At 45.6% G+C, this 142605-nt stretch overlaps 4 protein-coding genes across 4 annotated transcripts; 2 read left to right on the forward strand and 2 right to left on the reverse strand.

Annotated features, from left to right (window-relative positions):
- Positions 1-2001: 2001 nt before the first annotated feature.
- On the forward strand, positions 2002-14756 carry WNT8B (Wnt family member 8B). Its single transcript, XM_064144831.1, has 6 exons — positions 2002-2553; positions 8862-8895; positions 10140-10278; positions 11530-11655; positions 13629-13771; positions 14199-14756. Exons 1-6 carry the CDS (start codon positions 2486-2488, stop codon positions 14754-14756), a joined length of 1068 nt encoding a protein of 355 aa, XP_064000901.1. The 5' UTR covers positions 2002-2485.
- Positions 14757-20300: 5544 nt separating this feature from the next.
- On the reverse strand, positions 20301-60407 carry SEC31B (SEC31 homolog B, COPII coat complex component). Its single transcript, XM_064144812.1, has 27 exons — positions 58188-60407; positions 53160-53248; positions 51533-51656; positions 50529-50724; positions 49683-49778; positions 48473-48613; positions 47823-47965; positions 47473-47572; positions 45352-45513; positions 42832-42984; positions 42089-42319; positions 40625-40699; positions 39958-40041; positions 36890-36998; positions 36334-36512; positions 35562-35688; positions 34366-34511; positions 32962-33135; positions 32194-32370; positions 31497-31707; positions 30804-31130; positions 29740-29778; positions 26808-26863; positions 25443-25589; positions 24961-25077; positions 22400-22471; positions 20301-21706 (listed from the first exon to the last, which is right to left on the reverse strand). The coding sequence occupies exons 2-27, from the start codon at positions 53236-53238 to the stop codon at positions 21527-21529; spliced, it is 3645 nt and encodes a 1214-aa protein (XP_064000882.1). The 5' UTR covers positions 53239-53248; positions 58188-60407; the 3' UTR covers positions 20301-21526.
- Positions 60408-60505: 98 nt separating this feature from the next.
- Positions 60506-64167, reverse strand: NDUFB8 (NADH:ubiquinone oxidoreductase subunit B8). The gene is made up of 5 exons (XM_064144811.1): positions 64016-64167; positions 63720-63846; positions 63032-63131; positions 61380-61535; positions 60506-60714 (listed from the first exon to the last, which is right to left on the reverse strand). Exons 1-5 carry the CDS (start codon positions 64122-64124, stop codon positions 60622-60624), a joined length of 585 nt encoding a protein of 194 aa, XP_064000881.1. The 5' UTR covers positions 64125-64167; the 3' UTR covers positions 60506-60621.
- Positions 64168-66379: 2212 nt separating this feature from the next.
- On the forward strand, positions 66380-76153 carry HIF1AN (hypoxia inducible factor 1 subunit alpha inhibitor). The gene is made up of 8 exons (XM_064144813.1): positions 66380-66566; positions 67906-68156; positions 69342-69490; positions 71086-71231; positions 71725-71831; positions 72220-72283; positions 72528-72638; positions 73750-76153. Exons 1-8 carry the CDS (start codon positions 66396-66398, stop codon positions 73792-73794), a joined length of 1044 nt encoding a protein of 347 aa, XP_064000883.1. The 5' UTR covers positions 66380-66395; the 3' UTR covers positions 73795-76153.
- The last annotated feature ends 66452 nt before the right edge of the window (positions 76154-142605 follow it).

Genomic DNA, 142605 nt, shown 5'->3' on the forward strand with positions numbered 1-142605 from the left:
CCCTTTCCTCAGGACTGCTCTCCAGCCAGTCGCCGCCCAGCCTGGATTTGTGCTTGCAATTGACTCAACCCAGATGCAGGACCTTGCACTTGGTCTTGTGGAACCTCATGAGGTTGGCTTGTGCCTACCTTTCCAGCCTGTCCCAGTCCCTCTGGATGGCATCCCTTTCCTCCAGCATGTCTGCTGCACCACACAGCTTGGTGTCCTCAGCAAACTTTCTGAAGGTGCACTCAATGCCTCTGTACATATCACCAACAAAGATATTGAACAAGACTGGTCCCAGTGTTGCATGATTTAAAATGATATTACTGCTGGACCTGAAGAATCAGAAAACTCCAGTTCAATAATCCTGAAATAGACATTTGGAGACTTAGCAAGAATCAACAGGGAAATGATTCTTCTTCACACCACTGGAAGTAAACGGCAAGTGCAGAGTGGCAGCTTCTGCTGCAATCCACCAGAACTGTCCCAGTGAGGGTCAGCCCCCATAGGGTCAGCAACCCCTCAGCTAGCCTGAGGCAGCATCAGCCTCTGCAGCTGTTTCCTACACACCAGGCCTGGGCCAGCCTCTTCTGTCTGAGCTAGGCCCTGTACTTAAGCCACTAAAAGCATTAAATAGTGCTAAATTTCACAGCATTTAAATTGTATCTCAATATAATAAAGAGGAAAAAAATTGAAGAATGGCTGAAGGGCTTGCTTCCCTTATCTTTTTCTTTATGGGGTTTTATCTTTCACTAGCTAAATTTTCAAGCTTTTTCTCAGTGTACATACCAGCTTGGTTTTTTAAAATGCTCAGGGCTCTAGGAGCTGGGGCCTTAATTAGAGTAAATACCATCAGCCTCACTGTAATAGTGTGCAGCTGGGAGGCACAGCTGACCCTGGAATCAGTGGCTGCATTTTGTCCTCACCCAGGCGCTTGCAAATGGCCCAGACACTACCCAGGGCAGGTGGCCCTGCTGACTAGGTGGGCAGCCCTGGGAACATTTTGCCAGAGGTGCTCTGTGTGTTGTGCCTCACTCATACCAATCCAGAGCTTCCTGGCTTGGCCAAAGCCTGTCTTCTTGTGGGATAGCCTAAGGCTGGCTGAGAATGTCTGTGGATGAAAAGATATCCATCTGCCAGACTTTGTGACTCTGGAAGGACTTTTGTCCATCTGAGGTAGCATTGAGCAAGGCTCAGCCTCCAGCCAGCACTGCTCTATGGCTCAGCAGTGGGGTCTTGCAGCCTGTAAAATCCTGCTTTTCTCCCCTGGGATGAAAAGAGTTTGTCTGATCTCAGCCCCTGTTTTAGCTGATTACATCCACAGCACAAAAATCAGCTGTGCAACATAGAGAAGATGTTCCTACAACTCTGGAACAGAGTGGGACAGCTGGTCCCATATGCCTAGGGCTGGGTAGTGTGGCAGTAACTGGAATGTTGCATATGTCCAGGAGGCACAGTCTGGATGCATTTCTAAGTAGCTCCAGAAGGTCTAGGCCTGGGATAAGCCCTCACTCAGGGACTACTGACCTTTTCAAGCCAAAGACACTCTCCCATGGACTTAATGGGCAATCTCCAGAGCACAAAATTAAGGGGGAATGGGAAGGGTAAGTCAGAGGCCCTTCTCTTGGGCTGAGAGTGGTACATTGCAGACAAGCGGCTGGAAGAAAGAGCAGGTCACCATGATGAAGGAGTGGGTGGAAGTAGGAACTGGTCCTAATTCCTCTTAAACTGTGGGGGAAGCTGAGGCATATGTTCACGTATCTGTTTTCTAGCTTTCTCCCTAAAGCAGACTGCATGGCCTCCAAGCAACAAGCACAAGCAGCCCAAACCCTCTGCCCCGAATCACTCAGTGCACCCCAGCCCCAGCAATGTCTCCAAGGCAAGAGGAGTTGAAGGCACATCAAAAGCAGCCCTTCCAGTTCCCTTCGCAGGAGATGGCAAGGCAGGGCAGTGCTGGTGGAGATTGAATCTAGTGATTACTTTAAGGGATTTGCTGTGTCTTTCTTTATCCCTCTCTTTTTATTTTCTTTTTTTTTTCCTTTCTCCTTTCCCTCCCTCTTATCCCTTTCGTGGTGCATTTGTCTTCAAGGAACCTGGGGTGTTCTTTTCATCAGTTCAATCTCTCTCTGGCACTTGAGTCCTGATTGGCTGAAGGACTTAGGGAAAAAAAAATCTTTCATTAAGTAGATAATCTCTTCTTAGGAAGTTCTGTGGCTCCATTTCACCAACCCCCTTTAGCTCTTACTTTAGAATTGGTTACCCTTTGCAGAAGTTGGGATTCAGGGGGCATGCACCTCTTCATCACACCAGGACCGCCGGGTGGAAAATAACTCCATTGCTTCCCTAATTTTGTTGTGTTTCTTTTACTGATTTTTTTTCTTTTTCCACCTTTTTTTTTTTTTCCTTTTTCTTTTTTGTGGTGGTACCCAAGTTTTTTTGTTGGTTTTTTTTTCTGTTTTCATTTTTTTATAGGATCTCCTTTTTCTCTCTTTATTTGGATTTTATGTTTCACATGGACCCTTATCTGGGCATCTTATTCCTCGCTCCCTTATTCCAATTCTGCTGTGCCTGGTGAGTATCAAGAGCTTCTCAGTCTGTGCCACAGGCAGGTGCTATTCCCAGACACCCTGAGGAAATTCTTCACTTTCCTAAATGTCCCCTCTTTCCCACTTTGCTCAGTTATGGTCTTTAATGGGATCAGACATCTAAGTAAGTCTGAACACAGTCATTGGCAGAAAGATTAGATCTAAGAAAGCTGTCTTCCCCCTGCACCTTCTAACAATAAGTAGCCAGCCAGCCAAATCTTCAGCTGGAGTTGAGTAGAATAGAGGACAGTGGATGCATTGGATCCAGCTCCTCACTTCTAACTGGGAAGATAATCCAACAGGAGAGTCAAGGATTTCTGTTTTTTCCAAAGGCTCACAATCAGCTTGTCTCCTGTCTTAATCAAATCAAGTCGGGCTTCTCCTGCACTCGCTGAAGAAGACAGTCCCTGATTAAGAGCTCAGAGACAGCAGGGGTGAGTTAGATTCACAGGAGCATCACTCTAGATGAGCTACCTGAGACTCAGGCTCCTTGACAGGCATGGAATGAGGATTACATCTCTGAAACTCATGTATGAAGATTTCCTGGGGAGAAGCTTTTGGTATGGAGAGCGTTATAGCTTGGTTCCCAACCATTTTGGTTTTGTCAGTCCTGTGGTCATCTCTTGTAGGCCTCCTGCTCTGTCTTAAGCCCAGCTTTACATTTGTTTCCAGAAATGTTTGATAAGGGTGAACAGAAGGAGAGTACACTTGCATCAAATCTCTTACCATTCCTTGTGGAGTGTGCCTATCTCATTCCCAATCTGGGATGAACTCAAATAACCTGGCTCTGTAGGTTTTTTTTTTTCTCTATGTGACTTTTACTGAGTACTCAAATATTAGTCTCCAGTTCTGTGATACCGTGAGGAATCTGGTCGGTGGGTTACAGACTTATCTCTAGCAGCAAGGAAAGACTTTTCCCATTCAATTACTAAAATCCCCTTCCTCCCCTATAGAAGATCCCTAGGGTTATTACCATAGAAAAATAAATCAAAATTACAGAAAGAAAAGCTCATTCCCATTAGGTTGGGAGGGAAATTTATGATGTTTCAGAGATTTTCCACTGCGTTAAAAGAATATGCAACAATTTGTGTATGTCTAAGTGTTACACAGTACCAAACGCAAGATAAATGTCCCTTCTGGAAGAAGAGCAATATCTGTTATGCAGAGAGGCCAGGCAAGAACTCATGCTGCTTTTAATTTTTTTTTTCTGCTCTACCTGTATACTTCCCCCAGTAAACTGAGGGAAGTATACAGGTAGAGCAGAAAAATAAATTAAACAGGTTTAGAATATATGAAAAGATAAAAAAAAAAAAAAAAACCAACAAAACAAAACCAACAGTTTACATAAACAGTTTAAAGGGGAGAAATTTCAGAGCACAAAGCAGAGTGAAATATAGAAATCCCAGGCATATTCAGTGGAAGCTGGCTGTCTAAATTCTCCCTCTGCCAGTCAGAAATTTTTATCTAAGAAAATTTTACAGCTCAAGATAGCCCTGAATGTCACTCATGGGTCATGATTTCCTGAGAGAAAGGAAAATTGTAAACTTAGGCACATTATTGTAGTGCAGACACTGTCCCTCAACTCTTGATGAGGGAAAAGGAAGATTTGTGAGAAGCACAAAACTGCCTGCAATTTTTGCCTGTCCTTTTTATCAGGTGCAATAGCTTAAAATGCAACAAGATGCTTTCTTTCCTGTGATTTGATCATAAGAGCTGGGAGGTAGGGGACAACATAATATAGATCAACAGTAATTATTTTTACATATATATGGTCACTTCCCTTCTCTGAGCATAGATTAGATTTTGCCATGTCAGCTGAGTTGAATGGTCAGTGAGTTTCTCGTTGAGCAAAATGTCAGGGCTGTATTTAGGAACTAAAAAACAAATAAATATAATAAAATAGAGACAAACGGGGGGGGGGGGGGGGGGGGGGGGGAGAAGCTCCCAAAGTCCGTGAGTTACTTCCCAGTTTCTAGTGAGAATAATGCCACAACCTCTAATGCAGCAGCTTGTTTCTAATTGTCACTTTATTTTACACTTTGGCCATGCAATGGCCCTTAGTTTCCAGCGTTTGGCTTTCTAATAATTTCAGAAAGGTTGTACCTGAGAACAAAATTCAGGTTAAAAGTGAAAGGTCTCCATTTTCTGTATTTAAAATAATGAAAGTAAAGACCTAAATACAGCTTTATCATTTTTTTAAGAGCTGAACTAACAGCACAGAAGTGTCAATGGGTGATAGGATATCAAACAAATAATTTAACAGCAAATTTGATAGGACATATTAAACTGAGGAGTAGGATGCTGTTATTGATTAAAGTTCTGACTGAGCAGAAATTATCAGAGGCTTATTAGTGTTTGATATGTGTAAAGTATAGTGAGGCATCTGTCTGGCAGGGTTATTTGCTTTGGGGTTCAATAAAACAATGACATAATTCCTGCTACAGGTATTTACTAGCTTTGAGACAATTTCCTAATATTGGATGCGATGAAAATCACTTGCCCTCGGTTTGCTTTTTACCTGGATGCATAGAGTCATGAATGAAGCCGCATGCCCTTCCAGCAGCCCTATGTGGGCTGGGGAGAGGGTGGAAGACCTCAGTGGGACATCTCTCTACCTGCTGAGGTCTCTCTGTGCTATGCTTCAGTCTGTGCAATGTCATTCTGCAGTTTGAAAGTGGAGGGGAAGCGGGTTAGAAAGCTTGAAGTCCTGTAAGCTTTCTCAGAGGAGAGAAATAATTTCCTTTCACGTGTGTGATTTCAAAAAGTTTTGAATCTGTGTGGTGACACTGAATTTGTCTGGTTTACACCCATTGTGGATGGAGCTAGCTAGTTAGTTTAGGACTACATTTTGCTTTCCTTTACAGTGATATGAAAAACCAGTGGAAATAAATCCATGAAAATCACACTATGGAGACAAATATGAAGATAGATTTGTTTTCATAGAAATTCCTATTTGCAGCACAGAGATGACTGTAGTGGCATTGTCAGTATTGCACTACATGTGTGAAACAAGTGTTGTACTTACTCTCTGCTGGAGACTATATTCCAAACAGAGATGCATTTTTCTTAGATAGCTCATATGAGTGAAGACGAAGCGCACAGATTTTGTCTCCATTATTATATTTCTTTCCCTCACAGTGTAAGTAAGAAAAAATTCAGCTAGCCTCCAGCCGCATGTCAGTCCTGCCTCCCCTTCTTCTGAACCTACTTGGAGCTGCAAGGGTTAAATGTGAGGGGTCAAGTGTACCAGTCTAAATGAATCCTTCACTTGTCTAAGTCACACAAACCTGCCCAGCAGTGTACCTGCCTGTTGATCAGAGAGCTCAGGGAAAATGCCTTCTGTCTCTCCAATTTAATAAAAATGTTTAGAGTTATTCTGCTGGGAAATTGCTTCTGTGCCCTTTGCTCATTCGCAGATGGTGAATTGGCATATCCTGAACATGACCTTTTTGTGAACCTCGAGGTTTATCCCAAGAGGAACTGATCCTCTGCTTCAAAGCACTTATGTCAGTTGACACCTACTAACAGGCTGGTTTGCCATAAATCCGGAACTTGTGGGTTACTGTCCTTCTCCTAAAGCCACCCTTGCAACTGCTCAGATATTCCTACCTCAACAAAAGGCTGGCAAAGGTGTGAAAAACATCGTTCTTGCATACTGTGAATTTGGCTTTTCCTATCCAGGTTGGAAGCAATAATGATAGGATGTATCTCTTGCTTTGGCCACAAAAGCAGTATGAGGGCTTGCAGTTCTCTAGATCTTGCTTACACCGGTGCATTTTACTCAAGTTTTCTCACAGCTGCTACTAGGGGCTCAGATTCACATCAACACTATCCTGAGTGTGGTCCCCACAGCAAAGCACTTAAGGTCAAGGCAAAGGACAGGAGGGAAACCAGATGGAAAAACAACTTGTTCATGCTGCTATCCAGTTGCATTAGGATGGGGACCCATGGAGCTTACACAGTCTGAATAGCCCCAGGTTCATGGCCCTGTGTGATTCAGGTCACCCCAATGCTCTAATCACTTGGCTACAGATGCCGTCTCTCCAAGTCCCAGGAAATATTTAATTAGCTGTACAATGCAGAAGCAGTTCCCAAAGGAAAATTCCTCTGCAGAACAGCCATCAACTTCATGCTAAAGTACTCATGGGAGCTGGAGCACAGTCGGCTATGAATCCCAGGCCTAGAACAAAGGGAAAAGATCTCCTGCTCTCATAATGCCCTGACAGAGCCCTCCCTCTCCTATTTTGACCCAGAGGAATCTTTCCCAAAGCAAGCTTCATCAATATGGGCACATTCCCACAAACAAAAGAAATCAAAACAAAACTGCCAATATTAGACCTGCCAGAGTGAAACTCAGCAAACTTATTCTCTCAACTCCTTCCGAACTGTGAATCACAGTGAAGATCAAATTTCTTGTGATTTCGACCAAGGTAACATAACAAGACTTCCTTCTTGTGGGGTATCTCAAAGATCGCTGTGAGGGCAGTTCTAGCAGAGGTGAAACAAGAGACCACAGAGCAGTTTTCTAGGGCAGGGAAATTTCCTCTCTAAATCTCTTAATGTGTCTGATGTCTGAGCACCAGTCCTGCCACCCTGTCTGCCCTCATGTTCATGGCAGGGCTGCTGCATGGCTATACTTTGTCCCTCATCTTCAGACAGCAGTGCCTGTTTCTGCCTATACTTGAGCCCACCCTGGGATAGCCTCATACCCTCTGTGCTGGATTTGTAGCACAACAGGACAGTGCCTTTCTCTCCCATACAAGAGGTACCTGTGGCTCCAGATAGCATTGCCTGAAAATAGGAAGCAAAAACTATACCCTAACCTGTGGCTTTCTCCCCTGCATCCAGCCAGTCTGCCCAGATACTGGTATTTCAGGGAATGGAGAGGAGCTAGAAAAGCAGCAAGCATCAGTGCACACCAGGAAGCCCATTTGCAGAGTAGACCATCCTGCTCCGCTAAAAGGGCAAAGTGTGGGTTAAGACTCTGACAGGGATATTTGGAAAGGAGAGGCATCCTCCACTGGGAGACATCCAGTATTTGAAGTAGAACATCATCTTGAGAAGAAGCTGAAGCACACAATTTCCCTGGATACATGCTGTAGCATTTTTCTGATCATTTGCTACAAGGTCTCAGCCTCCTCCTTGCACCTCTGTGGCCTAAGTGTCCTTCCCTGGGCGTAACGCCACTCGCTCACCTCTCTGAAGTGGTGGGTGTTGGCAGAGTAGATGTTCAGGAGACTCACCAGAAGAAGTGATGGGAACTATTTTGCAAACCTTGAGATACTGGAATGAGGAGCTTGCAGGAGAAACCTCCCTTTTCTTGCTTCATTCCTGGCTAGGAGTGTTTAGGGTTGGTTCTTGAGCCTTTTTAAAGCCTCAGTCCTTTCTGCTCTAACACAGCTAAACTAGGCTCACCCAGCCATCCTCCACATTCCTAATGGCAATCACTGCACCACACAGAGTCCTAAGACTGACCATTTGCACTGAAACAGTCTTTCTTGATGGAGAAGGGGAACTTGGACTAGCCAGCATCAACTCTGCTCTGCAAACACCTGCCTGGGGAGAGCAATGGGCACTGGCTATGCTGCCTTTTGGCTCTTAGAGATGATCATTATACATCTTCAGTGGCAGCACTAAAATGTTTAACTCTGGCTCAGAACACCTTCATGCTCTCACACCCACCCTGTGCAGCGCCCAGCAGGATGGGGAGGACAAGTGTTTTTGCATTCATCACCATAATGTGACCAAGAAGAGAGGGTGGGTGACCAGAGCTGACACTGCAGGAAAACAAGGGACCAAAATCTGGGGAGATGCTGCTGTGATACACACTGTGAAGAAGCAGTGGTGTGACCTCCTACTTCTCTTGGCGTGGTCCCACAGGGAGAGTAACACTGGCACATGGTCGTGCTTGTGGGGCTAGGGACAACACTACTTTGACTTAAGCCAAGCAGCAGTTTTGGTAAGGTAAAAAGCAAGACTGGGGGAACACGAAAGTACTTTAAAAACTATGAGGATTGGTATGAAGGGAAGCTGTGTAGAGGAAAGGAAAATGAGGAAGCAGTGAGGAGGTTGCATCTCAGTACAGCCTGGGTGAGGGAGCAGGATGGCGGGAGGGAGAAGGCACCATCCTGACTCACAGGGAACAACAAGGGGAGACAGGGGAAGAGACCAAAAGTGGCTGCAGCCAAGAGACAGCAGGCTGCAGGGGGTGAGAAGAGAGCCCTGGGATGCCAGGCATTCCCCAGGCTACTCTGCCATCAACCCCTCCCCACTGACACTGTCTCTGTCTTCCAGGTCAGTGAATAATTTCCTGATGACGGGCCCCAAGGTAAGAGAAATCCTTTTGATCTCTGTCCCTGATTCCACTAAACTCGGGGAGGGAGGGGCTCCTTCCCACTGCTCTCTGTCCAGCCTTGGCCAGAGGCTCCCTTGCCTCCAGGTTTCCAGCAACAAGGCAGAGGAGGACCAGGAATGACCAGCTATGAGCTGCAATGCCTTGGGCCGTGTCAGCCCTGAGCAAAGCTGGCCTAGGGTTCTTTAAAACTGTTTGGGGCCAGATTTTGGCACCAGCTGAAGCTCTCACCTGTCAACTCTCATCTCCTCATGGTCAGGTTAGCATCAAGATCTGCATTCATCTATCTGGAAAGGTACTTTCTTTAGGCGCTGAAAATCATACTTCCTTGAGGAGCACAGGTCCTGGAATTGCCAGGACCTGGTTCAGTACCTTTGACCCCTTGCCTCTTTTCACCTCTTTCAGAGGCTTTTTTTCCTAGCCAGGATCATCTATTTTTGTTCTGGCTATTCCCCAGGAACACCTCCAAGCCCATCTAGCTCTTTCTACATCTCTCAGTGCTACGGTGAAGCAACCTTACCTCAAAGAACTGAGTGTCCCCCTGGTGAAGGAGGAGGCACCTGCTGCCCTGAGCAACCTGGTCTCTGAGGAGAAATCTCTGCCTCCTCTCACACTGGAGACATAAGGGGTTCTCCACTGCAGGAACTGGCTTGCACATCTCCTAAAGTGGCTGACAGCAGCTCAGCCTTCTCACTGTGGGAGGCTCAGACTGACCCAGCACAGCAGAAAATGTGTTTGCTGCTGCTGGTGGTGAGCTCCACTCTCCAGGGGAGCTGGGCCTGAAAGGCCTCCTCAGTTGTGCACCTCTTGTCTCTGTGAGATGACATGAAAGTTATTTTAAGTTGAACACCAGCCACCTGGGGACCCTGGAGCCATCTTCTTCCTGCTGTTTGCACTGTGTTTCTCCAACCTTCTAGACCCCAAAGCAGCAGGACACATGATACACAGCACAGGGTGGGAAATCTACACCTGCATCAGCCCCACCACTGCACGGGAAGCAGCTGGGGCTGCAGCACATTTGTGCTGCCTGCAACGGATATCAGAGCTGCTGAATGTCTCTTGTGGTCCCTGGAAGTAGCCTGGGGACATTCCCCGTGTCACCCACAGCGCTGTCCCTGCATGCTACCCAGTATGTCCTGACCCACTTGGGAGTTAATGCTGAGGAGGGCTGAAGCAGGGCACACACTATCCCCTCTCCTGACCCACTGCTCTGCTCCTAGGCTTATCTCATCTACTCCAGCAGCGTAGCAGCCGGGGCACAGAGTGGCATCGAGGAGTGCAAGTTCCAGTTTGCCTGGGACCGCTGGAACTGCCCTGAGAGAGCACTGCAGCTCTCCAGTCATGGCGGGCTGCGCAGTGGTAAGGAAAGCACTGGATATCACTATTGGGACCCCCTTGCCACAGGTTAGAGCCCAGAGGTTCCTCCTCTCTTCCTGAGTGCCTTCTTTTCTTCCTGATCCACATCTGAGGTGTGCCTCTCCCAGGAATGTCTCAGAGGTCTCTTTCCAGGAAGCTCCCTCACTCACATGCTGGGATCTAGCTTCAAGACAAGGCAGCTTCACAATGCCAGCAATCATCTCTGGACTCACCAACCCCCAGATTGTGCAGGACAGAAGTGTCCCACCAACCCTAATGCAACTGGCTCCCCAGCTGTGGCCTGGGCTACACATCATGCCTAGGTGGAGTCTTTCATCAGGGCATCCCAAGGAGGCTGAGAACCAACATGGGGTGGTGGGGTGGCAAGCAGAAGCATATGACTAAATGGAGCAGAAAAGAGTTCATCAGTGATTGTGCTTTAACTGAGAGGCAGGAGAAAAGTCTTCCTCCAGCTTCCAGATGCCAGAATTACCTTGGTCAGAAATCCAGCATCCATGACATGTGCCACTGCAGGGCATTATGCTGTGGTCATTGTCATTGTTTCCCATTCCTTCCCTGTTTGCAGGAATTAGGAAACATTTCAGTTCATACCTGTTCCCCTAGACACAGAACTGCTCTGTCAGTAGAGCAGCAGGGTATGGAGAAGAGTCTCAGACTTCTGGTGGGGACTGGCAGATGAGGGACCAGAATCTCAGACAGAGGTGGACAGAGATTTCAAAGTGGGGCCTTGAGGAAGCAATTACAGAACAAAGCTCAGGGAAGACAGATGGTGATCACCACACTGATGCTAGTGGGTAGATATGGTCACTGCTCCGAGACCTGGACAGTATCCAGCAGAAGGTAAGGTTGAAGGTAGCTGCAGAAAATAACCTATTTGATCCTCAGAGAGGGCCCCTTCTCCTCTGGGGTGTGATGTTGAGACACAGGGGACATCCAGCTGTCTATGCTGTATCCCCACAACTGAGCTCCCACAAGGACAGCCAAGTGCTAAACTCATCCATATTTCTGGAAACAGCATAAGTCAGTTTGAGATGACTTGAGATTGTTCAATCTCCATGTAGTTCAAGCCAAAACTAAGCTAACCTGGCACGTAGAGCCTCCTCTCCACCCCACAAAGCACTGCCCATTGCAGATCTCTTCCTACAGTCTCCTGCATGGTATGAGTAATTTCTAACACTGGCCTTGCTATGAATGCTTCCTCACATCTGCTTTCCTTGTATTCCCACTTGACAGCAAACAGAGAAACCGCTTTTGTCCATGCCATCAGCTCTGCAGGTGTCATGTACACGCTGACCCGGAACTGCAGCCTGGGGGATTTTGACAACTGTGGCTGTGACGACTCCCGCAACGGACAGCTGGGTAAAGAGAGACCAGCTGCCATCCTTCTCTCACTTCCCAGGCAGCAGGAGACAGCTCTTCTCGCCTCTCCTGAGGCCTGCAGAAACAACTCCTTCTCCCAGTTCCTGCACCTGGAAATAGTGCAAAGAGCAGAGCTGTGCCTGGCTAAAATCAAAGTAGCTCCAGTGAAAGCTAATGGGTCCACCTCCAATTTACACCAGCTGAGGCCAAGCTATTGAGGTTTTCCATTACTTTCTAAGTGAGCAGAAAAGTAGAAGGTTGCAGTTTCCCTGGTTTAAATCAAGAAAACTCTCTTTAAGATGCTGGAGAGACTAGCTATGTCATACAGGCAGAGGAGAGGATCTGATGCCATGCACCCAATAGGCAGGTCTGGTTAAAGCAGTGCTGACCAGGGACCTTGAGGCACCCAGGGTCTATGGGATCAGAATGGCCACAGAGCAGAATTATCAGAAGGGGAAGGAGGGTGGCATTCATAGACCCTTTCAGTGTTTGTCAAATTGACAGGCACATGAGACCACAACCAAGAGAACTGCTATGACAGTTGCTGAAGTGGTACCCAGGCCTGCAGCTGCTACGTACCCCCAGGTGGGGAACCCCTGACTGTACTGCTCTCCACTCAGCTTCCATAGAAAACATTGAAATGTCAGTCTTCTGTTTTGAATGGAAAGAGATCGAATTTCAAATTACCAAAGTCTTTTAACAGCCATTCCCCAGCCAGACACTCAGGGCAGTTGGTAGTTCTGACAGACTGCTCTGCAGTATCCAATATTTAATAATTTGCTGTATTGGCTAATAGCTTTTAAAAGACCTGCTGCTTCTTATGTGTCTGAGGCACGGGGTAGCCCACTTTTTAGCACAGCAAGGCTTCTGGGCAATGACACACCAAATTTTATCTCCTCTGAAAAACTAAGTTAGGCATGCTCCACTTTCTTCTCTCAAAACATATCTGTTTTCCACAAAAATTTTCCACTGTGAATTTAAAACCTTGGAAGGCAAAGGAAAGTTTTGGGCTTGTCCTAGAATGTGTGATCCAATTATAGAAGCTGTTGTGCTGAATCCAATTAGGTAAAAGGTTTCCATTCTCCCTTTGGCCCCATTTCTTGATTTGGACTTCATCATCAATTGCTTACCTCCCATGAGACACTCCTGCCTTTCCCTGAGAGAGGGCACATTTTGTTCTTGGGGCTAGGCCTTTCAAGAGAAGCATAAGGCTATTAAACAACTACCAAGAGGTATTGCGCAGGCATTTGAGGGTCAGAAAGTTCCAGATTCATAAAGAACATGGTATTTTTTGCTAGGAATTAAAAAAAAGCAGATTGCATGATATGTTTCCAGTCAACTGAGTGAAGTTACTGGGCTCCCATGCAGTTAAGAAAAGTACCCCCCACATCTTTCTGTGCAGTTTCCCAGTTCTGCGCTGACTCCTTTGTTTCTTTATGATAATTGGAAAACCAGAACATTCCAAGACGCCAAACATCCTCTCAGGATTATGAGTGTACCAAAAAGAGGGCCTCCTCAATACATGCATGCCAGGCTTGGGCTGTTGCCTGGAAGAGGGGAGTATGTTCCTTCTGAACAAGATGTCTGCACCAGTTTGCTGATCCACGTTAGCAAGATGCCATCCTTGTGAATCAGACTGAATTGAGCTGACTCAGGGTTTGAGAGAAGGTGATTACAGACCCAAAGGCTTATATGTATATGTCTGTTAATACATGAGAATTAACAGCTTTTAAATCTTGTCTCATAGAAAGCCTGGAAATTCCTGGAATTGCCACACAAGATAAACCCATCTGCTGCCTAGCATGAGCCCATGGGGAGGGAACTGTAGGGCATCAGGAGGCAAAAAGCTGGATTTGCCCCACAGCCTCTGCTCATTTCCATGACTTCTGAGACCCTTTCTTGGCCCCAGAGACACAAGACAGGCAGGGGAGGGGCTAGTTCCCTGACAGCACATATCTCATCTCCTTTCCTAGGGGGACAAGGCTGGCTGTGGGGTGGCTGCAGCGACAATGTGGGCTTTGGGGAAGCCATTTCCAAACAGTTTGTGGATGCCCTGGAGACTGGACAGGATGCCAGAGCTGCTATGAACCTGCATAACAACGAGGCAGGTAGAAAGGTAAGCCACTCTCTGCCTCAAGACCTGACAGCGCATACCAGATTGGCTCCGGCCATTCACCATGGAGAGTCACAACTTGCTGTGGCTGAGAGCACATGTCCAGAAGGAACAACTACCTTGCTGAGGAGAAGGGTATGGAAGCAGTATAGATATGATGAGTGGTGTTTGTTCTAAGGTAGAAAACGTTCTGTGATTATGCTGTTAATGGCTTTCTGCTGTCCTCTTTCTCCCAGTTCAAGTAATGGAGCTTCACAGAGAAGCAAAACTGCAAGCTTTAAGCCAACAACCCCTGAGCAGGACCACTGTGCAGAGAGCATTGTTGGAAAACCCCTCCACAGGCCTGGAGCCCTGTTTCTCCCTGCACCGTAGCACAGAAATGATGCCCCTAGGCTCTTTTCTGAATCCCCTCTCTCTCCTCACCCTGTAGGCTGTGAAAGGGACCATGAAGCGGACCTGCAAATGCCATGGCGTGTCGGGGAGCTGCACAACGCAGACCTGCTGGCTACAGCTGCCCGAGTTTCGTGAGGTGGGCACTTACCTGAAGGAGAGATACCACAAAGCCCTGAAGGTGGACTTGCTGCAGGGAGCAGGGAACAGTGCTGCCAGCCGGGGTGCCATTGCTGAGACCTTCAGCTCCATCTCCAAGAAGGAGCTGGTTCATTTAGAAGACTCTCCTGACTACTGCCTAGAGAACAAGACACTGGGGCTGCTAGGCACAGAGGGCAGAGAGTGCCTGAAGAGGGGCAAAGCACTCAGCAAGTGGGAGAAGCGGAGCTGTCGGCGGTTGTGTGGGGACTGTGGGCTGGCGGTGGAGGAGAGGCGAGCTGAGATGGTGTCCAGCTGCAACTGCAAGTTCCACTGGTGCTGCGCCGTGCGCTGTGAGCAGTGCCGCAAAAGGGTCACCAAGTACTTCTGCATCCGCAAGGAGAAGCGGGAGCGGAGCGGGGGCGGTGGGGCCAGCCGCAAGCTCAAGAGAAAGCTCTGACTTTCCTCTGTTTCTCCATAGTCCTATCTGCCCCTCTCCTCTCCTGCCCTCCCCATCAGCCCCTGGTACCATTGCCCTTTGGCTTAGTTTGATCTCATTCCCAATGCTGTTCACTGGGTCTCGGGCAAGGCAAAAGAGCTTACATGAGCCCTTAAGCCTCAGCCATGTAAGGCATTTCCAATTACTACAGTGGGAGATGGCTTCTGGTGTTGACAAAACAAGATGAGATTTGGTCCTTTCAGCTCAGACACTTTATCCGCTGATGATAGTTTATCACTGAAAATGCAGGTAGTTCTGATGGCTCCTGGTCTTTCAAGTTAGTCTGTTCCCCAAACAAGCATCTGCTCTAGGCTTTTGAGTAAGTGAGATCAACACTTAAGAAAATACAGTGGTAATCCCTGAAACAGAAGAAGCTTCTAGTACCTTAAAAAATATAAGAGCACTAAAATAAAGTTGTTATTGCCTTTTATTAAGTCCTACACTCTGAGCAAATAGAAAAGGTGTGTGACTTTTTCCTGCAGTAAGCCTCCAGGAGGTACACACAGCATCACTTCCCAATCCTTTGACAGCTTTGCTAAGCTCTCTAGTGCTTTACTTTGCATTGGAGATGGCAGCAGCAAAGCTGAAGCTGCTGCCTGACTTACCCATCAAACAGCTGTTCAAAACAGTAGTCCCATCACTCGATTTTTACATTCTCTGTATTTTGTAATCCTCCAGGTCTTGGTTTCCTTTTCACTCCAGCATCCCTACCAAAGCCCTTGATTGATGCCATAAAGATGCCCTCACACTTCCTAGGACCCTCATTCCTCCCATATCTCTCCCAGAGTGGAGCTGCCAGCCAAGCCCATTCCCTACCTCCTGGTGTACTTGCCAAGCATTCTTAACCTGTCAGCTAACTAATTACATACTTCCTCCTAGTCTGAGAAAATAATGTCAGTTACTATTTAATGGTGTTGTAAATAGGAAAGTGAAGCACTTTGAAGTTTAATTTATTGCACAGTTACTGTGATGTATACATAAGATTTTCCTCTACTGCTTATTGTATATATTCTATAGGCTAAGCAAGCAGCAGGAAGATTCAGTTGATGCATCTGTTCCCTTACTGCAGTTGGGGTAGGGAGGGAGAAGTCATCAGCTGCAGGACCTGGGGGGAGCTCACTTCACCATCACAGTGATCTCCCCCAATCTGTGAGGTTATTAACTACTTTGCTGTTTGAAGTGTCCTTCAATCAGATGAGAAGCCAGCAGAGCTAAGCTACTGGCCATTAGACTTGTCTTGTAGCAAATATTTGTAAACCAATAGCCAATGCAATAAATCAATAGCCAAGTGCTTGCAAAATGCTGTTGCGTTGGGTGGGTTTTTTTCATCCAATTGCATGTGCGGGTGCACGTAATTAGAGTTCTGGAGACTAAAACTCAGATGCTTACCCATCTCTTAAGCATAAGGGCTGACCAGTCACCTCTTTGCAACACAACCTTGGGCCCTACCAAAAGGTGAAAGGCCTTGCTCACAGCTTGAGTTTTCCTGAGGTTGCATCCAACTGCAATGCAGCTGCCAGGAGAAACAAAGATGGGAGGGGAGCTAACAGAGACTCAGTTGCCCACTTTGGGGGTGATACATTGAAGATTCCAACCCTGACACCTGTGTGATACTCCACAGTCTGTACGTGTTCCTTAGTAACCAAATACACCCGCCTCGGTCCTGGGACTGCTTTGTTGGGGTTGGAAATTTGGCCCTAGAGGAAGCGCAGCTCTCACCAGAGTAAGAGCACTCAGAGTCAAACACTAATCTGTCTCTTCAAAGAGTGCAAAAACCCTCAGGTTGGCCCCTTTTCAGGGAAACCCGAAGCACTTCCACTTCACACACCAACCACCAGCTGTTTGTGCAAAAATAGTTACTAACAGTGATCCTGTCCTTGGTCTCACTTGCATCTCTGTCAGCAATCCCTCAGTGTCCCTGGGATGGGAATGCATCCTTGGGCAAAGAGGTGGCAGAGGCCTCTCACCCAGCAGGGAAGGCTTCTGCACAGACTGGCTTGAGAACCGCTGCAAATGCAGAGAACAGCATCTAGTCTCTAGTCTCCCTGTGCCCCTCGTTCGACAGCCAGCTGGAGACACAAGAAGAGATGACGTGGAAGCTGTTCCCCATTTCCTCCCTCTCCTCAGCGCACTGCAGCCTGTGCTACTCCACCTTTCTCCTACTGCCCCACACAGTTGCCCTGTGAAGGCCGTGGCACAGCCCAGGAAGCGCCCACTGGGCACAACGCCGCCTGTTGAAGGGGACAAGCAGAGAGTATTACAAACGTGAGCCACCCCCCACACCCCCCCCCCATGCTCCTTTCACAGGGAGAAAATGGCGACACCACAGCTGCAAAATGTGCTGACCTCAGCAGCAGGTCGGGGTGGAGGGGTCCCCCTCCCCGGCGCAAGGAGCCCTCGGCGGTAAAGGCGCTGCTGCCATTGTGCGGCAGGATTGGATGCTTCCATGTATTCATTTCGGCTTAATGAAGGCGCATTCCTCAGAGGAGAAATATTTACATTCAGCTTCCCAGGTGGTCACCTTCGCCCAGATGACACACAAACAGGCAGCCCCCCGCTCCCTTTTCCAATCCAAATCTCTTTAGAGGGCTCAGGGAGGAGGGGAGCCCGGGGAGGGGGCTGCAGAGGGAGCAGAATAGAGAAGGGAACAAAATGTTAATAAACCAGCCAGCCAGCCCTTTTCCCCTCCCCTCTGTGGAGTCAATGGAAAGTGTCATTTCACATGCTAATCCCCCTCCGCTCTCTTCACAACACCTTTTCCGAAAAGTGTTTGGGAAAAGTCCTTGTGGCCCGTTTACAGCTCCCTGCCGCTTCGGATTCCTTCTTGTCTAAGGCCACGGCCCCCGTGTGGGTCTCTCCCTCCAGCAGGGCTCCTTACAAAAAAAATCTCAACAAAGACTTTGGAGTTCATCAGCCTCCCACTGAAATTCACAGCTGCTGAACAAACTAATCCCCTCTCTTGGCCTTTCTTCCTTTCAATGGGTTCTTGGCTTCAAAGACACTTTGGGAAAGGACTTTGTGGGGACTCACACTGCTCCCTCAATAGAAGTTAGTGCAAGCATTATCTTCAGAGCAAGTGGCTTTACAAACAAATACTGCCTAACAATCTCTGCCCCTCCAGCTCCCCCAAACACACACAAACCTAGCCTGCAGACATGATGTTATCTGCAACAGGATTAAAGTTCTATTCCCCGTGCCCAGGGATCCTTTCCTACAGCTCCCCCAAATTCTTTGTCAACCCGGAGACCTTTTCACCTAACAGAAAATGTTTTCTCTGTCGAGTGGTGCAGGGATGCTGTGGTGGCATGTGCTCACATGGGAGGAGGCAACACTGAGGAGCCACTGTCCATAGACCTGAAGCTGTTACCAGCCAGCAGAGATAGCACTACAAACGGAGAAACACTTTATAGTGGGGCTTGCACAGATATATATATATATACACATACACATGCACACATCACAGCCGGGCCCCAGAGACTGGCCTTCCACCACAAGCCTCTCAAAAACCATCAAGTGGGTCACCTCACTTCCCCCTGCCTGGTTTCCCTATCAAGAGTTTTAGGGATGGTGCTCACTGTGGTAAATTTGAAGCAAAACTGAGCAACAGTAGGACAATGAGACAACAGAACAAGCAGGAAGAACTCATAGCAAAGGCAGGATAAACAGTCAGTCCATGGGTAGTAGGAGCTGCGTGTGCTGGAGGGAACTAAGGTCAAAAAACATCGGAGAAATACATGGAAAATCCATGCTTATCTCTCAGTGGTACAAGCAGGCCAAGTTAAAGAAAGAGGCTGGACTGCACAAGGTACTGTAACTGGATCTGGAAAGGCAGAATCTAAAAAATACCAGATTTATTAAATTATCTCTGCAAATTAGGACTTCCCTTATATACTCATTGAGCAAATATATGCCTTTGGGGCTTACCTCCTCACTTGTGTTATGACCCTTTCTGAGGCCTTTGAAAATGAGTTTGCATTTCTCCATGATGATGGACAGCTGGAAGGCCAGGCCGGTTGCTAACTGCTCCCAGACGGGGCTGCTAAAGCTCTGCAAGACCATCTTGCACTTGGTGTTTGCCTCTGCCAGCATCAGAACTGACAAAGGCTGGTTTGCCATCAGTGTGTATGCTGTGTCTGTAACACCCCAAATCTGAACTCTCCCAAATCCTGGCCCCTTCCCAGCAACAGTCCTTCTAATCTTCCCTATCCAAACAATCTTTCACAACATTTACTTCCTCCCAAGTCCCCCAGCCAGGTGGCAGGTAATACAGTCACAGTATCACAGTATCATCAGGGTTGGAAGAGACCTCACAGATCATCAAGTCCAACCCTTTACCACAGAGCTCAAGGCTAGACCATGGCACCAAGTGCCACGTCCAATCTTGCCTTGAACAGCTCCAGGGACGGCGACTCCACCACCTCCCTGGGCAGCCCATTCCAGTGTCCAATGACTCTCTCAGTGAAGAACTTTCTCCTCACCTCAAGCCTAAATCTCCCCTGGCGCAGCCTGAGGCTGTGTCCTCTCGTTCTGGTGCTGGCCACCTGAGAGAAGAGAGCAACCTCCTCCTGGCCACAACCACCCCTCAGGTAGTTGTAGAGAGCAATAAGGTCACCCCTGAGCCTCCTCTTCTCCAGGCTAACCAATCCCAGCTCCCTCAGCCTCTCCTCGTAGGGCTTGTGCTCGAGGTCTCTCACCAGCCTCGTTGCCCTTCTCTGGACACGCTCAAGCATCTCGATGTCCCTCCTAAACTGGGGGGCCCAGAACTGAACACAGTCCTGTATATGTTAAGAGTTTTGTGTGTGCTCACTGGCTGGCCTGTACATATACATACTAGCTAGCCAGCTGACAGCAAAAGTAAACCAAACATTTTTTGGTATTACACTGGGCTTTCTGCAGAAGCTGTCTTGCTTCCTCCCTAGCTTTATCTCAATACTCACATTTCACTTCAGCCTTCTTACCTTCTTAAAAGCTCAAATAAAATCAGCTAATATGTTCAAAAGTTATTAACGAATGGCAAGAACTGACAATTCAAGATATGAATCTGATTTCCACACAGGTCAGATCCTCGTCCTAAGTGGCAGAGTTTCAGGGGTATAAAATTCATTTCCAACAGGAGAAGATTTCATCAAGGGCTTGCTGACACACTGTCAGCTTCTGATAAAAAGTGTAAAATTACCAACACTGCTGTGATTCCCCATGAGAACCTCAGCCATCCTAGGGACCTTCTTGCATTTGATGCAGATGAACAGTCACAACTGAGGCAAGTGATCCGGAGATCAGTTCTTTGACCCTGCAGTCTTATAGAGTGGGTAAAGCCTGAGGTTTTACCACACCATTACAGTTGCTGCCCATACCAGCAGAATTTGGAATCAGGTTTGTCCTACCCTGTTCTCAACTGCCCCCCTCACCAAAGCTGACAACTCAGTTCTCAGTGGGAGGCCCTGCGGACAGAGGGAAGTGCCCTGTAACCAAGGGTGAGAAGCCAACAGAAAAAACCTAGCAGCATCACAAAACACAGCTTTTATTTCACTGTTCTGTAATCTCAGTGCATCAAACCGCAGCAATAGAAACATCACGGCAGCAACAAGGAGGCACTCTGACCTGGAAAGGAGAGAATGAGACATGTCCTCTCCCTCCCGCCTCTGATTCTCCTCCCTCCTAAGTCTCACGGCAGAGTAGTCTGATCCATGTAAGTCACCGAACCAGAGGCTCATGATAGCACTATCACTCAAGCAGCAAGCATCAGAAGCAGGGCCTGCCTGCAACCAAAGGTCTTGCTCCCAGATAGTGCCTGAGGTTCATGCCCCTAGGCTGTTTGAATGGCTCAGTGTGGAAAGCCTTTAGATGATACTAGTGGGCAAAAGGTCAAAAGTGCTAACATAAAAGCGAAAAAGGCCAGAGGAGGTGGCTTTTAGCCCAAAACCATAATGCAATCAGTTGTGGGGAGCAGTACACAGAGCAGTCCAAACTGCTAGTGCTCCTGAATGGGAAAGCCTTAGGAGTTGGAAAGGGTATCAGCTCTGATCCTGATACATAAAGAGGCTCAAGCCCACAGCTTACTGGAGAAAAGATATAGAAAAGGGTGGGATATAGGATAACCAGGGCAATTGACTGTGAAACTAGAAGGCTGGGTGATGAAGAGTAAGAGAACCAAAGCTAGCTTGGGATAGTTATCCCTAGTTGCAGCAGGATGTGTGTGCAGAGGGGTGGGAAGTTGAATTGAGGATGAGAACAAAGAGAAAGGAGGAATCAGAGGACAGATCCTCAACTGCATCCCAACAGAGCAGGGATACCCAAGCTACCAAGGAAGCCCAGTCATCATTCTGGCAGTTTACATTGTTGTAGGGAATAAAGCCTGAATCTCTTCTGTCTGGTGGCACTGCAGGTGCCAGCCCTGTTTGTCCCCTAAAAAAGAAAAGAACATCAGCCTGGGAGGGAAGAAGTTTCCCCTTTGTGCTGGGGTTTCAGGGAAGAGAAACCTGGACAGCCTGAAATTGAGATTTCTGGGCTGGGAAGCAGCCTCAGGCTAGTAAGAAACAAGAGAGAAAGAAATCTCCAGGAGTTCCAGGCCCCAGTGGGCTGTCTGGAGAGTGGAAGGGGCCAGGTGTGCTGGCCCAGCACAGCTCAAGACACTGCTGCAGACATTTCTCCAGAGTCAGAAGAGTCTGCAACTTGCCACATATCCCTGGTGAGGCAGTCCATCATGTGCACTGTTACAGCTGCTCCACACTTTACACATTCAGTTTGCCAGCAATAGTCATGAGGACTTTCAGGATGGGCATGAAACCAGACACCTCACTGAAACTGCTGCTGCTGACCACTTGGGTGTGAACCAGGAGACCCTGTTGGTAGTTCCTAGCCTCAACGCAGCGGGCAATTTCATGAAGACCCACGAGGATGTTTGGAGAGAGCTGTGGGGAGGGAGCAGAAATGAGTCAACATGCTCAGCACTGCAACACAGATGCCCCTCCCTCCACACCCTTTCCTCCTATTCTCTTAACTCTATCCTAACACCACCTACACCATCAAGCACTGTCAGGAAGGATAGCCTGCTTCCTCCCTCCATCTCTCAGCCTACAGCAAACATTAATCTAATCCAGGTTGGGTTACAGTGAATGCAGGTCTCAGGTAAAGACATTTCAGCATTAATTGAATATCTGATGTATCAAGGGGGTCAAAGGTCTATCTAGCACAGAACCCTGTCTTTGTTTAAGCCTAATATTGGGTCTCTTGATAGCTAACCCTCTAATAACTGGTATCAGCAGCTTCAGAGTTTTCCAAGCCAGAGATAACACTAGGTTCATACTTAGCATCTACCCCCAGTTGTCCTTTCCCAGCTGGAACCAGTCTACATGCCTCCTGAGGAAAAGAGCATTCTGCAAATGCCTCTCCAGCTTTTTCTTACACTATGGGCCAAGGTTAACAAGAAGAGATAAAGTTGGCTGGAATCAAGGTACTCAAGGTACATTGAATCCAGTTATCTGTCACTTCTCTTTCTCAAGTAGGTATGTGTGACACTGAGACAGACAGCAAGACCCACAACACAGTGCACAGGTGGAATCAGGAACCCATGTGGACCAGAAGGAATGGTGGCATCTACTTACTGCCTGCTCACGAAGCTTCTCGTACAAACACTCCAGCCGCTGCAATGCATCTTCCAGCTTCCTTCGGGTTTTCTGAAGGAAAGAGGCACAGTATCACAGTATCATCAGGGTTGGAAGAGACCTCACAGATCATCAAGTCCAACCCTTTACCACAGAGCTCAAGGCTAGACCATGGCACCAAGTGCCACGTCCAATCTTGCCTTGAACAGCCCCAGGGACGGCGACTCCACCACCTCCCTGGGCAGCCCATTCCAGTGTCCAATGACTCTCTCAGTGAAGAACTTTCTCCTCACCTCGAGCCTAAATTTCCCCTGGTGCAGCCTGAGGCTGTGTCCTCTTGTTCTGGTGCTGGCCACCTGAGAGAAGAGAGCAACCTCCTCCTGGCCACAACCACCCCTCAGGTAGTTGTAGAGAGCAATAAGGTCACCCCTGAGCCTCCTCCAGGCTAACCAATCCCAGCTCCCTCAGCCTCTCCTCATAGGGCTGTGCTCAAGGCCTCTCACCAGCCTCGTCGCCCTTCTCTGGACACGCTCAAGCATCTCAATGTCCCTCCTAAACTGAGGGGCCCAGAACTGAACACAGTACTCAAGGTGAGGTCTAACCACTGCAGAGTATAGGGGCAGAATGACCTCCCTGCTCCTGCTGACCACACCATTCCTGATGCAGGCCAGGATGCCACTGGCTCTCCTGGCCACCTGGGCACACTGCTGGCTCATGTTCAGGTGGGTATCAATCAGCACCTCCACATCCCTCTCTGTTTGGCTGCTCTCCAGCCACTCCGACCCCAGCCTGTATCTCTGCATGGGGTTGTTGTGGCCAAAGTGCAGCACCCTGCACTTGGAGCTATTGAACACCATCCCATTGGACTCTGCCCATCTGTCCAGGTGGTCAAGGTCCCGCTGCAGAGCCCTTCTGTCCTCCAACCCAGCCACATCTGCCCCCAGCTTAGTGTCATCTGCAAACTTGCTGATGACTGACTCCATGCCCTCATCCAGATCATCTATGAAGATGTTAAAGAGGATGGGGCCCAGCACTGATCCCTGAGGGACACCACTAGTGACTGGCCACCAGCTGGATGTGGCACCATTCACCACCACTCTCTGGGCTCGGCCCTCCAGCCGGTTCCTAACCCAGCACAGAGTGTTGACATCCAAGCCATGGGCTGACAGCTTAGCCAGCAGTGTGCTGTGGGGGACACTGTCAAAGGCCTTTCTGAAGTCCAGATAGACCACATCCACAGGCCAGTGCTAACTCTGCTGAGCTTCAAAGCCATCTCTCCCAAAACCAAGTTGCTCTTGCTCAGTCCCTCCCCTCCTCTGTTCTTCCCACAACACCTTACAATTCAGCTGCATCTGAGCCTGTGCCAGCCAGGGACAGCGACAGAAGACAGCTATGCCCTCACTCTGCACACAAACATGCACACATTCTCTCCACAAGACCGGAAGCTGGACTGGTGCTCTTCGCCATCTCCCACTGCAGGCTTTTCTCCCTTCTGCCAGTGCTTGCAGACCACAGGACAGAGTGATGACTTCCAAAGCTTAAGGAATATTCACTGGTCGATCCATGGGGCATTTAGACAGCCTCATGCTGTCTGACCTAAGCAACAGCTCGTTCCTGGTCTCCTTGAAGGAAAGAGGGAATATCCTTTCACCTCTAGGTAACCACCAAGGAATGAGCCTGAGGATTGATCTCAATAACCCCAGCTTGAATAATCCACTAACAGGTAAATCGTACTGTGGATAAAAATGCCTGGCTTTGGGCAATGCTGGGACAGGCCTGGCAGCCTCAGATGCTCAGGCACACTGTACTGCTGTACCAACCCAGCTCTTCATCCTCCCTGCCAGTCAAGTATTTTAGCCCAAACCAACAGGCTTTCTGTCCACAGAGAGAACTTTTAGGCTATCTCCCAGAAACTGCTACGCTGCACTCCCTGAAAACACAGAGCAAATATGCTGAGGCTACTGCTAGATAGAAATTGTCTGACTTTTGGATAGCAGTTTGGCCTCTGTGTTCTGAAAGGCTCTGTGAAGACTTAGCAACCAAACACAACGCTGCAGACACTGCTTTTCGGCTTAGAGACAGCCTGATACATTCACACAACACAGTATGGATGCCAACAGCCTTCAAAGAACCAGAGTGGAAAAATTACAGTGACTTAGATACAAAGATTGTCAGGATTTCTGTTCCAGCCAGGATATCTCAGCTTCTCCCTCTGAGCTCTGAAGATAGCTGGTAAAGGCAGCTATGCAAGAACTATCTATAGATCAAGCCAGTGAAAAAGGAAGATGAATTAGCTATGTCATTTCTTCTTTAGTCAGAAACAAAAGCCAGGAGGACAGAACCATTGCTCCAGACAATGAGTAGCAGTGGATAAATGCTAGAGAATGTATTTCAGTTCCCAAGAGACAGAGAAGCATAAGCTCTAAAGGAGGAAGGCACATGGAGATTAACTTGGTTACAGGGACAAGGCTCTTCCTCTCTTTTCCCAACCAAAAGAAGGAAGCACGAGTCAAACACCTAAGAGGGCAAAAAAGCCAAAGATCAGGGAAGGGACAACTTACTGGATCAGTGGCGACAGCAGAGCAGCGTTGCACCAACCCTTCAAATGTGTCCTTCAGAGTCTGGTGCTCAGGGGGCACCTCCTTCCGCTCAACCCTCTCCACAGGTAGCTGGTGATACTGACAGAAAGAGAAGCAGCTGAATGAATGCAACAGGAGCATGAAAGGCTGGCAGATGCCCCTCCTGAACAGGAAGATTTTCACTTCTTCACAAACCCAGAGAATATCTGGAAGCATACAGTTAGATTCTCATCTTCAGACCTCTGTGAATTCCCAACTTACAGCAGGCTGATAAGTCTGCCTGGCCTCCTTCCCTCTTTCCCATGTGTGCCCTCTACACTGAGGCAGGGATGTCTTCTAAGGGCTAAAGAGCACCAGAAGCCCTGTAACTGCCAACTAGTAAGAATCTCAAAAGCTGAGTTGTTTTTCTAGTTGACAAAGAGTCAAGTAGAATGGCTGGGGAATGGCTCACTGTCCCTGGGTACCTGCAGGCTGTCTTCCTTGGGTGCTCCTGGAGGTGACTGGCCAGATTCTTGCAACCTGGACAGCTGAGGATGGATCCCTTGAGGTTCAGATGGTGGACTCATTACTGGAGCTGTGATGGGGGCTAGAGGAGTAAATTTCTCAGGCAACTGTCAGCAAAAAGAAATGTTAAATGTTAAATAAAAAAACAACCCAACAAGAAAAACAAGTCCAAGGAAGGAGAGTTGGCTACACCACACAGTCAAATTAAAATTCCTTTCTAACTCTCAGAGCTCCCAGTTCTCAAGGTGATATGTAACACATCCCTGTTCTTTCAGACCCCTCACTCAAAGTATGGGGCCTTTCCTCTTGCACCCTAGATGAACAGTCAAAGCACCAGCAAGAAAACTCCTCTGGAATTGTTCAGACAGACCTCTTGCCCCTGAAAGCAATGGTCCTCAGAAAGCCGCCTTGGCTCTGCGACGGCACGAGTCCTGAATGTAGAGATTAGTAGCAGCAAAGTGTCAACAGAGCAAGTGTCAGGGAAAATCCCACGACATCAGGGGAGAATCCTCTTGCAAACACTTCATCGTGCCCCTGCTAAGCCAGAGAGTCAGGACAGATTCACTTCGACGGGGCTAGATCAAAAGGAGATGGTTTTAACAAGAGGCTAATCCTGTTGTAGTGAGCACAGCCTGAAGCAGGTTCCCAGCCACATTGCCAGAAAAAGGGCGAGAAGTCTATTCCAAGCTACAGAAGAGGAGTAAGGGGTGGGAATGGTGCCAAAGAAGCTTCTTGTCACACTTGCCAATAGGAAGCAATGATAGAAATGGGGTACTGAGAGCATCTTTTGCAAAACAGCTCATCTCACACGTCTTCCAGTGTAATCACTACAAAGCAGAGAGCAGCAGAGTAGCTCACAGCTGTACCTGTCCCAACTTCTTTCAGCAATTGGTATTAACATCTGAGGAAAATCACTGTGGCTCTCGCTGTGCTGAGGGGAAATACTGCCCCCAGCTGTCAGGTGTGAAGTGAGTACAAACTCCCTAGCCACCATCAAAGGTGTGTGGACAAGGGGATAAGATTAAACTCTATTTTCTAGCAACAAGTGCCTGTAGTTAGCCTGGATAGCACTGACAGAGGATGCAGTGTCACAGATAATCGTGACACAGAACAGCTACCCTGAAGAACAGCATGCTAGTTTGGATGGCAAAGGGTCGCAATGACTTAGGTTCCAGTCGTAGCTATGCCTATGATGCCTAAGTAGACAGACCAACACAGAATGTCTAGACCTGTTGAGTGTGACAGAAAGCATTTACAGGAATGCATCTGTTGCATGAACCTCCTTAGCTAAAAGACAACCAATACACATGCAGCTGAAAGCTTACCTTTTTCTTTTGAGGGCCTCCTCTTTCAGCAGAGGGATCAGTCCAAGATTCCTGAGCTGCCAGGAGAGAGACAAGGCACAAGATGACCACAGCTACCATTCATAGTTGCTTACATTGTTTGGAACTTCCCTAAGCAAAAGGGTCTACAGCTCCAATTCCTTTATCACTGCACCTTCAGACCATTTCAACCAAGGAACCACAGGCCCAGCTCATACTCCCAAAGAACTGCTTTTGCTTCCCTTTTTCTTTCTTAACTACATTCTTAGCAACAAAGTATACACATGGGCTTCACGAGGTGATGCTTGATGAGACTGAACTGGTACGCACACGCACCCACTCCTTCACAGAAAGCTGTTTTGCATCTACCTGAAGCTTTCTGCATGGGCTGCAAAAGTCATGCTCAGCATCAGGCCTGAACTTTGGCTGTAGCCTGCATGTGTCACAAACAAAGGGTTGTGTCATGACATCAGGGTTCAGGGACTTTCTAGGATTCTCCAAACAGTGGATCTAGTGCTGTGGTACCACAGCATGGGCTATGTTATGGCTGACAGAAGGCTCCGCAACACTTGCAGGAGTGCCTCATGGCAGTGCACAGCCTGCAGGCTGCTGTGATTAACAGGGGAAAGCTTAGGGGTGGGTTGAATTTTCCCCTTCTAAAATCAGAACTAAAGCGTAGAAGAATTTGCTGGCTTCCCAAACAGAAGGTAACAGACTTAACTAGTAAATGCCTTGGGAGAACAGGAGTGTCTCAGCAGATGCTTCTATGGTATGGAGGCTCTAACCTCACTACAGGTAATTAAAAATCCATCAAATAACATGACATCAACAGACTTGTGATCACACTGCATTTTGCAAAGGTCAAATTCCAGCTACCTTTGCTTCTGCTGTCCTGTAAGGGTACCTGCATCTCTAGACAAAACCTCAGTGCTTCTTTTGTCACCTCAGCATTAATAACCTCAAGCCCACAAGACAGGAGTAATCTGTGAGAAAGTGGCATAATTCTAAGGGGCAATATTGGAATTGCTGGAGCTCAGTGCCACACTTAATGAGCTACTGATCCTGAACTGAGCTTTAAAAATCACAGGGGAAAGATGCAAAAGGTGCTTCATTACTTTAATTACCTTTATTATTAAAATTCTGGCAGCCTCTTTTTGCCCTCCCTTTTCCCATGATTTCAAGACTCTCTCTCTGATGAGTTTGGATCAGTAGTTTAATTAAGTTGGCACTTATTTCTAACTTAGGGATTCTGTGCCCTAGAACTCTGCTGGCCCCCACCGAGCCTGTGGCCTAGAGTCCCTGGCACTATTCCAACTCTTCGGCAATTTGAATCCTTGCAGGAAACAGCTATTTAAATTACAGCCTTTAAGCCAGGCACTTAATCATCAGACATGAGACAACAGGACTTTGCTTCATTTTGCTGGGATGAAACTCTTGCCTATGCTACTTGTGAAAGAGTGTTTCTCACCAACACTGAAAGGAGTTCCCCATAGCAGCAGTCTTCAGCAATATTTGTCCTAGGAAATACCAAGACCATCACGAGCTGGAGTCAGGGATTATCCCTGCCAGCCAGAAAACATAGTGCTGTCTTTCACCCCGTCCCTGATACTTCCCAGTAAGCCTGGGATTTCTAGAAGTGGAAATCCCTCTTCGTTGCACTAGAGAGAATGTGTTCATGAGCTGTTCAGGTCATGCTCCGGAATTTCCACAGCAAGCAAATTTGGTACATCAGATTGAGTGATCTTGCAGTTCCTTTCCATGCTGAAGAAAAGTACCCATTGAAACCAGAACAATAACAGTGAGGAAGAAAACATTCACAAGGAAGCCACGCAGATCTGGGCATGCTATAGGCTGCCATAAAAACTAGGGGTAAATGCTGCCAGGAGAAGGGAACTTCTTAGCAATGAATTCTCACAGGGCATCTTCAGCCTGAGGAAGTACTTGAAGCCCTTGCCATGAAATCATCTTGTTTAACAACAAAAAGTTGGCATCTTTTGTTTCTCTGCTGAAGGGACAATTCATTTTCTAGAGACTTACTCCACGCAGCAAATACTGTTTGGTGGGATAGGTGGTTATCCAGTACTCATGTTTCTTAAATAAAGCCAAGACTCCCTAGATAATCTTTTGTGCCTGTGTCTTTGGCACAAGCAGCAGTCTGTGCAGAGAGCCCACTAAGACACTGAGCCTCACTCCACTGAAAACAAACTGGATGATACCAAATCTCCATCATCAAGACAGAACTCAGTACAGACCATCAGTCAAAAAATTTCTACAGTCCAAATTTTCCCCAGCAGGTGGACTGAGATTTAAAGTCAAACCTTGCCTTGTAACTAAAGGCCAGAAGAGCTTTCTAGTTTCTTTTGGAATACAGCCCCCAAATTCTACTTCAGAAGCTCTGCTGCACCACTGCTTATGCTGGGACCCACCTCTTCCAACCACCTATGGAAAGCACAAGCACAAGTAAAGCCATGCATTAGTCCAGGAGTCTAACAGGAAGAAGACAAGACAGGGGTTACAACCACAGCCTGTTCCTTGCCTAGAGAACCAAGAAAGGAAAAGGGGTTACTACCCTGCTGCCCCAGCAACTGCCTGAAGAGACACAGAGACTGAGAATGCTCCAATTACTCCAGGAATTGGAAAGTAGAGGAAAGTACAGAAGGAAGAAGCTGGAGTTCCTGCTTTCTGTACCCAAAATCATCAGTAAGAGTCCAGTGCTTTCGTTTCACTTTCAACATCCCTAGCTGCCATTTACTAGTCCCCAGGATAGTATATCCACTATCCCAGCTATGTAACTTGCCAGGCATGCAAGAAAACAACAAATAGCAATGAGCATGCACATATGCACACAGAGTAAAATATGAGCAAACACTGCACATTTCACTGGAAGCAGCAACATTTCCTCCTCCACAGCTATGGAGGCTTCTCTGGGTACTACCTGCATGATCCTTGTGGGGATCTAGCCAAGGGAAGAAACCTGTAAATCAAGGCAGGGTGGAAGAGTCATTGTCACCAATAGCTTTTACTTAGTAAGTAGTGATCCTGGACTACTCTCTCTGAAGCAATTTGTCCATCTCTCACTTAGAGCCTTTGTACGTAGTCTCCATAGGCTTCACACAGTGGGATTTTCTATCCTTAAAACCAGATCAGCAAAGAATTCTTGGTGGAGGCAAAAAACCTCAAAGGCTCAAATCCTTCACTCTCAGAATACACATGGCTGGAGGAGCATCTGCTGAAAAATTTAAGTATTGTCAGCTTTATTAGAAATCTCCATAGCATGTCCTGTCCTCTGAGATAGCAAACAAAAATTAAAAAGCACCAAAAGTGGTGTTGTGAGAAATAGAGAGAGAATGCTCATCCACTGGCAACTAGGACCAACACTCTCTTGTAATCCACCATACCATCTAGGACTTGACAGTATTTGCAGGCTGGGCTGGCTTTAAACTACAGACCTAGAGGGGAAAGGTCTAAAGCATTGCACAGAGGAATCTAGAAGTGATTCCCGGGTAAGCATTTTATGGCAACAGTGGGGAGAAGTAGAGCACAGCATTCAAAGGAATTTTATCCAAAAGCTAAGCAAGAGGTATCTCTGGCCAGAGAAGCAGCACCTTGCTCTCCCAGCATTTCAAATGTACCTCTTGTGTAAGTAACACAAGCAGAATTAAGGCAAGTAAGGCTTACACTAGACATTCCCTAGGGAACACCCTCGTTTCAGACACAGCAGATGTTTCTGGAGCAGATGGCTACTCAGGGTGTACTAGGAATCTGAAGAGAATACCTTGTAACCACGACCAAGGGACAGAGCAGCTGAACAGGTTGAATAAAACTGTCATCGTTGATGTGTTTCATCATCACAGTAAGACTGAGCACAATGTGCCTGTAAGGTTAGCCTCAGCACCACATCCATGCTGCATGGTGACTGACCAGACCTCACATCCTTTATGTATTGCAAACTCCATTCAGAAGTGTCCTGAACACATACATCACACAAACAGTACTTACCTCTGGGAGGAGGAGGAATGCTGGTTGCTGGCAGGGGATTAGAAGATGGAGCTCCAGGACCTCCCTGAGGGTACCCCATGTTCATGGGGCAGTTGAAAGGTGCTGAAGAGAAACCTAGAGGAGACTGGCTTGCCACAGGGAGAGGACAAGCAGCAGGAAGCTGAGATGCTGGGACTGAGGTTGGAGTGAAGATGGCAGGTCCAAGTGTTGGAACACCAGGAGATGTCATAGGCAAGGACTGTCCTGGCAGAGAAGGTTGGCTGGGGAAGGGAGCAGGGCTAACAGGTCTGACTCCCGCTGGTCCGAATGGCAGAGACTGCGACACAGCTACAAATAAGAGAACATATCAGCATCATTCGTTACATGTGCAAACTACTTCTGATGCTCTCCTTCATGCTAGTTAAGTCTTCCCTTCTCCAAGCCATACTCTACAATATCTATGCCAGGCATACCCCTCACAACCCAGGCTTCTTTAGTCAAACTCTGACACAGAGTTAGCTGTGGTTTTTCCACCCTTGTATATGCTCAATATCAGTGGACATGTGACAACTGTTGCTAGACCTAAATGTGTCACAAGCACTGAGAAGTCTCTCAGACAGCTGGCTTGTTCTTTGCAAAGTACAATAGGCCTGTGAGGAAGAATGTAGAGCAGTCATACATGTCCAAGGCTTCAGTCTGATAAAACCTGCTTACCTGGCCCTGAAACAGCTGGAACCAAGCCCAAGTTATACTGTGGGTAAGGAGGCCCTCTGGAATAGACACTTGTTTGTGGACCCGTGGTGGCCTGAGGAGGGGCAACCTGGTGAGGTGTCATAGACACTACTGGCACTGGCTGAGGTGTGAAGAGGGAAGGCACTGTAAGCTGAGAAGGTGCTGAAGGGGCAAATGATGACTGATAGTTGGGCTGCAATAAAAAAAACAAAGAACTTGCAAATGGATGACAGAGTCACATGCATAAACACAAAAGCAGATGCACTTTCTATCCCTGCCACTTCTCGGGCAAGAGAAGATGCTACTGATCTCAGTGCCCTGGATGGATCAGATCAAAATTCTTTCCAACGACATAACTTGCTCAAGAAGCTGGGCACCACACCCTTCAGAGTGTTTTCCAGCTCTCACAGGGATTAGTCTTCAGAAACCAATTCCCATACAGCGACATCCTGGAAGCATAACCAGAGGACATAATGAAGGGACAATAATGAAGAAGCTGGAAGTGAGACTTCCTCAACGTTTTCCTGATGAAGAATTAAGCAAGATCTCAGATTAATCTGTATTACACTAATTTTACTGAGATATGAAGGTGAGATGGGCATAGCCATATCTTCCCTCAGTATGTGAGATCAGTGGATCACTACATCTGTAACAGAATACCTATGTTTCTAAAGCCTACCTTCTCTGGACGTCTGCGACCTGTTTTGTGGGCTGATCCTTCAGGTGTGGCTGCTGCAGATGTGTGTTTAACCACACCTACATTGACACGAGTGTAAGGAAAAGGAGGTGGCTGCTGATCACCCACATTGTTTCCTTGAGCATGAAAAAGCCGGTCTCGAAGCTGTTCAGTCAGGATCTGAAACAAACTATGTTTTAGGAGAAGTACCTTGAAAGCCCCAGATGGAAGGTGCTGAGGAGCTATTCAGAACCGACCCTGACCCAAAGCACTGAGCAAAAACCTGCAAAACTATTTCCCCAGTAGCCAGCAGGGAAAAAACCAACCAAATCATAAGTGACAGTCCCTGTGCAGAAGAAATCTCACTGATACCTTCCCCTAGTCTTCAGACTTTTACCTCCCCAGCTTCTACCCACATTTGGGCACTAGACAGATTTCTTTTCAAACTAGAAGGTGGCTTCCCTATTGCCCTCCTCTACCAGATAGTTTCAGGATTAGATGCAGCTTCTCTGGAGAGCTGCTTCCCAGTGCTGCTCTCCAGGAATCATTTTACAGTTCTATAGCTCCCTTGCTTTTCCCTGAATCAAAAGGCACTACAAAGAAAAATCAAATGAAGATCAAAAGCCGTGTCCTAGGGAAAAAACCCACACCTGTCCTCTCAGGTTACCATAATGAAGGCAAAACCTTAAGTCCTGATGCATGTCAAACCCCACGTCGTACATTTTTTCCCACACACACTACTCTCCCCACAGCAAGTCATTTCCCACTTACCTCTTTAGAGCTGCTAGGTAGGTAATTCATTGCAGCTGCCAAGCATCCTTGTGATGCCAGGAGACTAGCATATTGGGTGATCCGCTCTGCCAAGACGGGGCCTGGTGCTTGTCCTCCTGTGCCTCGGAGCATCTCAATGGACCTACTTAGCACCATCACCTTCTCTATGAGATCCTGCATAAGCCAGGGGGAGGGAAGAAACAGATCATTCGGAATCTGACTTACTTTACTGTTCCATTCCATGAAGGGACAATACCAGATGGCTTTCCCTCCCTTCAACTGACATTAGCTCTAATGTGAACAGAAGCTACTCCACTCTACAACAGATACTATCACTGATTGCTGTTTCCTCCAGTGCACCTGATGGAGAAAAACAGGAACCATGAAGCACACCCTTACACGACTACTTTTATGGTAAGAGAAAAAAAGAAAATCAGAAGTCACAAAGACATTCCAATCAACTGTGATCTTGTTTATTAGGTAGTTACTACTGTAACTCTTGGATTTAGAAGCTATTAGCTTGGAAGAGGAAGGATTAAAATAAAACTGTAACAGAAGAAATTCCCTAGGAAAAGCTACTAGTGCTGACAGACCAGAAGGTTTTTAGTTATTCAAAGCTCTTTCAACTCCTAGAAAACAAGTCACATGTGCATCTTTAGAATGATTCATGCATTATTGGCTGACAACTAGGAGGAGGTCAGTTTCTAGCATTACTAAGAATGCTGAATCTGCCTTTTTTTTGCTCTTATTCACTAGTGGGGTTGAAAACTCTGTAGTAGATAACATCATCTGCAAACACTCAAGTGAAAGACTAGTCTAGTTCATTCTAGCAACTGGTGGATACATTAGGGGTTAGTGACTCAGCCAAGACTGCTTTAAGTATGACAGGTAGGTAAAAACACTAATGTAGAAGCCCTAATTCACATGCAAGCTGTGACTTCCCAGCCATGATCATTCGACTTGCAGGGGGAATAATACAGCATAGGCTTTGTTTTATGTTGCCAAATGCTGTTCTGAAGGTACACCCAGGTAACTGGAGCATTCCAGTTGGACATGTAAGCATAGCAGCAAATTTACTTCCAGGCAACTTCGCGTACAAAAATTGGTACAGTCTAAACTTGCCTGACTAGAAGAAAGCTCACAGATTACATCAAAATACAAAGACAGGTGGGTAAGCCATAACTCCTGTCTCTGTCTGGATTCATCTGCAATGTCATCAGTACTCTCTACATATACAAAACCTTAACATTTAAGAGTGCAGGTCTCCTTTAGATGCAAGCCCATAATCCAGGCTAGAAGGTGACTACAAATAGATCTCTAGATACTCTGATGGAATACCACAAACAGATCAGGGCTACCAAACTGGCCTAAAGAGGTGTCAAACCAATATTATAACACCTGTACCTGCAGGGCAAGGGGTGATGAAGTCTCATGTTTTTTCACCCAGCATTCCACCAACCTCTCCACATTGCCTGATGAGATATAACAAAGGCAGGCATCATTGGACAGGGATGCATCTCCCTCTGACTCCAGACGGGCCCCCAGCATGTCTAGAGAGAAAGTAATACAGCCAACATTTAATACGCTCACTTTTTGAAGAGGTTATTAACCCAAACATTCATCTCTTAGCAATCCTACTCTGACTCAGAATTGAAAAGCATTGACAGCTTTGGCTTTACACCTAGTTCTTGGACAAAACAGAGAAAGGATTAAAGAATCCCAAAGTATTTTTTAATATATTTGCAAAATTTTACACCTGTCCAGACACATAAATGAAAGAAAACCCCTTAGAAGTATCAGTTTTTCACTGAAAAAATCCAACGTTTTTTATCCCCAGAGAGGTTTGGAATCTCCAGGCAATAGCAGCATCCAGCAGCAGAGACAACTAGTAATCTGGTAGCTGCCAATCTTTAACAAACATTAGGCAATAAATGTGAACAGGACCCATCTCCACTTTCCACCCCTGCAATTCGATCTGTCATGTTTTCTTGCACCTTGAGTTGTGCCATCTTACTTGTATAAAGTGTGGCCACGTCTCCAACAGCACTTAGCGGAGCCCAGCTAAGCAACATGAGTAACTTAATCGGGTTCACTCACTAGATTTTTCCCTGAACTCTGACTCTCACAAGAAACAGTTGCTGAGTGTGTTGGACTATTAACAAGATTAATGAAAGCTACTGAAACCATCAAACATTCATTAACCCCTGTTTCTGAGTTTAAAGGGAGGGCAATGTGCCGAAATGGCAAATCTCTTTCAGACAGAGCAAAGCCACCTGAGCTTTTACTGTCAAGAAAATCCCATTGTTCCCAGAATAAAATAGTAAGTATGACCCTCTTAGTGCCTATCATACTGTTTTTTTTTCCCTATACTACTGGTAGATGTTACAGGAAACATCAAGCATATATAACTTTACACTATGATGCTCACCTACAGTGTGCAAGTCATTCTCCTAACTCAACAACCCAGACTTATTTAGTGCTCCAGCTAGCTGCAATGAATAAGGAGTACTCTCCTTCAACAGTATCTGCTTATTCCTGTAAGCAGTACAGAGTTGTCCTCCCCTAAAAGAGGTTGTATCAAAGCATATTACACTGCATACCACAGAGCTGGGTATAGTCTTCATGCTTTGAGTAAGTTAGCAAGATGGCCAGTGCCTCCTTCCAGCTCTGGAGGTCACATGTGCAAACAATGTCTTGCCAGTTCTGCTGCACAATGGATGAAAGCAGCTGCAAGGGAAGCAGAAGGTCCCTCAGTCACTGAAGACAAAGATTACTGCTTAAGCAAGTGCACCCACAGGGATAGCTCACTTTCAAGCACACTTCTCACTATGCAGCAACTACCTCAATGTACATTAAAATCCACCAATCCCAGCATCCCAATATTAACAGTAACTGGAACCTGATGCCTCTAAAGAAAGTTTAAAAGCCCAACAAAGCACTTAAGATAATATGAAAACAGCTGCCCCAAGCAAGACTAAAGATCTAGTCAGCATCAACCTTGCTTCAGAGCCGCTATATCAATGACTGGCAATATAGTGTTGGGATATACCAACTCCTGTTATGGTCCCCATTTGTCAATTAATACAATAGCATCTTCCTAGCTGACCTGTAAAGGGGCACTATTCTCCATAAGTTACAAGCACAGGGAGCTGAGGAAGAAACCACTCATTTTTTTAAATGGAACACAGAAAACAGACATTCCAGGTGGATAACATGAAGCCATCATAAAAGTAGTAAGAAATTAGAATAAGTGCCTAGCCAAGAGGAGATGCGGCTTCTGTTGACTTCCTACCAAAGCATTACTATATATGTAATGTGCCAAGATATTGCACAACTTCCCCTGCTCAGTAGACACACAGAACTGGCACTTACCAGAGAGAGTTTTGTCTTACGCTTTGCAAAGTAGCGTTTCTGAGTGTCCTTCAGGAGATTCTCCCCACCAGCTATAGCCAAGATGATGGCATCAGCAAAGCGTTCTGCCTGCATGCACAGCTCCACCGCACCCTCAAAGTCCCCCAACAAAAGGGCCTGGCTGATGAGTCCATCTGTATCTACAGACATGAGAAGCAAAGTTAACCAACAGGAGGACATCATCCAGGTGCATTGGTGATGCTCATTTCAAAAGAGAAGGCAGTAAAAATTAGCATATGGAAAGCCAGTTGAAAAGATATGGAAACTCAAAATAGGCTTTGCACCTCCAAAGAACCCCACTGACTTGACAGTACGTCTTCCATCATATAAAAGACTATTCTATACTTTTAATGGGTCTCTTATCTGGGGAGCATAGTGCTGAGATGTTGCATGACACCGATCCATCTGCTAGAGTGGACCAGATTCTTCCTGGCATTTCTAATTCATTTGGGAGTTTTAGGTTTTCCTTCCTCTCTCCTTTTCCTAAAAGGGCAGAAATACATTTCATGTAGCATACCTTCTGTGACAGGAATCTCCAATGTGCTCATATTCTGTGGGATGAGATTGTCAAAGAAGGATGAAAAGGAGGAAACAGCAGCTACATCATTGCTGGAATTCATCAAAAGCTGTGCAAAGAGTGCAAGAGGTTAATTCAGTGAACATACAGATTCTGCCCCAAATAATTTAATAGATTATTGAGTGGGATGGGAGTGCTCTCCATTTGGTTAAGTATGCTTGTATAAATCTTGGAAACCCATCATGCTTCCTGTCATTACTCTATCAACCTGCACAGTTTCACCAGGGCAGCAACAATAGCAGTGCTGTTACTGACAAAGCTTATGAAATCGATGGTATGACATGTAACACTAAGAATGTCACCGACCAGCATTCATCAACTCAACTGCCAGCCCCTGAGCAACAAAGGACAGAACAGGGACAAGCCCAGCAAGTGGTATCTGTAACTACCAGGTAGGATCAAGCCATTCTTGGTGCTCCATTGAAATGAAGGACACAACTGCTGCCCCTATGTCATGGTTTTAAGCAGTACAGGTTGTTCTTCTGCCTCTTGCAGTAGGGGTAAAAGAAAACCACTTATAGAAAGGATTGGAGACTATTGGAAAGTTTAAGTGGAGAAGCAATTCACAAGCTACAATGTTACAATTCTACATAGCAGTGAGCATAGCGAAGCATACAAAATATACAAATTCATATTCAGCCCTGGCCCAGTCCTGAGGGGCTTACAACAATCTCGTAAGGCTAGAACCTTCCAAAGCATTCCTCCAATCATACCTCAGTTTCACAGGCCTTCCAAATGCCAAGCCTCTTTACCCCCATACCAAAAGCATTTGTGATTGTTGTGGAGGGCCTGTAGGCCCAAACAGAGGCTTATTTATGCCTATGCATGCCTGGACATGTTTTTCTGCCAGGACCCCTGGTTGTAAACAGGTTGTGTAAGCCCCCACACACCCAGCTCGCGTCTCCCTGGAGTAGACTCATGTGATCCCCACATTTGGGAAAGTCCAGGCAAGAACCTCCTGCCTACTATGGTAAGGTTTGGCTTACTGCCAACCTGATTGGTAATTCTAGTGGCCGAAGGAGCCATTAATCTCGGCCCACATTCAATAAATAGGGGTGCACAGGTAAACAACGTGCTCAGCTCAGACCCCTGCACAGCTCAGCTCAGACCCCATTGCAGCGCCCTGCCACTCTGACTCACCTGCACGGCTCAGACATGTGCTCGGACCCTCACTTGCAGCGCTCAGCCGCTCAGACCCCCACGCTCAGATGCCATTGCATAGCTCCGATGCTCAGAGGCTCAGACCTCATGCTTTGACTCATTCGCAGCTTACCTGCCTGCGTACCTTAGATGCAGAGCTCATTTAAGCCTGCACATATATATATATAAGGAGCCTATAGCCTCCTAAGCCAGCTGTGAACATCTGCACACTACTGCTATCAGGACCAGATCCTACATTGCATTTACCTACAGAGCTCAGACTCCCAGCAGCCGAGCACACTTTGCATGCCCTCTGCCTGTCACTGCCTGGTAAATGCCACTGCCACTGAGATAACCAGGAAGTAGACTCTGGATTGTCTGCACACACACGGCCTGCTAGCCGTGAACAACTGTGCCAGAGATAGCATGATATTCTGCTGCTCCTGAAATCCTGACAGCTGATAAGCCCTGGACACAGCATCCAGAAGAAGACAGCAGCAGCAAAGGCAGAGATCACCTCTTCGCCAGGAGGACAAAGGTTAGAGAAAACCTATTTCCCCACAAGCCGGGAGGATTCCAGCCTCAACGTCCACAGGCAGAGACCCTGGAGAGCTGGACACTAGGCACAGGCTGTGACACAGCCCCGGAGCGTGATTAATAATTGATAAAGAGTGTGAGTAAAAGCTTTAATACCTCTGTACATATAAGTTGCCTCTGCCATAGAGCAGAAAGAGTTTCAGCCCGCTTTGCTGGGCAAATAGGATATGACCTCAAGCGGCATTAAGCTGCGGGGAAAACTCCTCTCTCTGTTTATAGTTTGAATGCTTGCTAGTTAATTAACAAATTCCTGTACATATTTTATCCTAAATTGTTTTTATAACCGTGTACCCAATATTTATATTAATATACAGTGGTTGGGGGTGGCAAGAGTTCAGAATATTGAATTTAATAAAGATATATTTTTATATAAAATTATATCACCCCAATTAATTTCTCCCCTCCACCAAAACAGGCATAGGTACTGAGAATCCCCCTCTGCAACAGTGATGCAGCACAGAAGTCCAGCTTGGCAGCCCCAGACGTTCTGAGCCTAACTGGCCACACTGCCGAGGCTGACAACCAGGCCTCTCTCTGCCAAAGGAGACAGGAACCTGGACATCCTTCCCAGGAGGAGAGAGATGAGGAAGATACTGGCTTTGCAGCCAGATTTTATAGGGAATCCAGGATTATGGGTATGAAATATATGCCATCAAACCTCCTGGATCTTTCTGGCCCTTTCTGGAGGACCTGAAGGAACTCTATGGTTTCTTAACGACATCCTCAAGTCTCAAACCATGACATTCTAAAATATCTCACCAAGTCTTTAAGATTTGTGAAGATTACTAACTTGAGGACAGGGATTTTAGACATCTTAGAGGAGCAAAGTGTTACAGTGCATGGTGAACCATGCCTCAGAAAGCACGTGAAGATGGACATCCCAAAATCACATTAGAATACTTTCCTTAGGATAGAGGTGAAAAAGGAAAGAAATGCAAAAGAAGTACCACAGCAGAAGCTTCACAGAGGAAATACAGAACTGTAGCAAGAAGTTAAGATTGGGTGAGGATAATTCTATCACTGAAAAAAATCAGCACTGGTGAAGCAGACCATCTCACAGCATTAACAGCCAGGAGTTCATTTTCGTTACTCACTGCTTTCTTTTATAGCCAGAAGGGATTGCTATGATCATTTAGCGTGACCCTACATGGGTCTGACAGGACTATGATATGCCCTCTGCAATGCTGCATTGAGCCCAACAATCTGTATTTAGAATTAAACCTTCCTGTTCATTCTGTCCTCCGCTAATCTGCAAGATGTAGCAGACATACCTGATCTGGCTGTGCTGCATCTGTCTCTTCTGCCTCAGGAAGGGGCTGTTTACCTGGTATGCCATTGCTCAAATACGAGGCAATCTGGAAAAGTAACAAACATGCATAGAGTGAAGACCCTGTTGAAGTAAAACATCTTCACAATGAAGCCACCAAGCAACTGGCACAATTACGCTGGCTCTTTCACTGGTTTGAAAAGCTCCACGCCCCCTGTTCCTGGCTGGCTGCCTATCAGAGGTTATTTAATCCTTTTCAGAGCACTGTTCATGTGGGTGCAAGAGTTTCCTCTCCCATAGCTCCATTAGTACTACATCAGACTTAACTTTATCTGTCACCTTCTTCCTGTCTGAGGAATCCCCTGAGATGCAGAGCTGTATGCTACAAGAAGCTGTCACAACTTCACTGTTGTTATGTACTTCCCAGCACACAACTAGAAGCCACATAACTGGGCTCAAGACCCTTTCAGTATGATCCAGTGCAGCTACATTTATACCCTTAGGAGTGCTCATCTTTGCTTTCTAATGGAGGTGCTTCTCAGTTGAAATTTTGTACAGTTTGCTCTTTGTGTGCTGTGAGATGATTCGCTCATTTCCAGAAGGGACTCTACAACTCCCCTGCAGCAGCTTTAATCCTTTAAAGGTTTCTCTCTATGGGATAGACCCCTTACCTTTTTTTTCAGATCTTCTTTACTGTAGCCCAGTAGCTTGAGGAGTTTTGTCCTGGGTTCTTTCTCCAGATTCACCTGATTCCCAAAGGATATTGAAAAAGACAATACAGTCTTAGACATCTATATGCTACCAACAGTTGTCTGCTTCTGGCAGCAGCAAAATTAAGAGGACACTTTAAAGAACTCAATGATGGCAAGCCCACTTAATGACTAATGTGGGGAAGTCTCAGGAGCTTAAGTTATAACCATGATAAAATAATGTCATCCAAGTTTTTCACATAGTTAGATATGAGGTACAACTGCCTATCAGAGCTACAACTGCATGCACACAGAGTGTACTTGGTCATTAATTCCCTGAATGGTGTAGAATTGCCAAGCTAATTTTTTCTCAGAGACAATGGACTGACTTGAGTCCGGATGAAAAGGAGACAAGGTGGTTGCCTGAACTCCTAGCTGGCATTACAAAAATTAGTTCACTAATTATTACTGAAGCTCCCTTGGTGGGTACTTCAGACAGTCCCAGAGACTGCCATAGGCTGCATGCAGCCTAATTGATCAGTGCTATTTTTATGCTTCAATGTGTGATTAACATTCTTTTTGTCAGTAAGTTCCAGTTTTTACCACAAAACTGAGGAAACTGTACATGGATAGTATACTTGTAAATACCAGAAACTGTTCTTTCAGATGCAGAAATGGTCATACCTTTTGCACAGATGCTTGGTCTGTAGTTTAAGACAATCAGTAATAAAAGATCTTTTACATCCTGGAGTGGTGTCACAGGACCATGGGTCAACTGGATTATCAAAAACTCACTAGAATCGTATCTCATCCAATGCAGCTGAAGACACTGTTGCAATGACACATGCAATGGAGACTGCTGTCCCCACCTAGACACCATTGGGCAATCCAACTCAAGAGACACGATTTCTTAAGCACAGGTAGTACTATAGAGATGATCCCAAGATTTCACCCCTCGTACAGTCTGCCTATGAGTGTCTGTAAAACACCACCAAGACTAAGCCTTCCCCCTTCTCATTAGCAAACCCTTTTATACTGTTAAATTGTCAATGAAACCATCATCCTATGTAAGGACTGGCTGTAGCCTTATGACACCAAAGCTCTCTCCCTTATTACAGGGGAATCTCATTGCCTATTCCAATTTTGCCTTGAAAAATAACAATATTAGAACTCCGCAAGTAACCAGCAGACAAAGCTTGGCTGAGATGAGAAAATCCTGTTTAGCACCTTGACAGGAAGCCCAAGCAAATCCACTAAAAAGACCATTCCTACTAAGGCAACCTGCAAGACCTTCACTGCAAAAACTTTTCTTTAGACAAGTAACTAACTAACCTGTTCAGTTCCATTTTGTAACTTAAATAAAAGGAATAGGACAACTATAATGAACGCATTCCACCCCAGGATCATAAAAGAAATGACCTCTGTGTTTCAACATAGTCATTCTACCTTCATGAATTTCCAAAGGTTCTCATCAAACGGTGATTTGGCTGTCTGGATCTTGCCTTGACAGTAATCAGTTAGGTTCCCTGACTGCAATGCCATCTGCAGTTCCCTGGATCGCAGCAGGAATTCAGTTTCAGTGGTGACTTGACTGATGAATACTTGATGTTGGTAGGTCTGCTGCATTTGCTGTCCAGGAGCTTTGGTAAGACCAAAGGAAATAAGTTTTCCTCCAAACTGAGAAAGATGGAGAGAGACAGAATAAGCATTCTTACACATAAAGGTAAAGGCAATTCTCTTAGTTCTTAATTCAACAACATGAACTCAAGTTGCAGCTGTGATAACAATGACTTTGGATGGCAGGGACATTGAAGCAGTTTACTTTACTTATCAGTGTTCAGCTGAACACCAATAACTGCAACATTTGTGTATGTGCTATCAGGCCTAGCCAATTGCAAATGATAGAGAGGCAGCCTACAAGGCTAGCTTTTAGAAGTCTTCCTTAGCTTTGCTAATTCTTACTTATAACCTCCCGTTCTCTGCTACAGGACACTTTTTTGGTTGGAAAAACAGCAGACTGTTTAGCAAAAGAATTTTGCTTCTTTGGACACCACACTGCACCTTAAACAGGCATTAAAACAAACATAATCAATGGGAAAATAAAAAGGTTTCTCTAGCAAAAGAAAAGGATCATGTCACAAGACAACACATCTATTGTACTTTAAGCTAAGGAAGTTCCATTCACTTACTGCAAATGAAACTCCCACAGGTCTGCGAATCCACTTGGGTGGCTTTTTTAATGGTGGAATCAAAGTGGTCTGAGCTACTTGCTCTGGCACCTGCAGAGGTGGAAGAATCTGTCCTGTGCCAAAGGGATCCAGGTTATTGAAGGAGGAAGAAATCTAGAATCAGATGGAGAAAGAAGATATAATTCAGTTCCTCCCTGTCCTCAATAGCAGAAAAAAACCATTGTTTAGTCGTTAGTTCCATTTCTTGATGATGAAGAAAAAGGCTATAAAAGCACCTCTTCCTGGAATTATCACCAAGCCTCTGGCATTTCCAAACAGTTACAGAAATTATTTTCAAGTAATTTTTCCTTAGCAAGATGCAAATTCTCCAACAAACACTGCCTGTCCTAGTGCCCAGATCATGAACATAAGAGTTACAAAATTACTTGTTTTATGCAAGACAGTGACAACATATGGTCAAAAGTCATCCTGACTTATTTCTTGTTTTGCTCACAGAAGAATGCTGACTCCCTCTCTGCTGCTGGGATCTTTCAAATAGGATAGTTTTAAAGACTGTCTCAACCTTTTATAGCTTAGATGAGGCTGGTGAAATAACCTTGCCCGACTTCCTTGCCTAGACAAGAGAATGTAAAAAGTGGCCTCTGATCTGGGTTTCTGGCATTTAGGAAATCAGTGAGCCTATGTACAGTGCTGTTCATAAGCATTCTTAGTCATTAACATTGTTGGCATAGATTTGTTGTTCGCTAAAGATAGCCCTGGTCAAGTCTGGATCATATTTCATTGCTCAATAGCTTCAGCATACCTTAACAGAAGCGACACTGGGCTCATCAAGATAAGGTTGGCAACATCTACATGTTTTACCTTTCAAGTCTTTCTCGAGGGGAAACCAATTTCAAAGAAGGACTATTTCCAAGAGGAACATTTTATACCTAACAGATCAATCACTCTGAATCTTAGAAAAATAAATAAACACTAGCAGGGTACTAGTAACATCACCCACTAGGTCTTCAATAGTTTGTGTCCTGGTAACATGGAATCTAGTGGAAAGAGACTTATTGGTCACAAACTCCTCACCTTCATAACTGTCATTATCTCTCCCTACTTTTGTTGTTACTTGTTATTCTATTTATCTAGGAGTTAGTCTCTCCAGTTTTGGAGAGTGGAAGTGTGGTGCATGCACATGAAGAATGCACAGAAAGAAAATTCTCCATGGGTTAAATAAATCCTTAATCTCTTACAGCTGTGGCTAGATAAAGTATTTTCTTTCTCTTGCAAATCCTATGAAACTGAACTCAGTCAGCTGTAAATGACTATATAAATAACACTTAAGCCGGCTCATACGTCTTCTCTTAAAACCTGTATTATAAAGCCTTTGTTGGCTGGGAGAAAAGGAAGGAATTAAAAGACTAGTCACTAGATTCAAACTAAAAGTTTAAACAGTACTGACATTTAATTCGTTCAGAGTTTGCCCATAAACTCATTGGCTAAGTAATGGATTTCAGTATCAAAATATGAACGTGCTCCAAGTTACAGTCAGCTGACTTGAGGAAAACTGCAAACAGTGGCTTAGAAGCTATTTTCCAAAATTCTCTTTTGAACTTAAAAAGAGTAACATGTTGCATTAATTAGTATCAAGCTATTTAATTTTAACCTAATAACAAGACAAACTTGGTGCTCTAACAGGTATGCTGTAGTAGTAAATAACCGTTAAATATATATAAAAAATATATTTTTAAAGTATGTAATTATAAATTAAAATTATATCAATAAATATTTACATATATAGTATTGGATATAATTATATATTATTATATACTATATCATAGTTATATGATATATATATATATAAAAACATCAAGACTACACTTGATCTTGGTTCTCTTTACACATTTTAATGGTCAGGTGTCTACAACTACCTGAAGGGTGGTTGTGGCCAGGAGGAGGTTGCTCTCTTCTCTCAGGTGGCCAGCACCAGAACGAGAGGACACAGCCTCAGGCTGCGCCAGGGGAAATTTAGGCTTGAGGTGAGGAGAAAGTTCTTCACTGAGAGAGTCATTGGACACTGGAATGGGCTGCCCGGGGAGGTGGTGGAGTCGCCGTCCCTGGAGCTGTTCAAGGCAAGGTTGGACGTGGCACTTGGTGCCATGGTCTAGCCTTGAGAATTGTGGTAAAATGTTGGACTTGATGATCTGTGAGGTCTCTTCCAACCCTGATGATACTGTGATATAAAAACATCAAGACTACACTTGATCTTGGTTCTCTTTACACACTTTAATGGACTTTACAAGACATACTGAGACAGCTTTGCCAAGAGGTACTGTAGTATGTTTGGGATCTGTTGGATATTTAGCTCCCACACTGGTAGCTTCTGGTTCCCATGCCATACGGCTATATTTCCTGGTGGATGGGATGGACTGTATTGTTTAAAAATCAGACCATTAAACATGTGCTTCTAATGCTCTCAGAGTCAGGTGAATAATTGTCACTCACCAAAACTACAGCATGCTCCCAGGACTTTACCTTGTCAGCCTGCGTCTTCCGCTGAGCTTCCAAGTTCCCACCCATAACAGAATAAATGTTGATCCACCCATCGGAAGTGGCAACAGAGAAGACTGAAGGATTCCTTGGACACCACTGGACATCAAAGCACCACTGATTCTGAATGGGCAACTCATAAACCACCTATTACAGAAAGAGAAAAGCTGGAAGTACAGTGTGAGTGGCCCCCTGCTTTCCCCAAATTATCTGCCCACAGCCATTAATTATGTCACCCTTTATTTACATTACACCACAGTACACAAGTCTCTTATTTCTGCTTTTTGAAAGATGCATTGCAACTGAGTTACAGCACTTTGAGGCCAAACACTGGAAAGAGAGAGAAATCTGTGATACTGTAGGATTCTGATTGTAGAGCAAAGTGCAAAGGCATTTAAATCAGTACTGTCACACCTGCCGTTGACCAAGGGAGACATACCAAAAAACAACACAAGAAAATCAGAAGCAAAAAGGTGTTGTGAGTAAGAACACGAAAACAGAAAGAATAGCCTGGAATAACAAACTTGACAAGTAAAATAAAAGAAAAAGGTAGAACAACAAAACAGCTGCAGATGAACTATGACAATACTGCATCCAACAACTTTCCTGGGCCAGCACCTAAAAATCCAAAGTCCAATTTAAGGCCCAGTCACAGACTTCCTGACTGATATTGGGCAACAGAACAGCACAACCCAGACACTGAATCTCCAGCCTGTAAAACAGATATTTCTTTTATGCTTTACAGGCAAAAAACACAGAGAATCAGTTTACTTCTGTGTGGAAATATGATCTGAGTTTTTTGTTCCTGAACACAGAACCTTGCATTTGCTTATATTAAAATCTGGACTGTTAAATTTAAACAAAAAAGCCCAAAGAAATGAAAAAAAACCCAAAACAAAACACACCAAAAAAAACAAAAAACCAAAAAAAACAAAACCCAAAGCCCACAAAACAAAAAGCACCCCAGCACCCTGAAAAACAAAGAAACCAACCTGCCAAACTCACCAGATTAGCCAGTACTGTCCTTACTATTGAAAATCCTTTCAATTTTTGTATCAACTGAAAAATTTCTGTTCACTGGTACTAAGTAAAAAAAAAAATCTCCCCAACAACAGTTGGGGCGTAAGTATCCAAGCTGAATTTGGAGTCTACAAAATCTACAGCAGCATTCATAAAGATGAGCCAGGTGCACTAGCAATGTGGGGGGTTCATTTTTTCTGCTAAAATACAGTGAAAAGACACGGTAAAAAAAAAAACAAACCGGATTTCAGGAACATTAGAGAGTCTGGTACTCTTCCAAACACTGGACATCTGCACAGAGTGAGCAACAAATCCCATGAAACTGCAACAGCAGCATATCATGCTTTTTATGAAAATGAATGTATTATTTTCTATGCCTCCAAGGAAAAGTTCATCAACTAAGCGAAACTGTTCCATCAAATGAATCCAGCTTGGGGCTCCCAGCTGCACTTTGCTCAGCATTGTTAGAGTACCTTCCCTATACCATCATCAAGACCATAAATTTTGTACAAAGTTCAAAATTCAATTTCATCCAGAAATTCAGCACTGAGTAAGTATGCAGAAAAATGTTTTACACAGCCTTGTCTTAACTCAGGTGACACCAAAATATTTCAAAGATGGTAATTTCAAGATATCTGACTAGATAAGCACATACACATGAAACCAGTGTACTGTGTATAATGTTTTTACACATACTTAATTACATTGCTCCTCTCTCAACGACCCTAGGATACGCTCCTCATTCTCATTCAAGTTTTCCAAAGAAGTCCTAACTTACTGCCCTAGGAGATGGAACAAGAGACAAATTGACATACAAAGCACTATATGTGTAAACACAGCAAGAGTAATCATAATTCGCTGAAATTAAGTTTTAGTTAAACCTGTCTTCTATCTGTGATCTCTGGACACACGTGTATCAGAGAAAATTTCTGCCTGTGTCTGTGGTTTTCAGTCTGGATACAGACAACACTCTCATTCACAGGAGGTACAGACAGGAAGTACATTGGCTCTCCACAGAGTTACAGAAATGGGACATGTACAGATCACAGCAGCAGATCGTGGGTACTTTTAGCTGTGGTTATTTACCTCCCCTATACTTGGGTTCCAGCACAAAATCCGGTTGTCTTTGGCGCTACTTAACAGCAGTTCAGGGTCAGCTTGGCACCAAGAGACAGAGAGAATTCCCCTAAAATAGATAAGAAAGAAATCAGTTGTATTTCATTCCCAATCTGCTCTCCCACTCTGTCACCAAAAAGGCATCAGACATGTTGCTAAAGCTCAGAAATTTTAATTCTCATCTCTACCCTTAACCAGATTCACCTGTGAAACAAACAAGCCTATCAAAAATTCATAGTTCTCCCAAGTCCAGTCTCTCAGATGTCAGCCTTTTAAAGATGGAAGTCTCTGAAAAACCAACACAGCAAGCAGGCCCTCACCTTGTGTGCCCTTCCAGCTGGCTCAAAGGAGAGGTAGCAAAACGTAAGTCCCATATTTGGATTACTGGCAAGCGGTCATCCTCAGAAGAAAGGATTAGCTGAGTTGCAACTTCTGGATGCCAGGCCATTCCCGAGCAATGCATCTAGAGACAAAAATAGCACAGGCTGAAAACTCAGCAAAGAAAGCTGGAAATAGCAAAAATGGTCCAGAGCCACACCATTCTACACTTAGCTTGTCTAAAATGCTTGACATAATGCAAGCTTAGCAGTGTTTTGAGATGGGAAGCAAGTATTTCTACCTTCTCTACACAGCAAAAAACCCACTAACCATACAGAACCTGAAAGCTTAGTTCAAAGTTGATCTAGGAAAATAGCTGGGATTAAAATGAAGGAAGCTTCTCGTAAAGGGCTTGTAAACAAAGAAAATTAAGACAAGGGTGCCCTCATTTTAGGAACAGTTAAGGGTCTTATTTCTCCATTTCATCACAGGGAAAAAAAGAGAAAGGTGCTTTGATGCTACAACCCCAACAGAATCAGCCTGAATAGTTCCCACAATAAAAACAGTTGATCCCAAGAGCCTGTGCCACTGCTCTGCAGCCATGTGTGGCATGTCGTAAGTTAGTTGGAATCAGAGTCTTTCCTCCACTCACTCTGTTGCTGTGGTCACTGACTTTGATGATAGGCTCATTCTTCCTGAGGTCCCAAATCACAGCCTTGCCACTGGGGTGGGAAGAGGATAGGATATGCTGCACCTGCCGATTCCAGGACACCACACTGATGTCTTCAGGAGGCTGCCAAGATAGGAAAGGCCAAACATCCATTACTTACGTGTTGAGGAAACACTAATCACAGGATTCCACTGCTAGGTTAACTAAGGGATTTGAGGCTATATAGATTAATTTCTTCAATCACTGAACAACTAACTGGAAGTGGTAGCACTGACCAAAAAAAACAACCCAGAAGCATGGAAAGCCCTTTAACTCAGCATGTGCAGTCTAATTCTACAGGGGCACATCACCTGGCAAAGCACCTTTGCATTTTGAGACCAGGTATTGGGTTCTGCATTGGCCAAATGTGCCATAAATCTGCAGCTGAGAGAACATAGATGTTTCTACCTTGACTTCTGGGATGAACTTAAACAGAAAGATGACCTTGTGCAACATTTCAGGAGTGCAATGAGATGGAAAATGATGAAGTATTCAAGGCTAATTGCCTTTACTGTATCTGCTGCAATGCAAGAGATAAGCAAGGAGACAAATGGGAGGTTCATTGGAGGAAAATCTCAGCGTCTTGTCAGGCAAGTTTACTATGGTGTTTTCACTTTCAAGTACTGATTGCCCTGAATAACATAATCAGCATTGGAAGATCAGAAGCTTCTTCCTCTTCAAACTTAGAAAACATTATCTGGGAGTAATAGCCAAGATGCATTAAATGGCTGACTGGCTTTGCTAGGGACATTACTTTCATGAGATATGAAAAGCTTCAGCTGATGCCTGAAGTAAATTCATTCCTCAGAGAAGGTCCAATAAGCCTCTTTAATCCATCACACATGCCCCAGCTGGATCACAAGATAAACTGGTATGTTACTTGATTCAAATCCACAAAAAGCTTACCCATCCATGCAAAGCTCATCCCTCCAGAGCTTGCAGCCTACCTCCCCTCCCTTTCCCTTGTAACACACTTTCCATCTCTCCAGAATGAAGCTGATAGTCAGTTCTGATTCATTTTTATGCTAATAGATGTCAAGGTCATTCCCCCCCCTCACATATGGACGACACCAGTATGACTCCACATACACCTTTTTACTTTGCCTACTGAGACATAAAACTGCAAGTATTACCCACAGGAAAACTCATTTACCTGTGATTTAGCCCCTGGAGTCATAGGCACGCTGAAGTTATTCAAGTCCCAGATGAAAATTTCAGAATCACTTGCTCCAGAAGCCAAGAGGTTACTCTATAGGAAAAAGAAAAGCTCAGCCAAGTTTCACAGGGAAAGAGGACAGATGTTTTTTAAAACTAAATGTAAGCAAAAAATCCAAAAACTTTCTGAAGTCAGATGACAGATGCATTTCTCAGCCTTTGGTAGACACAAAGATACTAACTGGATTATAACCAGCACATTCCTGACCTTCCTGCCTTCAGCTGAGCCATGGTACAGACCTGTTTAAAATCAGTCTAGCAAGCTATGGGTGCAGGTGGTGTTACTCATCATGAATCTCTGCCACAAGCCCAGAAGCTGCTGTCTCTGTCCAACTAAACATTCACCCTGCATCCCAGTACCAAAGATGTTTCTTCTGAGAAGATGCAGGATTCTCATGAGAGTCTGCAGACAACTATGAATTTGCCTTAGTGATACCCTAAGAGCTTGTGTGTTCTGTTCAGTATTCACTTATGTTGCAGTTCCTTCAAATGTGATAAGCCCCACTGAATTAGACACCGTGTGAACACACAAATTCTGATTTCAAATGTGTCTAACATGTAACAGTATTACAAGTCATGTTTTTACAGAGAGGTGGGAGACTTGATCAAGGTCACAGGGGAAGTCAATTGCAAAGCTGTGAACAGAACCCAGATTTGAGTCCTAAGTCAGTCCTTTGCCACAACTACCATGCTTCCTTCAAGTTAAAAAACGCTCCTTAGGGAAACCCACTTATTTTTAATATGGAGGTTGATGTTCACTTGGTTGTATCTTAATGTAGCATACCTGGAAAGGGTTGAGGTCAAGAGCTCGAACAGGACCTGAATGCTTCTCTGTCTGCCCAATGACAGGCTCACTCTTTGATGCCAAGATGTGTTGCACGCTGTACATTGTCAACACACCATTATCCCCTCCACCAATGATCACTCCAGAGGACTCTGGGGACCCATTACCAAAGTTACCCCAGATCAGCTTATGAAACCTAAAAAAGAAGAAGATAAAGCTGGTACAGGCCACAATATTTGGTGGAAGTCAAGACACCCTTTGCAATACTGAAAACCACATACATGTTCAAACCTATCAAACATAACTATCAGTCTGCACCTTAAATAACAACTGTTTTGCTTTGCAGATGACTGTGGCTCTTATGCAAGAGAAAACCTTTCAAGGTTTTTCAAAGGGAACTGACAAAGGAAGAGGTAGTCTATCTCTCTGAGTTTGTTTTTTCTATAATTTTCTCCCCCTTGCCTCTCTACACCACAAAGGTTTAGGATGTCATGTGATTCAGTGTGATATGTGACTCTCCTCTAATCTACACTACATAGAAAATAAGATTACAGGACTATATGCTTTCTTTTCTAGAACTATTATGTGAAAAACATGTTTACTGACTGTAAAAGCTGAGGAACAAATCAAGGCTGTGTTTTGCATTTGGTGCAAAAGTCACTCACACTCATAAGCCTAAGAAATTGAGTTTCTTTTAAAAAAATAGATGAGTTTCACTCTGCCTCTAGTCTCTTTAATGCAAATCCTTAGCCCCATCAGATTCACATGATATAAAATGAATCTCCTGAGTACCATATAAATGCTTTCAGACTTCTAGAATGATCTAACTGCTGCTGTAGTTTTATACTATTTGTGTCAACAAAAATGTTCAGTTCTTGAAGACAGAGGTCATCTTATCCAAAGATCACTTCATATCCACAAAATGATCTCCTCCCCCCATTTCTTGTGCCAGAAAAGCCCTTTTCAGTTCCACTCATTGATACATCAGCATGACCCTCTAGCACCTGTTTGAGGCAGGAAGTGCTCCTTTCTGCTTCATGTCCAGAGAGGGATCCCTGAAGTCAACCTCAAATATCTCCAAGGTGGCATTTGTACTGAAGGATGCATCGAGCTGTCGGGCAGATGTTCCTAGCAGAAGTAAAAGGGCAAAACAAGTGGATACTTTTTTTTTTCCTAAGAGCACAAGACAAAAAAAAAGAACAATGCTCTGGAACCTATTCCTGATAGTGGACACAAACTTGGCTATGCCTGCTTCAGGAGACAGCTTGTCTGTATACTTCAGAAAGAGCCACCAGCAATTATGACAAACACTGAAACAAATCAGAACTTCTTCAAGAAATTCTGCACACCAGGATCACTGTTACATAAATATCTTTCTCTCTTGGGATAAATAGAATTCATACACCCTCTTCCAAGCAGCCACAGCTTCTGATATTAAGTCCTTATCTAAATTACAAATGCAACCAGATCATGAAACCTGGTACAAGTATGATCCCAAATAGTTCTGTAACTGATCTTCAACCACAACTGTACATCTTGATCAAACCTTCTGAACATGGTCTACAGCAAAACTTGTTCAACCTTAGCCAACATTCCCCAGTGACCCACAGAGAGCTAGCAGTCTTACAGTGGTGGCGTCTTTCCTTCTCCCTTGCTTACAGAATAAAAGCTAAAAATAGATTTAGCGTTGCCTAACAGGACACTGCCAGGCAAATAGTTCCCTGTTACCACAGAGGAGAGCTGAAACTGCCTATGGCATGGACAGTGCCCAGGAGACTATTAAAAAGCAGCACAAATTTCAAAACTATGCTCTTTCTAATCTAAAGTAGACTGAAGCCAAGATCTTCAGTCCAACCAAAATGTGTCCTTTTTAGAGAAACATAAAATAAGTTTGTCTATGCCAAACATGGTAATGTTGCTTTTAAGGCAACAGCTGAACTTTTGTGACTTTCATCCCTGAAAAAAAATGGCAGCATTGCACAAGCCAGGCAAGAGACAGAGCTGACTAGCTCTCATATTGGACAGACAACCCAAGGCCTTGCTTCTAGAGACACTAAACTCACCCACTGCCAGTGAACAGGCAGACTCTGTCCTTCAGCAAACAAACAAACAGTAGTGAATAAAGAGTAATATCATGAAAATGCAAATTTAACTTTTCACAGAAATACTGAAAATTGAATGATAATCAAAAGATGGAACTTAAGGGAGAAGATGTTTCTATTATTTAATTATCAAACACCATGATAATACATGAAGACCAAAGCAGTAAAAGTGACTTTAAATGGGAATTATTAGAACTAACTATTTTTCCCCAGATATACCCAGCAAGTAACCTTGTTATCATTTTTATAGCAAGCAGGTGTCAGAGTTCATATTGACTTCATTTGAAGCCAGATCAAAATAGCCATGTATTCACCCTTTGAAAAAAAATGACTGGCCTGTAAGGTGCAAAGTGGCCCTGCTTTGCCAAATAATTCTCTACAAGTCACTTAAAAACCCCAGATGTTAATGCTGTAACATTTTTGGTGTATTGCTTTTAAGTTTTCCAGAGATTATTAAGGTGAGAATCGCTGACAGTGTTAGTTAACTTGTACTCCTACTTCTATTCCCACAAATTATGAAGACTTTTACCTGCTGCTAGATAAATGGGGTGGTTGTTTGCTGGACTCCAAGCCTGGACAGCTGTTCGCTCAATTTCCTTTAGCTTCATTTTCTATGCTCTAGAAGAAATTTAACACAGTGGTTAGAATAGCCTGATAAAGGCAACACAAAAATAGTCACACCAGTAACACAGCATCCCCCTTACGAAGCTGTTGAGTAAACAAATTAACTCTTGACAGTTACTTGTCACCTCCTGAGCTAGCAAACAGGTTGCACAGGAATAAATTAGGGTATTTCAGAATTAATAAAAAAAGATCAACAAACAATGTCAGCTGTCTCATCACATATTTTCTTTCATATATAGCTCGCTTTATTATCTACTGATTACAGGAGACTTTCAGTAAAAGGATGGTGATCTAAATTAAACAACATATGCAAGTCTTCAGCCCAGACTGATTTAAATCAGGCAGAAATTAAGTTAAACAAATATATTTACAAAGCACCAGTTGCTCTCTCTGAACAAACTGAAGCCAGTATATGCATAGGCAAAACGGGAGGAAAAGGAACCTGCGGGCAGGCTAAATTCCAAGCTGAAAAGTGATTTGGACACACAAAACAAAGTGCAATGCTATCACATGCCAATTCAGTTTATGTACTTTGTTCCTTAGAGAAGTGAAAGGAAAAAAGTTAATTTGATATTCTGCTTGAGTTTGTAAATGGTAGAAGGTGAGGAGAAGCTATCCAGAAGTAAATACTGGGTTTCAATCTTGGCTCTGACAACAATTATTTCTATTTACTCTGGAAAGATCAACTGACACCTATAAAATGGGAACACAACTTCTGTATGTTACTGGCAAGAGATTAGCTGGGCAATAACGTAGCAGGACAGTTGAAAGTCAAACAACAGGCAATCAACAGGCTGCAAAACTGAATAGAAATACAAATTATTGGCCAATGTAGGATCCTGTTGCACCCAGCACCTCTCCATTCCAGACCATGCTCTGTTTTCTAGGCATGCCAGTAGCATAAATGACACATGGACATACAAGTCATAGGCTAGGAGGGTCACTCTCATAAGCAGTTCCTAAACCTTTTGAGCTTGGCTGCAGTGCAGTCTTTTAGCTCTAGCTAAACAGAGCTGCTAACTATGCACTCAGATGATATCACACTGAATAAAGTAAAACTGACAGCAGGCAGTACAGTAAAACACTATGCACCTCTCCAGCTTACAGTGATTAATCTCGCCTGGTTCTGGGGGTACTGGTAGATAGCAGGCTGAACATGAGCCAGCAGTGTGCCTTGGTACCCAAGAGAGTCAATGGCATCCTAGCCTGTATCAGAAACAGTGTGGCCAGTAGGAAAAGGGAGGTTATTATTCCCCTGTACTCAACACTGGTCAGGCCACACCTTGAGTACTGTGTCCAGTTCTGGGCTCCTCAATTCAATATGTTGAGATACTGGAATGTGTCCAAAGAAGGATGACAAAGCTGGTGAGAGGCCTGGAGCACAAGCCCTATGAGGAGAAGCTGGGGGAGCTGGGGTTGTTTAGCCTGGAGGAGACTCAGGAGTGACCTCATTGCTGTCTACAACTACCTGAAGGGAGGTTGTAGTGAGGTGAGGCAACCAGCAACAGAACAAGGGGACACAGTCTCAAGTTGTGCCTGGGGAGTTATAGGCTGGATGTTAGGAGGAAGTTCTTCACAGAGAGTGATTTGCCACTGGAATGGGCTGCCCAGGGAGGTGGTGGAGTCACTGTCCCTGGAGGTGTTCAAGAAAAGACTGGATGAGGCACTTAGTGCCATGGTCTAGTTGATTGGATAGGACTGGGTGATAGGTTGGACTGGATGAGCTTGGAGGTCTCTTCCAACCTGGCTAATTCTATGGTTACCAGAGCTACGAGTCCATGCTTCAGAGTTTGGCTGTTTATTTGTAAGCAAGTTCATAAATGTTGCTTGCTGTGGCCAGCTCACTGTTTGGCCAAACCACCAAAAAAAACCCCAAACAAACCAGTTTTGAAAAGGCCTCCTGTCATCTTATGGCTTAGATGAAGCTATAGCCTCTTAAGGCCCACACACAAAAGGAAATCTGGTCAGTGTTCCTTCTTGGGCTTCAATCTTGACACTTTTAAGGATTTCTTCTCCATCACCAATGAGAAGCTAAGGGCATCCTCTCTCCTCCTCATGCACTATCAGGACTATCTGTTTGATTAGAATTTATTAGTCTGCAGTAGTATCTCCAAAACTCAAAGTGCCTACCACAATTTTTACATTAACTTTATTCCAACTTTGCTCAGGCCCACAGCAATCTGAAGATTACTTTTAAGACAGGTGTAACTATTTCCTCAAGCAGTCCAGGAACAGGTGTAGAAAGGTCATCTCCTCATTACCTTAACAGACCTCTAAAGCTTACTTTCCTATCTTCCAGCACAGACTTTGCAGAATACTTATTAGGGCTCCACTACATTCTCTCTGCCAAGGTGTTACAGTGCCTTCTCATTTGGCTCCCATACCAGTGCAAGAACACTCTTCAGGTCTCCTCTCTTCAATAAAATATTCCCAGGAGGAATCAGGTGACACTGCTAGCAACAGCCTACTGCACAAAGCACCACTTCACTGATGTGGAGGAGCAGGACAGATGGCAAGTTCCTTACCAGTCCCCTTTTGCTTCTTCCTTCTACAATTACAATACATCAATTGCAGGAGCTGGCTGGAACTATAGGTCTGTTTCTTGCCTTTTGAGGGCAAATCACCTGCAAGCATTCAAAGGCCTTTTCTCTAGTACGTTAACTAGTAAGAAAGCAATGAAGAGTGCAACCATCACAAACTCACCCAGGTGAATGGTACAAGCTCCCACTCTTTACCCTCTATGCTGGGCTAACTGCAAGGCTGGCATAAATTGCATTTAACACACAAAGAAAGACAGGCCACAAAAAAAATATGCAGAATTGCACTGATCAGTTGTCCAGCTTTTCTTGTCATTTTGCATAAGAAAGTCAATGCACTGTTCTCTTTTCACAAACTTAAGTCAGGAGAGAACATGAAGGTAAAGTGTCTTGCCTGTGATAACTCACCCAGACATAGGAAAGCAAACAAGGCACCAAGGCACCTGTTAGAGTGGCTCCATAGCAACAGAAAAAAAGGTAGAAGCACTGGATCATAAGAACTGAACAGGTACACTGTCCTCAAGGAAAAGCAGTGGTAGTGCAAACAGACTTGAGAAGGCCTACAGGAGATGAATAAGGATGTACTAAAGAGATGGCGCGATGGCTTCTATCAGTTCATCTCTACTGTAGCTGAGATTCTACAGGGATGCAGGAAAACTTCCTCTTTGAATCAGTGGGCTGAATCTGGAAGCTAAAAAAAAGCCTGAGTTGCATTCTTAGAGAAGCAATCTTTCTACCTATGTCTGCACCCAGGACAGTGCTCATGATCCTTAAAGCAAGAAAAAACCCTTCTTCAGTAACCTCTTGTGGCTGCCTGAGAAAAACGCCTAAGTATTTGACTTCTCACAGGAGAACTTTTAGGGAGAGATTGCCTCCTGCTGTCATCTCCCAAAACAGCGCCTAGGACTATTGAGAAAGCTCACGCTTTTCTCAGGATCTCTAATTAATTAATCAAGACAATTCCTCCTCCTTCTACAGACATCCGATTATGAATATAACATATTAGCGAACCTCAGCCCCAATGGGAGTCACAGAAGCAGCATTTCCCTACTGCCTCCCCCAGACATGGTTTCCTACGCGGTGCCCTTAAAAGGTGACGCTACATGCCAAACAAAACCCAGCGAGTCATTGAGTCGCCACCACGGGAAATGAAAAACACACAGCTGAAGAGTGAAAAGTAAAAGCACATGCTCTCAGACCACGATGGACTGAACAGGTAATGCTGATAAGGGCAAAAATTCCTCACCTACAGTAACTTCAAATACTTGTGGCTCAGAATGCATCCTAAAAGACTGCTGGGGTAGTTATGTATCGGCTAATTGACCCTCAAAGTTGTCACTGTCATGAAAATCACCTCTGGTATCACTTTTTGTAAGGCCTTCTGTCTCCTGCAACACCCAAATACTATCAATCAGAAATCCCCTCTTACTGATCTTCCCATTCCTCCTCCTACCTCCAGACACCCAACCATTCCTCTTTGGAGGGCTCCTGCTGACAGTGAACTTCCAGCACACCACACCAAGAGATGATAGCTTGATTCCCTTTACCTAAAGGTGAAACTTGGGCAAAACAGACTTCTCCAATGTCACCCAGCTGACAAGCAGCCACCCTAAGATTTGAATGAGGCCTCACAGCCATGACACAATGGTTAAGAGACAAATCGTCCTAGAGCCTCCACATCCCTGTCCGTTTAAAATCTCTGTACTGCCTCTTCCCTTTGTATTGTTTTGACCTTTTCGCATCTTCCCCTATAACCAGGCTGTTCTCGTAACTGCTTATTATAAACCCTGATTACAGAAGGTACAGAGAGACTAATCTCAGCTAATCGTTGGCGCTTGCAAGACAGGATTGCTGCAGGTTTGAGCTCAGCACATTCCTCCATGACAGCTCCCACGGTAAATAAAAACTTCTTGAGTTCTGAACACTTTCAAAAGCTAAGTGTCACAGCACTGTACAGACGGGAGTCCGTATACACGTATCTAGTCAGTTCGGGCCGCACAACAGTACTAAATCTATGCTAGTAAAAAAGCGGGTAAGTCTAGTAAGAAAGCACTGATCTCGTCCACAGACTGTCAGAAAACAGCCTGTCGGTTATACTAGAGGCCTCTCCGTAGCCCACGTCAAACAGCTTGATCTCCCCAGTCCCCCTCCTGCCGCTGCCCGGAGCCACGGGACCTGCGGTTGGAACCGGCACAGCGACACTGGGGCGGGCGGTGCAGCCAATCAGGCCGGGGCTCGGGGGCTCGGCCCCACATTGGCTCCTCCGCCCCTGCCCCCCCCGCCCGGTCAGAGGGCTGAGGGACGCGAGTGCCGAAGTAGAAGCAGCCGCTGGCGTCAGGCCGAACGGCACGGAGGCGGCGGGGTAAGAGAGAGGGGAGGCGGTCGGCGGCCCTTACCGGCTCGCTGCCCGTCCCCAACGCGCCGCCGACTCAAGCCCAACGGACTCCCGCAGCTAAGTCCTCACGACGGTGGCCGCCTAGAGCCGAAAAGCCTCCGCCCTCGAAGCGCCGCCCGCGCCGCGGGGGTCAGCACCCGCCGCCCGTCTCGCCTGCGCAGGCGCCAGATCCGCGGTTACAGCGACGGGTGGAGGCGATAGCGCAGGCGGGGAGCTAGAACCACCACCGAGGGTGCCGCAGTCGGTTCCCACAAAGGCTCCCTGCTACCGGCCTTCAGGTGTACCCCGAAAGTGTTGGAGGCTGCTTTCAAGTCTCTCCTGCCCGGGTTCGGGGTGTTTCTCAACCACAGCACCACGAACTGCTGACAAGCAGCCAGATCTCACCCAAGAAGCTGCTGAGCACAAATTTTGTTTTTAAGATGCTTGACTTTGCTCCATCCACTGGTCTAAAATGGTCCGTACTGTCTGCCAAGAACAGCACAGCAGGAGCTGAGGCCTGCTACCTCCAAAATCATCCCCCTCAGCTGGAGATTAAGCCTTTCTGAGAGAGCATGCACATCGTAAGGAAGCACAGTTTAAGAACATGTTTCCCTGAAAGCATTTTAGGAACCAGGGAAGAAAAGAGGGAAACTAAACCAAAAGGCAGAAGGGCCTAGACGTCCTTCTCTCAACTTTCTCCTATTTTGGGAAGATTTACTTAACACTACAAAATGCCATTTTTGTGGATTTAAGCCATATTCTTTTCTTCCTCCTGAAGAAAATTCTACTGGTTATATATAGACTGCTCATGAAACTCTCCAAGCTAACAGCAACAAACAGTGCTGGGGCAGGGCAGCTATGTGGTATGCAGTACAAGCTAGATGGGCAGGCCCCAACCTGCCTCTGCTACTGCTGCACTATTTCATGTACACAAAGATAAGGCAGCCATCACTGTCCTTTTATTTTAAACACTTAAACAACTCTCACAACATTGTATATCATACTGTCACATAACTGCTGTGGAATGGTTGTCCTTACTGAAGCATCTATAAGAAATGTTTCCCTGCATGATACTTTGTAACAGATCTGCATTTTAAGGTCTCCACAGCTCAAAAAAACACTTTAAAAAAAGCTTCTGGGGCAAAATATCACGGTAATTTAAAAGTAAGCACTTCTATAACTAGAAGAGGTGGTGGCCAACTTAAAGATGGGAGGGACACCATTTACACATATTTGCATATCCTAGCACTCAATCATGTACTTTCCTTGAACACACCCTCACAGAAACGCCTACCCAGAGGTCAAGCTAACTGGCCTTTAGCATCCAGTGTTAAAAGTCTTCATAGGTTAAGAAAAAAAAAAAAAAGGATCACTGTCTTCAAATAACTGCTTCTCTTAAAGCACAAAACTGAGTCATGACAGAGTACTGACAGCAGAAGACAGCATCCAGTTTATAGGAAGCATCCAGAAGAGGACAAGTCTTTAGATTTCTATGACGACCCAATTCTGCTGCTAAACAGCGGTGTCAAAGGCATAGCACAGAGTAGTTGAGAGAACTTTCACTGTAGATCAGTACTGAAGGTTATGTCTTCTCCAGCAACAAGAGGAGAAACTTAAGGGAAGAGTGGAGCTGAAAAAAAATCTAGGATCTTAACAAAATTGTCTGCATGACTTTCCCAAGGAAACTACTGATGAATTCATAGGACGCCCAGAAACAGTGGTTTGCTGCAAGATAGGCAAACTTCATGAGTCAGACAGAGCTCCTATATGGCCTGAGCTTATACACCAGGGCACGATTTATCTGATCACCTGTGCTATTGGACCAAAGCCCAGACACAGCATAACAAATTTGGACAGCATGGGACTTGCTTGTTAACCTCTTCACATTACTGTTGTCCATAGCTCTTCAGGCTGTACGCTGTAAGGCTCTGTGCGTCACTAGTGCTCCCTACTGGTTATGCAAGCTTCATGTAAGAGGATGCATACATCAGGAAGAGATCACAGCCAAATCCCAGCAAGGACAGTTAGTCACACGGTAAGAGACTCTCAAGCATTGGCGTTTGCCAGTCTGACTCTGCCTGTCATTTCACGTTAAACGACAACACGCTAGTTCAACTCCAAGCGGCACCTGCAGTAAACCACTTGGTAACAGGCAGTATCTGCTACATAAACCAGCTTAGCTAAGGAATGTTTGCAAACAAGGTACATAAACTAAGAGCAGTCCTAGGACTGCACTCAGAACTTTGCCCTACAGATACTAGCTTGTTTAGAAAAATGGCAATGGTCATTTCATTGGCCATTGTTCAGCCTTCTCCAGACAACAGAAGACAACCAGCAGAGTAGATATTATCAATATATTTCACTGCACTTTGTGGTTGAACATTGAAGAACAGGCATTAGCAGTGAACACTAGAGAAGATGCCATTCCTGACACAGGAGAATCAGCGCTTCAACTTTCAGATTTCATAGTGTGTCACCACTGGTGGCTCTTTATTGGGGTCTCCTCCTCTCTCCAAGTACAGGTTGTTGAAGGGATACTGCTTCGGCCCCTACAAGGAAAGATAAAGTGTGACAAATTCAACATAATCATCAAGCACATTGAGGCATAAGGGCAAAAATGTCTCATTCCATCCCACTGCCACCCAAATCAAGGCTTGTTATTTACAACTCAGAATTTTATTTAAGTGTACACTAAAATTTCTGCTGAAACAAGTAAATTCAAAGATAGAGTTCTTTGTATAAACCCTTGTACTTTAACAAAAACATCCAGGTGGTCTCACATTTAATCTTAACAGTTCATCTTGGAGCACAAAGATAATATACTACAAAAGCTGTTTGTATATTCAAATATATTTTTCAGAAGTACATTCTAAATGATCCTGATCATGAAATTAGTTAAAAAACAGAGGGCAAGAGAAGAGATAAAGCATCTCCTTTAAGCAGATGCAGACAGGGAAGGAGAATACCTACACCAAAGGAGGGATACTGTAAAAAGTATAGCTTAAGATCAGTTCCCAGTGAATAGAAACTGCTCACTGTGAGACAAAACCCATGAGCTGAGCAAAGCCAGCCAACAGGATAAGTGAGACTACAGTTCTCCACCAGCAGCAGGGTTTTGCATTTACATTCACTCAGCTTCAACAAAACTGTTTTTCTAGGCACTGGCACCAAGAAACACAACTACTTTACCTCTCTTTACCCAAGAGTAACTCACCACAGGTCTGTAATATGGATAGAACTCTCCAAGAACAAACATGATCAGCATGGTACCCAAAAAGGTGAGTAAGTGATTGCGCATGGTGTGCCAGGGAACTGGAGTGGGGGATGTATCAACACGGTTCCGAATATACATGTCAAAGTCCCAGTGCATCTAAAGAACAAAGGAAAAGAGCTGCACATTTACCAACTCTAGCTGCTTCGATCAAGGGAAGAAGTGCATTACAGCATTCATAAAACTGCCAGAAGCTGTTTCATCTCTACCTTGGAAGTGGAGATAAACTACAGCGGAGATAAGCACAGTCACAACAAGTTGCCACTCAGCAAAACTCAGGACTCCAAATTCCATCCTATGCTTGTATCACACTGCATGTTTAATTATTTCACAGCTTTTATTTATATACAGAATCACTCTGCCTTAGATTTGCTCCACAGAAGTGTTGAAAGGCATGGTATAAATCAATACCCTCATTTATGGAAGTTCACTCACAAACAGAAGTAGCAATGTTATTTCAAACAAAGCAGAAACCACCTGCTACTTGGAAACTGGTTCCTCAAGAACAGGCAAAGCACCTGACAAAGGCTGGTAGCAAGCTAATGCCCCTTCTGATTGAAACGAAACAGCATTTAAATTTCCGCCTCAGCATATACATAGGGAACCCCCAAATATGTTCTGTTTGAGTCTCCTTCCACATTAATGAATGCAGCAAACTCATTAATTTGCAGCTCAAATACTGCCTACAGCTGAACACAGAGCAAGCCATTTGTTATCAAACCCTGAGCACCAGACTGAAAAAAAATCAGCTGCCATAACAGAGGCACCTGCTGACACCTCAGATGCATCAGCATACTCCACTTGGCCCACTCACTGCCAGCCCTTTGTACAAGGTACAAAGCTCTTCTGTACCAAGCACAAAGCCATAATCATCACAGGTGTTTTTCATGTGCTTCTGTAGTCATTATAATACACACTTTAAACTTCACTGCAGTACACAAGCTACGATGCTTTTGCATGTTTATACTATGATGTGTTACACACACAAGAGGACGCAATTACTACTTTCATTAAGGAAAGCTCATGCCAATTACTAAGTTTAGTAACCACAGCTAGATTGCAGGCATTTACAGAGACCACATATAAAAAAGTTAGTCCTGACAAGGAGTTTAACTTAGATGTCGAACATTAACATAGGTCCCCTATTCATCCATTTTCTTAAGGTTAGCTTGCAAACCTCTTCAGAGCAAATCTCATTTGTACTCTATCCCAAAACAACTCTGAAGTAATACAGCAGCAATAGCTGCTTCTGTTGCACTAAAAGGACTTCTTTGCTAAATGGTTCTGAACTAAACTTTCATACAGAGTCAGATCAGGAAAAAAAAAAACTGCAGAAAACCTTTAGCTCACAAACTCTCCCTCCTCATGTGTGATAAGATACTAACATTCCTTGGCACTTTCAAAATATTTACCATGATAACAACAGCTCAGTTTTCCCTCTGCTGACTGTCCCTGCTTGTAGATGCAACACTCACCTGTACTTGAGTGTACAGTTACACAAAGAATTAAACAGAAAGCACTTACATGATATGCATGTTAGCGCTTGCTAACAGCAGTAGTGTAATCATAACAAAAAGCCCTACTAGCATTCCTACCGGTTCTCCCCAGTTATGCCTCAGGTCTGGCTGGTCCCACTGGTACCAAGGGTCTCTCTCATGAAGAGACTTATCGGGAAGCTTGGGATAGTCACCGTATCTGTAAGAAATGGACAAAACCCCAAATATACAAGAAAGCTGTATTAATTTAGATACATCTTGTGGGAGACACTACAGGATTGGCCTAAAGAAATGGAAGAGTCATACATTAATTTGTTTTTATAACTCCTTCATATATAGATTTTAAAGATTCATACATACAACTAGGACAACAATCAACCTGACACCAGTCATTTTAACAGAATTCCTCAAAGCATCACTTTTAAGCCATACTATCTGGAAGAAAATGTAAGCTTAATTGAACTACAGAACCCTACTTATCTTGCACTTCACACAAGTCAAAGCATTCCCCAGCATTTCCTGAAATCATTATTCCAGAAATGGCTTTCAGTTCGTGGCTCTTTAGCCTTGCATTATAACAGCGTATGAAGTTCCTCATATACCATTGGCACAGGTCTCCAACTCATTGCAGCTGCTCCTGTGTTGCAACACTGGTATCCATCAATGAGCTTCAAAGCTCTACGCTCACAGCACATCCCCTCAAAGACTGATAGCCTGCAGCACCTCCCTACAAAGCAGGGAGCAGCCGGCCTTGGACCGGGAAGCCATGGGAACCTTCGCAGCTCACCCGAAGCCGTCATCAGGATAGGGCTCGTAGTCTTCCACCCGCATGTTGTACTTCTTGGCGGCGGCTGCTCGCTCCTCCGGTGTTCGGGGGTATGGTCCAGGTAACAGGTCTTTGGACATCTCCGAAGCTAGCGGGAGAGCAACATGACGAGGTGGCTAAGGGCCCCGCTGACAGCCACAACCAGGCTGGGGAGGTCGCGTCGCCCTCATGCCTCGGCCCCAGCGTCACCTGTCTGCCGCCCCACGGACACCCCTCCCGCCACCGGCCAGGCTTTCAGGTCTCGCCTCCCCGCTCACCTGCCCGCGTCCCAGGGGGCGCCGCCGCGGCGGCCCGCACTGCCCACAGCCGGGCTGCCGCCCCTCGCCAGAGGACACCGCGGAGACGAGCCGCCGCCATCGCCCTCATCGCGCAGGCGCGGCTGACGGTGGCCGGCAGGGACAGGAGAAAGGGGCGGAAGAGGGGGCGGAGGGATCCCAGCGGCCTGCCGCGCTGCCGGGTGCAGCTCTCCGTCCAGGGTGTTAATTAATCAGCCGCTGTTACACTATTGATATAAGAGCTAATGGACGGAAAGGGCATCAGTGCAGTATTTCTCTCTGGCTGTCAACGTCTGAAGTCGGGTAATAAGAATTTATGGCAGGCGTCCCTCCCAAGGCGCGGGGCAGCCTCCCGCGAAGCAGCCGAGTCGATGCTCAGTCCGATCGATGCTGTGGCTGGCGGCGTTATGCAAATTGCCTTCTTTGTATCAATATCAATGTTATTAAAGTTAATACCCGAATGTAGCCATCTTATTCCCTTGGAGCCAGGGAAATGGCAAACAGCTGAAATGGCATGTTAATTTAGCAGTGCTATTCTTCAAATGTAAGCAATACATTATTGTAGATAAAATCGATATGAACATTAAAGGATTTTGCAGTTTACTTCATTATGTAAACTCTGTAGTAGTTGAACTCATTTTCTTTCGGTTATTCACATCAGCTGTAATGGGTAATGTCTCTATAACGATCTACATTATAAACCTTTGCAGATCAAAACCTACCATGGACAATTTGTCATTAAAGCCATTCCTTCTAATAACAGCATTAATTGTAAACCTACTAATTGGATGAAGATAGTGATGAACCACAAAAGCACATCTGAAATGCAGCACGCCTGAGGTGGAGGCATTGTCACAGGCTTGAACAGGGTCCTTTCACTTGCCCAAAGGAAGGCCTTTTGTCATTATAGGTCTGGTATCTTAATTCAGCCAACTCCCCTGCAACTGAGTATGCAGTTAATATGTCAATTGTTTAATAAAGTTACTAACTCGGGGCCCAACACTCCAGTGCAGAGGCTGCTGGCATTTTTCACGGTCCAGGTGGTTGGTGCCTGTCTCACCCCTGCACCACATGGCACTCTGGAGACTGCAGTGTCATGCTAGAAGGAAGGACGGACCTTCAGCTCCTAGCTGTGCCGTTGGTCTGGGCTCTGAGCTCCCGGCAGGCTCAGCTTGTGGCTGGCAGCTCCTTGCATCACCTCTTCACTGATGCTGTTTACTTTCTGGGTTTCATCTGAGTCTTTCCTAGATGTGGCTCAAGCTTCCTGAGCTGTTCAAGGCAAGATTGGACGTGGCACTTGGTGCCATGGTCTAGCCTTGAGCTCTGTGGTAAAGGTTTGGACTTGATGATCTGTGAGGTCTCTTCCAATCCTAATAATACTGTGATACTGATGTTTACAAATACACTCGATAACAGTTTTTTTTCAGCTATACAGAAGGAGCTCTGTAGATTTAAAGGGCATTAATTTTCTTATAACTTTTGGAAAGTAGATTCTCATTATTCTCATGAAAGCAAAGCTCTACACAGCTAGAGCAGCAAACTCACTGAGTGTACAATGAAAACCACTGAATGCCTGAGGCCAAAATTTTCGCAAGACCTGATGCCTCACATGTCATTCCTATTTGGGAAGAGCAATCATCATTCTTGCTGCTTGCAGCTTAAAAGCAGAATGTAGACTTTGTCTTATGTAATAAACATATGCTAATTACACGTTTCATTTACCTAAGTACGTATGTTTACGCACAAGGTTCTGGTCCTAAGTGCTTAATTCATGAAATCTTGCTGAAACGAATTAGTCACATCATGTCCGTTCGTGATCAAAAGGCAGGTGTTAGTTACACTGAGCAGCACTACGTAGTTTTTCTTGTATCAAATGGTAATTAAACGTCTAGTTTTCAGGCACAGTGCGGAGCCGGTACATGTCCTGCAGCTGGACTGAGGGCAAGGGGTAGTTTGCTGCCTTGGAGCTAGAGGTGGCAGCGAAGCAGCCTGGCAGCGGCTGGCGGCCTCCGAGGGAAGATGCCGGCAGTCGCAGGCATGCAGGGGGTGCTGGGGCCGAACACCGAGCGCCACCAAGGCCCGCAGAGGTCTCGCAGACGGTTCTGTTCTGTGTAGTGGATGTATTCCCATGTGTGCTCCCAACTCCCGCAGGTGCCCAAAAACCTGAGAGCCAAAAGGCAGAGGGGAGGTGAGACTGTGCCTAACCTCCCCCCGCGCGGGGGCGCTGCTCTGCGCCGCGTCTCTCTCTCTTGGCCTCCCCATGCCTCCACCTCCCGGCTTCTTCCTTCGCTTTCGGCGTTGCCATGGGTCGGCAGCTTCCGTTTCCGGCGTTGTAGTTCCGGGTTTTCTGGCTGTGGCGGCGATGGCGGCGGCTTCCTCTTCGGCCTCGGCCGCGAGTTGCCAGGAGGGCCCAGCGGTGGCAGCAGGGTGTGGATGGAGCGAGTCTCAGTTCCGTCGTTACTCCTTCGAGACGCGGCCTATTCCTCGGCTCAGCCATAGTGACCCCCGCGCCGAGGAGCTCATCGAGAATGAGGTGCCGTGGGCTGCGGCGAAGCCGGGAGGCTTGTGCTTCACGGGGCGGGGGCTGCTAACCCTGACCATCAGGCCGGGCAGAGCAGGGCTCACAGGGCGGCTTGCAGAGAGTGGGGCTTTCCCGCGTCCTTGTGTGGGCCTGGGTGCGCTCCCCTCCCCGCCCCGGCTCTGTCCCTCTGTTGCTGCTCTCCCGTAGCGCTTAGTTGTAGTGAAGATTTCTTTTTAGTGCCTCAGTATTGAGTTGTTAATTCGCAGTTATTTGCTCTAAGTGCTTTGTTGTCTAGATGGAAATCGTGGAAATACCATTTCAAACAATGGGTATGTGTGCGTTACTTCCTAAGTGAAAGCAACCATAAATATGAAGGTTGACTTGCAGTAGTGGCCTTTGTATTGGCTCAAGAAGCAGTTTCATTTTCTTAGGATTCCTAGCTGTTTGTTTAAAAAGAAAGCTTGAGAAGGGAAGTTCTGCATACATAACTTTGAAAGAGCAGCTATTATTTTTCTTTAGGTTGCTTACTATTTATAGGTGAGGAGATAGTGATAAAAGGTAGGTTCTGTCTTTTGTAGTGCTGTTTTTTTGGTTGGGTGTTTTGGTTTGTGGGTTTTTTTGCATAGATGAGGTAGATTAATGTTGGGGGGTTTGGTGGCTGGAAGGTATTTGTGATCCTCTAAGAAAAGAGATCAGTGCTGTTTCTGGATTGAGAATATCTTTCTGCCATCAGTTGCCCCTTCATAGCTGAAGCTGGCAATGACCAGACAGAATCTGCTATGTGTCTTTGCTACTTGGCAAGACCAAGTAGGCCTAAAACTTTTCTAATGTTTGTCCAACCTCAGATTGAATAGATAGTGGAATCTGCCAGTGATATGACAGGGAACAATGGATGATACAAGCTAAAACACAGTTGGTTCCACCTCAACATGAGAAGACATTTTTTTATGGTGAGGGTGATGGAGCACTGGAACAGTCTTCCCAGAGAGGTTGTGGATCTCATTCTCTGAAGGCTTTGAAAACTTGCCTGGTTGCCTTCCTGTGCAGCCTGTCCTAGGTGTCGTGCTTTGAAGATTGGCCTCAAATCTCTAGAGGTCTCTTCCAACCACTAACATCCTGTGATTTTGTTATTCTGTGATCTGCCCCATTACTACTGCTGTTGGAGCAAGCCACCATTTTCTTAAAACTTCCTGTTGTATTCTGCTAGGTTTTTTCCCCAGACCGAGAGATCTGCTTACTCCAAATGTGCTTTCCAGTTCCTCATTTTCAAAGAGAGTTTGTGTGGTTGTAATAATGATCATTCTCAAGTTCAAGAGATTCTTGAATCAATAAACTCCCTGTTTTTCTTCAGGAGCCAGTGGTACTAACAGATACAAACCTGGTTTATCCTGCTCTGAAATGGGACCTGGACTACCTCCAGGAAAACATTGGTAATGGAGACTTCTCGGTGTATAATGCCAGCACACACAAGTTTTTGTACTATGACGAAAAGAAGATGGCCAATTTTAAGAACTTCAAACCCAAATCAAGCAGGGAAGAGATGAAGTTTACTGAGTTTGTGGAGAGACTCAAAGAAATACAACAAAAAGGGAGTTCTGAAAGGTAAGCAATACATGGAGGCTTCTCCGTTTCTGCAGGTTTAAGTAGGGGGTAAGCTTCTCTTCAGTAAGCACTAATGATGAAAACCTCTCAAATTTTACTGATTTTTATAGCCTTGCTTTTCCTGCAGGGCTGCTAGTTGACAGCAGTTGTTACCCGATTTAAAAAGTCATACCATTAATTAAACTGTTCACATTGTCTACAGAGATTTATTTGTTTATTCTTTCTCTCAGGCAGGACTTTAGAAAGAGAAAGCTTTAAGTTTCAGTTTCTTGTGGCAGACTGTGGTATTGGGTTGTCTGAAAAGGTGCAGGCTGTGGCACTCCGACTTTTTGTAGAATACTAAGGCAGTTGGTGCTGTCTTGTGGAAAGATGAGAGAAGGTTGCATACATGCTGTGAATTTGTTGATCATGATGGCCTATATTTCTAATAGATGTAAGTTACTGAGACAGAGTATGGCTATTAACAACTGTGCTTAAACTCCCAGTTAATTTTGCCAGTCACCAGCCTTCTGAAAGGACATAGGGATGCTTAATTGTGCCTTCATTGAAAAAGATTTTATGTCCGTGTCCACTTGTCTCTGCCTGTCTCTTCTTACTCAGCTGCAGAAAGTTGCCAGTTATCAAACTTAAAAGAGCATTTTTCTCCCATAATTGCAGACTGTAGTCTGTAATACTGTGGCTGTTAATACAGGTGTTTGATTCTTCTGATTCTCTATGTCTTAATGTAAGCATAACTTTGAAATAACTTGATACCGAAATGTCCTGAATTTTCTAAGTGTGTTTTTGCTGTCATGCACTTCTAGTAGTAGTAACTCATATCACAGATGAGTTAGAATTTTGGCATTTATCCAGGGATTACTCAGGAGCGTTTGATATTTTATAGTGGCAAGTTTCCTCCTCCTGCAACACAAGGAGATTGTTCTTGTTCTAAAGTTCTCTTTTTTATTTCCTTTGTGATCGTACAAGCAACACTGAGTTCTGCTCCATTCTGTATCAGAAAATCTTTCAGCGAAGTCTGGGGACTTCTTGAAACTGTTGCCTTCCAAAGGTGTTTGTAGTGTATGGCAATAGAATCTCTATGAGTTATGTCCCTTTTGACACTATTCCAAAGAGAAGCAGAGATATGTCTTCCTGTTTGTGACAAAGCTTAGTACTTGATTTCTGCTTGTCTCTGTGAAAATACAGGCTATATCTGCAGCAAACCTTGAATGACACAGTTGGAAGGAAGATTGTGGTGGATTTCCTTGGCTTTAACTGGAACTGGATTAACAAGCAGCAGGGGAAACGTGGCTGGGGTCAACTGACTTCTAACTTGCTTCTTATTGGCATGGAAGGTAAGCAGTTTCCTCTGACTGGAGGAGAAAAGGGAGAAGATTTGGTCAGCAGTTCTGTATTTCAGTTCCACAAGGTCTTTTGAATGTATTTTCCACCAGCTTGCAAGTGTTTCTTCAGAGCAGGTTGTTTAAAGCTTTGGGTCAAGAGGACTGTTGTCACAATGTTATGTGGGTTATAGAGAGAAGACAACCAAAGGAACAGTTTGTGTTTCCTCAGTGACATCCTGTGAGTGCCTGGATGTAATCTCATGCTTATGGCAAAAGTCTGTGTGATGCTGGTAGGTCTGTGTTTTCTGTAATTGTTAATGGTATTATGAGGCCTCTTTCTTGTTTAAATGCTTCAGATGATGTAGATTTAAAATGCTCAGCCTGCAGATGTACAATGCAAAGGGGCTTGCAAAGTTAGCCTTCTGGGCTTTTCTTGGCATGTTCACTGTCTACCCAGGAGGAAACATCGATTAAGTCTGTGAAGCATTTGTTCTCACTTGAACTTTTACACTGTGAAGAAGAACTCACTTTCATTTAAGAGCTGAATTTGTTCTTGGGAGGTTAGAGGGCACCAGAGAACTTGCAGATGGATAAATTCTAAAAATATCTGGATAGAGTGGAATTCAGATCCATATGGAGACTGATTCATAGGCAGTTGGCTTAGAAGAATTCTTAGAAGAAAGTAATCTCAGTAAGTGGGCAAGGAACGTACATAGTTTTGTCAAGTGAGATGGCCTAGGATCGATGTGATCATCACACCCAATTATAATTGCTTGGAAATTTAAAGCTGTTCAGTACTGACAGCAGACTTTTTTCCCCCCTGTGCAGCACGTTCCACTCAACTTAAAGCAGTTTATCTTTGCTACTTGTTTTACTAGCTGTGGGAAAAGAACATCACATAAAAACACTGCACTGACACTTCCTTACAGACCATAATGTGATCAATAAAACTGTTGCCAACAGGTTGTGCATACCCACAAGAACCAAGGAATTATCTTGGACTTAGGTCTGCTAGAAAAAGGAGTGACTTTACAGGGGCATATGATTATATGATCTATGGTACAAAATCCCCAATGTATTTAAAGGTTTAATTAAGTTTAGGATCTACTGGTGACTGTCAAGCTTCAAAACTGTTAAGCATACTGAGGAGGTGCATCAGGAACCCCAATGACAAATAGAGTTGTTTAATTTGTTTTCTTGCAGAACTATTAGGACTTATTTCAGAATCAGGCTATTAGAAGCATTTTCTCTGGGCTTATAATTTTTGAAAGTCTGTTCCACAACTTGTCATCTGAACAGAGTGTTTTATGAAAAAGTTGTCTGTCAGCTTTCACCATCTGCTGTTCATGGAAACAAGCTGGAAATCCTGATCCTGTAGAGCATAAATTGCTGAATATGGATTTAGAATGGAAATAGAGTAGCAACTGCTCAATAAAGGCTGACTGATACCGTGATCAGCTTGCAATGTGCCTGTGATCATTTTCCTTGTTTAGTTTTCTGAAGAGGTGGGAGTGCATTTATTGTCTCTAGCAAGGAATATGACTGGATTCTGTCTTTTACACCTGTATGTGAGAGTGTCTTGATTATCATGTTTTCTCTCTGTGCAGGCAATGTGACACCAGCTCATTATGATGAGCAGCAGAACTTCTTTGCTCAGATTAAGGGTTACAAGAGATGTATCCTGTTCCCTCCTGATCAGTTTGAATGCCTCTACCCTTATCCTGTGCACCATCCATGCGACAGACAGAGCCAGGTGAGAGTAGCAGATCTGTTCTCTTCTTCATGGCAGAAAAAGGGCATTTGTGAAGATGCTAGTTAGAAGGAAGCTGCACTGGAAGTAAAGCTGCATCCCCCTTGCTGAGCTTCTGTAAAGCCTGGGTTCGGATCTGTTAACTGGTGAGAATAGATAGAAGCACTGGTGGTTTTTCTGTGTCTGGTTCTGACTTGCAAGTGCTAGGGCTGTAAGCGTCTGCTTACTGACAGCACAGTGGGGCTACAGTTGCTACCTTCTCAGTTCTGTTTCATCAATCACTTGGTCAAATGCAAATTTGGACAGAGTCAAATTGCAGATCTCCTGACTAAATTGGTGCTACTTTGAAGGTACTGCAGCACCTTGCAGTTTGCTTAGTTCATGACTGAAAATGTAAAAGCCACATAGGGAAGCTCAAGATCATTGATGAATTGATACTGAGAGTCAATAATGAGGACTGTCATTGTGGGAAGTCATTAATGTTTTCTTCTGCTAGGTGGATTTTGACAATCCTGACTATGAGAAGTTCCCAAACTTCCGGAATGTAGTTGGCTATGAGACAGTGGTGGGTCCAGGAGATGTGTTATACATACCTATGTACTGGTAAGAAGGATGATGGGACTGCATGGTGATCAGCAATCAGAGGTTTATAAGGTTGTCTGCTTGAAGTGTTGGGTTTTCTCTTACAAGAATTTTGTTTGGCTTCTTCAACGAGACATTTTATGTGATATTTTAGGCCAATCTGCTTGTACTGCCTATCCATGGAACAGGAGTGGTAATTCTTGACCCTATGTTGTTGTGCAAGTACTACACTAATATGTCCAAGAAAAGGATCTGTATTTAAATACAGAGAGCTTTCCAGAAGTTCTGAGGTCTCAATGATGGAAATGCAGGACAAGATTTGTCCAGTGCTGCCTGAACTCATCCGTCCAAGGTATTCCACCTTAAGCTACAACAATAATTTAGTTTCTTTTGTGTGGTTTCCATGCAGGTGGCACCACATTGAGTCTCTCCTGAATGGGGGGATTACCATCACTGTGAACTTCTGGTACAAGGTGAGTACAAACATCTTCCTGTGCAGCTTGGATAACTCTGTGCCAGAGGATTTTTTCAGTTGAAGATGTATTGGCATGTGTTGTCAATTTGAGAACTTCATTGCACCAAAGCCTTTGCTTTGAAAGCAAATTTGAAAGCTGTTGTCTCCCTTTCAAATCATGTGTGAAGAGCTGGGGGGCTGGGAGAAGGTGGAATAATCTGCCAATCCAGGACGCATGCAATGAGTTATATTTTATATTCCAGGGCGCCCCAACCCCAAAGAGAATTGAATATCCATTAAAGGCTCATCAGAAAGTGGCAATAATGAGGAACATTGAGAAGATGTTGGGAGAAGCCTTAGGAAATCCACAAGAGGTACAAAAAAGAATCATATAGTTACTGCTGTTTAAATCATTATGGCTTAATGCAAAACTTGAGCTGCCAACTATTTGGCTCTGCAGGTATCACAGTGAGGTTAGGAGAAAGCAGGGTTGCTCTGTTGCTGTGAATGGTTCTTCCTGCTGTCTTGAGAAGGTCCTTTGGCTACAAAAAGGCAAGCTCTTTAAATTACAATTATAGAAAGGACCACTACAAACAATGGAGTACTTGTTCTTGTGTGTAGGGGAAGTGTACTTCAGCTTTGGGCACTGCCAGGAAAGTGGTGCTCTCAGGCTCTCTTTCATCTTTTGTGCTGAAGCTATACCTTGTAATTGTAAGAAGAAAATGTTTACCTTTTGAATCCAAATTTGTTAAATAAGAAAAATCTCTTAAGTCATGTGCTTCCTCCATAACACGTCGCAGTCATTCCTGAATTCTTTGCAGTTTTAACCAACTGATATTTAAGGAAAAAAAAAGTACTAAGAGTATGATTTTGGAGATCTCTTCCTGATCAGAAAGTGGAAATAGAAAATGCAAATAGAAACATTTTTTATGGTCTTGTAACTCCTTACCACTGTGCAGGAACTCTTTAGCACACTCGTGAGATCATGACTCTCTCCTGAGATTATCTTAGCTGCCATAGGATGCTGAACTTCCTTCAGCGACCAGGTAGCTCTGAGTAATAGGAGTGGTGTTTATTGAAAACTAAACTTTAGCACAATTATCAGTTGTAGCCTTCCTTCCAAGTGACACCAAGGACCAGTGAGTAAGAATGTTCCTTCTTTGCCTGCAAAAAGTAACCCCCTTAATAGCATCTACTGAGAAATCAAAAATCTACGGTGGGAAGTGAAAAAGTTGCAAACAAATACTGCGGATGCAATGTTTTGGTGATAACTGAAGTTGCATGTTGGCAGAGAATGCTGCAATTTTGATAGGATATTTGAGTATGTGCTCCAACTGATTTCTTGTACCCTAGACTCAGTTTGCACTGAGATCCTCTGCCCTGGGCCGCTCAGCTCATAATGTGTTGTGATACAGAGGAGCAGGCTCTGCAAGTGCCATTTCTGTGTGACTGTCCCAGCTAATGATCTGGTTTTGCTTTGAACAGGTGGGTCCCTTGTTGAATATGATGATTAAGGGACGGTATGACTAATGCCTGGCTGCCTGGGTGACTGATGTTGGAGCTGCTTTGTTCACAAGCAATGGAAGATACTGAGCGCTAGTATTGCACGCAGCACTTAACAGACTGATGGGTTTCCTGGCCCATCCCTGCCCCACTACAATAAAGGGGGGCTACTGGAACTGCAAAACTGTTAGTACCCTGTTCGTCCTCCACTCTCATCTAACTGAACCTCCCAAGAAAGAGTCTGCACTTATTGGAAGCTGGATTCATGCTCACTAACTTGTATTTTTCTCCCTCTGCCCTGTTTTCCACAACAAAGAGTATGGCTTCTGGCACTTGGATGTGCCACTTCAGGATATTCGGCATTTGAAGAGGAGCTTGGAGGAAAACCAGGAGCAATTTTGTTTCACAATCCTCACAGAGTTTGGATATCCTGTCTGGGTTTATGTGTTGATGCCTGCAGTGGATATAAAATGGGACATGATAAGTTTCACAGTCCTCTGTTGTTAGAGGACCTGTTCATGCTCAACTCTGGCACCATTTTGTATAACAGAAATGAACATATGAGATGGCCTGTATGTGCTGAGCAACTGGACAAATGATTGAGTTCTTTTAACTTAACACATCTATGCTTTGGACTTAGTACAGGGTAGAGATCAGAGTGAATTCATCTAGTGTGTGAGCACCAAATCCTGTGATTTCCAAATAACATCTATACTGTAGGAGTCTAGATAAATCTACTTTATGACAGCTTCCTCTGGGGAGTGGATCCTCTCTTGCTCCTCTGAAGCTGCAGTGTGGTTAAAAGGGTATGTAGCATTATGAAGGGAGATATGTAAATGCCAGGGCACTCTACAAGTCTTGAATGATTCAGCCACATTTTAAAATAAAATTCCCCACTGTCAGAATGCAGTGTCAGATAGGTATAGAGCCTCCCTTCTCCTCACCAGGGGTGCTGGCTCCTCAGACTAACATAGGAAAGTGCCCTTTTGACTGAAACTGCAAGAATTCTAGTGTGTGTGGCTGCACATAGGTGTGCATTTTGTGTGATGTTTTGTGGCTCCTGTCCATCAGTTAAATCCATGCCAGTGTGTGGTTCCTTTCCTTGTACAGTCGTGTGAAAAAAAGTCAGGGCTTTCTGTTTAAATGTGGTTAAGATTATCTTGATCCTTTTTGTGTTCTGGGATTTGGCATGGCAGGCTGGGAAGTGACAAGGCCAGGGCACAGGAACAAGACAAACCTTGGTTTTAGAGTCTTTGGCAATCACCCTGGAAAATCATTTTGCTTTCTTCCTTGCAGCAGCCTGTGGTTCATACAGAGATTGGCGTTTTGTTACCTTGAGGTATGCAGCACTGCTGTCCCTGGTCTGGGGGGTGGTGCAAAGGTCTCATGTATTTGATATGGTTGTGATAGGTCCCAGGAGCTACACTGGGATAAGCTGTTTCGTAGCCCCTATATATCATGCCAGGGAATAGTGGGGAATTTTTTTCTCTTGAGACTTCCCAGTATTTTCTCTGCTTTTCTTCAGGGCTTGCTCTGACATGGGATTCTGATAAAAATACTGAGAACATGCTGCTCAGGAAGTGCTCCATCTTTGGCCTCAGGTCTCATCTTTTGCTTGGACAGCTCATGCAGCACTTGCAGTGAGCTTATCCTGTACAAAGATGAAAAGCTTCTCAAACGGGAGGTCCCAGAGACTAGTTTTCTGACTGCTTTACAAATGAAGTTTAATTGGCAGCTGCAGGTCCTTGTTTAAGAAATGTCTGTGTCACTGCATAGTTTGACTGCCATGTTACTTGCTGCAGACTCTCCAAAGCTGTGATTAGACCCAAACAAAGGTCACTCAGCTTGATACTTAGCAATGTTCAGCTTTTGGGCAGGTGGGGAAGAAGGCTAAACTGCTGATTCTGGCCAAAAGCAAGGCCTTCCCAGGAATCCTGGGCACATGCCATTGGTTGAAAAATGCTCAAAGGATATCTCATCTCTGTGCTATTTGTTCAGCACATGATGGTCTCCAGTACTACTTGTTAGACACCATCAACTCTTGAAGCTCAGGGTGGGAGTTCATATCCCATGTGGAGAGGGAATGGTACTTAAAGAACTTTAGGATCCTTTTTTTTCCCTTCTTTATTTGCCAAAGGTCTAACTTTTAAAGTGTCTGAACAGGTTTTGCTGCACTTGACTTTGTGAAAGCTCATTTACAATGCACTGATGGACTGACTCCCCACCCCATCCCTTTTCACCTTGTGCTTTCAATGCCCCTTGCCATGGTATTGGGAAGCTGTGTGTGTTCTCTGCTTGGGGTGTGTGTGCAGGGGGTGGGGTATGACAAACACACGGTACCTTCTGAAGTGTAGTTCTTAAATACAACCAATGTTGAACAACGGAACTGTGTGGTTTTATTTTGTGAGTGGCTGCATGGGAGAGCTGTCTAAGGAGAAGTTTGTTTAAAGCTACCTTTCATTCTTTCTAAGAACTCTGCTGTGTTCTTCATTGGTGGAAGTTACTGGTCTCCAGAGCTGCCTTCAGAACAGCAGTACCATCTGCATTATTGTGTGCCTTCACAACTTTCCCCATACTGCTTCCATAAGCCTGAAAGGAGAGCTGAGAATGAGATGGTATCCTTGATCTTTTTCAGAAAGTGTACATGGGGAAAGAGCAAATTCCTCTTCCCACTGACTTAAGTGGTGTCACCATGCTGTGTTCACTGACAGGATGACAGAGCAAACTACACTATCAGGTCTAATAAGTTCTATCAGTTGCTTATCTTCTGGGTTATGCCTTCTGTTTGATCCTTTATCTTGTATATACTTTAGTCAGGGAGGTTTTGTGGAAGGTTTTCCTCTGTGTACCTCTGCTGTATGTTAGCAGTCTTGGGTGGTGGAGTCCTCTCTACCTAATAAAGACACAGGATATTTTATAGTAATATTAATTCTACAGCAATTTGGGCATGTAACCATCGCTGAAATGTTGGTTAAATGTGAACAAGTATCTGATGTGTAGTAATATGGGGAAGAGCTGAGCAGAGATGGGGAATGGTAGGGGGGAATAACAGCTGTCTGAGCCTGGCATGCCACAAGTGGCATTCTTGCCTTACACCCTTGGGGGACAGGTTGAATGTGGAGGGAGTAGTAAAGACAAGTGGATAAAGCCTTCTGTGACCATGGGTGTTCACCGTTCTCTGCTGTGCCTGTTGGAATCAGCATCTCTGAACACATGCTTTTCTTCCACTGAACTTCATGGTCTGTTATGTCTGATCCTGTAGTCTTTCTGATGTACACATGCCTCTTGGGTAACGTGCACGGCTGGCACCACAAGGCTCCAGTACCTCAGGTTGTGTAAAGAAGTAGTGGAAACTGAAGGGCGAGGACTTTTGTCATTTGCAAACCAGACCAAACTCCCAAGATTTTTCACTTTTAGTCTTTTTCTTGTTTGACTTTATTACCTTAGCTCCTACAATACATTTCTTCCCTTACATTTCCTCCATTTCCCTGCTCCTTGAAAAATGGGAATTTTCTAAGGAGAAGTGACCTTTCTTTTGTAGATCACAACTGTGGGATCTTTCCTGTGGAAAGAGAAGAACACAAGTTTTTAGACTCATGCACTCTACCCTCTTGGTGATCAGGGTCAGGCTTAGCTCAGGGATCACCCAGGAAATTTGGAGTGGTAAAGCAGGCCTAAGAAGAAGCCAGCAGGTCAGGATCAGGGCCAGGGCTGAGGAGGTATGAGACATAGCCGCAGCTGTGGGACACGGGTGAATGCAGCAGTGATGCATGCTCCACATCAAAGAAGCTCTTGAGGGAAAGAGGGCTAAGGCTACTGTTTGTTTTCCTTACAACAGCTCTTACCACTAAGCAAGCTGTCCTTGAGCACACCAGTTGCTCTTTAAAGTCCTAGAAGGGGGGGGATGATGCACTTGGGAGTCTTGACAATTTTGACAGGCCTCTGTGCTGATGCATGGTCAACACACTCTGCTGTCCCAGCCCTGGAATCAGAGCAGCAACTGCAGTGGGGGTACTGCATTTACACAGGTTGGTTGGTTGGGGTTTTTTTTAAGCATTTTTCTCTAAGATTCCTTTCTGCCATATGTGTGCAAAGAGATTTCTTGTGCTCTGGTTTATGGTCTTCCCTTTTCCTGCTGTTTTGGAGATGGTGTCTCTTCAGTCAATGTTCAGAGAAGTCCTGAATCACCATCTTCTCTGAATGCCTTTCTGCATACGTGGTGTCTAGAGGAAAGGGGGAAAGGTGCTGTTGCTGTGACAAACACATGCAAAGTAAGTTCTAATTACTGCCTTGCAAAGTCAAATATTTGTTGCAAGCAGAGGATTAATTGTGGGGGGAGGGAGCGGAAGTCGAGGCTCTTGGAGAGTAAGTGGAACAGATGCCTGGACGCCTTGGGGAAACGCAGCTTTCCTCTACAAATCAGAGCTTTAAATTACAAGGCTTTTACCAACGAGAACAGTTGTGGGAAGTCGTCTGCTCTCATTTGCGTAATGGCTTCTGTCACTGGTGATTAGACACAGGATGAAGGAAAAGAAATTTGACAATTAGAAATGAGCGATCATTAATCAGAATCTTTGTTAGAAGGAAAGAAGGGGGGAGAATATCCTGCAAACAATAGAGGCTGCCTCTAGAACCACAGTGAAGTCCATGAGATGTGTAACTGAGTGCTGCTGTTGCTCTACGGAGCCTCCTCTGCTTAGGTATGGAGCAGCAGCGAGGGTCTTGGCTGGGTTGGAAAGCTTCAGGAAGGCAGCTAGGCAAAATCTTTCTGTGCTGCTCAGTGATTCTTGACTATTTGCTCAGTAAGAGGAAGAGAACATCTTGGAGTTCTCTCCTCATTAACTCCTTGCACTTCTTTCTCTGCGTATGTCTGCAAATTGCCAGCAAAAACTACAGATCTTAGATTTTTATGGTCTCCTTTCCCCACAACTTGGCATCAGCTTTGTATTTTCTGGTGCAGAGGAGAGCAGGCATGGGCCTTGAATGGCATACAAAAAGATTAGGATAAGCAATGTAAAAGCAATTCCAGGCTCCTTTCCTGATAATGTCACTTATTACAAGAGCAAGGAGGAACCTGACAGGCAGCATGACAGGTAAAGAAAGGAAGGCAGTTGTGGCTTCTCGTTTACTGGCTTTGCTCATCATCCAGCCATGCACGATGCAGTATACAGATTTGATTGGGGTTTGTGGGTTTTGATCAAACGATTGATGCACATGAAATCTGTTACCTGTTTTTCTTACAGCTGCATTCAGATCTTGTCAGGTTAAACATTTTGGCATCATTTGCATGAAAAGGCACTGCCTCTGATCAACAGCTATAACTTGTGAGGGGGGGATGACAGACTATTTGTGGGGCATATAATGTTGGTTGGTTCATCTCAAGCTTAGTGGATTCATTGATTTCAGTGACAATTCCTGTCTTTGCAAGGCTAGGTCATTCGCTTGAGGTGGCGGTTTCTGTCAGGGTAATTATTCTTTCTGTGACTGGAAATCAAAGCAGATACCTCCAAAGGGGAGAACTGAAAGCATGTTGCCTCATTCCGAGGTGGCACTGAGCTTAGAGAAGTGACAGCAACTTGGATTTTCAGTCTCTTCCCATGCCTAGTTTTGTTCACCACAGGAACTTGAAAGCAAAAGCAGCAGATCTCAGAACAGGGTATAACAGGGCTTCTCATCCAGCGCTTATCGTAGGAGAAACTGGAGAATCGTCAAGCACAAGCTTGCTGTGAGGAGATGTGTCCAATGAAAATCACTATCTCAAACAAGTGAGAGGGAGGACTGCTTCTCATGCACAGCCGCATTTTAAATGCACATTCACATTTAGAATCACAGAATTTGGAAGAGCATCCTTTTCTATGGATGGTAAGGCAGCTTGTGATGTGTGTTTTCAGAGAGAATGTATGAGATGGGAGAAGCCACAGGTGTGACTTTCAGAGTTTCAGTTGTACTCTTTTTCCTGAGTAGTCAGGATTTGCCATTGGATGCCTTGATAGGGAGAATCTTTGGATGTGGCTTATGCTGATCACTGAAAGCCAGAAAGGGAGGAGTGTATGCTGTTCTGTGTACAGGTAATCTCTGTTATCTGCTGTGAGTCCTGTGCTCCCTGAGTTGCTTAAGCACTTGCCGGCCTCATGCAGTGAGCTTTGTGAGGAGCCTAGCTGAACTGAACACTAGGGATGAGGGCACATGGGGTTATTATAACATCATCCAAATAGGCAGTTTCTGTGGGAGAACTTAGTGCTGTGGGTGATAGACTGATTCTGCTCCAAATTTCTCTGGCAGTGCCGCTTACAGTCTTTTGGAAGCTGCTGCCATCCATCTGTGTTTCACCAGGGTAAAATGCTTCTGGCAGAAAAGAAATACTGGTGCTGGTGGGCATTTAGATCAAATGCCAGTCACTACAGGCTGTGGACCTAGATGGTATGAGGTGGTGTAGTGGTTTGAACCACTTCAAGGTGGTAAGACCTTGCCTGGCATTTGAGGTAGTAAGCTTCTGGTCTGTCAGCTCACATGAACTGTGAAGATTTGTAGAGTTGCCGAGTCACAGGGCCACATTACTTGTGCTGTCTGGTCTGATGCCACTTCATCAGGGCAGACCTTACTAGTCTTTGAGTCTCTTTTTGAGAATGGTGCAAACCTAGGGTGTGAGCAGGGCTGGGAATTTCCAAGTGGAATTCAGGCCTCCGAAGGATCCATTCATCTGCCACCAGTTCACTCCAAGCACAGCCTGGGGCCCCTTGTTTCCACCTCCTCTCCAGCACATAGGCAATCCTGTCTCTCCTGCTTTTCTGTTTGTTTATAGCTCTCCCCATCTCATCTGTCTTTCTCTCCTCCTTCCTCATCTTTCCCCTCTCCCTCCTCCCCCTCATTCCCTGTAAGCAATTAATCATTTTGACAGGCTCAGCGATGGCCTTTATTTCCTTGAGGCGGTCAAGAAATGTCTGTGAGCACCTTCTCTGACAACTCTCGTGTTCTCTCACCAATCAGATCAGCCACTTTGCTTGGAGTGACACCATCAGAAATGCAGGGAGGGGAGCAGGAGGGGAAACCAGCAGAGGCAGATGGGAAATGGGCAGTGGGGCAGCATGCAGTTGGGGTACTGAGCCCCCATTAGTTGTGATGAATATGTCATTTTGCTGTAGTTTGAATGTGTCGTACTTTGCTCCCTTCCTCTCAGGCTACTCAGAAAAATACCAGCCTCCAGTAGAGTGGCTGGAGGGAAAACCTATTGGAGAAGAAAGAAGAGCAGGCTGAAATCATCAAGGGAAAAAACAATGGGAATGGTTCTGCAGTTGGATGTGGAAGCCTTTCTGGGAAACTCCCCTTTGTCTTGTGCAGGAGTTGACTGAGTCTCTGCCATGGTTCACCTGGACTTGTCATGTTACCACGAGAGTACCTTCCATTCTCCCACAGCCAGGGCAGCTCACAGGTCACAGTACATGCTATTGCAAATGCTCTGCCACCTAACTACAATGAAAATGGGGTGGATCAGGGTACATTGCATTCCCCAAAAGCTTTTTTCATCTGTTCTGATCAAGCTTTGCAGCGTACTGATACTGTGATACTGTACTCTCTACTTTTGGCATGGAGTCAAGGAATGCCTTATTTCTGGAGTTACTCTTTTTTCCTCTTAGCACGAAAGCAGATACCCTCTGCAGTGGGGAGGAAAGACTCGAATAACCATTCTGCTCAGAGCCTTTGGGGATGTCTAGAGATCCTTAGTGCTGAGCAATGGATTGCACAATCCATTTACAGACGTGGAGGAAACAGCAAGAGAGAAAGAAGTTAAAGGTGATGCACTTAAAAGTCAGATGGAAGGTGATGTAAAAGTGTCGCATGAGGTAGTCATGTATCATAAGGGAGGAGATGTGATATAGTGATCTAAGGAACCTTCTCTAGTCTTATATTCCTATTATACAAGTAAATGAGCCTGAATTGAGCCTCAAAGACAGGGAAGAGGCTCATCCTGGACAAAAGGCCCTAGATTAAGACTGCCTTAACTCTCAAAGTAGACAAAGAGAGGGGAAGATAAAGTGAGGTGTCTGTGCTTTGAAGGTGCCAGGTCTTGAGATGGAACAGAACATAAAGTCAAACCCCCTAGTTCAAGGCAACTACACCTCTGAGAGGAGTAGCCAGGGAGGTGATAGCTCCCAACTGACTCTGCAAAGCTCTACACCCTCTTGCAAAACATCGCTACGCACTCTTCACCATGCCCTACATGAAAGTCAGTTACAGCTAGATGGATTCAGTGAAGATGCTCAGGAAAAACCACAACCTCACTGCTACACCTTCCTGTTGTTTGTTTTCTCCTTGTAAAAAGGTTGCCCTTCAGGTACAGACCTAAAAGTTGATACAGCCCAAGTCTAAAGGGAGGGCAAAGATCTCAGCTGGCATAAACATCTTGGCCCCTTCTGTGCTGACCGCATCAGATCTCTGGAATATAGGAAGGCTCAAACTAAAGAAGAGTTAACAGGCACTTGCCAGCAGACAAAAATGCATTGTGTGCTCCCTCTGACAGACACACTGCCCCATGTCTTGGGAGTGACTGCTGCCAAGGTCACTGCTGAATTTTTCTAAACTAGCATTTCTTTCAAGGAAATATTGATTTTCTGCTGGTGGTACTAAGCAATGTTGAAAAAAAGGCTGTAAACACTTGGCAAAACAGTGGTAGCCTTTCCTGGCAGCTAGGCTTGTTGATGCAGCTTGCTTTCTGCAGGCTTGTGCTCATGTGTCCATGATGAGGAACACTGACTTTGAACTTCCAGGCTAGTGACCACTAATGGCTTCAATTCCTCTTTTCTAGTATGAGGTAGTTACGTTTGCAGCCTTGTGCTCACTCAAGGACAGGAGATGTTTATTAGCAGCAGAAAATGGCCTACTCCTGGACAGTTTACATCCAATAATAGGTAGGAACATTTCTTTCTTGAATGTAACTTAAGAAGGGAACACGGCAGAGGTCTTTGACAGTTCATTTCAGGGCCAGGAGTTTTCAGAGTGAACATGTGAGATCTTCAGGAGCTAAATCCCACCAGTGCAGTTAATGATGTCTATCCTAGAAAGCCTGTTATAAATCGTTAAGAGCCCTAGTAGCATCTAAGTTTTTAAAGGTTCCTTAACTGTTGCATGCAAGGCTTTGAATCCAATAGCACTGCTGTGATAAAATTTGTATCTGTGCTCCCAAGCCATGAGCAGCAAGTAGAACACAATGCTTGTCTGTCTTTCCTTCTCTCTTCACAAGGATAAAACAAGGAAAGAGAAGCCTGAGAGTGTGCAACAGTGGGTTTTCACTGTTGCTCTTACCCGCTAAATTCAGCTTTGCTTGCCCAGAGAGGTTGTGATATCTCCATCCTTAGAAATATCAACTTGTCTGTCCAAGGTCCTGAGCAACCTGATCTGATTGTACCTGCTATATGTGGGAGGTTGAACAGCATGATCTCCTGAGGCCTGTTCCAACCTAGTTTATTCTATGATTATGGATTCCAGGTAACCGGAATGTAAGGGAAGTATTTAATTATTCTATTGCTCTAGGTAGAAGTCTTTGTGGCAAAATGTTGTAGGATGCTTTCTTTGGTCTCCAGGGATATGAAGAGCTTCCTCACATCTGTTGGCTGAGCTGGTCAGTAAGGCCAGCTGAGGTATATGGCAGTGGATTGAGAGCTCTTAATCATCACATAGCAGATACTTGTTGCTTCCCTCCAGTGAGTGTTCATACCATGCAGCAAGGCAAGGGCAGAGCTGTTTGACAAAGAACCAAAGCAGCATTGCCACATCAGCATAGTGCTGAGGCTTGACTCACTACTGCAGAGGTACTACTGCTACAGCTGAGCTGCTGTCCTCTGCTTAGTGCTGTGCTGAAGTGGCGAGATAAGTGAGCTCATGTGGAGATGTCAGTGTTGCTGTGTAGATACATCTGTTGCCTGTCCACTCCTGGAAAGCAGGAGCCTGGCTACATGAGCACTGCTATGGCCCTGAGCCAGCTGGAGTTAAGGGGGCCTATGTCTTCAGTCAGGGCCTGACCTTCTGGTCAGGATGCTGTATGCTGTGATAGGATGACTTGCCTAGTTGCAAATGGGAAGATGTTGCAATCAGAAGCTGTGACCCCACCATGGACAAGCTGGAATATAGCCAGTTAGTTGGAGGATGAACAAGAACTTAACTGCACTTTCAGGGGCGCAGGATCTAATTCCAGAACTGGTCTGTGCTCCATGGGGCACTGTTGCTGTCCCTGTGGATTTCTGCAGTTTCATGTTCAGGTGCTAAGCATCCTTGTAGTGGCCTGGGTCATCTGCTCTTTCCTGGAGAATTTGAAATATCCTTGGTTGTTGGCAAGCATCTCTATGTTGTGCAGCTGTTCCAGACTTGTGAGCAGCACTCTGTGCTTAAAGAGGAAGCTAGAGTATGAAGATAACTTTGCATGTTTCTTTAGCTGATAGAGGTTTGTGTCCCCTTGGGGACTTCAGGATTGGAGTTTGGGTCAGTTTCATTTAAGACTCTCACAATTTGAGGTGCCCTGGCTAGCAGAGACGTTTGTGTCTGGGCTCTGTCTGTCTGGGCTGCTCTGAACGTTATGGATGTGTTGCTGCTGTCTTTGCGGAGTGGATGAAAGTGTTTGTGGTAAAATGTAATCAAGTGGAAAATTGCAGTGCATATAAACACATATGGCACTCAATGACTGGGCATTAGGCACAGTGACTGCAGGCAAAAAAAAATTATCTGTAAACGTTTCGCAGCAAGTTTCGAAATCTTAAAGAACAATAAGATATTAGCAATTTAATGGGGTGATTCAGCGAGGCAGCCATCCTTGGGTTGGGAGAACGAGGATGCATGCAGCTGCAGTGATGGGAGCGGCTGGGATTACTCAGCCAAGCTCAACAAGCCTTGTCTCCCAGCACAAGACAGCTGCCAAAGGTTTCCTTCATGTGGCAAGGTGGCTGTGCTTGGAGAGGAGACAGCCAGGAGGTGGCCTGTGAACCTCACCAGTACCACCTTCCAGCCTCCTCCAAGAGCCTGCAGTTTACAGCAGCATTTGGAAGAGGTTGTGTGCAGTCAATGAGGCAGAACTGATGGGCTAGGTGGATCAGGCCTGGCTCAGGTTGGGAGCTGCAAAGGCACTGTAGGTTAATGGCTGTCCTGGCCTCTCAGAAAGGGAGAGCTGGGTCCTGCTCATCTCCTGTACCTCCAGACTCCATCTGCTTGTGCTGCTCAGGATAGCACTTTCCCAGCTATTGCAGGGCCTGCAGAAGTCCACATCCTTCCTCAGGGCACCAGTTCTGCACTCTGCCAAGGAGCTCTGTCATCTACTGGAACTGCACCTAAAGCTTTCACATCTAACACAATGGGACTTCACTGCCTGAGCTAGTTGTCTGTCTCCAGATCTCTAGCTTTGATCCTGCTGCTTACAGGGTACAAAGATATGTTGTGTATGAAAGTGATTTTTGCTCAATGACAGAAGTACCAGAAAGGTGCTTTTCTTCTCTTGACATATGCTGACTTCTCTTTTTCTGTCATGAAGAAGGTTACCTGTGAGTAAGAGGAGAAATGCACTTTGCCAGTGTCATCTAGCTGTACCTTTCCCAAGGGACACAGGAAATACTTGGCTGAAATACTAGGAGGAATCCAGCTTTGGTGGATCTACTGACTGCCCTGAGGCCCTGGATCTGGTGGCCAAAGTTGCTCAGTGGTTGATGAGGGAACAGCTTCTGAAAAAGGAGTGAAAAGGGTACCAAATGGGAAACCCCAAGGGTATTGGCAGCTTGGTCCAGATAAGCCTGACTGATTCCAAGCCTGTCTGGGGAGAAATCTTCCCAAGCTCACTGGTGACTGTAACTGCCCTAATGAAATAAGAATAAACACAATCAATGTTTCTGGGCTGTAACTGACTGCTTTTCAGGAACATAAGGAACACAGTGGGGCCCTAAGCTGATGTGAGCAGTAGGTTCTTTTCATCTACTTGCACAGGACCTTTCATTTTTATGCTAGTTTGTACACAACCATGAGAATATGTCTTTTCTTGGATTTGATCCTGAAAACTGAGACCCAAGTGCCTGGATCATTAGCAGTGTGTAACTTCAGTGAAATTTCAGGCAGACCTGTATTGATGTCTTTGACTTCATCTGGCAAACTTCTTAAGGCTGGACTTCATTAAGACACATACCTGCCATATTTGAATAGAATAATGGTAGGAGAAGCTTTTAATGCATTGGTATTAAATAATGACTACTTTCATTACATGTTTTTATCCACTTTAAAAAGAATGCTTTTAATCTTATCTCCTTAAGCATGGTATATTAAAAAGAAAGATTATATTTCTTGCCTTGTGTCACCTGCTGGTTCAGGCACTCACAGTGTTTACATCTATGAGCATTCTTGCTCTTGCTGATACATTAAGTACTGTAGAGAAGTCATTGGCCTACTAGGAAATCAAGCTGATGAGGCATGCCTACCTCTGTTGAGTACAGATATGTTTACCTACATAGCTCCCCTGCCTTTACGATGTGCAAATGAAGCCAGCTCTCACAGCACTGGCAGAAAATCTACAAAATATGCTGCTATGGTCAAATTCAAACATGAAGTTCTCCTCAAAACTTGCCCTTTTTAAAAAGGTTCTGCATTTGCATGAACTAGTTCCCTGCCTTTTGCATTCTCTGCTCTGCTACTTATGGACTGCAGTTTGCTTCCAGCTTTATCTTTTCACTGGATATTTCCATGCTGCTGCAGTTCTAAACTCAGCAGATTTGAGCCTTCCTTCTTCACAAACAAAAAAATTAGTTAATAATACCTGTCTTTTTTTGCCTTCTTGATCTTACCAGTCTGCACAGAGATCTGGAGGCAGAGGTCTCCTAGACTGTGTATATATGGTGTCCAGAGCAAGAGAGTCTTCACCTACTTCAGCTCTCTGCTGAGAACACCAGCTCTTACCTCCTGCCAGCTGAAAGAGAGGATCAGGTTGGCTGGGATTTGGGTAGAGATGTAATACTCACTTTCCACAGGGAAATTCAGAGCTGTAGAACAGTAAGGCCTTCTATTTCCCAATACATTGATATCAGTCCCAGGTGATACCTGCCTCCTTCTCTGTCCATCATGTGAGTCCTTTTATGAGCCTTGCATTCATGGTGCTACATGAAAATTCATCCTCTAGATCTATGGGCCTTTCAGGGCTCTCCAATCCAATCTACATTTGCTTCAAGTTCCCTGGATTTGAAATACACCAGAAGTAACTTCAGCCAGTCAGCCATGGACCTAGAGTCAGATCATTGGTAGGCAGGAAGCTTCCAAGTGAAGGCAGCAGAGCTGTAATCTGAGGTTGAGGGGATTCAAGTGCAAATGGAAGTAATGTGATGACTGAATTTTCTTGGAGGTGTTTATTATGGTGTGTTTGCCTGAGGCTTGCACTGGCCTATCTAAAGTTCTGGAGTATCTGGCATCATAGGAAGCGTCTATATGACCTCTCAGGCATGGTGCTGTCTTTGAGCATGAGTGAATGAACAAGAGGCTGAGGCAGATGTCTGTAGTCATGACGTTACATGTGCCAGTTTCCTCAGGGAGCTGCTGGGAAAATGCAGGCTTAGCTGGGATGGCCTTTGCTAAACTACTCCCAAGAGTGAGTGACTATTAATAGAGGAGAGACTTAATGGCTCCTTCTGGTAAACTGCTATCTGTTTCTGGGCCTGAAGTGCAAATAGACCCCACCTGTGTTGGCAGCTGCTTCTTTGCACAGGGGTTACAGTACAGTTGGTGTCACCCTGGTGAAGGTCCTCTGGAAGATGACATGTGCATTCTCTTCCTGGCTTATGACCAGAGGAGGGGAGAAAATCCATGTGAGAGACTCCGCAGGTAATTTGTGTTCTCTTTGAGTAGGTACAGTCACCTCCACTGATCCCATGGCTAAAATGCTCTTTTGATTCAGGCAGTTGGTGGTGTTCTTTGCACAGGTCAAGAACAGAAAAACCCTCCTCTTGCTTGCTGTAGCAGATGGTTTCACATTCAGATAGGTGAACTAGAAATGCTAGGGTTGATAGAGTGCATGTGCTAGCTGTTTCTGTGACAGATTATGAAGCCACCTGAGTCACTTTCCCATTGGCTCCACCCACATGGAGACTATGGTACTGGAGGCAGGTCTGCCTGTCACACCTGAAAGAGCTGTACAGCTCAAGCACAGCCAGGGAGAGATTTTAAGTCAAGAAGCAGCTGTTCAGTCACTCGGTGTAAGCTTGTCGGTAACTGAGGGAATTCTCCTGGTTTCTTTTGTCTAAACCCCTCCTTCCCAAAGGGCCTCCTGTCAAGGTTTGAAGGCACTGGGACAGAAAATCTACCACTGCTTTGAGGAATTTGCTCCAGAGGTGAAAGGCCCCCATCACTTCATATAAAGCCCATCACTTGATCTCATTTTTTTGCCTGGAATTTGTCTGGCTTAACTGTAGGTTCTTCTCTTTCCCTGTCAGCATCAGGGAACTTGTGTAGAAGCTGCACACTGTCCTGGCCCCTAGTACCCAAGTTGCCTTTGACCTCTGGGTGCTGCTACACCTGCTGTGCTGATTTTTGGTTTATTTGGCTTGAGACTCCCCTTGCTGAATAGCAGCCAGACCTGGCCCAGCTGCGGGAGGATTTGCCATCAGATGGGCTGCTGCCTTTCCCTGCATGCAGTCTCTCTGCTGTGACAGCAGATTGCCTTTCCCAAAGCGGCTCTCCAGCTCTGTGAGTCACTCTGCTCCTCAGGAACAGCTCTGGTGAGCTGTATCCCCTGATGCATCTGGCCAAGACATTGCTGTCACCTCTGGCAGTTGCTGTAGAGATGTCAGACCCTCTCACTCCTTGCTGAGCAGGGCAGAGCTGCTGCTAGCACTTGATGATGCTTGTGTTGCCTCCTGTGTCCAAACAGCTGGACCACTGTTGCTCAGGAAAGGCACCATCAAATACTAGTCTTTCACCCTGGGCACAACCAGGCAGTCACTGTCCAGAATTTTCCAGGCATTGGGATAAACCTACCTGTCTGGTGATGGATGTGTCCTCAAGTGCCCAAACACACTGGGAAGGCAAAAGACCAGGGGTGGGTGGGCAAATTCCCACACTATGGCCTTGCATGAAAGTAACAGTGAAAGGTGGTGGCTGTGTTGGGTAATGGAAGCCCCAGGATATGACAACTCAAGATACGGCATTGCTTTTCAAGTGCTGAGAGGTGGCTCAATAATCAGCGAACGAGTGAGCAAATGGGGAGCAGAGAGAGGAGAGCTCAGACCCAAAGGAGCTGAGTTTTGAAGTGCCTGGGCTATGAATCAGGTTTGGGGATATCAGTGTTGACGAAGATGGAGGTTTCTTTAGAGGTAAGCACCGGAGAGAGCAACGAAGACCTCGTTCTAAGACAGATAAACCCACCCCCCTCCCTTGTCAGAAAGACGGCGAGAGAAGGGATGCGTTGTCGCAGGTGCCTGCCCATGAGCAGTGACAAGAGCGGTGTATGTGTGGGCGCCGCCGTGGCTGGCGGTCCGCGTCCCGCAGTCGCCGTGTGTCTCTGCGGTCTGGCCACGGCGTGGAGCCCGCGGTCCGTGAGCTGCTCCGCGGGGCTGCCGGGACCCGCGGGGCTGCCGGGACCCGCGGGGCTGCCGGGACCCGCGGTCTGCAGCGGTCCAGCCGCTGCGGGGATCGCACCGTGAGCCAGCAGGGAGGACAAAACATTGTTTCTGAGCTGCGCTCTTAGAGGAGCAGCTTTCCCTCGAAAATTCTCTCCTGTAACACAAAATCCTGCTGTGTCAGAGGAGCCAGGCATAAACCTGAGCCCAGTTTCAGCCTCGGGTTTGAAATGCAGATGCTGGAGCTGCATTGGGCTTGCCTTTTCTAGACCATACGTACAGTGCTGGAGATGTACATGAGGACAGGTACTTACACCCGACCACTGGCGTTGCGGCATGGCTGCTCTGCTAGGTGCCGTACAATTAACAAGCAAATTACGCAAGTCGTATTTCCATTGTGCCACATATGTTGTCCTATACCAACACAATCCTGCCGAGGTCTGCGTGTACTACAGTTACACTGCTGGGAAGAGACAAGTAGCCAACGTTGGCTATTCACTTTCCGTAGTGGATGTGTTGTGGGGGTTTGTTTGCTTGTTTGTTTTTCTTTCCCCTGGCCCAAACATAAAAGTTCTCTCCTATTTAATCTGCCTCTCTAGCAGGTAAAAAAAATCCAAGCCTTTTTTCTGTAGCTCACATTGCTTTGTTTCTTTGCACCACTGTCTGGTTTTCTATATTTCCTAGCAGTAGAAATAACACTGGGGTGTTCTTCAGGCTTGGAAGGCACTTTAAGGACCTCACTGTACTCGCAGCTGTCCACCGAACAGTCTCAGCAGCCTGAGGACACATTGGGCTCAGCTGTGATGTTTGCCTGTTCACAGTGAAGAAGGAAGAACAGATGACCCGTGATGCCCCTTCCTAAGCAGAACTGTGGCTCCTGCAAGCACTTTTTCTGGTGCAGAAGGTTACTGTTCTTCATCCTCTTTACCCCGTCCTGCCCGATGCCTTCCCTGCGGATCCCCTCAGTGCTCCTTCCTCTTCTTCCCCTGTTGAAGACCCAGGCCAGCGAGATGCCTGCCTTTCCCCTCCTTGCCCTTTCTCCCGGCGGGAGAAGGAACATCCTGTGCTTCGGCTTCCCTCAGGGCAGGGTGCGGACGAGGGTGCTGCGGCGGCCGGTGCGGGAGCTGGGAGCTGCAATGTGCGCGCTGGACCCACGAGGGCAGCAAAACACTGCGGGAGAAGCGAGCCGCAGGCTGGCGACAAAAGGGACCCCGACTCGGCGCTCTTTACAGGCTTTGGGGAGTTCCAGGGCTGCTGCCTGGGAGGCACACTGCCTGTCGCATCCCCTTTGGGGACCAGAGCTCATTCAGGCTTCCCCGCGGTCTGGTATGCACGCCTGATGGTAGGATGGTAGGAACGGGGCTGTGCCCCAGGCCCTGGTACCAAGGACACGGATCTGACAAACAAGCAGTACACTGATGTGCCTTTGCCCTGGCGCCTATTGGAGCACTTCCAGTTTACGCTCGGCCATCAGAGCAGGTCTATCTTGGGAAACACATTGGGAAAGGATCTGGCTTGGGGATTTTTCTCTGCATCTGCATTCCAGAGTTCTCTACATGGCTTTCACAACCCCCACCAAATGTCATCTATGTTTCTCATGGCTCAGAGAACCTCGAATGACCTTTTCAGTGCACCTAAGTTGGAGAGCATTCTGTCTCTGGTCAGGCGGTGCAGTATGTGACCAAGTTTGTGCCTTCCTCCTCTCCCAGGAGAGGCAAAGCCTCTCAGAATTCTCTGAGGGAAGTCACAGATGTGATGAACTTCCTGATGGAGCCACACAGCTCTGGTTTGACAGGGCTCCTGAGGTTTGGGGATGTCAGAGGCTAAGGCAGGCTTTGACCTAGCAAATACCAAGTCCCATATAAAGCAAGGCAGTGGTGTGAAGAGTTAATTTCTTTTTCTCTGCTAGTCGGATACCTACCGCTGCATCCATGCCATGGACCTGGCCTCATGGATGCTCAGCAGTACTCACTGGGATGAGCAGCAGAAGGCAGGGTGGGCTGCTCACCCTTCCTTCTTAAGGGAGATGTGAAGGAAAGATGCAAAAGCACAGTGGCAGAGCAGGAGGCATTTGCATGCACAAAGGAGGGTACAGAGGCTGTGGGAAGTGACTCAGAGACCTAGACAGCACAGCCAGTCACCTCAATCCCAGACGTCCACTCAGGGCTGTGCTCCCAGTCAGTCTCTACAGCTCCCTCCTTTCCAATCCTCTTGCACTGTTTTCTTGGCAAGGGTGCTGGCTTTTAGCTCCTGCACCTCATGTGCCCTATTGATAGCTGGTAATTTATGTAAATCTCCTAATATATGGATTCTGGGATCAGAACAGAGGGTTTGTGTTGAGATGAGATTAATATGTTTGCAGATTCTTTCTGCAAAGAGAGGGAGAGAGGCAGCCAGGGGCCGAGTTGTTCACACTAGGTCTCTATTAGCACCTCTGTGTGCACCAGTCATGCCAGGCTCTGCCTCCCAGTGGCTGGCAGTGCAGGGAACTCCTCCCTGCTTTTGCCACTCTGGTCACCCACGGCCAGCCTTGCTTGCTGGCCGCTCCAGAGAGAGGCAGTTTTTGGGAGGCCACAAAGCACCCAGTAGAGTTTTGCATCTCTCTCTGCTCCCTCAAAGTTTCAGCATCTCCGGAAGGTGGCTGGGCTGAGCTGTAATGGAGGCTGCTGCTGCTGCTGCAGCATCATGTGGCCCCATGGAAGTACTGGAAAAGTGAGGCTCAGTTTTATTTTCCCTGTTCAGAACAGCATGGGCTGCTTGCAGCCACTGCCCTCTTGGCACAGCTGGGACTCAGTGTCTCCTGGTCCAGGCTGCAATCAGAGATGGGGTGGTGTAAGGAGCAGGACATATGCTGGGAGACTGGCATACCAGCCAGGTGGCAGGGTACAGGGGTTCTTGACAAGGGCAAGACAGTGAGCCCAGCACCTGGTCTGGTGCTCACTCCGTGGGCTGACATGACTGGTTAAGGCTGAAGGATGGGTAGGGTACACAATGTGCCCCTGTCCTCTCCCTCCTATTTCTGCAGTCCCTAGTGCAAGAGATGCTACATCTACACCCAGCCCTGTCCTAGGGCTGCTTGCCTTATCCATGCACATCTCCCGACTTGGAACATGTACTTGGCTGCCTGGGCTTGGCTTCGTGCCATGCCAGGTTGGATGTGGAGGCAGAGCCCACTGAGGTATGTTTGGACTGAGCAGCACTGGGGAGCAGACAGCAAGGAAGGGGGCCACTCTCTGATTCAGATGTTCCCACAGAGTTCCCATTCCACATCTGACATTTAGAAACCAGGAATCCTGCTAATGGATGGGATTTGATGTGCTAGAGTATGTTTCATAGTGTGCCGTTTATCCTGGTGCAGCCTCATGTGAAATGTCATCTGTACAGGAGCTTTTCTGATCACTCTTTGAAGTAGTAGTTTCTGATAAACTCAAGAGAGGGATGCTTTCCCCCCATATGTCAGGAACCATGAGTGGCAACAACTTTTCTTATCTGTGCAGAGTTCCTTGGTAGGACCTGATAGCTCAGACTGGCGTACTCAAAGTCATGGTGGCAATCCTGATGCTCTCCCCTCCTCTGGTGCACCCCTGCTCCTTGTGGGGACCACACAAACCCCTTTCTCTGACCCCACCTCTCTCTGATAGCACCCTATCTCGTGCTCCTTCTCTGTGCCTGTGTCTGGATTTGCTCCCAACACTTTTTTTTTTAGCCTTTGGATGAATATTTTTAACACTCCTGGGGTTGCTGCTGTTGACAATGGAAATCTATTGTGTTTTATGTGCCTGGAAAATGAATTTCCATGTCAGAAGAGGAGAGCAATTACCACAAGCAAGAGAGATCAAATTGGGTCTTTAAAAAGAAAATAAAGTTCAGATCTTATCTGATTAATGAGATTTCTTCCAAACCTTAACAAATCTTAATTACAGTGACTCTGCTGGAAGGGATGAGGTAAAACTAGGATTGGGGGCTATCTAAACAGAACTGCTCTCTCCTGAGCTAGAGTACATCCCTGCATGAAAGCAGCAGGGACGGCCATTGAGTGTGGAAAGCTGCTCAGCTGGAAATCAGCAAGGCAGGATTCTCCATGGAGCCTGAGCAGCTCCTTCCCCAAAGGCTTATAGTGCTGGGGGAGAGCCCTGCCAGCCCTGACTGGCAGTGAGCCCACTACCTCACTCTGTCCCATATCTTGGCATCATTTCTGCTTCAAATCCCTCATTGCTGCTACAAGTTTTCCATCTTTTTTTCTTCCTTTGTTTCCACCACCCCCTGCAATAAGAATAATTGTTCCATTGTTGAGGATTTTTATTCTCTCTTGATTTTTTAAAAAAATATGTCTCCTGTTTAAAATAAGCTGAGGGCTGTGAAGTTTCTGATTCAATGCAAGCTCGCTAAACATTTTCGGGTCGTTTTATTGGATTGCTTGCATAACACGAATCAGATGATTGTCCCTGTTGCCCCTTTATGGAACACAGTAACTTTCTTCCTGAAAGAATAAGAGTCTTGAGCTGAAGATGCTGAGAAAGGGAGACTCCAGCTCTTCCCGTAAGCTAGGCTTCTCTCTTGCTTAATCACCCTGGCTTCCTCAGACACAGTAAAACAAAATAAAAAGAATCCAGTACTTTATTTTTAATTGGGATGTGTCTGGCTTCAGCATTTATCCACTGACTCTTGTTACAGCTTTCTCTGGTAGATCTGAGCTTTTTAGTACCTGGCATTTCTTCCTTATGAAGAAATTCATATGTGGGAAGCAACTCACCTTTTGATCTCTTTAATAAATGAAACAGAAACAAATGGCTCCCTTCATATCATTGCTGTAGTACGTTTCCTCCCCCCCCACCCCCCAGTTTTGGGTAATGATCGGGACTCTTCAATCCTGTCACCAGAAAACAAGCTGAGACAGAAAGAGGAGGAAACAGAAATAAGTCCAAAACGCTGGAAAATCAGCCAGCTAAACCCTCCCTCCTCTTTGTCTGTCTGAATACATTGTTTCCCTTCCCACTGTCTTTGCAAAAAAAAAAAAAAAAAAAAAAAAAAAAAAGGGGGGGGGGGGGGGGAAATATCACAAGTCTAAAAGATATCTTTCCAATTTCTGTATCATTTCAGGTTAATTATTAACAGCTATTACCAGAGATGGAACTGACTGTCAGCATTTGAGCGAGAGGTAAAAATGATAACAGATCCATGTATTTAAACACATGTAGATTTTCAGGGTACTGGTGTGAGTTACAGGATGGGTTGTGGCATGCCTGAGCATCCCCTCACTGTACTTCATCATAGAGCCCTTCTGAAGCAAATGGGCTCAAATATAAGTTCAGTCCTGGGTTGGCTCTGGGAATGAAGCAGCCCAAGAGGCTCAAGCAGTGTGAGAAAGCCAGTCACAGCAGGGTCTGAAGAGGAGGAAAACAAAGCAGGTACCAATGATGCAAACGCATCGTCTAAAAACTTTCTGCTGCAGGACTCCTAGGGTTGCTCCTAGTGTTTCCTGCTTGCAGTGTTAGGCACACATTTTGCCTGCATCCCTGATTTATTCACAAATTTCACTCTCTCTTCTCAGTCCTGCAAAGTTTCAAAATGTGTGAATAATTTAAATTATTTTTGCCCCATTTACACTGCCTTACATGATTCTCATCTGCTTGTCTCATTTACCTGATTTATGAAGGTTTGTGTTTTTTAGACATTGTCTCAGTTTTTTAGTAAGATTTTTTTTTTTTTGTGATAAATCTTGTTATTTTACTGCCAGCTTTCCCACCCCAGGCCCTGATTTGGTGTAGTTATTCCATTTCAGGCATGTGCTTAAATTTTCCTGGAAGAAATGGTCCTGGGCTCAGAATTAAAATGAAATATTTTCTTAAATTGAGAGCCAAATCGTCAGCAAATATCCCAACTTGCCCTGCACTTACTTGTGACTACATTTGAAAAAATTAACTTCTTTTTGGGACACTGGGAGAGGAACAACCACAAATACATTTAGAGAGAAATGTTGTTTTCCATTCACATCTTTGCAATTTGCAGTGAAAGCTGCTTTCTGCATTAAAGAAAAAAAAATAAGAAAGAGAGAGACACCTCTTTCCCAGTATTAACAACTTTAACTGTTCAAAAATCAAAGAACAAGTCCTCAAACCAGCATGATTATAAAAATAACATAGTTGGGATTCTTCCACTGGCTTTCTGTTTCAAGGCGGGGGTGTGTGTGTCACATTTTCAAGCCATTCCCTGCATTGTCCCAAGTCAGAAAGTTACTTTTTAATTGAAGGCTGAATTCCTGATGCTAACATGTGCCCTTTTTCTTCCTGTGTCTCCTTCTTCCCCAAACTCTGCATATTGTTTTAGCTGAAAGGATCTCATTTCTGGCTGCGATTCTGTTCTCCCAAGGCAATGCCATTGGGTTAGGAGCAGGTAACTGGGTCCTGAAGCTCACCCAAACAGTGTGTGCTAGTTTGAAGCAGGCTAGAATGTTTTGGTGAGGAAAAAATAGATGATAGGCTATGAAAGGAAAACAATGGTGATGTCTCCTTCCCTCAGAGTCTCGCTGAAGAAGAATGTAAACATTAGATAACACTCTTGCCATTTTTCTCTTCACTTTCTGACTGAGCTACATCTCCCTAACCTCGCCTGCCACTAACTTTGCTTCTTAACCTCTTGGCTGCACCTCTATTCTTCCTTAGGACTGGGGTAAGGTTGAGAGGGGCAGGGGGAAGGTGCAGGGGTGGTTGAGAGCCCCTCCTGGGGACTCAGGTTTCTGGGAGAGGAGTTGTGTTTCTGTATTACTTTTACCTTGTATATTTCTGTATATAACTGTATATACTGTAAATATCTGCTTGTATATTGTGCTAGCTGTAAATAAATAGCTTCATTTATATTCCCAGAGCCCGGCCGAGTCTAGTGGGCTATTTCTAAAAGTGGGGGGGGGGCAGGGAACACCCAAACCACCACACAGTGTGAGTCTACAAGCAGAGCCTGGCTTTACTGTGCCGACTCTTCAAAAAACATGGGCTTGGTCCCCATTCTCCTTTCACAGTTGCAGAAGTGTCTTAAAATCACCATGTTTAAAAAAAAAAAAAAAAGAAAGAGGAATTAGCAAGGGGCTTCTTTTCTGATGCCATTGTGTGGTGGAACAGCAGGCCAGCTTTCAAGCGTTTTGCTGTATCCACAACAAACAGTTATTTCTTAAGAAAAAGGATTAAAAAAAGTCTGCTCAGAGCTTTGCATATAATCCTATGACTCCAGGACCCAAGGCTTTGAGTAATATCAAAATCGAAATAAATTCTCCCTCTGAGAATCATGTGAATCTGCCAAATTAGTTCACAGGGGTAAACAAACAGCCAAATATTAGTATTCCACACTAAGAGCTAAATCCTATAAGTGGGGCCAGGGTTGCACATGGATTATCCTTTTATAGTTCAGGCATGGATTTACCAAGGGGATTATAGGCCTTTCCCCTCCCCAGCCTCCCTTCACTCCTCTCTAGCCCTGGTGTTACCCAACGCTGCACACTCCCACCACACCGTGCAGTGCCTTCCTCCACCTTGACACCCTTCCCTTTGTCAAGCCGCAGGACTTCACCTGCCCTCTTGCTCCTCCACCCCAAGCAAGGAGTAGAGGGCAAATGGTTTTCCTCACCGTGGCTCAGTAGGACAAAAGCGGGACCGTCAACGGCACAGAGTCAGTTCCAAGTCCTAAATGGGTGCCTCATCCCTGAGGAATGGGGGATTAGTCCCCACATGTACCAACCTCTTTTCTTTCTGCTGCTACTTTGCATTGCCCAATGATGTTTCCTGAAGAGGGATAATGACAATTTGAGCTGACATCCTGCTTCAGTTTTCCTTCCCTACTGGTCTGATATTGCAGTCCTGATGGCTTGTCACTCTTAATATCCTGCACGCTTCCACCGAGTCCATTGGAGCATTGGAAGGCTTTAACTGCACCCAGAGTACTTTGTGACACTGAGGTGTCACATACTTGTAGAGTTAATAGACTCGTTCCCTTCTTGACTCTTTAACCCTATTGCATGCACACAAATATATATCTGTGTGCATGTGCATGCACAATCACACACATCTTTTATTGTCAAAACAAACATAGCTATTTTTAACTGGACTTCTGCTGCTCTTTTCAGGCAGAAACTTGCTTGCTCTGATCCTTTCATTTGTGCATTTTTATAGATTATTACTATTATATAAAAGTGCCTGGTGCTTCACAAGACACGAAATACAGAAAATCTCTGTTGTGAATAGTGTGCAACCTAAACAGAACAGACAATGTAGACAGGGCTCCTAGAGAAGAGCAGAAGAATGAAGATTAGTCTTGTTTTGTTTTCATAACTATATTGCAAACGTTATTGGACAAGAAATAGGCATGTTTCCTTCTTCTTCCCCCTCCATTTAATAATACTTCCCTCTCATTCACGTGATATAGTTACGATGCAACATGAAATAAAGCCTGCTTTAGGTTGCTGGCCCCAGTTCAGCAGCCCTGAATCCCATGCTTGCTCCCAAGTGCTCACGTGTTTAAGATTTCTCCGGATTGGTGCCTTAGATCATGCAGTCTATTGACAGCTGCCCTTTTGCTTACAAATGAAACCATCCCTAAATCAATAAGGGAAAAAAAAAAAAAAGGCATTCTGCTCACCTGTTTAATGCCATGGTTGTGAGTTGTTGTAAGATGTGTGAACAAGCTGATGTCTAGAAATAAAGCAGTAAGAAAAAGAACACCTTCCCTACCAAAGCAAGTAGGTGTTGTATGTTTACATGCAAATCACCTTCTCAGGCTTTTATTGTTTTGCTCTAGAAATTTGCTGGGTGAGATGATTGTTGTCTGGAGGACACCAATTGATACAAATCCCCATCACTTTGACAGGACACTTGAGCACCGTTTCAAAAGGCTCATTTTGGGAAGATTTTGCATGTGGATCATGAACATTTCTCAGATAGATCACTTTCATGATTCCTCTTTGGTTTCATTTTTGTTTCACAAAAGGACATTGCTTGCCTCCTTCCTCCATATCCATACTTACCTTCCATCCTAATGGTTTTAAGGATTTGGGGGTCGGAAGGCAAAAGGATTCTGTGATATAGAGGAAACCATGTCTGTAGTGCTGTACAAGGACAGTAGATCTGTCTAATAGAGCTTACGGTCAGCACTCCACCAAATCAAATGCAGGTCCCTCAGAGTGGAAGAACTGTCTAGCTGCAGGGGGCTCACCTGGTGCTCAACTGACATAGATTTAATGACATTTGCTTGCTATGTGACCCAGCTCCAAGCCACTGGACGACTGAGATTCCTAGCTGGAAGGTAGAGAAGCCTTGCAAAGTTAGGGAAGTTCAAGTGTATAGAAGACAAGCAACTCTCAGTAGAGATATTTAGCACGTTTCTCATCTTGGCATGCTTAATTGCTCAGACTTCACTGCCTTCATCCTCTTGGATACGGTGTGTGGAGGGACCTCTCCAGTGAACATCAGTCACAGAAGTTTGCAGAAGGCTTGCTGGGGAAGGCATTTAGAGACTCCCCACAGGTAATCATAGGTGAGAGAAAGACACTACAGGAAGGCACACTGGAAAATACAGAGATGAAGCTGGGATATTTCCATTCAATCTCCTCTTTCCGTTTTCCCTGGAGATGGTACAGCCTGGAAAGATGTGAGTGTGGCAGCATGGGAGATCTCAGTCACAGAAGGACCTGGGAAAGGTGAGCGCTTGTGAATTCACATATGCAGGCACTGTCAAGATGGATGTGCTCCAAAATGTGACTTATGATGCTCAGTGAAAACCTTAATGCCAGTGCCCCAGCCAAGTCATGCAGATCCACTGGCTTGTCCATGCTTTGCACAGCTGTTTGTCTGATGGCAGGCACGGAGTGAACTATTTCTGCTGACACTGTCTCTGGTGAAGTGGAATCATATTGGGATTCTATTTCAAGTCAACATTTGCAATGTCTCCCAAGACCCTTCCCCAGCACAACACAGGGAAGGTCCCAACACTATCTGGGGAAGAATGAACACTGGCCAGAACTATGGCTCTGCAGCTGGCTTGCAGAGTGGCTTCGACTGGTCACTTATCCCTCTCTATGCCATCTGCTCTTTCACTTTTCTTGCCTACCTTGCTAGTCAGCACTTTGGGGCAGACACTTTGGCCATCCAGTGCTTGGTTGTACTGGTACATCTGCAACACAAAGTCTCTTCCCTCCTCCACCAATCCCAGCAGCAGTGGGTCAGATTGCTGGCATGCCATGGCCATGATTCAAAACATACTGATGACTCACATTTGTTTCTGCACTCAAGTTGTGTGTCCTGTATCAGGCCAGCAACATCAACAGGAGGTTTTGGCTACTGCCATAGCAAATTAGATCTCAGACCCTGTTGTTTAGAGGCTGAATTTGAGACTTTCTCCTTGGAGAGCATCTAGGTTGTCCTGGCTAACCCAGCCACCTGTTGTTTTTGCCCATGCACAGCTTCATTACCAGAACATTCTTCTTCTGAAACTGATACATCAGTTTTAATTAGTTAGATGTTCTCTTTCTATCTAGAGGAGCCTCTTGCCTTCAAAGACCAACTTTCAAACATTAACTCTTCTAAATGTTTCCCCCCACAGGTGAACCCCTCTCCAGCCTGCCTTGTAAATTATGTTCAGTCTTTTACATTTAGCAGGCAGGTACTTAGTGTGATAAATTCAGGTTAGTGTCACCTTAAATGTATGTATGAATGTGTCTATCTTTGTGTGTGTGTGAAAAAAGAAGCAAAGTAAAGTTGTATTGAACCATAAATTACTGCTCCAGCATCATAAATTGCCTAGAGAAAGCTCCATTTTTGGACTTTTCTTTCAACTAAATGAGATAATTAATGCAAGAGGGAAAAATGGGGGAGACCTTCCGCCTCCCTGGAGCCCTTTGCCTTGATGTTTGGCTATGAAACTTCAAGGTTGCAGTGGGGTGGAGATCTCAGTTCTGGAGTGGGGGAAACTGCAAAGGAGCCAGAGACCTGGGAGGGTGGGGGTCATGGGGACGGGCGAGTGTTTTCATTTTGCCAGGGCTGTGGGAGGGACTCTAATGCGGGCTGTGACCCTGTTTAATAAAATGCCTAGGAAAGCAAGGGGCCAGGAGGAGGGGGCAAGAGAGAGACGCAGTGGCTGGGGCTGGCAGGAGACTGTCATGAGATGAAAGTGGCCCTTCGTCCATTCCTTTCCTCCGTCTCCGCTGTCAGCACTTTTTAATGTCAAACAGTGTGAGTGGTTGATGGGGCTAGTTTCTGTCTCCAACTATGTTTTTTTTTTCATGTTCCCCAGAATTTCAGCCAGATGAATTCACTGCTTGGGAATGACTAAAGAGCAGTGCAGGTGGCCCTGCAGGCATCCTTTTCACCAGGACCTTGAGCTGAACTTTTTTTCAGGTCTTTCTCTGAGGCAAAAGCTTGTCAGGGAAAGACTCCTTCCTGCCCTGCCACCCTCAACTCCTAGACCACCCTGGGTCTAGAGATTGCCTTACACGTCACCACTGAGACCAGCGTGAGCATCACTCCGTGAACACTGTCCACATGACAATGTGGTCCCTGTGCACTAAACAGACATTTAGGGAACTTGGTATCTCTGTAGCCTCTACCACCAGTCTCTTGGAAGGTATTTGGTCATTAAGCATGAAGAGCCTTAGTTTCCTAACTTTAAAGTTTACACACGATTACTTCCTTTGAGATATGTAAAAGATGCAAGGTAAGAAACTGTATCTTTATTCAGTTGTAGGTGAACTAGTACCATACAGCTCAAAAATATCCCCTCAGCGAGGTGGCTGGTTATGCTGGGACTGTGGCTGCAGAGGTAGATGACCTTGGAGCATCAAGTAAGCATTGCCATGGAGTCACTAGACATGGGGTATCTCTACTATGGCTGTGGACCTTGCTTAGCCGAGGCCTGCTGCACCAGCTGCACCCAGCTGCAGCATGCTCTGTGCAGACACCCAGGAGTGTGTCTCACTTGCACATGTGCTGCTGTAGGGTGTTGTCTGTGTGTGTGTGTGAAATGCCTTAGGGGAGTGCTGGGCGTCTGTGTCTGTACATGGTAGCTACTGTCTGCTGAAGAAGGGCTCCAGTTTTGATATCACCATCCCTTGTAAAAGCAGCATCAGGCACCTGGGTTTCCTATGCTCCAGACAAGTACAGCCTTGAACCCCTCAGTGCCAGAGCCAGCACCACTGCAGTGTGTTGCATGTGCATACTCTGACATGTGCAGGCAGTCTAACAATTGCTTCAGAAGATAAGGAGACACAGGTTTAGGCTTCATTCCCTTTTTTTGGTAGACACTTCTTACATGGACTTAGGACCTATCAGCCCTAATCTGTCTCCTTTTTCTAACTTTGGTCCAGAGGGTACAGTATGAGACTGTCACAGAAGCAGTGTTGAGAGAGCATTTCCTGCATCAGGAGATGCTACAGATAGGCATCTGTATGACACCAGAAATGGTGATGATGGCTCTATATGTTTGCAGTGTTTAGGCAGGTTGGCTGGGTGTGGAGACTTGCAGAACATATGCTGACACTGCTGTTTTTGGTATAGCCTGTGTGGCATCAGTTGGTAGAGACCATGGTGAGTAGCTCTGGGTGTAGGATCATTTCTGATTGACCCATGGTCAATCAGGGCCCAGAGGGGCTTAACCCTCATGGGTGAAGACAATTCACCTTTGCAGTGAAGCTGGGCCACAAGACCCCCATGAGCAGTACTCTTCTGCAGTTTTGCTGATGGGAGCTCCCCCATCAAACTGTGGAAAGCTGATTGTTTACGGTCATGAGCCTGAGATGTGCGGTGTTCCGCAGATGCAGATGAGGATAGATTTTTACACTGATGAAACTGAAATTGCCACCTTTTTCTAAGTTTAAGTTCAGGTAACCAAGCCTAGGCAATTGCACTGTTTGTCATTTGTCCCCTTCCTCACCACAATGTCAGGTCTACTTGACACAAGGACAGAGCCCACCAAAATGTTCTGTGCCTGCAAAATGTGTCAAAATTGATGATGGGGTAAAGGAGAGAAGTTTATATTAGTGCAAACACTGAACTACTCTGCTTGTCTTCTCTGCTGGCCAGTCAGCACCTTCATGCCTAGTGATCAAACAGCACATGGCTTGGAGTCAGTGACAGCACACAGAACCACGGAATGCTTTAGGTTGGAAGAGACCTCAAAGATTATCCAGTTCCAACCCCCCGCTATAGGCAGGGACACTTCCTATTAGAACAGGTTGCTTAAGGCCTCATCTAACTTGGCCTTGAACACCTCTAGGGAGGGAGCATCCACAACCTCCCTAGGCAACCTGTTCCTGTGTCTCACCACCCTCACTGTAAAGAGCTTCTTCCTAACATCTGCTTTAAATCTCACCTCTGCCAGTTTAAACACATTGGCCCTTATCCTGTCATTACAAGTCCTTAGAATCATAGAATCATAGAATCAACCAGGTTGGAAGAGACCTCCAAGGTCATCTAGTCCAACAGTCTCTCCCCAGCCCTCCTGTAGGCCACATTCAGATACTGGAAGATACATATACATAAGCTGAGGATTCTTCTGGGGCAATGGGAGGCACTGGAGGAGCGGTTGTCCACTGTGGTTATTGCAGTGTTGGTGGAGGGAGGGCAAAGGAATAAGGACATAAAGCCATCAGAAGCCAGATTTCACTAGTCCTGCTGATCCAAGGATTGCTTTATCTTCTGTTGTTTATGTCTATGTAACACCCTGTATCTCCTCTCTGACCAGGCCATGGCATTCATTTGAATGAGACAACATAAAGCTGCAAACAATTTTCTACCTGGAAAGGTGCAGCTGAAAGGGAGGAGATGAGTAGGAAAGAAGGGTCTAAACTGGGCACCTCTTTGTCCCTGGTGTGGGATGCTTGTTGGGGAGCCATACCTGCACATACCAGGGATGGCTTTGGGTGATCAGAAGTCCAGGACAGGGTCACTGCTGCATGGTCACGCAGTGCTAGTGTGGGGCATGGGCTGTGAGGATGCTGCTTGGTTTTCAGGGGTGTGATATGTGTGGGGCAGGAGGAGCTGGGCTGCTTCTCTGCAGCTGGTGGGCACATGCTGTGCTGTTTCACAGCAGTGTGTGTTTGGTGAGGAGCTTTGGCTGTCTTAAGCACCTTTCGAATACATTTGGCACAGCTCATTGAATCCTCTAACAATCCAGCTCCTGTCTCCTCTCCCCCTGTTCCCCACAGCCAATGCCTTTTTTTTCAAGAAACAGCAGCTGTGCCTCTGCCCTACACTCCTCTGGGCTCTGTCCCCACACCACCTGTCCAGGGGTTGTGTCCCCTCACTGCCCACATTTCACAAAAACCTCTCTCAAAAGAGGATTTTGTTACTGGCAAGAGGTTCAATGCTGGTGAGGATTTTCCAGAACTCAGCAATTTCCAGACCCTACCCCTGTGTTCTGAGAGCTAGTTAATGGACCATTAACCAGAGGAAGGGGAACTCTCCAGTGGCTGCAAGCAACAATAACAACAAAACAACCCCAAAACATCAACGCATACCCAAGAAAAATGCACCAAACATCAGAAGGAGTTTCAAGCGGAGGAGAGGGGGGGAAAGCACGCATCCAGAGAGACGCGATTGTAAAACCTTGGTTAAAAACCAAAGCCCTGTTACAGTAATTGCTTTCTCTAGTGAAGAGGAGTTTAGACCTGACTCACGCAGCCCCAACAAATTCTCTCTCTGCTGCCCTCTCTAGCCTTGTCCCAAAATGCTTACTCCTGGACTGGAGATACAGCCGGAGCACAGTGAGGGATGACGCCTAGGGATTCCAGCTTCTGTGCCCAGGGTAGGAGCCCGGCTCTGGGAAAGATAAGAGGGTGTGTAAGAAGGTGAGGGTAGGAGTGGATACAAGCTTAGGAATGTGAGGATTCTGAGAGAGGGTCCTCTCAGGGGATTCATGTTAGGGCTTGGGGAGTGAGAAGCTGGGGAACAGAGCTGCTGAGTATGTGCAGACGGCAGCTATTCAGAGAGGTAATGGAGTGCATGGGTTTGAAAATTAAGCAATGCAGAAGAAGGCTTGGTACTTGCAGTAGCCACAATGTCCCTGAGCTAGCTAGTGTCAATGGCTTGTAAATCTTTAATGGCCTACCCATTTAGTTGAGCTGCGCACCCAATATAATAAAGCTCTTTGGGCAGGGAGTGAGCACCCACTTGGGAACTGGACCTGTGCTGCCGTGCTGAGGCACTTGCCTCAGTGCTGGGGAGAAGCTGTTTTGCAATATGGTTGTAGATAGCCCTGCACAATGTCTGCAGCCTCCCAGCACTGCTGCAACACAAACAATGCAAATCGTTCTTTCCAGAATTGCATCCACAGCTTCACTGTTCTCATTTCGAATTCACTTGCCTTGCTCTCCACCTAAATACTCTGCACCTGGAAACATGCACTTGAATGCCATTCTGGTAGTGCTTGCTGGTTGGAAATCAATATTAATTTACTTGTGCGTGTAAATACAGAAGCGTATTTATAAGTTTCAGATCAGTTGCAAACACATGCAAATTCTGTACATAAATTCTCACTCATTTATGTAATCTGTTCAGTAATATCATTAAAGAGAGCATATCTACTGCCTGACTAGAGTTACATTTGCAATGCGCTGAGATCAGCGGTGATTATTCACTTACCACACTCCCTTGCCCATGCAGCTCCCAGCAGTGGGTGATGCTCTGACTCCAGGTATCTTCTGCTCTTTTCCTGTCATGGGCAATTACTCTTTTTCAAGGTTTTTCTCTCTCTCTGTGTGTGTGTGTGTGTGTTTTAAGCATAAGTAGATTTGGTTTGGGGTTTGGGGAAATCTGGGGTTTGTGGCACAGGGAGGGATATTGATGTTTCTTCTGGAATAAACACCTGCTGCAAAGTGACTGCAAATGCTCTGGACTCAACCATATAGTTGGTCTCCTCCAGTTTTGTGTCCCTCCAGCTGCACATCACAAGGAAAGTAGGAATTATTTACAATTTGACAAAAAAGAAACATGGTCAAGCAAGACATCATTAAAATACACTCTTAACAAGTGTGTATTTCTCAGAGATGTCATTTGAGAACTGCCCACTAAATTACTGCTCAGAGAAGTAACTCTGAGTGAAAGGAAAAATCGTCTGGTAAAACATATTGTATGTCAGGGCTGAGAAAATCATTAACATATATATGCTGCAGAGAAGAGAATTCACTAGCTAAAGTCTATCAATAAAGATATACCACATTTTTATGATGCTGGAATTAAAGAGACCTGATAGAAAAAAAGCCATGCTCATTTTATTAAAAAATATGGTCTTGTCAAAGCTGTTTCCTTTCCAGGATAAATGAAACTCAGCCATATCAATATTACTGATTTTAAATTGTCATTTTTAAGCTCAATGCTTTATTATTTGTAATTATTTAATAATTCCAGCAGATAGGAATCGGACAAACCTCTGATTTCTCAGTAAGCCATTTTGACCGTTAAAAATACTCTGAAAGCAATCCTGAGGCACAACAGAATATTCCTTAGTACAAAAGTGCCACTTCTCACAACAAAATGCTTCCAGCTCAATGAATAGGTTTGCATTAAAGTTGTAAAACAAAATACACAGGAATGAAGATTCTGTCTTGCATATACCTAAGGTGGAAGAAAGCATCTACTGCGTTGCATTACTTGAGAGGTAATATATGGTTATAACAGCTAACAGAATTTTGCCCCAGGGCAGAAGTAAGGCCAAATACTCAGTCTTGGCATTCTTATCTCCTGTTGCATATGAGTCTGCATTGCATGAACTTAGTTGTTTTGCATTTATTTCCTGAACTCTTTTTTAAAAGGAAAAATTAAACAAACAGGAACAAACAAATCTCAAGAGGAAGTGTGTGCTGATGGTGGCCAGTTGTAAAATGGAAGAGACTGACAGCTTTAATCAGTCTATATTAGGTCTAGATACTCAGGCATGTATGTACGTTACAATCCCCTGGGCGATTACCTAGCCCAAGGCAAGGTAGGAACCCACCATACTTACAGAAACCTGGAGTTGTCTCTGTTCACCATGGTAGCAGAGACCAATTTCATGATAATTGTCTCTAGGCATATTGGTACTAAAATAACTCTTGCAGATCTGTGTTTTTGTGCAGTGGATACATGAGATCTTTGTTGCATACATACTGGCTCCATTTTTCTGAGCTGAGGACATGAGTTGTCCTCCAAACTGTCATTAGTTTTGATGAGAACTGGGTGGCTATTTGACTTAGATGTCTCAGTCCACAGCAGTAGATCTCACTGGAAACACTGCTGCAGAACACATGCACCGCAGGCAGGTTTTGCACACGATCCTGTAGCTTTGCTCCAAAGCAGGAAGGAAACCAGCCCTGGGCAGGACAGTGGAGAGGTGTGGGGCAATCTTCTGTTTGCCCACACATCCCATTGAGGCTGCGGAGTTCTGCAGGTAGCAGGAATGTGCATTGGTTACACTCCGCACGCACATGCTTGTTAGTGGGTGATCTGATGGTGCACATTCACTGTGCCTTGTGCAATGGAATGCCTGCACGCAAGGGGCTGGGTATCAATTATATGCTGGAGAGATGTGTGTCTGTATGTGGAGCTGTGGTCCCAGGGAAGACCCTGAGCTTATCCTGTACTTGTGTTTGTGCAGCTGTGGCTTGCAGTGTAGAACCATGATCTGCTATCTGCACCCTCGATGGGTTCCACAAACCTCACCAAGCAGCTTCTGCATGGGGTGGTGCTACATTTGTGGGCAGGTAGGGAAGGTTTGACACCCACTGAGTGGGTTTTATGGACTCTGCCTGTGCTTTCCTGAGCACAGCTCTGAGACTACAGCCAGCCACCGAACTCTGGTGGTAACAAACAGCCCCATTAATGCAGTGTCACAGATTTCATTAGGGCGTCAGTCCCAACCAACATGGCCATAAATCAGTGAGATGGTATGAGGGCTTGCAGGCCCTGGTTTCAAGGGCCACATAGTCAGAGACTCATAACGTTCAAGAGGAAATGATCATGAATATTATTTAAAAAAATCAGAAATGTATATTAGAAAATCTCTGAGCTTATCAGATGAAGTGAGGTTGGGTAATAGCTGTTATTTATACTGCTTGTGCAGAGTGATAAAGTGGTGCTTTATGACCTGTGGTTTATCACTTAGAATAAGAGTCATGTGACTCCATTAAGGTTCCTTCTGTAGAAATGAAAAAGGGTAAATTAATGTGGTTTTTTTATTGTTAAATATTTGCACTCTCCTAAACCCAGCTTTTATTTTCTCTGTCTAAGAAGTAGCATATGAGCACAAATAAGTTTAAGTTTAGATTGATGGAAAGGTGGGGTGAAAACTCCCTTTATGTCAAAGGCTCTCTAGTGTGAGCCAGCCTCCTACCCACTGATGTCTATCAGCAGGGCTGGGTTCAGAGAGGAGGGATAGGGAACACAGCACAGTTACACCCGAAAGGCCACTCCCCTTAGCCTCTCCAACCTGTCATCTGTTGGAGAAATATACTATAGTCCTGGTGGCACCTTAAACCTTGCTGCTGCTCTGGGAATGGAGAGGGGTGTCCATGGAGATCAGAGGTGGAAGCAACTCTAGGCGGCCTAAGCAATGAGAAGAAGGAGCTGTTGGCTGAAAGGAGAGCACAAGCTCTGTCTAAGCTAAAAGAAACTGGATTCTTCAGTGATGTCTTGAAGTGAGCATGAGAAACTGTCCTCACAGGCATCCATATGGGCCCCGCCATGGCAATGAGTTCCATGGAAAGCCATGGACCATCAGTCAGGACAGTGCAGTCACTTGAACCTGAATGGGAGAGCAAAATCACAGCAGTGTTATTCAAGAAGCTATACCATTACTCTGCCCCACAAGATCTGTGAGCTGCAGCTGATGGGACGGCAGTGTAGAGCTGGTGAGCAATGACCTGGTGCCCTAGGGTATAGGGCAGAACAAGCAGACCAGTAAACTCCAAGCAATCGATGGCTGCCAGAGACGTTCTTTAGAACTTCTGGTTTAGTTTGAGATGCTCACAGATGGGGTTTCAGGAGAGAAGCAAGATAGGATGATAGCAGACAGGTGCAGTCAAGGGCTTTGCTGAGTGACAGTGATGGACACACTCCTCTTGCCATCTACTGTGCTCCCAGCTCTGCACTACCTATATGGTGCTTCTGTGTAACCAAAAGGTCTCACAACTTCCTACAGGCCTCTTTTAGCAAGGCAATGGGTGTGGGTCAGCAGAGTAGCAGAAGATGAGTTATGTTACTAACAGCAGCTTTATAGCCCCAGCTTTGCAAGATCAGGGCACACAGCTACTGCAGTAAAAAAAAAGGAGATGTCCCATAGTGGTAGGAGTCCAATACTCAGATTCACGTGTGTGTGATTCAGTTTTCCTGTCTATAAAGTGGAGTTTACCATGTTCACCTTCATCAGAACATACATGGCAAGGATAGTTTAAAAAATACCTACGGAAATGAAAAGGTTGTGAGTTTGCTAACATTTTGGATACTATTTTCTCAAATTTTCTGTCTCCAAATTGGAATATTTTCTCTGTTTTGAAGAACAAAAATATATTTTGCTTCTTAGAAATAGAAAAAAAAGTTTCAGTAAGCTAAGAAAAAACAAACCAACAACTGGAAATGCGAGAAACTTGTCAGCATTTTTTTTTTTTTTTGCCATTTCTCCTTCCTTAAATTTTGCAGGAGTAAATTCAAGTACTTGGTGCTTGTTTTAAAATCCAAATCCTTAAAGTGCTTAAAAGGGAGGGAGCTGTCTGGAAGTGCGAGAGGGATGGCAGACCAAGTATCACAGACACACAGAGTAGTCTTCACCATGCTGAAGCAGGGTTTTTATTCACTGGTCTTCAGAAACCCCTTTATCCCTCCGCTTCCTTGCACACATCTCCATGTTCAGGAATTTACCCCTTCCTACTGGCAGGTTTTTTGTCTATCTACAGCACTTGTATGCTGGCAGAACCTGCAGTTCCAAGTGGCAGCCTGCTGCCCACAGCACAGTACAAACCCATAACAAAGAAGCAGTTTTGGCCTGGCCAGACCCCAAGGCCCAATTCACATCAGGCATTGGATGGTACTGCAGAAGCCACTGCCACAAAACAAAAGAAGGGAAGAGGGAAACAGTGATGGCTTGGGAAAAGAAAGTAACAGACAAATCCAAAATAAAAAGGGGGAGATAATGAGGTCGGGTTCTTTTGGGTCTCTCGCTTGTTTTGATTCATTTCTGAATCTGAAGCGGGTAGTCAGGAGCCTTAAGGACAGTTGCTACAACTCTTCCTTGGATTGAGTTACAATCTGGGGCCCTGTTTCATTAAGAGCCAAGTGTCTCAGAGTCACGGAATAGTTCAGGTTGACAGAGACCATGGGAGATACCCAGACTAGCCTCTGCCTTAAATAGGGCCAACCTCAGTATCAGAGGGTATGAGAAGCCACTCTTCTTTCCAGGAGTGGTAGCAGTGAAAGCAGGCAGAAGGACTTTGAGGACACACACAAAATCAATGGCTTAACAGGCAGGAGGCCTCTTTGTGACCAGTAGATGCCAGTTCCCCAGAGGACTGCATTCAAACTGCACCCTGCAGCCAGCATGCCCCTAGGGCTGTTCAAGCTATTTTGTTGTGCATTCTGCCCAGTGATAAAATCACAGAATCATAGAATCATTAAGGTTGGAAAAGGCCTTTAAGATCATCAAGTCCAACCATAACCCATCTACTAGAAGCACTAAGCTATATCCTGAAATGCTGCATATATACACTTCTTGAACACCTATACATTTCTTGCTAGGTCAGCCAGTTTGGGTATTACAACAGAAACGCTTGGTCTCACTGCTTGCCAGAAAAAAAAGGAGGTAGCTTTTCTCTCCACGTGAAGATTTGAGCATGAGTGGTGGCTTTCAAGTGACCTTGTCTGAAGGCAGAATTCAGCCTGATGTCTAGCTCTCTCAGTGTATTGCCTGTGTGTTCCTTGTAGTCATTTCCCATCATGGCTATGTGCTAATTGTCTCTAGGGGAAGTGAGGAGAAGGCTTATTAATCTGTGTGCTCAGGAAAGGTTGTAAATCACTGTGTGTTTCCAGCAATAAAATTGGCTAAATAAATTAAAACAAGCACTAATGACCCAAACAAAGCTCTGATGTAGTGGGAGTGGGCTGGGGCAAATAGCTGTGTTTGGATATAGGGTACACCTCAATCATATACATTCTTCTGACAGCATCCTTGAATATCTCTGACCATAACACCTTCACTCCAGCTGATGTGCCCCAGTGCATTGTATGCTGTGCTCTCCTTTTTGCTGCAGCGATTGCATTAGCTTTTTAACTCTGGTTTTATATTCCCTCTGCTTTTCAGTCCCACAGATCTTGATGTTGATTCATCCTTGCTCTCTGTCACTTCTCACATCTCAGTGAAATTTTCTTTAATGCAGCTATGCTGAAGATTGTGAAGCCAGCAGAGATGCATATCCATTAATAACAGCACAGCTGTCCTTCTGTGTATTAGTGTAAGAAAGTCTGCTCAGAAAGATTTCACACAGTAAATTAAAAGACAGGTTTGCAAACAGCCCGTATGGTGATGAACAGTCAGGGTGGAAAAGTCACCCCACAGTCTTGTTTTGCAACAACCTCTTTCATCTATGAGGCCTGTGAAATCCTTCATCAACTATTCATCAAGTGCCCCTGAAATGTCTGATCCAGCTCCCTAGAGAAAGTGCTGGTACCACATAGTTCTGTGTCTTCTATGCAGTAGGTGTCCCTACAAGAAACCTTCTGAGAATATCCTCAAACATTTTCTGTGATGATTAAACACTACTCTGTTTTGCCTAACCAACCAGTTGCAGCCTTTTGATATTAGGCAGAAACAACTCAATTTATATCCACAAATATAAGACCTATTTCTCAAGTCAGCAGTAGTGGGCTGCTGCTTAAGATAGCTCAACTGTTCGCAGATGTACTTTGCTACCTTCACTGGAGACCATGTCTCTCAAAAGAGATCATAAGGAAAGGGATTTCCTTGACATGATCTTCACAGAGGATGCACTGAATCAGTGTATCATTCAGTCCTTGCAACCTCACCAACTTTCTGTTTCCTTTCACCAGAATATGTGAGTCTCTGAGATTTCCCTTGCCAGCAGAGGCTGAAGGAATGCTTCTGCTGTGGAGGACCACCAACTGCTGGGACGTGTATAAACATCAACAGCAGAAAGCTGAGGGACATGAGATTCTGCCATGTAAATTCAGGGTTATGAGCAGAGGCTTCTGCCCTACTTCACACTCCCCAGAGTTGCCTGTTTCCAGAATCAGTTCAGGCAAAAGCTTTCTCTTGTTCCCTTCTGGATTGATCTGAAGTTTCCAGACATCACAGGCAGAGAGTCAAGACACTGGATCTAAGGGTGGCAGTGTCTCTACTTCCTTGTCTGCCTGGCCAAACCCATGAATTTCTCCAGGAGCCGAATCCAGCAGCACAACAAGGCATTGATACAAACTGCCTGCAATGCACTCACTAGACCATGGGTGCCTCTATTTACCCACCAGCTGTCCACTAACCTCAGACTGGATTTGGGCAGCACCTCAAACCCAACACGATTTATCTGCTGTTAGTCCTGGGCCTGAGTCCTGTGAGCGCATACTCTCTCTTTTGTCTTTATATCTTATAAGAACTGCTAAGGAAAGTGCTGGCTTTTTGTTAAGGTGTCTATGCAATTCATTATATCTATCTAGGTGAAAATCACACAAATGGATGCTGCCAGCTCAACCAATCTCAGAATTCTGAGAAACTTCTATTCCACTTGGTACCACCACAGATACCAGCTCAGTCTCTTGAGCCTTAGCAGAGCACTTCTCTGTGTTTCCATATAGCAAGTTAGCACACAGTTTACTGTGGAATACACAAAACTTTTAGTGAGCAATTGTTCTCCTTGGAATTGTGTCCCACATCCCTTACTCAAAAATTATTTTATCTTTTCCTTCACTGTATTTTTTTCTAATTTTCACCTTCTTGTCATACTTGGCCCTTTTCCTAATTCCAAGCATTTTCAAAGTCAGTAGTGCTGAAGGACAGTAAAGAGAAGAGATTGTTCCACTTTAAAAGAAAAAATAAAAAAGAGCATTCAGAAAGCCAGGAAACAACATCAAAAAAACAACAAGGAGAGCTTTGAGCTTTCTGGTTTGCTCTAGAAATTGTTGATTGCTTTTGCACCAAATGCCGGGCCTGATTCTTCTCCGGCAGAGTGCAGCCAAGAATTACAAAGCGAGTCAACAGACAGTGGAACTGAGTTCATCTGAAAAGTAGCCAGAAAAAACCTCGGGCTATGTTTGAGGTGTCCATTTTTAGAAGGAAATTTGCTTAGCAGGGGAATACCAGCGCATTCAGGGTGAGTGACTCTGTGTGTGTGCATGTGTGTTTTGGATCTCAGCAGAAGGAAGGGGTGTCTTGCCACCCCCAGGGGTCGGGAATAGTGCATGCATGGGGAGGACCTATTATATTATTTTTCTTCCACCTTAATGAACTCCTCTCATGTCCACCTCTGATCAGTGGAGTATGACAGAGGGTGATTGAAGGCCAGTCTCCCAGGAAATGAAGTTTGTTCACACAGCCCAAGTATGCTGGCCCTACTGCTGCCTGCCTCTGATTTATAGAACCAAAAATTCCTTCCTCTGGTAACAATAACGCTCTTAAACTCCAGACCCCTCTCCCTCACAGAACCTCCAGACAGGGCAACCCAAACCCAAGAGAGATGGGAGGCACCCAGCAAATATATCCATCAACACAACTCGGGTTTCAAAGGAATATGAGACCCCACAGGGTTAGGCTTACAAAGCCAGGGAGTGGAGGAGTTCGGCCACCACTCTGCAGCACCTCCTCCTGGGAAGGTGCAGCAACAGGAGTAACTATGCCTCAGAGAGGGGCAGGAACCACAACACTGCCTATGGGCCGGATGGCACAGAGAGCCCAGGTGGTGTTTTCAAGGGAAATTTTGGGCTTATGGCTGATGCCAGCTTCTGGGCCTGGGAATGAGTCTGCTCTGAGCTCCCCCAATAGGAAAAGTTTCTTCCTGCAGTGTCTCCTCTGGGATGGGGCTGGTGGCTACAGAGCAGTCCAAACATTTGGTTTCTTGTGCTTGGATTCAAGAGATTTCCTGTGAGCTCAGTGTGTTTTGTTTCACTTGAAGGCAGCAGCGAATGCCTGTGACTGATGATTCTGTAGCACCACGACTGGCATGTGGCACCAGGCTCATGCTGAGAGAGGCTGTCACAGGAAGGTGCCACATCTCCCCACTACACCTCAGGAAGCATCCTCTCCAGGTAATGATGAGGCCCTAAGGTACGGCATGCAAGTATCCAAGTGTGGAAGGCATGCTCACATGGTGCTGAAGGTTTTGTCCATGCTGTCTAGTGAGGCTGTCTGGTGACGCATACTGTGGCCAGGCACTGCCCCAGAGACTGAAGCATTTCCCAGCCAGGCAGCCTGTGGTTAATTAAACAGTAAGATGGTCTGAGCACACGTTGTTTCCAGACTTTGCTTTAGTAGACATAGACATAAAAAAACAAGTGTGGCTATCAGGGCAGCCTCTGAGCTAGCAAGCACAGCAAACATGAGCAAATAGATGCACACTTTCTGGAGTGTTCAGTCTTAATACTGCTGTCAGTTTTGACTCATGGGGAGAAAAAGAACTTGAGCCCTTTTGCAACAGGGCAGTTGTGGTTGCCAAACTGCAAGGCAAGTCCTGGCAAGAAACAAGTTCATTCTGTAACTTTTTTTCTTTTATCATTTACTTATTAACAGCTCTCTCCGGTTCTCACCTGAAGCTGCTGACCTGTTCTCTCTAGACAGGGCAATTAGCAGGGAGACAATGATCTGCAGAGGGCAAGGAGCAGCCCGTGCTGAGGTGGGGGTGGAGGTGGGGAAGGGCTATGGGAGGCCGAGGGTCACAGAGGAAAGAGCTATTTATGGCCCCAGGAGGGACGATTCAGTAAAAGGCCATCTAGTTTGACTTGACTTCTTCTTGACCTATTCCTTCTGAGAGATACTGGTGTATCTCCCTGCCCCCGTGGACTTCCAATGTCCCTGGGGCTGGGTACAGGGAGAGCCTAGTGAAGGTGTCAGTGGGCAAAGTAGAACGTGGTGAGCCATGTGCCAGCTCTGTTAAACCTGTGAGGTGACATTTTAAGAGGGAAGGAAAAGATCTTGCCATCGTCTTGTAGCCTACTTACTGCTAGCCCCAGTAACTGCTTCTGTACAAAGAGATGGGAAAGCTCTCCACTCTAACCATTGGAAAGACTCGGTTTCCCCTCCTAGTCTTTGCTGTGGTTATTTCAACAGCAGGTCTGTGGGACAGTAACTCTTGATTTGTGCTGGTAGCTAGCACAGAGGGCTCTGATCTCTATCTCACAGCCTCCTGTGCTAACCGCAATGCAACTAATTGCTCGGTAAAGAGAGTAGGTCTGCCTTATACATGTGTGTCTGATCTCCACATCTGGGCCACCCTCTTGGCATCCTGATACAAACACTGCATATTTTTGTCCTTCAGACCACCTTCCCTTCCTTGCCGGAACATGCTGAGATTGGTCACAACCATGGGGGCTTCCAAGAAATGAGCTTCCTGGTGTAACTGAGTGACAGTGTATAAGAGGAACCATTCCTCTAAGTAATGCCCAAAGATAGAAGGGTTAAAGGCATGATATTAAGCCAGATGATCATGTTAAACTGCACCTAAAAAGGAGGTCGGTAATTCCTAATACATTTTTTTGGATGAAAAATTGACCTTTTCAAAAATGAAAAGCATTTTAATGGAGCAATCTTGTGAGATGCCAAATGTTTTGGCCCTGATCTAGCTAGATATTTAACCATGCACTTCATTTCTTAAGCTGTTCATGTGCTTAAATATTTTGCTGGATTGAGTCCAGAGCTCTCAGTATTCTGTGTGGTGTGTCAAAGGACCAAGTCTGTGTTTGCAGCAGCGTTGCTGAACTCAGCCTATAATGATTTTGATCATCACACAGAAAGCATTTTCCATTAGTGTCCTATCCAACAAAAAACTTGAACAAATTTCCCTGGGATTTCTCTCTCAGGTGTGTGTTCTCAGATGGTCTTCTAGCAGACAGGTTTACGAGACAGAGTATTTGTGAAACAAGGCACTTGTAGGTAAAATTTAGGGGGAGCTAAAGGAGAAGTACTTTGTTCTAAAAATTTCAAGATTGTCATCCGAGATTTGACTTTAAATGTGACTGAAGACTGACAGAGACAGAAACGGAATGCACAAACACTCCATCCAGTCAAAGGTGACCAAGATAATTTGAATCATTCACAGAAATTACTTAGAAAATAATTTCAAACAACAGATGGGCAGGAATTATCAGCTGATGGCAGACAACCTGTGAACAGAGAAGGAGACCAAGCTTTTGAGCAAAGTAGTTCTCTGCAGACAGCTGGGTTCAATACGGCAGAATGAAAAATGGACCTGCCCGTTAACAAGAAGCGAAGTGGACTAGCTGAGTTTCACTGGTCCTAGTGAGGGGAGTACAAAGAACAAGAAGTGAACAGTGCTGGGCGGAAAACATGAATCTGATTTCTAATCTTGTGGTTTGTAATTATGGTGTTAAATGTGCAACTGCAAGGTGAATGGATAAGATGGCATAACTAGAAAGAATTTGTGGAAGAGAGCTGAGCAGAAACAGGCTCTATCAAAGCCAAAAAGGATGCATGCCAATGTTGTTTCTCTTGGCTTAGGTCAAAAAGCAGACTGTGTGACAAGAGAAATTGGAGAAGACTGAGATAATGCCCAATTAGATCATGCAGTTCACCTCCCTGGGGCCTGTGACAGACTGGTCAGATTTTTTTTTTTTTTTTTCTGCTGGGGAGTAGAAAAATAAGTCAGAAATTAAAAAACCTTTTTTTTTCCTTCCCCTCCAAAACTTAACTCAAAACTGCACATAAAAATGTCATTTCCAGATTAGTATGTTCACTCCCTGCTATCTTATACCAAAAAAAATAAATCAGATACTGACTGTGTAAATGCTCATTAAGTCAATGCTCCAACTTCCTGCTCTGACAAAAATTTGGGAAGACCTAACTGTGCCTTTTATTATTGCTGAAATCCTTCTCAATCACATACAATTCTGATCCTCATTGCATCAGAGTGTCACAGGTGTGCTGTTAGAGATGTTCTTGGCAGGGCAGAGCCAGAGCAGAGCCTGACTCACCAGTGCCTGGTTTAGCCCCACAAAAATAAGCTGCTTCATTGTTGTGGCTCCTTTTTGCATACATTGTTATGACAATTAGGAACTCCTGCAGCCCTGAAGCAAGGCTGGCCACTTAGGTAGTTGCTTTCAAGATAAATGTGAGCCTGCCTTAATTCTGAGAAGATTTTGAGGAATTATTATCATTTTCCTGATCTCAGACATCATGATGCCTGTTTCACCTCTATCTGAGAGCCTGACTGGCTAGGCCAAACTTGGCAAAATACTTCTGTATGTAGATGGTGTGGAGTCTCCTTCTCTGGAAACTTTCAAGGCCTGTCTGGATGTGTTCCTCTGTGATCTGTGTTAGATAGTATTGTCCTGCTCTGGCAGGGGAGTTGGGCTCGATGATCTCCTTGGGTCCCTTCCAACCCCTAATATCTTGTGATCCTGTGATGGTAGGAGGAATGGGAGCAGCCCTGAGGGTGTGCTGACTTTAGTCTTGCAGGAAGGCTGTACTATGAGCTGGTGTCAGAGACAAGAACAAAACTGTGATTCCTCAAGCCCTGTGCTACCTATTGTACTACAGCACCTGATCAGGCTCTTCTGGCATCAAAATATTCCCTGTAGGCTTTTTCCTCAGTGCAGTTTTGAAATGCTTTAAATAGTGAATGCTCCTAGTGGGTCTCACAGACAGTACTTTTCTTCCTTAATTTTGTTCTTCTTCATTTTTATCTCCTTATCATTAGTGAGAAGTCCCTGCTGTCATCTTACCATCCTACCTAAGCATAGCTTTGTTGTTATCTTCAAGCAAAGCTTCCCAGATTTGTTGCCCTCGTTAGCAATGTTTTTAACATTCCTGGAACCCAGCACTGAAATTCTGGTCTGTGATGCAGTGACAAGCAGAATTACAATTTAATTTGGAATAGATATGAAGTATTTTCTTGGCATTACCATATTTCCTTATTGCCCTGGGTGAGATGCAGGCACCTGCTTCAGGGAGGGAGTGGCTTCTGCATAAGCAGATTTTCAGTCAGAAAATAGGCTCTTCATTACACTCAATCAGTGGGCTAATGAGTATGGACACCTGTAGCAGCAGCTATAGTAAGATTGGTTGATTTGAACCTCAGCTGGTCCAACTTTAGATAGTGCATATGCAGCTGGAGGAAAAATGCTGGGATTTGTGAGTGCATCTTCAGGACAGTAGGAAGGAGAAGAGAGAGGAACAAAACCACCCCAAGGGAGGTAGCATTGCACGTTTGTTAGGAGGTGGTTGCACCTGACTGATCTCTGCCTCTCCCCTCCATCTAAGTGTTGACGAGAACTCCCTGGGTGTGGGAATGACCAGCTCTGGGCTGGAGATCTCGATCCCTCCCTCCTGTGTGGCACCGGAGAAGTGAATGGCAGAGGGGGCTGATCTCACTTTTCCTCTCCCAGTAAGGAGGGACTCTGTCCTTGCAAGGCTGTCAAAGGCCAGCTCAGCCCTCTGTGACCAACTACAACTGCTGCTCCTGTGTCCTTTCCCCCCGGGTGCTGAGTTCATTAGCTGTGAGGCCTTAGTTTTATGGGAAACCTCCCACCCAGCTTCCTTCTGGCTTAATGACAGGACCATTAATGAGAAGCCAATAAAGCCACAGTGCAAGAGCAGCACAAGAGCCGGCTGCGTGTCCATCTTCCTCATCTGTAAGCCAAGTCTGGGGGCAGGAGGAGGCAGAGACACCCTTGAGTTCTGCAGAGGTGACCCCTGAGAGTGGGGAGAGCCCACAGCTTGAGGGCAAGCTTTCATGCTCTGCTTTGGGGCTTTCTTGCATAAACTTGCCAGTGTAGGGTTGGGGTTTTTTCTGTTGGATTGTTGGGGGATTTTTTGTCTCCGAGGAGAGAGGAACAAGGTCTTTTAATGAGGGGAGGATTAACAGGCCATAAGACTCAGCCCTGAAAGAGCCGTCGGTCTGTGGGGCCACTCAGCAGGATGCAGAGTAATTGGATTGGATCCCAAAGAGCACCTTGAATCGGTTCTGAGGCAGCCGTGGTAGGTTGCTCTGGAGGGTGCCAGGGGCCAGGGAGGAGGGGAGCGTGTGGCTCTTTAAAGAAGCCAGAGCCAAGATGGGGGATCAGCCGGCTCATTAAGGGATTAGAGTGTTTGTTCTTCTCAAGACTTTTGTTGCTAAAACACTTTGCACAGCATTTTCTGGAGCCTGGGGAGCTTAAAGAGCTTGTCAGAGTCCTGCTCTTGTCCCAGTACAGGAGCAGAGACAATCTTTCCTCTGGTCTTCCCGACGATGCCAACAGCAGCTATTGCTAACAGCTCCACTCGTCTAGGTCTTCCCATCTCTGATCATAGTGCTTCTGTCTCCTGTAGGTTTTGAGGTAAAGGAAGAGGACAACAAATAGGACAAAGCAAGATGTACATCAAGGGGGAGTCCTTTGTCAGTGAGGGACACTCTAACTTGGTTGTTTGTTTTTTTTCACCTTAGTATTCCTTGCATGAACAACAAAGGACTTGGCATATTCTGCAGTGCCTTCTGAAACCTTTAACCTCCCCGCAGAAGCAAGTGCTGTGCTTGTTCTCCAGCACTTCTGGTAGCAAGTTTGGGGCAAGAACTACTCTTATTTGTGTATCTGGCCTTTACATGAATGTCATGGCTAGAAATTATTTCACACATCAGTTTGCCTACCAGCATCATCTGAAATGGGCCAGCTTCTGAGATGCAGCATGGAAAGAGGCTGGGCAGGGAAGGAATCGAGACCTTACCTGAAAGCATAGCTAGCCGGAAAGTTTGGTTCTCCTCTGGGCCATGGGAAGAGGCTAAAATCTCTAAAGTGCAAATTAAGAAGTGCTTAGATAGTAGTGTGGGCTATTAGATGTCAATGGCATAAACAGATAAAGATCTCTTGTCACCAGTTCATCCATCCTCATAACCCACATGAAGAATTCTCACCTGACCATCCCTTAACTGAGCTGTCCTGAGGCATGTGGCTCTGGGCATGGGCAAACCCAGTTGGCAAGTGGTTGAAATGCAGAGCCAGTGGTAGAGCAATGGCCAGCTGAGGTGGTAGAGAGGCTAGAGAGCATAGCACTAGAGATTATTCTGTTTTAGGGGTCCTCTTTCCCTCTCATCACTGTGGGATTGGTGAGTGAGCACCATGAATTACTTGCATGGGTAGCCACACTTGGGGCATAAGAACAATGCTGTTGGAGTTCTTCCTCCTGTCCGTGGAGTGTGTACATTGTTGTGACTTGAGAGGGAGGGACCTCTCCTGTGTCTTCTTTGCAAGAACACTTGGAGGGTGAGCCTGCTCAATTTGGAGGCTCACTCCTGTACTCCAACAGTGGGCCTCTGGCACCCAGAGCCTCAGCCCCCAGCCCAGTGACTGTATGCAGACTCACCACCTTTCTATGCAAACTGGGATCTGGCTTCCTTCCTTAGAGGGCAGCTGGATGCAGGCACAAGGTGTTAATTTTGAAGTTAATTTGGTTTCCATCTTTAGAAAAGTCTGGAGGCTGAGCAAGGGAACTTCAATCAGTTGTATAGAGCAGCAAATAGGAGCTCAGCTCCTAGGACTCTCCAGCACCAAATGTAAGTGTCACTCTCACCACCTCTAATGAACAGGGGTTTCAGCTGGTAAGCATCCAGATGAAGGGAGAAGGGGAGAGACAGGCAGGCAGAGGAGGGGTGGGGAGGAAGAGTCTTACAGGGAAAATAAATGAGACTCCCCTGAAATTAATTGTTTGAAGGGAGTGCCCCACTCAGCTGTGAATTCTGAAATGATTATTGGATTTGCAGGCAGACGGGGAACAGAACGGGTCGGGTGCACGATTAATATCTTATTGATAGCGGATTAAGAGAGCGAGATCAAATCTTTAACTGAGTGGAGATGTAGTTTATCAATTTGTCACAAAAAATGTAGCAATCAGAAGTGGAGAACATCAGGGGCGGCTTGTGGATCGACCCATATCAGTGCTTCACAGCACAGCTCCACAAGGAATCTGGCTTCCCCTCAGGTGCCCAGAGAACTAAAGGAGATTGGCTTAGCACTGGTGCTGCCAAGAATGGTGGCCCAGGGACAGCTGGACCTAGAGTGCAGGGAACAACCAGAAGAGCTGCAGGTAGGTGATGTCATGCTCCCATGGATCCTGTACAACAGTATTCTGGCATGGGACACAAGCACAGCAGAGGTGCCTAGGGAACACTGGCTTCCTAAGATGGTGCTGGCAGAAGGTGTGAAATCTCAGCCCTTTGCACAGCAGCACATGGACCTGCAACTAACCAGAGCTTCCCCAAGATCAGGGCAGGGTGGGAAACCTGCTAAATAAGCTTTTCAAACAATTTCAGGTGCAAGCTCAGTGATATTTAGTAAGGGGGAAAGCTCATATGCTGTTGGGTGCTACTTAGCTTATTGGCTGTGGGCTTCCCACTCCTGTTGCAGGCTGGCTATGTTGTTAAGATCACAATGTTGATGTTTACAGTTCTGCTCCTTAGCATTCATCTGTTGGTATTCATAGCTCATGTGTGGAATACACTTGCAACTACTGAAAGCATCTTGATAGATGGGCAAAAAGGCAGGAGCTTCACCAGAAATATCCAGCTTAGAAAACAATCCACTATGCATCTTGAGGTAGTTCCATGGTATGGAGCACCTTTTGCCAGCTTTAAAGAGTGTATTGGCTACTTGAGATCTTCTCAAAAAACCCAGACTCTTAGTTGAAAATCTCAAGTCTCTCATATAGAGAATAGAAACTACTTCTATCCCATGTGGCCATAACCTTTATTAAGTAACCCCTAATGGCCAAAACCAGAGGGCAAGGAGGAAGACCCCAGAGTCAGGTGACTGGTAGGGTTTTTTCTGTTCTTTTTTTTTAAACCAAACTTTTAATTTACAGCCCTCCCTTACAGATTTTTGGTTTGGATGTTTGGGTTTAGCAAACAGAGAAAATAAACCCAAGGCAAAGGTTTAATAAGCACCTCTTTCAGAGCAGGCACTGTAAGCAGCTGTGATGTCTCTGCAGCAGAGCCTGGCACTAGACTTCAATCACCAGTTGGACTCCAGCATTTTTTATTTTTTTATTGCTAACGTAGAACTTCCTGCTATTCCGACAGATGGGGGATGGCCTGTAGAAGCCAGCAGCCTCCTTGGTGGGCTGTGGAGTCAACAGGAGTCTCTGATAGCAATTTTCATTCTCTTAAGGCCTCGCAGAGCTGTTTCAGTCCCTTGGGCCTTTGCAAAAGATGTTGTGCACCTGGGTAAAGCGTGTGATGGCGGAAAGGCTGTTCATACTGAAGGCAGTCTCTCATGCTGGCACTGCTAACTTTGAAGGCAATTACATTCTCACTAGGGTTTTTGGGTTTCCACATGAGGCCTCCTGGCAGTTTGCAGTCATCTTCAGAGTCCTGGAGAGAGATGGGGGCCCCTGGGGCTTGAGAGTGTACAGGTGAAAAAGTGGGCCCAGCTGGAAGCCCTTGGAACTTGGGTAGAGAAGGTGAGGGGGAAGGAAAGTCAAAGATCAGTTAATATGTAGTTAATCCACAGCCTTGTTTTGCTGACTGCTGTTTATTCCTCTATACCATGATGCTTTTTCCTACCAGCATGTCAGAACCTGTGATGAGCTTTGACTTCTGACAGGTTTTCAGAGTACTCTGAGAGCCAGTGAGGGGCACTACGCTGCCATGAGTGTTGCAAGCACCATGATGTAGAGCATGGGAGCTGAAGAATCCCTGAGCTTGATAACACAGCCAGCTAAAATCAGATGATGTGGTTTGCTTTGCCTTGGCTCTGGCACAAAATGCTACATGTCAGTCTGGTTTAACTGGTATGTGTTAGCAGAAGTGAGGCTGATGCATGTTCACTGCAAGACTGTGAGGTCTTGGGGTCTACTAAGGTGCAGATTCCAAAGAGAAGGGCAAGAGAAGGTATCATATAGAGGTGCAGGTGTGCACTGAGATGCCCTCTGCTTTTGTTGGTTGTGATGCAGACCACGAGGTGAAGAAAGATGCTGACCATCACCTTTGTGTTTGCAGGAGGAGCAAAGTGGGACAGGGTTTGGGAGGAATTCATGATGCAGCCACCTACACAGACAAAGGCTGGTGCATCTCTTAGCTACCTTGCTCTTTAGATAGAGAAGATCGTGTGGCCCAGGTCGGCCACTTTAACTGTGGGATTCCTATCAGACGTAAAGGATTTCTCATTTCTACTTACGGAACCCACTATGGGACAGGTAATAGGGTGGCTTCTGTTAAGGCTTGAGTTTGATGTTGTTCATGTCCAGGGGTAAGAGGATGTAACCATGAACTTCCCTGTGCTGAACGTCCCCAGCTGGGAGTACAGCCATGGATGCCTCACAGCAAAGCCTCGGGAAGTGCCTAGAAATCGAAGAGTGTGTGGGCAGGGAAGAAAACTTTGAATTTGTAGCAAGAAAGGTTCTGGAGACAGTGAAAAAGAAGTGCTGGATGTGTGGGGAGGGAAGGCAAGGAGGCAGGAAATGACAATTCGCTGCTCTTTCTGTCCACTACTGTGTAACCTTGCTGAAAGCTGCAGAGAGCCTTTGTTTTGGAAAGAGTCCCAAATTAATCGTGATGTACGGGCTGCCCTTCAACGAGTTCTGGGCCTCCCATTCTTTTCTGCCCCAGCCTTCATCCTGGTCCTGCTGCACCACCAGGGCCAGCAGTGGAAGACAGACCCCTTACTGAGCCCCCTGCACCTTGGCGTGCCTTCACGGCGAGGCACGGTGCCTTCACGGCGAGGCACGGTGCCTTCACGGCGAGGCACGGTGCCTTCACGGCGAGGCACGGTGCCTTCACGGCGAGGCACAGTGCTGGCGCCGTCCATGCAGCCCAGGCTTCCCTCAGCCCATCCCACCTGAGGCTAGGGCGCACTGATGCTCCCGTGAGGGCCAGGCCACTCGTGGCTCTCATATGACCGGTGTGGCCTTCCCCAGCACCAAGCCTGGGGGGCTAATTAGCGCATTCAGGGGCACTGCTGGAGTGGAAAGGCACTTGTCTGGCAGCAGGGAGCCGGGAGGTGACCCCGGAGGGGCTGCCGCTCCCCGCTCTCCTCCTCCCACTCTCCAGGTCTCCCTTCTGCCAGCCAGAGCAAGGGGAGGGAGCTGCAGGGGAGGGTAGGAGGAAGGGGAGCCGGAACGGGGTAGGTCGCCGCAGCCTCCTTCGCAAGCGGTGGCTCGGCTAATTTGCAGGGGATGTTCGGCCGGAGAGGCCGGGTCAGGAAGGCGCTACCGGCCGAGGCGCTGCGCTGCGCTGTGCTGGCGGCCGAGGGGCGCCGCGGGGCCCTCTCCTTTCACTGCCTCCCGGTTCTGCTCCACAGACCCTTCCTTTGTCAGCCCTCTGAATGGGAGTCTTCTCTGCCCGCGGCCTCGCTTTTAATTAGGGCTTCCGCTGCCCGCGCCTGCCCCACCACTGCTGCCTCTGCCCCCACTGCTTTTAAATGCTTTGACATAATTTAGCGCTCGCTCTCGCTTGCCCTGGCTGCCAGCCGGGACAGGAGAAAGGCGAAGAGAAGCCAGCCGGAGTGCCAGCAGCCTGGCATGTCCGGGCCTCAGCTGGAGGGGCGGGCATGGGGGTGTCCTACCACTGCCAGCGTAGAACAAAGCGGACACACCCCACCTGGCACACCACTGCTGCTCCTCGTCCATGCGCTCCCCGTACAAGGGAGGGGTAACACAAACTCAGGGCTCTCGGATGTGATGGTCTGTATAGATCCTTTGGTCTGCATCCTCTGCCACAGGTGGACAGAAAGGAGATTAAACGTGATGGGATTCTCACACCAACTGCTGCCCCATTTGCAGCTGGATGGGTTTCTAAGTGTGCAGACTCTTCACAGAGTAAACCTCTCCGGAGTGGGAGGGGGTTAGAGGATGGAGAGAAGTTCCTCTTTGTATTATCATTCTTGCTCTCCTTTCCTCTATCAGCAGCTATTAGTAGATGGGAATCAGAGCTCAGGTATCCACAATCACTGGATGCGCGCCTCCAGCAGTAGCAGCCCCCTAACCATCTCCACCCTCCTTGCATCACAGTATCAACAAGGTTGGAAGAGACCTCACAGATCATCCAGTCCAACCCTTTACCACAATTCTCAAGGCTAGACCATGGCACCAAGTGCCACGTCCAATCTTGCCTTGAACAGCCCCAGGGACGGCGACTCCACCACCTCCCTGGGCAGCCCATTCCAGTAGCCAATGACTCTCTCAGTGAAGAATGACTCTCTCAGTGAAGAATGCATAAGACAGCCCAAGACCACCACAGTGCCAGCAGCATGGCTACTTCCTGGGCTGCTAATACCTGCACAGGTCCGACCCTGATGCAGCCAGGCAGACGCCAGCTGGTTTTGTGCCATGGTGGTAAGACCAGACAGGCAGAAGCTGAGCAGATGCCGAGGTGTGGGCCAGGGTGGGTGGTGCAGTTTGGATGTTTCTACCTCATCTGATACAATCAGCATTGCTGTGCAATGCGAGGAAAGTTGTTCGATAGGAATGACCCATGATGCTGGGTTAATTCTGTTTACAAAAGAATAAATATTATAGCGGTGTCTTATAAAAGAGAATCAATACCTTCCCTTTGCTGGGTGATCCCTTCATGTCTTCGAAAATCGATTTCCCCCCGCTCCCCTCCTCCTTGCTGCGCAGCTATCTGTTTTTCGGGGTGACGGGGGGGTCAGGCGATTATTGAAGTATATGTGAATTTACAATATTAACGACTCACGACGGTGTGTCCGCAGGTTCACGGTGAATTAATTATCTGTTTAAGAAGCCATGAAGAAATCAATCAATGAAAATTTCTCACTCTTTTGAGAGTGAGGGAGCTTGTCAATTTTTTCTTTTTAACATGCATCACATTTAAAGGAGCAGTACAGCTTTTTTTTTTTTTTTTTTTTTTCAGCAGAAGAGGGGCAGGAGGAAGCTGTTTTGGGGCTGTTTGTCTTGGTGCAGCACTGGCAGGAACAGCAGACCCATGTGCTGGCTCCTCAGAGGAGAGAAGGCACTAAGGGTATATCCTGAGATGGTTTTGTCCTAAAGTTAAGCCAACAACAGCCTTCTCTAGAGGGAAAAGCAAAGGCCTGGTGGTACACAGCATGTGGTAGCAGATGCTATTTTGGTGGGCGATGAGGTCTGTCACAAACATGATCTTTTCCCAACTTGCCAGCCCTGCTGCCCCTCTCCTGGAGACCCATCTGCTATCGCAGAGCTGGCAGAGGCCAACACATAGCTGTGCCTCAGCTGCTCCAGCCTGGAGGGAGCAGGACATGCTCCCATGATGGAGGCAGGAGACAGGGAGTAGCAAACAAAGAAGAGCAGCTGAAAACAGTAATATCTCAAATCACCTCAAGATATACTGGAAGAAGTCCAGCAGAGTGCTTCATGAGTCAGCCTCTAGTATTGACTGCCATGTCTAAATGTGGGACAGACACTGATTACAGTGCAACCCTGAACCATAGGTTGCAGATATCCTCCTCTGAACCTGCTCCACAGGGGCAAGGTGAAGCAGCTCTGGACAGCAAATGGCCCAAGGCTGCTCATTTCTTCACTTGATCCTAAAACTGCAGTCAAGGGAAGGACCCTTATGTTCATGCAGACCTGATCAATACTTGCACCACATCCTCAGGGGTATTGGAGTGATCCAAGGTATTCGGGAGGACAATGGTTTGTGTTAGGTGATGGCAGTGTGCAGCATCTGGCTGTTAATTTGGTGATGTTTCTCCATTTGAATGGGGTTCAACAATATTTGAAAACTGGATGTGAGCATTTCCCCTGCTTTTCAGGCACTAGCAGGCAAAAAACATAGTAAAAAAACTGGCAAGGGAAGATAGATCCCAGAACTTCTCAGAGGTTTGCCTGTAATTCCTTATGCCTGTCCTGACCCTCCTAAAAACTGCCTCATATCACCTCTCTTGTCTATGGAGGATGTAGTGTGTTGTCACTTGTATAATGATTGCTATCCCAGATAAAAGGGAAGCAACTGGGGCAGAGGGAGAGGGGAACAAGCTGAAAAGAGGGGAGGACATGAAGTTATCCAGAACCTTTGGCAGGAGGAGTGTGCTGAATACTGCTGCTATCCCTCATCCCTGGCTACCAAACTCAGCAAGGCAGGGATGCAACAGAGAGAAAGTCACAGTATTTGGGTAGGAGGCGGGTACAGAGGGAAACATTTGTGTGTGGCTGGCGGCTGGAGACCCTGACAAACAGGCTAGAGAAAAAGGAGAGAGCAGGAACAACCTTTGAGGCTGCTTGTGCCCTCACAAACCCAGGCAGACATGGCCTCTTCCCAGCCCCATAATCCTACTGGCCTGTGCCGAGAGGAGTCCCCGCCAGGCACACCCATCGCTGTAACCAGAACGGAGAGAAGAGCCCATATTGACACAGGAGCATCTGTGTCAGTAATTGTCACGCAGCCTGGCAAATTGCTTCAATGTGCCATCCCCTCCAGCCGCACAGCTCAGAGGTGGCAGCGGGCCTGGGGAGGGCTGTGCTGCTTCCAGAGAGACAGAGCCCCAAACCCAGTGGAAGGGGTGAGAATCATACAGGGATCTGCTGGATCCTAGCCCAGCTCCCTTGTGTCTTGACAAAGTCTTACTTGATGGCCTCTTGGCAGCTGCTCTGGCTGCAGTACTCTTTTGCTCAAGTCCATCATTCTTGGTGCAGTAATCCCAATTTAGACCATGAAATTCCCATCAGCCATTCACACCAGCCAAAAGGAAGTTTGAAAGAGGTTTATGCTGTCCCAGCCTTCCAACCATTGCTGGGCCAATGGGAACAGGCTATCTTCACCAGCTGACTCCAGATAAGCATGCAACTTTTCTCCCACCCACATATGCAGCTTCTTTCTGAATCTACATAAAGCTAGAATAGAAACAAAACATGAGACACCATCCCCCCCCCCGCCCCCACCCCAGTTAAATACCTGTGTTGAGGCTGCATAAACCACAGCTTCTGTGATGTCACAGACTGGAGCCATGCTGTGCCCAGTGAAGTCACTAGGCTGACCAGAGGTGACAGTTTTCTATCAGTTCTTTTCCAATAATTCCTAGTTCTGACAATGTAGTTCCATCAGAAATTAAATTGCCTCCCTGAATCTGGACAAAAGACTCCAGGGCTAATAATGACATTCTGAGATAAGCAAGGCCTCCAGAATTTAGCTTACAGTAGGAAGCTCTTTAAAAGATACCATTATTTCTAAGAAAATATGGTTAAAACCAGTCTTCTGATCTGCTATCTCTGGAGACAAGCTCCTCCATGTAAAGGTGTCCTGCTTCTCTTATGCCCTAGCTTCTCTGGTGCTAAGAAAACCAGCCAGCAACATGAAAAACCAAATCACCAGAAAAACACTTTTAAGCCCAAGTGCAGTAATTCAGTTTACTACTAATGACTTTAACAGCACTGGCTGTGGACTTTGCCTTTTTTTGTAAGATGCCTCTGAGATGCTCTGTCTCCCAGAGGAGAAGGTGTAACTGGTCAGAGTTGTTCTCAAGGCATGATGTAATGTAGAACTGGAAGGTCTCCTGGGCTTTCCCAATACAGCCTAGTTTTGGGTGCAGTTACTGTTGTGATAGAGGAAGTGTGTGCAGCCATCTGTTTGCGGAGACTGCAGACAGTTAAGAATCTGAGCGCCAATGTCTTGCCTTCCCTTTTGGAGCATCGGTCTAGTGCTTTGATTTGCTGCAGGTGCATCTCTAGCCCTGGCACAATCAGCATAGTGATTTTGTGTGTCCAGGTCTTTCCACTGTACACAGTTAGATATTATATCTCAGATGCCAAATGAACACACGTGAAGGAAACCATGGATTTTAACTTGGTTGACTACTAAGACCAATATACTTTATTTCTTTTCAGACTTCCCAAGAAACTATATAATCACCTCTTACTGGGGCAGTTGTGTCCCACATTAGAGGTGTCTGCATTAAAGAGGCAGATGAAATGATCTCTTAAATACAGGAAACTCCAGGTATTTGCCAGCATCTACACAAGCAAATCAACTGTTACAGTTTTGGTGGATGACTAGTTCTGACAGAGCTGTGCTATGGAAACCAAACGAATATCACATGTACAAGGGACGGCATCCCCGTGAGTGGTAGGCAGTGTTTCAGATGAACCACACTTTGCCCTAGGTTCACTAGGAAGGAAAACTCTGCTGCCCTTTAGCCACATTCCTAGCAGATCAGAAATGCCACAGGAGCAGTCAATGGAAAAGCCAAGTGCTATGGATAGAGCACTGACTCAGAAGACCTGAGTCAAAGGAGGAACATCATGGTTCAAAATAGACCTTCTGTGTTTCATGTTATTGGGCAATAACATTATGCAAAAAGAATGAAGAAGCTAATGGGATTAAATGCTGATACACTGCTAGGAAATATAAGCAGCTACTCACATGGAATATACTTGTGGTCTTCACATTACAGCTACTGCCAGAGTGAGAACCTACCAAGATAGCTGGGGAGCTTGTAAACTTGTCCAGTGTCTAAGTATCTAACACGTAGCAGATATCCATTTTAAGGACTACAACGAGCTTGTGTTGCCTTAGTGACCAAAGACTTTCTGAATGAAGCATCTCTGTTCTTTGGGAACTGGTTTCTGCCATTTACTTTCCTGATAGGGCAAAGACAAACTTCCACATAATCATCCCCCAGGGGCCAGGTAATAGCTGGGAGACTCCAATCCAAATAGTTTCCCTTATTTATTCCGTTTAGATATAAGTCTATATGGGGACATGTCTGCCCTGCAAAAGAGCTTAATTAGAGGTCTTCAAGGAAAGAAGTTCAGTCTGTGCCAGCTTCTTCTGTCTAGACATGCTCCTGAAGGGCTACACATGCTCCTGAAGGGCTACACATGAACAAGTATGCCATGCCTCTTGCATCTAGCCATCTTCAGCCTCTCCTGCATACCACCATGCTTCAGAGCTCAGCTCTGACTGTACCTGCCAGCATCGTGATTGCTGTCAGCTGTTGATGCTGAGTGGGGAGATTTGGCCAAGAGCACAGATGAAAAGAGTGGAAGAGTGAGGGCTTGAACCTGGATCCCAACCAAGTACACTGTCTACTTGTGACTGCATGTTTGAACAACAACAGCAACAAAACGGTTTGTTATGGTGTGGTTTTGTTGTTTTGGGGTTTTTTTGTTTGTTTAGGGGTTTTTCTTTCTTTCTCCCAGGGAAACTGTCACTGCAAATTTGCCATGCCCTTTCTGGCCTGTTGAAAGAGCATATTCTGCCAGGGAGCCGGTTTGACTCCTTCAGCTCTGCATGAGGCAGAGAAGAAAAGTCTACTTTAGCCTCTAAGCTGGTGCTCTGCAGCAGATGCAGTTGCAGCTATACTGGCTGATTCTTTCTTGAGAGACCTTCCAGAACCACAGAAGGAGTTCCCAGAACAGGAATTTTGTATGTGCAGCTGGTGGTAAAAACTCCGCGTCTGCTATGAACCAGACATTCAGGTGGGGAGAGTGCATGCTCTCCAGTGGATTACTTACACTCTGAATGTTTTTATCTCCAGCTGCTTCTATGCCAGCTGCCACTCCTATCAACAAGATATGTATTTTTGTATTTTCTGCTCCTTTTTCCAAGGGCTTGCTTCTTCTCTGGGCTATGTCAGTCAGAGTCAAAATCACCTGCACAAAAGTTCTTCTAGAAATCAGAGTGATGAAGATCAAGATCTTTAAGCCAGAGGAGGTTAATTTACATCTTACAAGTTAGTTTTGTGGCATAAGGAAACCCACTGAAGCCCTAAACTTCATCCTTGATTATCTGTATATTGAGTACAGTGTGTCTGTCACCCAGTGTCACCTGATTTCATGTCTCTGGGAATACAACAGGAAATCCTGAAGGTATCTATTACACAGACTTTGTCAGTACTCAGCTTCTCAAATGTTTTCTTTCTAGGTGCACAAGACAATGCTGTGATGGTGATGGAAGAGACATCACCCACTAAATCTTGTGATAAAGATTGTGATGCTGTAAAGTACAGGTTTTGGACACCTTTGTGTTGTGTAGACACCTATGCATGCATTTTTGCCTACTGCAGGGTGTCCCAGCCTCCGTATCCTCACTGCTTGTGAATATATCAGACAGCCACGCAGCTTAAAGCTGTGTCTGACCAGCTGCATGAGGGCTAACTGGAGAGATAATGGGATATGCAAAAATCAGGCCCAGGTACTGTGGAATTCAAGGAGGTAAGCAGCTTCAGGGGTGGTTCACTTGGTGTGGGAGATGGCTGTGGTGTCTTTGCAAAGAGATGTTTCACCTTGATGTCAAATAAAGTGCTATCATTGACCACTGCAGAAAAATATTGAGCAGCTTTGGCTTCCTCAGGATGACTGCAGGAGGTGGTATGGGCATGAGCAAGGATGGCATTTACCCTCTTCCATCCCCAGCTCAGGCTGCTTATCACCTCATCCCCGTCGGTATGCCATCAGTATTTGGCAAAGAAAGCTTTGCAACTTCCCACTGCCCAGGCGTCCAGAGCTGGAGAACCAGAGGGTGACAGTTTTGCACTGTGTTTCCCTGCGGGCCCATGGGAAACCTCCTTGAATGTGTGAGTGGGGCACATGTGTCCCGGGGAGGGGTGTTGTGTACTTGCTTCTCCATTCACTGTGGCTTACCTCAAGTGTCCCCCTCCCTCTCCAAAGAATCCCTGACACTCTAGGTGAATATTTGAAAGACAGGATCGGGGCTTTGGTTCGAGAGCCTCTTTGTACAGTGCTAACTGGTTTCAGGGCTGTAATTATCTCTCCAAGAGAAGCTGTAAATTGGATTAAGGCACTGAGTTGCAGCTGAGTGCGCTCCCTCCATTGCCCCACCTGGTGGGCTCCTGAGCGATAACAAAAAGTGCCGAGAAATCGGATTTGGATTCTGCTTCACACTCATGGCTTCCTTCTGGAAAAAATGAATTTTTTCCGGCAGAAAGGGCTGGCATGGGTTTGCTGGCAGTATCAGTCCTGGGCTCGTATCATCTGCTGGCACTCTTCCGGAAACACGATCCCCTCCGTTATCAGAGGGAAATAAATAAATAAACAGCAGGAGATGTTTTGGCAAGGAAGGAGGAATCGCACCGAGAGGCGTGCGCGTACGCGCACACACACTGGCACACACACACTCACCTCGGCGCCGTGGCTGCGCAGCCCCAGCTGCTGCCTGTCGAGAGCAGAGGAGAAAGAGGGAGGTGGCAGCACAAGCACAGAGTTGTTGGTCTGGGTTTTTTTTGATTCCTGCCCTCTGGGCTGATAGAAAAGCCCATTTTTAGCAGCTTCTGTGGAAGACTTAAAGGGTCTCGTATGGTGCAAATCACTGTTCCCCTCACGCAAGAACTCCTACAGATCTCCCCCCCTCCCCGTACCTTTCAATAAGTTGCTGTTCCTTTCTCGTGGGTACTTTCAGATCAATTTAAGGGAGTACAAAACTTAGAGGCAATACAAGTTCCCAGGCTGGTTTCAGCATCTTTGCTAGAGGAGACTAACATCAGGCTTGTGATGCTTGACCCTTCCCTTTTAAGATAGGAGAGGCTTCATATTTGTGCTCCCTTTTATAGCCAGAGGTGTGTATTTCCTTTCAGAGGTGCATGAGTGCTGCACTGGTGGTCCCTTTGAGGTAGGGGTTTGTAGGAATACCCAGGAGAGTTGGCCAGTACTGATCAAAGTCTCTGAGCAAAACCATCAGGTTACGCACTGAGCTTCAGAGACCCAAGCAGAATAACATGGCTGATGTTTCCAGGAAAAATAATGCGAGGAAACATTTCTGTCCATAGAAGAACCATATTATTCTAGGTTTGGAGGCAGTCTAAAATACAAGTAGAGATTCCCAGGACCATCTTTTCAGGTGAGAACAGTCAGTAATTTATCCATAATCAAATTTATTCTGTCTCTTAGAGTTATCAAATGAGGCTTGTGTCTCCCTCTAGCATTTTGTGCTCTTCCATCTGAAGGGTTTCCACTGCTGGGCAGCTTCAGCCAACAAGACAACAGCTTCCCACTCATCCTGGCCAAGGAGGAACACTGTGAAAGGCATCCCTTGGTGTTTGCAGCAGTGATGCCTGTCACCCATTGTATCTCAGGAGAGAAGTGGCTGCCTCTACCCCTTGGCTGCCCCTGCCAGCTGGCAAGGAAGTGTTATTGGTGGGAACCGCAGTCTGCCCTAGGCTGCATGACTGCTGCAGAAGGAGGGATGCCTCCTAATGGTGGCTCACTCTGAAAAACCTAAAAGGGAGTGACAAGCCTAGGGAAGCAAGCCCCCAGTCAGCTAGCATCTCACATACACTGCAAGACCAGTAACCCCCCATACAGCTCCAGTGTGTCAGCCAGACTGTTCAAATGCTGTGAAGATGTTCTCCAGTCTCCTAATGTAGCTTCTTCCCTCTGCTGTCCTTAGACATCTGTGTCTCACTTAAGTCCCTGTAATTTCTCTTGTCTTGCCATCTGACGACAGACACTGTACCACATCCACTGTGGCCTGAGGCAGGAGAGATCTGTCCCTGAAGCTGAAAGATGCTCTGCCAAAGCCACAGTGGACCTGCAAAGGGGAGGCCCTCTGCAGCCTTGCTGCTCCTCGCACTTGGTTCTTGCCTTACACTACTTTCTTCTGGTCCTGATCTCATGCTACAGTGCAGCAGCACCACAGCAGGGTGCCTAGAACAGCCTGATGGCCTCTCTTCTCTCATGCTCTCCTCAAACCACCTAGAAACCCATTTTCTCCTCTGCTGAATCCTTAGAAAGCAGAAGAAATGTCCAAAGGCTCAGCACTCACAACTGAGTTCAGCTCAGCTGTATGCTCTGAAAATAAAAAAGGCCACATCCCCTATCAGATCCCCCCAGATTATATATAGCCACCATTTCAAAGTGTCCCAGTGATTCTCAAGTATTTTACAAATGCCCCCAAAAACATGGTGGGGTAGTGAGCAATTTCCTGCTGGAAATTCTGCTTTCCTTTGTATGCCATCTAACGCTGATCTTTATGTTTCTGTCAGCTTAACTTATTATTTGGTATTCAATTTGGCAATAAAATGTTTATATACCAGGCACTGTGTGTTACAGATACAGAGATAGATAGAGATATGTGTTTATGTGTGTGTGTTCCTGTACATTATAATTTTAAACATGTTTTTTGTTCATCAGGTCCACACTTATAAATCTTTTGCAAATCCTGTCATGGAGAAAACAGATATAACAATTCTTATCACTGTTAAAATTTCTTCAATTATAACATTTTGGTTTCTTTTTGCATTTAAATATTGAAAGACACTGGTAGGAGAGTTACATATTAAATGCCAACTTTCCAAAGAAAGACTGAACATTCAGAAATTATCTTTTCTTGTTTCATTAGTCATTCCTGAACAGGAAATTTCATCAAGTGCTGGTATTTTAGCACATCCTTAAGTGCCAGGAACTTAAAGAAAAACTTTAATTCCTGAGCACCACTTGTAAGTAAAGTGCTGAATTCTTCCCCAGGAGCGACTGTTTCAGTGATGATTTAGATGGTCCTTTACTGCATCTTGCTAACCTGTACTAGAGGCCCTGAGATCATGAAGTTTGCATGGCTCTACTAATGATCCCTTCTTGATAACTCTCCTCTTTTTTTTTTTTTTTTTTTTTTACATATTCTCTCTATAGTTTTGGAAATTATGTTGTACCTAGAACATTGTCTTTGCAAACATTTTCCCTCCCCATATGTGTCTGTGTGTCTCTCGTACCTTTTACTGTGTGTTTTATTGTCCTTGCCATTTTAGGAATGTGATTTATAGATTAAATTATTGAGCAAGTCACCTGATACTGAACTGATCCTGGATGTCACAGTACTTTAGACTCAGTGCTGGTGCAGACAGAACACAGACATCTGGGCTGCTCCAGATTCCCAGTCCTCTGAATAATATAGCTTTGGGATGAATCCAGCTGAAGCTCTTGCTCCTGTACATTTCCCTTTCTGAGGACAGAGGAGTGCATGGTTCTGATAGCATCTAATTTTCTGCTCATCAGGCTGCAGTTTGGTTTCTGACTACAATTAAAAGCAGCCCTCAAGTTAGTGAAGTTATTCCAGTGATTAATTTTGCCTGAAAACTTCTGGTCTGAGTTGATCAACTACCCACAAGCCCAGATCAAAGGCATACCTTGGATGGATTTATATTTATGTTTCAGAATGTGGAGACAGTGAGAGAGTTAGATGCTTTTCACATCCTATGTAAGTCAATGGAAGTTTCAGTGTCTTCCACATGGAAAGAGGTTCTTTTTTGTTATAGTAGATTATTTTTGTCGCTTCACAACTCTTTTATTTCACATACAGGACATAGGATGGGCAGGTAGGGTACCTCAGTTGTGCCAGTGCCTAACAGGATGACTTTGGCAGCACCTCTTAACCTCTCTTTCATTGAGTCCAACTGCTAAGTTTCTAATCTATGCCCTACTTTGTTAAAGCACAGTTTCCATTTTGCCCCCTAGGCAGCTGTCAAGAGCCAAGTGAAAGCCTCCAAGAATTTGCACTAGAGCTGTACAGATAGTTTTGGCCTCAAAAAAACTTGCAAGTTAAGTAGGATGGACAAATGTGAGAGGGGAATGAGCCTTTAGATACTACATATTCCCCTGAATGGCTTTTATCTTCCTGCAGTTTCAGCCTCCTTGGTTCTTCTTACGCATGTAGTAAATATTTCTTCTCTTTGAGAAAATGTCATGTATTCTTCCTCCCCCACAAAATCCAGACTTATGCCTAATCTTAAAGCAAGCATGTAAGAAAAGATCATTTTCTGAGTTGGAAGGTGTGCTAGTTTGAAGCTAGCTAGAATGTTTAGGCAAGAACTAGATTACAGGCTGTGAAAGAGAAACAATGGTGATGTCTACTTCATTCATAGACTTGCTGAGATGTGTAAGAACAAGAGTGAAAACATAGATAAGGCATTTGGGCACTACCCGGGCTCTGGGCTGCATTTCTCTCTAACCTCACCCTCCGTCTCTCTGATTAATCCACTTGCTTCCTACTCCCCCTGGCTGACCCTCCATTCTTCCTTGGGGCACAAGGCAATGCCTGGGGTAAGGTAGAAGGGTGGGAGAAGGTGGAAGGGTGGTTGAGAACCCCTCCTGAGGGCTCAGGTTTCTGGGAGGGCTGTTGTGTTTCTGTGTTACCTTTTAGCTTGTATATTTCTGTATATAAATGTATGTACTGTAAACGTCTGCTTGTACATTGTGCTAAGCTGTAAATAATAAGCTTCATTCAATTTCCAGAGCTGGCTGAGTCTAGTCTGGGTGATTTACAAAGGGGAGTGGGGGGCTTGGGGCTGCAGGTAACACCCAAACCACTACAGAAGGGAAATAAAACCTACCACTACTCACATGTGCCTCAATCTCCCCTTATTCCTGCTTGGCACTGCAGCACTGGTGGTAGAGCTTGGGACTCATCTGTCCTCACTGGGCTCTGCAGGGAAACAAGACAGTCCCTTTGTGAGAGATGTGGATGTGGGCTCCAAGATGAGGTCATCCCACAAGCATGAGTGTCAGGGATTTCTGGAGAGAAGGAAAGACTGACACAGGCATGAGGGCTGATGGGATGCAGAAGGGAGAGAAATGGCAGGTGGGCAGGGTTCCCATTTTAACTTTATAGGTAGAAGGAATTTTAATGGTAGCAGCAGGGTAAGCAGAGTACATTTTCCTCCAGCATTTGCAGTGATATAAATAGGGGTTTTAGCAGTTTGACTTTATTCTCTTGTCGGCATGAAATTAAGCTACACAGGTATTAGGTACACGTATACCAGTGTAACTGTGCTCATAGTCTGAGGGGGGTTATACTGATCTAGCCACAGGAGCTTTGAAGTAGATTAAAGAAGTTAAAAGATGTTATTTAAACCACCATTAGTAAGGTACATGATTCCTAGCTGCAATATTTTTTTTAATCCATGTAGATATTTACTATCCTGAGGTACACACATTCACATGGACTTTTGCAACCAAAGCAGACTGATTTTCCTCTTTCTTTTCTCCATTTTTCTCTTTTAATCATCAAATGAAAAGTGTGCGCAGTCTGGGGGTTTATTTTGTTCTTCCTTTCTTTATAGTTAGAAGATAGGAAGGAAGGAAGGAAGGAAGGAAGGAAGGAAGGAAGGAAGGAAGGAAGGAAGGAAGGAAGGAAGGAAGGAAGGAAGGAAGGAAGGAAGGAAGGAAGGAAGGAAAATTGTGTTGTTATTATCATCATCATCATCATCACCATCATATTATACACATATACATATGTATATATATGTTATATGTATGTGTATATATAAATAAAAGAAAGCAAAATTGAGTAGGAAAGCAGGGAAAGAAGAACAGGTGAAGAAAAGTAGAGCTGGAGAGGAAGAGGGGGGAAAAAGCAGACAGGGACAAAGTAACTGTGAAATGAAAGTGTCACGAGTGGGAAAGTGAGGGTTTGTGTCAAAATACAGCTGAGGTGGAAGGATGAAACCTATGTAGTCTATTTTCACCTGCACTCAGAGCACAATGTTTTAAAAAAGATTCAGTGCAGCTTGTGCTGACAATTTGTGCTTCTATGCATGCACAAGGCAGTAGCTCAAACTGGCTGATGGCTTAAACCTTTTCCTTTACCCAGTGGTTTAACTCAGGCTGAAGCATAGAGTAGTCATCACTGACTATAGTCAGTAGAGCCCTACTAGTCATATTGACTGCTAACACTAGACCTAGTTGTGAGAAATAAGATAAAATACATGCTTTCTTGTGACAGTACTGCTGAAATGATGGTCTCCATGTTAAAATCACACTGCCTCTGCACCCACCTTCTTCCCCACAGAAGCAAAAAAAGTCCCCAACAACATAAAGCAAAACAAAGTTTTGAGGAACCAGTTATACACAGGAGAAACCTCCACTTTGAAGAAATGCCCCAACAATTTAAAGAAACCTATTGGGCTTCCTCTGAAAATCTCCTTAAATGCAGATTGGGTGGAACCATGTGGAAAGGCAGAGGGCTGGGTGTTCAGAGGGTTTTGTGAAGTGGATGAGCAGACCTGGATAGAGCACAGGTCTGTGGGGTAGATAGATGGATAGTGGTGTGTGATACACATGTGGAGGAGTGGCTGAACATGGAGGTGACAGTGATAAACACTTGTGTGATTGGGCTGACAGACAGGCAAAATGCTTTAGGTGTTCAGAAAATCTCTCGCACAGTCTTTTGCTCTGCCTTTCAGGTAGCCCTGGTTAAATCACTCACTTTCATATATGGCAGAGAGTCTGACTATAAGCCATGGGGAGCTAACCCTTCAGAGACAAAGAGGTACTCATGCTCATGTTCTGCAGCAATAGAGCTCAGACAAGCACCTTGGGGAATGTACAGACAGGGTCTGTGGCCAGGACAGCCTGTTGATAATGTTTGCAGTAAAAAGAGCTCCTCTCCTGCTCAGCTGCCTCACACCTCATCCTATTGATACTTGAAAGAGACAGATTTCAAACCAGCTCTCCCAATGTGCTGGAATGTCATCATGCTTTGTCTTCCATTGCCCTTGTTGCTCTAGTAAAGTTGGTTTAAAACCTTATCTAGGGCAATTTGTTGAATGCTGTTAATTCAGATTGAGCAAGAAGAGTCCAGAGATAATCTCTGCATTTATTTATCTGGATGGAGTCTCTAGACAAGCTCCTTACACCCACACTAGTCTAGTGTGAATGTGTCTCTGCAAAGAGCTAGTGGGGCAAGCAGCAAACCATCTGCACCTTCACTTGCTAATGGTTGAAATGAGGCTAGAAGAATTCAGCGTGTCTTTTAGTCTACAGAGATTGATAAACGTTTTCAATTTCAGTCTACTGACAAAGTGCAGGTTTAGCTGTATCTCTCAGTGGCATCTGGACTACGAGCAGAGCCATAAAAATGGGGCATTTGAATGATCTTGCAAGAACATCTTGCTGGTTCAGCAAACCTCCAAGGAATTTTTTCAAGCGGCGCCACTCCCAGTTGGAACATATTTACGCTACTGTGGGAAAGACTTCTGCTCCCGGTAATTGTCATGGTTGATTCTGAGAGAAGGTTGCATGAGGCCTTTTACATTATGCTGCCATAAGTGTATCACAAACACCAACAGACTAGATGAAAACCTATTGGTGATGGCTACGACCTGGGACCCTCTGAATTTGCTATAACTCTTCTCATTGAAGTTTTTTTGGTTTTTTTTTTGTCTGGTGAGTATCTGCCACCACTTGTCTTGGATCTTTAGTGGTGAAATGGGGAATCTCTTGTCACCAGAAACTTTCATTTGAGATGTCTAACCTGTCCAGTGGTTGTCTGTGGGGCTTGAGAGACAGGGACTTCCATACAGAAGGGACATGGAGCCAAAACCTCCATTTATGCCCTCTTCACGTGTACCGTGGCTGCCTGTTCCTGGCTCTGTCAGCCTGTATGAAGACACTGACTTCTAAGCCCACTGTAACTCTGTGTTGCCTTCCCCCTTTTCTCCTTGGGTCCTACCAAACTTCTTCCCCAGTCCTGGATCCAAAAGCATAATGGTTTTATGTAGCTTGTAAAATTCTATTATCTCTGTATTCAAAACTCAACAACTGGGAAATGGCTGTAATAAGCGTGTTATTAAGCGTGTAAATACACTTTAACTTCAGACCTCCAAAGGAAGTCTCTTGCTGTCTTCCTCTCTGTTTCCTTTCCATGTTTTCAGCATACAGTTGGATTTCATGGATGTGTGTACTTTCTCCCCTCTCCTTGGCTGGTGTTCTGTCCCATTTGACTGTGGTAAGGGTGATGCTTTCCGGCACTGACCATGCCATGGAGTCTTCTGGAGAACTCAGAGTCTTTGAGGGAAGATGAATACCTGGGGAGGATGGGGGGGTTGAGGAAGGGAGGAGGAGGGTTGGGGTGGTGATGGGAGGAAAACATTAGAAAAAAAAAAAAGGAAGAAGCCAAGTGCATTCTTTCTGCAACACTCAGGAAAAAGAATGTTTCACAGGGGATTGGAAAGGCGAAATTTTTTCACATCCAAATGGATTGCAATTTCCCTCCATTTAGCACCTGAAGGTAATTAGCTCGAAGAGACTGTCGGCTGAGAAACACGTTCATGGAACATTAACTCTCATACATTCTCCAGTTGCAGGGAATTAATAGGAAAGATTAAAGTTTAAAGAGAGCAAAATGCCATTACCTCGCAAGCCACCTCTCTCAGCGGCAGTAACTAGCCCTCACTAACCTAAAAGCACTATTGGAGCCCTGGCTCCTGCTTCAGGCAACAGCAGACCAGACGGGCCCCTGTGCTGCCCTAGGCTGCTCATCCATGGGCTCCGGTGACCCTCCTGTAGGCCATGGCAATGGGACTTGCAGCTCTGGCAGGGATGCATTTGCCTGCTGCCATATGAGTGCCTGTCTCCAACATGTGTGCAAGTGTGTCCCCACATATACCACTCTATAGGCACCAGACAGTGCCTTTTCAGCAAGACGTGTGCTATGGGTGCCCTGTCACAGCTGAGCCAACAGCAAAATGCAGTGGTCCCCTGTGTGCTCCCACAGAGGCCCCACAAATGCTCCCGCCAGCCCCACATCATCTCCCTTCTACTCTGTTCCCTGCTGACATGCCAGTGCCCACCCAGGGATATGGGCAGCCTGCTGGGCTCATGCAAAGTCCAAACCACAACACTGCAACACAAAAAGGCCTCACAGCTGAATTGGCTCTGTGAATGATACTGAATCTCTCCTGACAGAGGGATTATGCCTTCTTCTCAGATGGAGGACAAAAAAAGGCATTAAAGGATGTGGGCTCTATTTTGTGGGTTGAGGGGTAAAGTTTATATAAGCTTCTGCACTTTAAACATTTCCATGTTGCTTTAGTGTTTCAGGGAGAGAGCATGAGAGAGAGAGAGAGAGAGAGAGAGGGAGAGAGAGCGAGAGCGAGATGAAATTGAGACATGGAAGAATTTATTGCCCAGAAAATTCCATTCTGCTATCTGATTCGAAAAGTCCAGTCCCCCCAGCTTCGGAAAATCTATTTTCCACATTTTAATACCCTGCAGAACAGTCCTCATAACTCATCCGAGTGTGTTAAGCACAGTTTTATTAGATCTGAAACAAATTTTGGTGGGGAGATACTATAGGTCATTAACCATGGAGTAATTTTATCCTTGTTTCCCTAATGATGCCATAATGGCGAGCGAATTTCTTAACTAAAGACCAAAGAACATTTTGAAGGTCAGTTTCATCTGTGAGCTCCTTCAAGCGCTTCTCAGAGAAGATTGGAAAACTCGCCGATTTTTTGAAGAGTCATTAATAATGTGAAAGCTGAAAGAGCTCTCTCCCATTTGCGTTCCTGCTTTTTACCTTTTAATTTTATATCGCTTTAGTCCCTTTCTTTTTCTCCCTTACTCTCTCTCTTTTTAACTCTCCTCTGGAGTGGCCCCTCGTGCAGCTGAAAAATGAAATGGGCCATTTGTGAGGGCATCCTGAGCTGAACTGAGGCAGGGCAAGGATCCAGGAAGAAGAAAGGGCAGCCCTGGCACAGGGTGCCCACTGCTATGGCTGGGCATCCGCTGCCATAAATGTCCCTCCAGCAGCCCTGGGTGTCAGTCTGGCTGAGGGTCAGTCTGCTCCCCAGCGTCAGTGTATATCAGGAGTAGGGTTATCTGAGCCTATGGCACTGCATCCATGCCAAAGGAGGGAGAGGAACGGGGCTTGTTTCCTCCCTGCCTCGCAGGACACGTGTTTTTAGCTTGTCTGAGTGGATTGCACCTGGATTGCAGTGTGCTGGCAGAGTGACCACTGCGCTGAGTGTGAAATTGCATGTGTGTGCACATGCATGTGAGTGTAAGGTCCATGCATTGGTGACCATCACTCCATTAGAGGGGGGATGTGACATATTTATATACATATGTATGTCTATATATCTAATTGATATGTGTGAATGGACATATATGTACATTTATATATACATATATATATATGTTGCAAATGGATGACATTGTGAAAAAAAAAAGAATGAGATGCTGTATCAGGATTATTTGTATCTTGTCTACATGTATGTGCTGGCACTGCGGGTGCAAGCTGGGCACACGGTGTAGGAATTAGCGTGTGGGATATTTGGTTTGCGTAGATCACTGTGCTGAGGTGTAGAGATTACATATATGTTCTGCACAGGTGTGGCGGAACACGCTGGGGGCTCATTGACTGCACGCTGATTTGTAGCCCCCTGTGCCTGTGTGTGTGGTGAATAGATAACAGGCTTACACATGTTTTGTGTAACTCTGTCAGCATGTGGTGGTTTTTCTGGCTGTACCGCAGGCAGCAGCGGGCAGGAGGAATATTCTGGCATGTGTGTGGTGCATGGGAGGCTCTGCTCTGTGTGTGTGTGTGCAGGAGGATGTATGCCCTAGAGAGGGGTTTGTCTGTATGCTCATTAGAGAGCAGTAAGCAGGCCTCTGTGCTTATGTGTTTTCCCCTCCCTGGGTGTGCGTGCTTCAGGCATCTGCATGTGTTGCATCTGCAGACACCATGGGTCAGATCCTCAGCTGCTGTAAAGCAGCATTTGAGTCTATGGGGAAATTTACATGTTCTGCAACCCCAACCCAGCCTTGGGCTGGAGATGGTGGGGTCAGGGGGTGTGAGTTGAGATGCCATCCCAGACCAAGGAAATAGATAACTTCTAGTCTGTAACAAGACCTTCTCCCATCCCCTCCACCCCTCTCCCCCAGCCCATTGCTCACATGCAAGGCAGAACTATGGGGAGACACGCATGTGTGTCTATTTGGGAGGGAGCGCTCTGAGGGGAGGGGGCAGTGTGGTGACACACTCTGCTCCCAGATGTGATACCAGCGATAATTTCAATTTTATGCCTTTGTTATGGCTTTAATCACTTTCTTTATGCGTTTTGTTCCAGCGATCAGGGAGAGACACCTGATAGGCAAAAAGGATATCAGGGGAACAATTTTTATTTGGAATGTGGTGAGAAGTCTAATTAGAATTTGAATTCTGCTGAGCCTTGAAATGGTCGGTACTTTATCCTGATCGCCTTAGATATTGTTTCGAGTCAATCATCTGTCATAGTGCGGCACACTGGAGGGAAGGGCTCTCCATCCAGCCTGGTCTCTCCACTGGGCTGGGGGCTGCTGGTGGGGAAAGGGAGGGAGGGCAGCAGACGTTGCTCTACCTGACAGACTCCCCAGGAGCAAGCATAAAGGGAGAAAACTCTAGGCACAGAGGATTCTTTCTGTGTAG

Source organism: Pogoniulus pusillus, chromosome 6, assembly GCF_015220805.1.
Source record: "Pogoniulus pusillus isolate bPogPus1 chromosome 6, bPogPus1.pri, whole genome shotgun sequence".
Taxonomy (NCBI): domain Eukaryota; kingdom Metazoa; phylum Chordata; class Aves; order Piciformes; family Lybiidae; genus Pogoniulus; species Pogoniulus pusillus.

Bases quoted from the DNA above. Each gene is read 5' to 3' on its own strand.
- SEC31B (XM_064144812.1), bottom strand. From the start codon at position 53,238: ATGAAGCTAAAGGAAATTGAGCGAACAGCTGTCCAGGCTTGGAGTCCA. The intron at 36,999-39,957 runs GTATGTCTGCTA...CTCTTTGCACAG, and splicing joins ATGCAGCACAGCCAGATCAG to CTTTTGATGAATTCCAGCAA. The intron at 26,864-29,739 runs GTAGTACCCAGA...CTCTCCTGGCAG, and splicing joins TCCCCACAAGGATCATGCAG to CTCAGGAATCTTGGACTGAT.
- HIF1AN (XM_064144813.1), top strand. From the start codon at position 66,396: ATGGCGGCGGCTTCCTCTTCGGCCTCGGCCGCGAGTTGCCAGGAGGGC. The intron at 68,157-69,341 runs GTAAGCAATACA...GTGAAAATACAG, and splicing joins CAAAAAGGGAGTTCTGAAAG to GCTATATCTGCAGCAAACCT. The intron at 71,232-71,724 runs GTGAGAGTAGCA...TTCTTCTGCTAG, and splicing joins CATGCGACAGACAGAGCCAG to GTGGATTTTGACAATCCTGA.
- NDUFB8 (XM_064144811.1), bottom strand. From the start codon at position 64,124: ATGAGGGCGATGGCGGCGGCTCGTCTCCGCGGTGTCCTCTGGCGAGGG. The intron at 63,847-64,015 runs GTGAGCGGGGAG...CTCTCCCGCTAG, and splicing joins GCCCCCTGGGACGCGGGCAG to CTTCGGAGATGTCCAAAGAC. The intron at 63,132-63,719 runs GTGAGCTGCGAA...CATTTCTTACAG, and splicing joins TATCCTGATGACGGCTTCGG to ATACGGTGACTATCCCAAGC.
- WNT8B (XM_064144831.1), top strand. From the start codon at position 2,486: ATGTTTCACATGGACCCTTATCTGGGCATCTTATTCCTCGCTCCCTTA. The intron at 2,554-8,861 runs GTGAGTATCAAG...TCTGTCTTCCAG, and splicing joins TTCCAATTCTGCTGTGCCTG to GTCAGTGAATAATTTCCTGA. The intron at 10,279-11,529 runs GTAAGGAAAGCA...CCCACTTGACAG, and splicing joins TCATGGCGGGCTGCGCAGTG to CAAACAGAGAAACCGCTTTT.